This window comes from Cololabis saira, chromosome 9 (genome assembly GCF_033807715.1).
Source record: "Cololabis saira isolate AMF1-May2022 chromosome 9, fColSai1.1, whole genome shotgun sequence".
Lineage (NCBI taxonomy): Eukaryota > Metazoa > Chordata > Actinopteri > Beloniformes > Belonidae > Cololabis > Cololabis saira.
Window position 1 is genome coordinate 9,650,674 of NC_084595.1, and position 144,179 is coordinate 9,794,852.

At 39.9% G+C, this 144,179-nt stretch overlaps 5 protein-coding genes across 12 annotated transcripts in view; 2 read left to right on the forward strand and 3 right to left on the reverse strand.

Annotated features, from left to right (window-relative positions):
• The window catches only part of dock5 (dedicator of cytokinesis 5), a 79,154-nt gene extending 78,846 nt beyond the window's left edge, over nucleotides 1-308 (reverse strand). Inside the window, 1 exon segment of the mRNA XM_061730410.1 lies at nucleotides 162-308. Within this exon segment, the coding sequence (XP_061586394.1) occupies nucleotides 162-204 (43 nt within the window). The 5' untranslated portion in view covers nucleotides 205-308.
• A 13,271-nt stretch (nucleotides 309-13,579) lies between these two features.
• Nucleotides 13,580-16,162, reverse strand: neflb (neurofilament light chain b). Its single transcript, XM_061729826.1, is given in 5 exon segments — nucleotides 13,580-14,130; nucleotides 14,222-14,646; nucleotides 14,751-14,875; nucleotides 15,024-16,115; nucleotides 16,118-16,162. Coding segments are annotated over 5 exon segments (1,851 nt in total). The 3' UTR covers nucleotides 13,580-13,966.
• A 1,844-nt stretch (nucleotides 16,163-18,006) lies between these two features.
• Nucleotides 18,007-107,296, forward strand: cabin1 (calcineurin binding protein 1). Of its 7 annotated transcripts, none has more exons than XM_061730411.1 (38): nucleotides 18,007-18,142; nucleotides 19,523-19,581; nucleotides 19,735-19,827; nucleotides 19,921-20,034; nucleotides 20,314-20,448; nucleotides 21,502-21,682; nucleotides 21,768-21,897; nucleotides 22,007-22,156; nucleotides 24,772-25,079; nucleotides 26,657-26,968; nucleotides 27,060-27,277; nucleotides 28,827-28,899; nucleotides 30,013-30,191; nucleotides 30,286-30,423; nucleotides 31,252-31,440; nucleotides 33,101-33,343; nucleotides 33,442-33,595; nucleotides 33,693-33,808; nucleotides 35,271-35,429; nucleotides 36,966-37,172; nucleotides 40,962-41,107; nucleotides 41,697-41,958; nucleotides 42,556-42,726; nucleotides 44,222-44,311; nucleotides 45,903-46,063; nucleotides 46,146-46,357; nucleotides 50,776-50,841; nucleotides 51,498-51,677; nucleotides 54,217-54,611; nucleotides 56,440-56,553; nucleotides 73,574-73,737; nucleotides 73,819-73,915; nucleotides 74,725-75,405; nucleotides 84,353-84,427; nucleotides 99,855-100,113; nucleotides 104,486-104,638; nucleotides 105,902-106,104; nucleotides 106,940-107,296. In XM_061730411.1, the coding sequence occupies exons 2-38, from the start codon at nucleotides 19,579-19,581 to the stop codon at nucleotides 107,081-107,083; spliced, it is 6,675 nt and encodes a 2,224-aa protein (XP_061586395.1). In that variant the 5' UTR covers nucleotides 18,007-18,142; nucleotides 19,523-19,578; the 3' UTR covers nucleotides 107,084-107,296. The 7 variants fall into 7 exon arrangements, with proteins under 7 accessions (XP_061586395.1, XP_061586397.1, XP_061586396.1 ...); XM_061730413.1 differs by having other exon boundaries at nucleotides 106,961-107,296; XM_061730412.1 differs by having other exon boundaries at nucleotides 99,858-100,113.
• An 11,202-nt stretch (nucleotides 107,297-118,498) lies between these two features.
• On the forward strand, nucleotides 118,499-124,691 carry tbx16 (T-box transcription factor 16). The gene is made up of 9 exons (XM_061729827.1): nucleotides 118,499-118,605; nucleotides 118,705-118,861; nucleotides 119,386-119,488; nucleotides 119,789-119,953; nucleotides 120,962-121,108; nucleotides 121,206-121,276; nucleotides 121,358-121,449; nucleotides 122,493-122,706; nucleotides 124,091-124,691. Exons 1-9 carry the CDS (start codon nucleotides 118,590-118,592, stop codon nucleotides 124,524-124,526), a joined length of 1,401 nt encoding a protein of 466 aa, XP_061585811.1. The 5' UTR covers nucleotides 118,499-118,589; the 3' UTR covers nucleotides 124,527-124,691.
• Nucleotides 124,692-141,549: 16,858 nt separating this feature from the next.
• The window catches only part of klhl22 (kelch-like family member 22), a 14,685-nt gene continuing 12,055 nt past the window's right edge, over nucleotides 141,550-144,179 (reverse strand). For both annotated transcript variants that reach the window (XM_061730419.1, XM_061730418.1), the window contains exon 8: nucleotides 141,550-143,197. In XM_061730419.1, coding sequence (XP_061586403.1) covers nucleotides 142,856-143,197 — 342 coding nt within the window. In that variant the 3' untranslated portion in view covers nucleotides 141,550-142,855. The remainder of the gene's footprint in view (nucleotides 143,198-144,179) is intronic.

A 144,179-nucleotide genomic window follows, 5' to 3' on the forward strand; every position in this document is an offset into this window, starting at 1 on the left:
ATAAAAAGTTTTGATCGTGTTTCCAGCCTGTATGCAGTAAGGAATACTTTTGTTTTCCCAACTTCACGCCGCTTGTCTTGATGTTGCTGGGAGTTCCCTGCTGCCAGCCTGCCCCCCAAAACCAAAACACCAGCGTTGCAGGCGAAAACAGCCGCACTTACCGACGCCGTACTTCTCTTTTTTAGTGGGAATCCAGCGGGTCATAGCGGGGGAAGGACGTCCCGGCGGCCGGATTATATAAATAACTATGTACACTTGCTCAGCGAGGACGGGCGGTGCTTCTCCTGCTTCTCCCGCAGTCTACAGTTCCGCCATCATGACTCGCTCCGACACGGAGGAGGAGGAGGAGCTCTGGGCCGGGGGGGCTCCGGGGACCCCGGCCCAGGGGCCCCGGCCGAGTGCCCCCGGCCCGGGCTCTGGGCCGGGGGGGCTCCGGGGACACCCGGACCAGGGGCTCCGGTCTCTGGGCTCTGGGCCGGGGGGGCTCCGGGGATCCCCGGCCCAGTGGCCCCCGTTCCCGGCCCCGGGCTCTGGCCTGGGGGGGGCTCCGGGACCCCCGGACCCGGGCCCAGGGCGCCCGGGGCCGGGGGCCCCTGGGCCGGGGGGGCTCCGGGGACCCCGGCCGGGGTGGGCCGGAGCATTGCACGGTGCAGCCAGCAATAATGTAAAAGAATGTAAAAAAAGTCGAAATGTTGAGAAAAAGTCGAAATGTCGAGATTAATTTAGCATATTTTCTCAACATTTCAACTTTATTCACGAAATTTTGACTTTTTTCTCAACATTTCGACTTTTTTCATGAAATTTTTACTTTTTCCTCGACATTTCAACTTTTTTCTCGAAATTGTACTTCAACATTAATCTCGACATTTCGACTTTTTTCTCAACATTCCAACTTTTTTCTTGAAATTGTACTTCAACATTAATCTCGATATTTCGACTTTTTTCTCAACATTTCAACTTTTTTCTCAACATTTCAACATTAACCTCGACATTTTGACTTTTTTCTCAACATTTCGACTTTTTTCTCGAAATTGTACTTCAACATTAATCTCGACATTTCGACTTTTTTCTCAACATTTCCACTTTTCCAGGGGGCCCTGGGCCGGGGGTCCCGGAGCATTGCTGGCTGCACTGTTGGCAACTTAGGGTTGCCAACTCCCTGAAAAATAAATAAGGGACACCTCATCGACTGCCTTCACCCTTCCTGGCGTGGTGAATTTTTTTAGCCCCTTTTTTGTGAGTGAAACGATTTTTTTAACTATTTGACTCGAATCTGAATTGAATTAGATGCATATTTTTGAATGCCATGAACACATGGAAAACAAATTATAATCCAGCAGTTCACTTTAATACAAAATAACAAAATGAACTGAATAAAATAAGTATCTTTCTTAAACAGAAACGTCCTGCTTAATTTAAAATTGTATAAATTAATATAAAACAGTTTAAAGAAAGCAGCACATCCATTCTGCAACAGTGCACATTTTTAGTGCAATAACAAAAGTGCAAACAGAAAGTCTGTAGAAAACGTCTAAATATATTTGTGCCTCCAAGGCCATAGGCTACAGTTGTAGTAAAACAGAAAAATATAACTTATGAACTCAACAGCTCAATACCATTTTCCATTGGCATTTTATGACTATTTTTTGACTCTCACAGTAATACGGGACAAAGTGCGTCCCTTTTCACCTCAATACGGGACGCGTAGCCTAATTTAGTTTATAAATACGGGGCGATTCCGTTTTTCAAGGGACGGTTGGCAACCCTAGCTGCACCGCACAAACCCTCAAACATCATTCCCTAGACATTACCTTGAATTTAATTCAGGTAAGACATTATGGCACTGCCGCTTCTACAATTTTGGAGGACCTTCAAGATTCTGTTTGGGGGGGGGGGTCTACTTTTTATTAAAACTAAGACAGTGGAACTGGACAGACCATCTGTATTCTGACAGATACCCCCATTGTATATATGTTAATAAGAGCTGCCATTTGTCTATTTACTGTGCAGTGAGTGAAAATAACCAAGTCAAATTCCCTGTCTTGTTTGACCTGACTTGGCTGAATAAACATGATTCTGATTCTGATTCTGATTAAATACTCTCATATTTATTTATTTTTGTCTGAGCGTTTTTTAATGTTTTCTTTATCCAGCAAGCAAAGTACAGTCTTTCTATGTTTTTTTATGTAATTTATTTATTATTCGTCTGTCCTGTTTATTTCTGTTCTGTGTCTTGCTGCTGTGACAAATGAATTTCCCCTCGGGGATGAATAAAGTCTACCCTACCTTATTTTATTACATATGTGTCATGCTGTCCCCACAACCCACCTGCAAGGGTACCAGAGGTGTCAAGTAACAAAGTACAAATACTTCGTTACCTTACTTAAGTAGAAATTTTGGTTATCTATACTTCACTGGAGTAATTATTTTTCAGACGTCTTTTTACTTTTACTTCTTACATTTTCACACAATTATCTGTACTTTTTACTCCTTACATTTAAAAAAAAGCCTTGTTACTCTATTTCATTTCGGCCTTTAAAAAAAACTATCCAGTTAAATTGCTCCATCCGGATAGAGTGAATTTGGTTGTGGTTGTTTCAGATGTTTCTGTCCAGTTTTGTTCTTACATCCGTTCCCTCAGATTCCTGCAACTAAACTTGGATGTACATTCCAATAAAGGTTAGGATAAATGATAACATGCCTCTGAAGTTTGACTTTTTGCACCATTACAATACTTATAGGCAACTAGTCATCATATCTCCTGCTCTCTGAAACACATGTTAATGCTCAATAGTACACATATATGGTTCTTTAATATATTTGCATTATACTAAGATACATTCATTTTCAATGGCTTTTGTCCTTAATGGCTTTTTTCCCCCTTACATTACTTTTACTTTTATACTTTAAGTAGTTTTGAAACCAGTACTTTTATACTTTTACTTGAGTTAAAAACTTGAGTTGATACTTGATGTGAATACTTTTGACACCTCTGAAGGGTACACTCGAACGTAGGTCTAGTCTTAAGTAAATTGGTTGATGCAGGATGGCAAGGCAAGTTTATTTGTATAGCACAATTCAACTGCTTTACATCAACATTAAAAGCAGCAAACACAAAATTAAACAGTAAATAACAAATAAAATGATAAGAAAAGAGGTAAAATAATAAAAAGCACAAGTTGTTTAAAAGTAAGGGCAGTAGAGTACAGCGGGAAAGTATTTAATTTAAGAGTACGCTTCAGTAAACTAATGTTTTTAGGCCTGATTTAAAGGAGCTGACAGTTGGAGCAGACCTCAGGTCTACAGGAAGTTTGTTCCACCGGTGAGGAGCAGAATAACTGAACGCTGCCTCACCTTGCTTGGTTCTGGTTCTTGGGAAATGCAACAAACCAGATCCAGATGAAGCTCAGGGGTCTGAGAGCTTCATAGGAACTAACAGATCAAGCATGTATTTTGGTCCAGGACTGCTCATTTATGGCCGCGAGCCCCTCAGAAACCGTGTCAGAAACCGTGTCAGAAACCGCCATATTGCATGAACCGTAAAAGTGGTCCATTGGCGAGGCAAAGGGCAAATTAATAACCAGCGGCAGTGCAAGGAATGAAGCTCAGGTCAGTAACACATTGAACGCCCTATAAGAAGTTATATGCAGTCGACCACCACAAAGCCGGAGTGTAAGTGGAAGGCTGGATGGGCCATGTTTCAAATTGAGACATTCTGCAAATCCCATTGATGTTCAAGGTAGCATGGATCCGGCACCTGCTCCATCCCCGGCATCAGCCAGCTCTTCCCACGTCGCTGAAGCCGGCGGGGCCAAGCACACACTTAAGCCAAGTCAGTTCACATCAACAGTTGCTTCGCTAAGCTTCGTTGCATGAACCAAGACTGATGAGAATGTGATGATATAAAAAAAATAATAAATAAATCCTGCACCTCCTACAATAGTTGCCATGGAAGCGAAATAGCTGTGGAGAAAAGCCTTTTTTTGAACCTTTTGAAATATGTGACCTTGTGAGTTTGCGAATGCACGGAAACTCAGACAGTCTGATTTTACAAATTTATACATTTGCAACAGAAAACTCAAAATGTATGTCTTCCTAAATCACAGATTTGCCAAATTAAATTTGAATACTCACATTTTGCAAATTTTCTCAAAAACCCTGACAGTTTTTACTTAAATCTTATGCATGATTTCACTTCTTCACAGTGAAGTACTTGAATGTCATTCAGGTAGCCACAACTGAAGGTCTTTAGATTTTTCCTCGAGTACTGGATCTTGAAACTGGCCTTGTAGGTCGGGAGCTCAGAGTCGCAGTGGGCTTATGTATTTGCATAGACTGCATATACCAAGAAAGGGTGTTAGTGTTAAAGTTCCTCATAAATTATCAAATGAGCTTAAATTGAATTCAGGCAAGTTATAAAGAGGCTGAAGTATCTCTCGTTTTGCTTCAAGGACTCCCAGTAGTGTCAGTAGTTTGATTTTAAAGAGGAACTGCACACAATTTGACGTTCTGATGGAGAATAATTCATCCGACTATAAATAAATGATCACCTGGTTATTGTTTTTAATTAAAACTAGATGAATTGAAATGCTGTAGCTCACGCCGACTGCTTTAAATGAGACCTTCTGTATTCTAGGTGAGCATAAATGGACCAGACATGCTCACAGAGGCTTCATTTGATTTCACCCAGCAAAATGTGTTTCATACAAGCCGCACAATTAATTGAGGCATCTGGTGGCTTGTCCTTCGATGAAACGGGACTCAAAATAGCATTCCCTGCCTCGTCATTTACAGCAGTAGGCGCTTCGATTTGGGAGAGTACTCAGCCTTTTGTTTTGCACAGTATGTGTGCTTTTTTTTTTCTTTCTTTTCTCCTGCTACCGGTCAACCAAATGGTGCTGTCAGAAATGTTTAGACGCCCAGTGTTTCGTTGTTCCAATTGACAGGGCAGTGTCAATCATCTCTCCCGCCTCCTCCGCATCTATTGTGATATGGCTGCTTTGTAACACCTTGTGGCGATTTGGAAATAACACAATCTGATTATTATTCAGTTGTTTCTTTATTATGAATTTATGGCAGAGCTATTCAATAGATAATCATTTCTTCCAGAGGCCTTTTTACTCTTCAAAACTTTGATAAATTATCAACAGGCTTTCTGAATGTTAACATTTTTAATTGTTGCCCTATTTCTTTCTAACTAAGAGGTGTTAAAATGTCTTATGCAGCTTAATTAACAAAGATAATGATAATAAAACAAACCTGCATCACCGGTTTTTGCCGCTCACAGGTTGAATATAAGGCAACATGAATATATGTTGCACCTATATGTTGGATTTTTCCAGGTAATAAATTGAGTCTTACGCAAGATTGTTGTGACCTATTTCTGTGTGAGCTGTAGGTGATTGCTGAGTAGGTTTTTAGGAGGGAGGTGGGCTGACGTGCCTCACATCTGCTCGTGCACATTTGACCTTTGAGTCTCTTAATACCTATGGAAAGACCTGCAAAAGCAAATATACAACTCTGCTTTTCCACCAAAAAACAAAAAAAATTAAATAAAAGGGAACAAAGAAGGAGAGAGATATGCAATCAAACTTGCAAAAGGAAATGCAATATTGCCATCAACTGACAGCTTTCTGCTATTGCATACTGTAGTACCCACTGTAGCCTCAACATACGTCACATGCATGTTTATTACACATTTATCATTAAACCTTGTCTTTTACTTTCAAATGCACAAGCCTGAATCAGAAAAGGTTGGGAATATTTGGAAAATACAAAGGAAGTGATTCTTATCTTTTATCTCTGCTTGAAATATGGCCCCAAGATATTGATTATTTTTCTCATCATTTTATTTCTTGATTCATTTTTCAATTTTAGGCCTGAAACACTTAAAACATAATTGAACAGCAAAGCTTTTTACCGCTTTGTAATGTTGACGTTCCTTCTCATAACTCTGAGGCTGTTGTTTTTCACCAAACCTTTCAGGTGTGCAATGGTATGGGATGTCATGATGTCATTTTTTAATTCCAGACCCCTGGGAGGCCACTGCAATGCCCTTCTCCCTCAGCTATGCCTTTGTAATGAGTGCTGAATGTGTTTTATCATTGTTTGGTCGAAAAATGCACGGATGGCCGGGAAAACAATATGCTCTTGCAGGGTGGCACACGTTGCTCCAAAATCTATCAACTAAGCATTAGAGCCGCCATCACAGAAGTGTAAATGGAATTTTTCAAGAGCACCGGTAAACCCCCCACACCATCACAGAGCCTGGCTATTGGACCTGTGGCTAGTAATAGTCTGGGGAGTGCATTTCATCTTGGGTCTGGGGGATGTAGTGCCCATTACTTCTGAAGAAAATATAAAAAAAAATCTGGAGTACAACTTTATGTGACCACAATACACAATTCCACCGTGTGATGATCCATCCCAAATCCCAGAGGCCTCTGCCTCTGGAGATGAGTAACATAAAGATAACATTTTAAGAGTTGTTTTTCTATATATTTTAGTGCCTGATGAAGGTTTTGCAAAATAATCACCTGCCCATGTGGTTATATCAGCTATTGACAAATGATGGTTCTTGATACATAGCGAATTGAGGGACAACAGATGATGGGTGTGCAGCTTATGGCTGCACGACTTGGCATTTACGCTCCCAACTTCCTCCTCATTTTTTGAATGATCAATCGATATTATGCACCCGAAGAGGGAAAATATGCATTCTCTTTAAGATAGTTTTTGTTAAACATAAACATTTGTTGACAAAGGGAAGGTCCTCTGCCCACTTTTACTCCTCAAGGACTCAGCTTTTCATGCATGATGCTTTGGTACAAAATCATCATTAAAAGGCCCACTCCTCCCCAAGACTCCTTTTAACATCAATAGGCCACAGGTTCAGCTGCAGCTCTGCGTGGCAGCGGCAAACGGACGGCCTCTGAAAGGAGACAACAAAAATAACTTTTAACTCGAGTTCATCATTCAGTAAGGCATTTCCTCCTGGCATTTTAGCACCGTTAGGTTTGCTCCGAAACATGTTGCACACAGATGGCACGAACCGATGTGGGACCATGCATCTCAGATGAGCTTAATGTAGATATTATGAAAAATTACTTCGGCATGTAAATTAATAAAATACATAAGCACTAACTAAGCAGTTAATGCACAAGTCAGAGTTCTACCTCAGGACATCAGGGCTATCTATCTATCTATTTTTCTTTCACATCATATTAGCAGTAAATTACCTCAATAGCATGTGTCTTTAAAATATGTTGCAAAATTGTAATGCATCAAAAAATGTATATTAACAAATACAATGAAGATCAGGAGGAAAAAAGAAACAAAAACATGAAATACCGTGGTTTTATACTGTTTGCAAAAAATAAAAGTCAAAGTAAATTCAAATATTTTTTTACAGTAATAGCAATTTCAGTACCCTGCCAAGATTTTGGGTTGCAGATCTTATGTCATCTTATGTTTGAGACATGTTGGTAAATGGAAGCAACATTATACTTATAACTTATGGTAATCTATCAAAAACAAAGTATGTCATTATACTGCAGCCATGAGCTGATACGCAGGCTCAATGTAAACAGGTGTACATGATGATGGAGCCCTGGCACAGCTGGCTTGTGCTCATTTTCGGCATGAAAGGGAAGATGAGGTCCTGATGAGAGGATGCTGTACTTACTTTAGACACCACACAAAGATGGAGGTAGCATTTCTGCCCTCGTGTTTACCTTGCCCACAGCCTAATCTGTATCCTGTCAGAGAGATGGACACCTAGCATGACAGACAGAAGACTAATTATGCTCCCCGTCTTCCATCCTCTTACCATCTGCAGCATTTCTTGCATGAGGCCAACCATGCTTCGCTGCTCGTGCATGTGTAAGTGCGTTATTTTCATGGGCCATAAAGTTGAAGTATTTTGCCTGTCACATGCATGATATGTAGTATATGGACAAAGCTCAGCTGACTCGACTCCATCAGCGGCTGACATTACTAAACTCAGTGAACTGTGATTTCTTTTATGGTGTGAGGGAACAATAATGCCTCAGAGACAGACATAATCATACAGCCCCCACTGAGAGGCTTCGATTCCTGACACACGGTGCAGACAAAAAGAGGCCTAATGGATTTATGGGTCCGCAGCCAGAACCACAGGATGTCGGAGGCAAACAGGAGACGTGCCCCCACCTGGCTGGCTGCTACAAAATCAGGTAATTGCTCGGTTGCAGCAGCACTTTGAGGAGGGGTCAATGCACCGTCTCCACACGAGCGCTTCAAGCACTGGCGCAGAGTTGGGTTTTGGTTTGAGTCATTTACACTTTTGAACTCTCACTTCTTCAGCAGCTGTTTTCAGAAACACTTTATTATACTGTAAAAAGCAAGATTTTATTTGCTTTAATCTGAAGAAGCAGCAACATGACTGCAGGAAACATAGTTGATGCATGTGGCCAGTACTCGAGTTGTAAAAGAAAATCAGGGGGGATGGTGGATTTTATCATATGGGGACAGATAATTTGTGCTGATTACAAATAATATAATATATTACAAATAATAGCACTGACCAAAACCCCTGCAGAAATACTGCAGGAATGACATAGCAGCAGTTAAATGCAGCCTTCTGTAAGCTTTAAATATCCACTGGACTTACAACAAATACATCAAAACACAACAATAAAAAACAGTTTTCTGAACTTATCAATATGACTCTGTCCTTCACAGGATAAGTAAAATGGATCACTGCAAAAACTCAAAATCTTTACAAGAATATTTGTCTTATTTCTAGTTAAAATGTCTCAGTAAAAAAAAAATCTCATTACACTTAAAACAAGACTCATCACTGGAAAAAACAACAATTTTCACCTGTTTCAAGTAGATTTTTACTTGAAATAACTAGAAAAATCTGCCAGTGGAACAAGATTTTTTTGCTTGTAATAAGAAGATAAATCTTGTCCCACTGGCAGATTTTCCTACTTATTTCAAATGAAAATCTACTTGAAACAGGTGAAAATTGTCAAATAAGTTATTTTTCTGGTGTTATTTTTCTGGTGATGACTCTAAATGTTGAAATAGCAGTAAAACCACATTCATTGATGAAATGACATAAGGGATGGAAAGGAGGGGATGGCAGTTTTACAGGGGGGATGATTTTGACCGTTTTTATTTCAGGGGGGGGGTGCCATCCCCCCTCATCCCCCCTCAACTCCAGTACTGCATGTGGCTGCTGAATATGAATATGATTTTCCACATACCTTAGCTTGTCTGCATTTTTATATCTTTCTCTTTTCCCAGGTTGCATTTCTCTACAAAAGAATCGTACCCTGAGGGCTCATGTCTCACTGCAAAGTTATTTGTACCACTGCGGTGGGTTCATGAAGCCATCTGATGACTGAAGCTACAACCTTTGTGTACACCAGAGGAAGCCAGTATCTATTTTTAGAAAATAAAGTGCAATGACTTTTCATGAAATGGTCTCCTCCGGGACATAGCCAGGGCTCTTTCTATTGAGGCTTTAATTAGGTGATTATCTCAGATCAGCAGAGGGAGCCCCAGCTCTTATCTAGATTTCCTTTCCTTTGTGTAGACAAAAAGCAAACTGGAGCATGACCGCAATCACTGTCTGGACAGGAGCCCGAGACAAGTGCAAACATCTACCGTGCATTTGGAAACCAGAAGTGTTTCTTTAAAAGGGAAAATATCACATATCGCGACTACTAAATTATACTACTAAACAATTCATTTCTTTGTAAGTACCTGAATTTGGGTCTGTGAATACACAGCATTTTATCTCAGCATCAAAAAACCGCGTTATTGGTAGTTTGCTGTCTGACAGCCCAAATCAATCAATTCCTCTATTCATCTATCCCCCAGGCATCTAATATCTATTTGCTGCAAAGGAAACTGCATGCTCTCTGTGCAGAAGTGTATCATGAGTTTGCATCTTTTAAAAGTGTACCGCTCGAAACAAATAAATGTCTATTTTTGAGTCATTTTCTTTCGAAATAAGTGAGATTCCTGAATGAATTTTGACGTTTTCAGGCATTTTATTGCCATGAACATAGAAGTTAACTCCAGAAACTTTAACAACACTCAAGGCATTTGCTATTTTGTCTTTTTTTTTCTCCATTTTGACGCAACAATACAACACAGATTTTATTTTTCTCCCTGTTTTACAAAAACCTCTACCCTTGTTGATGTCTCCTGCTGCACCTTTGGTTCTTTGTTTTCCATGAAAGGATTGTGAGTCTGGGAGGTCTCAGTGGCCCCCCCCCCACACACACTGCACATAATGCATGCCCTGCAGTGCTAGAGAGTCGTGGGATTTATGGGCCGTCAGTTGACAGCCCCAATGTGATGGATGAAACACAGGGTGGAAACTCAATATCTGATCGATGAAATGTGATAAAAATAATACAGCTGTGCCCCGACGTGCCGCATTCACGGGAGATATGTTTCCCCACTGTGCCTTGAGATGCTTAAGTCATTTTTTAGTGAGCATGCACATGCATAGAGAGAAGCCTTCTACTATGTACCAGTAAATGGTTATATATTGTGATGAGCTTCATTACTGTCATTGCTGCCCTTTTACTCCCCCCCAAAAAAGCACTCACAGTTGTGCAATCTCTTTGAGTGGTGAAATGTGTGTGTGTGTGTGTGTGTGTGTGTGTGTGTGTGTGTGTGTGTGTGTGTGTGTGTGTGTGTGTGTGTGTGTGTGTGTGTGTGTGTGTGTTGAAAAGGTGAATTTGTTGGAAAGTGTCAAACAATTATACTAAGTGCTCCTCTGGACTGGCTTTAGTGTGACTGTTGCAAGTGGGAGCAACCGAGGATATACAGTAGGATGATGCAGTCCAGCTGAGTAAATCTGAGGACGGCTAGGAATGGGCGATATTTTACAGTTCACGATATACCGTCAAATTCCTCACGGTAAGAATTTGTCATCTCGCGGTAAAAACGATAAATTCCCCTTGATGAAGTTTTTGTGTAAAGCCGGATTTATGGTTCTGCGTTAAATCCACGCACAACGTACGTGAAGGAAGGAAGGAAGGATGGAAGGAAGGAAGGAAGGAAGGAAGGAAGGAAGGAAGGAAGGAAGGAAGGAAGGAAGGAAGGAAGGAAGGAAGGAAGGAAGGAAGGAAGGAAGGAAGGAAAGAGAGAGCAGGAGGAAAGAAGGAAGGAAGGGAAAAAAGATGGAAGGAAGAAAGGAAGGAAGGAAGGAAGGAAGGAAGGAAGGAAGGAAGGAAGGAAGGAAGGAAGGAAGGAAGGAAGGAAGGAAGGAAGGAAGGAAGGAGAGAGCAGGAGGAAAGAAGGAAGGAAGAGAAAAAAGAAGGAAGGAAGGAAGGAAGGAAGGAAGGAAGGAAGGAAGGAAGGAAGGAAGGAAGGAAGGAAGGAAGGAAGGAAGGAAGGAAGGAAGGAAGGAAGGAAGGAGAGAGCAGGAGGAAAGAAGGAAGGAAGGGAAAAAAGAGGGAAGGAAGGAAGGAAGGAAGGAAGGAAGGAAGGAAGGAAGGAAGGAAGGAAGGAAGGAAGGAAGGAAGGAAGGAAGGAAGGAAGGAAGGAAGGAGAGAGCAGGAGGAAAGAAGGAAGGAAGGGAAAAAAGAAGGAAGGAAGGAAGGAAGGAAGGAAGGAAGGAAGGAAGGAAGGAAGGAAGGAAGGAAGGAAGGAAGGAAGGAAGGAAGGAAGGAAGGAAGGAAGGAAGGAAGGAAGGAAGGAAGGAAGGAAGGAAGGAAGGAAAGGGGAGAAGGAAGGGAGAAAACAAGGAAAGGAGGAAGGAAGGGAGAAAAGAGGAAGGGAAGAAGGAAGGAGAGAGCAGGAGGAAAGAAGGAAGGAAGGGAAGAAAGGAAGGAAATGAGCCTGAAAGAAAGAAAGAAAGAAAGAAAGAAAGAAAGAAAGAAAGAAAGAAAGAAAGAAAGAAAGAAAGAAAGAAAGAAAGAAAGAAAGAAAGAAAGAAAGAAAGAAAGAAAGAAAGAAAGAAAGAAAGAAGGATAAATTCCCGTTGATGACGTTTTTGTGTAACAAACATGGCGGATCTGAAAGCAAGATAGATTTATAGTTGAAAAGGTGGAGTTGAATTGGTATTTTTTTTATCGTAATTCTTATCGTTATCGGGATAAATGCCGGAAATTATCGTGATACATCTTTTAGTCCATACCGCCCATCCCTAACGGCTACAGGAGGAGAGATCTCCTATCGGGGACTTTGCATTTACATTTGCAACATTAAGCCATGCATCTACCGCAAGGCCTGAAAGCACATGCTCGTTTTCCTGCGCTGCATTGACGCAGAAAGTCAAAAGGTGTCTCTGGCACATCAAAAAAGAGACTCCTCTTTTTTTGTGCCCAATTACGTGTGCTTATCTCAACCTGTGAGAAGCAAAGACGGAAGTGGGAAAGACAGGAGTGATGTTGGTTGCATCTCTGCAGAGCTGCTGGTCCCCACAACCTCGTTACTGGATAAAAAACAGTCTGTCCTCTGTCAAGGTTTAGTGCAGTGAGATATGTCCCTGCTTCTCCTCTCTCTCTTTAATGAAATAATGAAATTGCTCGCTCTTTTTCCGCTCCTTTTTGTGGCTCTGCCTGCGTTGACACTTGGCCAGACTCTTGGTGCAGCAGGAGCTGAGTCATAAAGGTTTCAGTGCGGCCTGATTTATGGACAGCGGCGTGGCTGGGGGAGGGGGGGAGTGGCGGGCAAAAACACTGCTGTCAGCTCACTGATCACGAAGACACATGTCAGGATAAAAGCGATCTGCTGACTTTGAATAAACACTAAACGTGCCACGGTAACTCAGCTTTGCGAGGTTTAAGAAACTCGAGGCTTTATTGTCTTAATTGGTCTGATAAGCTGATGTTTCTTTTCCTCGAGGTTTTTCTTTTTGTGCATTTTAATTGGCTTGCTGGGTGTTCTAGCCTTCTGATGCATCCCCTTATTGCCCAGGATGGAGTGACTTGTCATTGTGGATTGAGCCATTTATGTACTTTTCCATTAACCTCCATTAATGTTCCTGTTGAGAACATTTTATGTTGGATTCAAATTTATTACTTGATCATTTGGTGAATTACAGGGCTTATCAATATGACTGAAGTATAATGGATCACTGCAAAAACTCCAAATCTTAACAAGAATATTTGTCTTATTTCTACTTAAAATGTCTCATTTTAGTAAAAAATTCTCAAAAATTCTCATTACACTTAAAACAAGACTCATCACTGGAAAAAACAACAATTTTCACCTGTTTCAAGTAGATTTTCACTTGAAAAAAGTAGAAAAATCTGCCAGTGGAACAAGATTTTTTTGCTTGTAATAAGAAGATAAATTCCACTGGCAGATTTTCCTACTTATTTCAAGTGAAAATTTACTTGAAACAGGTGAAAATTGTCAAATAAGTTATTTTTCTGGTGTTATTTTTCTGGTGATGACTCTAAATGTTGAAATAGCAGTTTTACAAGGGGGATGATTTTGACCATTTTTATTTTATATATATATATGTTATGTTATATATGTTATTATTCTGTTCATGTGTTTAATGAATGTGTTTAGATGTGAATTCTTTAGAACAAATGAAAACCTGGAGCGTGTTTCATGTTGGCGAGGCTTTGGCGTTTATTGGCGTTCAGTACAGCACATCATTGACTCACAGTAGTCAGTAGAGGATTGGAGTAAGGCATTTCAAACTGGCTATTGCACATAGATACTTGTACAAGCACAATCGAGCACTTGAGTGACAGTAAAGCACCTGCAAACAAATCTCTGCAAATTAGAAGTTCATTTTCATGATCATGACGCCTGCTGTCTTCGTGATGGGTCTAGCTAGCTTCCTTGCTGTTACGGTGAACTCGGGGTCCATACATGCAGTTTAGCTTCTCAGGTGCATCATACATGCTGCGTTCAACGACACTTCAGAATTCAAGAGATTTGCATTTGCTTTGACTGAATTATTTTTGCATATTGAGCACCAGAGAAGTGATGTTTAACTCTAAACTTTTTTAGCAGGAGTTTTGCCAGATTTCTCTTCAGCTTCCGCCGGTTCCTCTGCTTCCGCTTCATCGCCATCTTCTTCCTTCTGCTCGTTAGTTTTCTCCTCTTCAGGCTGGGTCTCTTCTCCTCCTTCTCCCCCATCGTCTCCATCCTCTGCTTCACCTTCTTTGTTTTGTGAGAAGGGATAATGGTTACAAACAGGGATCGACCAGAGAAACAGATAAAGTCAATAAAGAAAATGAGAAACACTAACCGTCTTCATGTTCATCCTCATCCCCTGCTTGTTTTTCTTCTTCTTCCTCCTCTTCTTCTTCCTCCTCTTGCTTTTCCTCCTCCTTTATTTCCTCATCCTCTCCCTCTTCATCCTGCTCATCCTCCACCTCTTCCTCCTTTCCATCCTCCTCCTCTTCCTCCTCCTTTTCTTCCACCTGGTCCTCTCCCTCGGCCTGAGTGGGGCTGGCCTCCGCCTGCTGCGCTTGGCTTGCGGATATTACCTCCTCTGTGGAGAGCATTGAAGAGTACAAGCGGGAGCTCAGCAGGTAAGGAGCTCCGGAGCTGAACTGAGGCTGCACGGAGAACTGCGTTCTTGCGAAGGAAGGGGCGGCGTACGTGGTTTGAGAGTAAAGAGATCCGGGTCCTGCCACGTTCAGACGATTCTCCTCTCCTTCCAGGAGTTTCCTAATGGATAAAATACACATCACAAAGAAAATGAAGCGATCGGTCCTGCAGGGATTAGTGTCAGTGAATGACTAGAATCATGACTGTGTGTACATGTACTGTACCTGTATGCTGCAATTTCAATATCCAATAACATCTTCACATTCAAAAGGTCTTGATAGTCTTTTAGGTAGCGAGCCATGTCATTCTTGTTTTTCCTCAAGTCCTCCTCCAGTTGGCCTATTGTATCCTGTACAGGGAGAACAATTAAAGCGGTACATACAAATGAAGCATTTCACAGTTAGGGACTGAATAATTGAGAATAAGTCTCTTTTACTTTTCCCTGAAAGAATATTGCAACTTTGTTTGGTATGTTCTGGGGTTGTGATGTGGTTTACCTGGAATGCAGAGATCTCAGCGCTCTGCTTCTCCTCCACTTCCTGCAGTTGGTTTTCAAGAGATTGGTTAATGTCACGACAGGCGTCAATCTCCATCGTTCTTTCCTTGAGTAGCCGGCGGTACTCTGCAGCTTCATCCTTGGACTGGCGTGCGCTCTCCGTGTTGCGTGCAGAGCCCACGGTCATCACATTCATCTTGTCGCAGAACCATTCTTCGGCAGATTGGATGTTGCGTTGCGCCACCGTCTCATACTGCCCTCGGATCTCACGAAGTGCAGCGGAAAGGTCTGGTTTGGAGATCTCCATCTCCACTGACACATCTGCGCTATATTGTATTTGGGCCTGCAGCTCTTTGATTTCGCTTTCGTGGAGCCGCTTCAGGAAGGTCAGCTCATCCAGAAGGGTGCCGACTCTCTTGTCCAGCTCGGCCTGGCACATGGCAGCATCATCCGCATCCTTCCTGGCATCCATGAGTCGACCCTCTGCATCTTCTCTGCCGAGGGCTTCGTTCTCATAGCTCTTCTGCAGGTCCTTCAACACATTCTCCATCTCATCCCTGTGGTCCTGGGTCGCTTGCTTCTCATGGCGGGCCTCTTCGACAGCAGCACGTAGCTGGCGGATTTCATGCTCGTACAGGGCCTGGAGATTGGAAGGCTCAGCCTGCCTCTGCCTGAGCAGCAGCAGCTCGGTCTCCAGCAACTTGTTCTGCTGCTCCAACTCATGGACCCTCTCGATGAAGCTTACGAAGCGGTCGTTCAGGTTCTGAAGCTCAGCCTTTTCCTGGGTCCTTAAAACTTTGAACTCAGAGCTGACTTGAGCTGCTTGGTCCAGGCGTAACTCTGTGGCTGCTGCAGACCCCGGAGAGGCAAGAACTTTGGAGTAACTTGAAAAAGATCGAGTGTACGTTGGATAACTTCTTCTTGATAATGCATGAGAGCTTATTGGTGCAGAGTAAGTGGAGAATGCAGACCGAGATCCAATTCCTCCTCCGGCTCCATAACCTGCACTGCGCACAGTTGTTCTCCTCGTGGACCTGGAAGGGAAGAAAGGGTCAAAGCTGGACGAAGCCATGGCTGGAGAGAGAAGAGCTACCCTGTGTCAGGAGATGTAGCTGGGTTGACTGCACAGTGAATCTGCATTACTCCGGCTTTTATACAGTCAGTAATGGCCGTGACGTCAGCTATTTTTCGCTAGCATGCTGACAGAAAAAAAATTGATTATGCTGCCCGCCAGCCCAGACAGTCTCAGCCAAGGGAGAGGTAGGGAGGGGTGTGGATGAGTGCAGGGGAGGAAGGAATAAGGAATAATGAAGCAAAAAGGGACTGCAACCCACAGGGTCAGCAAGGACAAAATCCGTATAGTGTTTCTAACAAAACTGCAAAAGATGCAACACTTTAACACCACAAATGCTGTCAAAGAAATAATCTGTCATATACCTCTACTAGCTGCATGATGACAATGAAATCTCAATTTCTTTTAGGATGAGAAAGGGTTTACAGTATTTCAAATTATTCTCCATGTATATTTTTTTTAATATTATCATTACATTACATTTACATTACCTTTAGCAGACACTTTTATTACCTGAAGTGTCTTACAGCAGAGTAACAACAATCAAGCTACAACAAAGAGAGTAAATTGCTGAGTAAGAGAGCATGTAGGTGTTACTGTAAAAGGTTAGAGATAAAGTTGTTTAGGATAGAAGGTGCTCTTGGAAAGGTTTTCAAGACTATCTTAAATATTGTAAAAATCTACACGTCTGAAAAAGTGTCACTATAAAGCAGGGTAAAGCAAATTATCTGAGGACCAAACAACTGGATAATGATACTTTGCTTTAAAAAGAAGTGTCATCCTCAAGAGCCTAAGCTAAGAGAAAATGTAGGTTTATAAAATACTGCCCTCTAGTGTTTGCATAATTATTGTGCAAGTCACGCTCTAGTGCAAAACCCATATATATATATATATATATATATATATATATATATATATATATATATATATATATATATATATATATATATATATATATATATATATATATACAGTACTGGAGTTGAGGGGGGATGAGGGGGGATGGCATCCCCCCTGAAATAAAAACGGTCCAAATCATCCCCCATGTGAAACTGCTATCCCCCCTTTCCATCCCTTGTGTCATTTCATCAATGAATGTGAATGTGTACGTACTGCTATTTCAACATTTAGAGTCATCACCAGAAAAATAACTTATTTGACAATTTTCACCTGTTTCAAGTACATTTTCACTTGAAATAAGTAGGAAAATCTGCCAGTGGGACAAGATTTATCTTCTCATTACAAGCAAAAAAATCTTGTTCCACTGGCAGATTTTTCTACTTATTTCAAGTGAAAATCTACTTGAAACAGGTGAAAATTGTTGTTTTTTCCAGTGATGAGTCTTGTTTTAAGTGTAATGAGATTTCTTTTACTAAAATGAGACATTTTAACTAGAAATAAGACAAATATTCTTGTTAAGATTTTGAGTTTTTGCAGAGGTCCATTTTACTTATCCTGTGAAGGACAGAGTCATATTGATAAGTTCAGAAAACTGTTTTTTATTGTTGTGTTTTGATGTATTTGATGTAAGCCCAGTGGATATTTAAAGCTTACAGAAGGCTGCATTTAACTGCTGCTATGTCATTCCTGCAGTATTTCTGCAGGTGTTTTGGTCAGTGCTTTATTTGTAATATATTATATTATTTGTAATCAGCACAAATTATCTGTCCCCATGTGATAAAATCCACCATCCCCCCTAAATTCTTTTTACAACTCGAGTACTGATTATAACGGGAGCATTAAAGAAAATGTAAAGCTTTTGTGGCAGAATGACAGATTGGTCATTCATATAATTGCCGTCAGTATCAACGCATCTGATTGGTTACATTTCTACCACGACACGGAATCATCCAATGGGGAGCGACTTTACTAACTGGCCGGTAAAAAAAAAAAAAAAATGGCTTCCTGCGACGCCACCGCGTCACATCCATGTGTCACAACAACAAAAGACGATAAAAGCAATAATTGATCAAATGTTTTTTTTGATTCACTACCGATGTCATTTGAGAGTATGCAGCTTATTAATACAGTTTCATCGGAAATGAACCGTAAGTGGCCTATTTTTCCGAGTGATGGTTGCCCGGGGAAACAAGCGCTAACGTTAGCTGAGATGAGCTCAGTTCAGTCAGTAGTTCAGTTTATAAGGTCTTCAAAACGGTTTATGTTGTTTCTGAGGTCCAGAGTTTCTGGTGTGTTACCCACCGGTGCTGATGTACTTAAATCAAACAGATGAGCTAGTTGTGGTTAGGTCTGCAGGTCTGTCCCACACACTTCCTTGGAAAACCGTCTATATTGAGTTGCCTTGTGGATTACTTTGTAGTCCATGTTCCAGACCAGATATCAGTACCACTCAAGGTGACCAAACTTACTTATGATTTTTGAAAAGATCCATGTCTATAGATTATATTTTGGTAAGATAACCCTCCCTGAGTGGCAGCTGGATCAGAGTTATCAGCTCATGAAGTTAAAACCCCCTTCAGGTTAATTGATGATTCTAAATTGGGTGTATTATACATTTCCTGAATCCTTATGGTCCTGTGAGTATTCCAGTTTTTGCATTTGTATTTTTTGTATTTTGTGTCTCTAATGTTGTTTATAAAACTAAACTGATTCTTTATTTCATTGTGGTTCCTTTATGTCCTGTATTTGCATGATAAAGACCAGTTTGTGACATCAGCCTAGCGGCTCTTATAGTTTCATAGGAGCCTAATGATGCTCTTCTAGTTTAAGGCTCACAATGACCTGTAACAATGATATATTAGGGGTATATTATACATTTCCTGAATCCTTATGGTCCTGTGAGTATTCCAGTTTTTGTATTTTGTGTCTCTATTGTTCTTAGATGACACAGGGATAAAAGATAGTATATCTTTTAGGCGAAAACTGTGTAAAAATGTGTGTTGTTTATAGTTTAAAGAGCTGCAGTGACCTCTATGTTGGTCAGAAAGATTCACATCTTAGCTTCAATGAATGCTGAAAAGGTCCCCTTTAAAATGATACCAAAGACAATATTGTGAAACATTGACAGATTTCCTGTACATGAGTCTAAACCAGGATATGCAGCAGCATCTAAAATGTAATTTTCTGAAGGGGGTGGGTAACTTCATGAGCTGATAACTATGATCCAGCTGCCACTCAGGAAGGTTTTCATACCAAAATATCATCTATAGACATGGACCTTTTCAAAAATCATAATCACGTTGAGTGGTACTGACAAGTGAAATTTTGGGCTCTGGCCCCTGGACTATTTACCCTTAAGGCTTTCTCATACACTTGTGTAAATTAAATAAATACAGAAGGCATTTGACAAGCACTGATAAATGTATTTAAAAAAAAAAAGTTTGTCTCCCCCCCCTTACATTTCTCCCTGAAATGTGACGACTGCATGTTTCTGTTTCCCCTGCCCTTGCTGTCTTCTGTTTCTGCAGAAACTGACAGATTTCACAAACGTTGAAGGCGAAATATCTGCTTTCCAGATATTAAAATGGTAAGCTTTGCAGCTATTGACAAAAATAATCCTTGTGAACAATTTTCCAACAACACAGTCTGCGACTGTGGAGTAGTCTGTTTTTTTCTGTTCTGATCTCTGTGATACATTTCTGCTGAATCATTTTAAATCTCTTTGGTTTGATCTTCATAGATTCGTATCGCAGCGCTAAATGCTGCTGCAACAGCAACAGATGAGTCTCAGGACCCCTTGAGAAGCAACAAGAGTCAGACGAAAGAGGCCCAAGTATACAATCCATGAAGATTAACTCGCAATATTTAACCATGAGGCTGATTTGTAGATTTGAATAACTTCCTTTTCCCTTATTTCTATTCACAGGAAGCAGAGGCTTTTGCTTTATATCACAAGGCTTTAGATCTGCAAAAACATGACAAGTTTGAGGAGTCTGCCAAAGCCTATCATGAGCTCCTCAAAACTCCACTGCTCAAAGAGGTTCAAAGATACAACACACATCTTCAAGTCCTGTCAAAGATAATTCTCACTTCTCTAGTGCAGAGTACACACCTATCAAAACATTAACTCCATGTAGATAAGTAGATAGTCAACAGTTTTTGAAAAGTCTCAGTTTAAATAAGAGCTAATCATGAAATAGTCCTGAGTGTGGGAATGTTAGAAAAGTTCATTCATAGTTCATAGTTTTTCAGAATTTAAAAAAACATCTTATTAACTTTTTTTAAATTTCCAACTCTAATGTGTTTCATTCTATTATAGGCCCTGCCCTCAGATGACCAGAGAGTTGGTCTCAAGCATCCTGGACTGATGTTGAAATATTCCACTTTTAAAAACTTGGCAAGCATGGCTGCATCTCGTGATGACCTCGAAACAGCTATGGAGTTTTATTTGGAGGTAAAAGGAAATAAGAAAGTGCCATTCCCCAACCCCAAGTCAAAAATGCTGGTGTAATATGGTACCGAAAACAAAGCAGGGATTCTTACATTTCCTTTGACTTTTATGTTGTTGTAAACAGTATTTTGGGCGATTTTGGACAAAAATAAAATCCCGATTTTTTTTTTTTTCTCTCTGAAAACCCGATTTTCGATTTCGATTTCGATTGTTTTGGTAAAACTACAAAAGACAATGGAATAAATTGTTTAAAATATTTTATCTTTATTTTTAAAGAAAAATAGCAAACAAATGTCCCTATTGGGAATGAAGTGCAATTGAAAGATACTGTAAATCCTCCTTGAGTTTAGTAAAGTGACAACATTTACAATTTTCTTGACCAAACAAAGATGACTAGACAAGCTCTGTCTGTAATGCAGACAGCTGCAAAAAAGGAAAATCGATTTTTCGATTTTCCCTTTTTTAACATCGTCTTGATTTATAAATCCGATTTAGATTTAAAATCGATTAATCGCACAGCCCTAGTGTGAACATGTTGCAACCCTGAAAAATAAAGATGATAATCAAATAAAAAGAAGCTTGTGATTTAAAAAAAAATCTAAAAAAGTTTTTTTTTTAGTGCTTTTCTTTTTTATTAGAAACTGTTTTTAAAGGAGCTTGAGGCTCCTTTTAAGAAATGAGACTCTCTAGCGCCACCCTTCACCACGACGGCCGTTGGGGGTACTGCAGCCAACAGTGAAGCCGGCACGGGAGAACGGGGAGAACGCACATGCAGCGTCATGTGACGTCACATCCACAGCCCAGAGCGGGAAATTCGGGACCGAATTGCAGCACATTTTGCAGCACACAGCCTGTTCAAGGCAAAGGAGAGATACACTAGAGGGCTCATTATTTTGGGTTTGGAACGCTTCATCTGACATTATTACTAGAAAACTTAAAATGTATACAGATTTTTTTCATAAATCCTGCCACAATCCGGCCTCAAGCTCCTTTAAGTATTTTATCAGCTGCTAGGGATTGCTGTAAATAATTTCTGCAAATTTTTTCTTTTCTTAGGCAGTCATGTTGGATTCCACTGACGTGAACATGTGGTACAAAATTGGTCAGCTGGCTGTGCGGCTGGTGCGCATCCCTCTCGCTCGCCACGCATTTGAGGAGGGATTGCACTGCAACGAAGACCACTGGCCGTGCCTGGACAACCTCATAACTGTTCTGTACACACTCAGTGACTACACTTGTATGTCATTCGCTCATTTTTGATAACCAGAATGACAACTTAATTGTTGAAAAAGAAGGAACAATCGTCTACTTTATATTTTCAGGCTGTTTGTACTTCATTGCCAAAGCCCTACAGAAGGATCATTGTTATACTAAAGGCCTAGTGTTGAAGGAAAAGATCTTTCAGGAACAGCCTTGTTTAAAGAGGGATACGATGCAGATGTTCCTGAAATGGTAACATCAGCTTACTCTTTTTTTGCTCAATCTGTCAATTATGTGCTCTTATCTTCATACTTTGACATGACTGAAAATCTTGATGTGTTTTTATATGGATTATGTGCAGCAACATGTCAGTCCACTACGTGGTAGTGGATGAAGAGGAGCGGAGATCCATCGTGGAGGAGGCTCTGGACATAAGGAGGCGCAGGCAGGCTCTTTCTAGCTGTGACCCAAAGCCTGACCTGGTCCTGATTCAGCCCATCCTCTGCCTCTCGTAAGCTGTTTCTTTTCTTTGTTTGAATGGTTGAGCCTATGTTTGCTTTGCCCCTTAGGACGGTACAATTGTTTAACTTGGATTCAAGTTAAATTATAAAACGTTTGGCATATGTTTTACTTAGGATATACAGGACTGTCTCAGAAAATTATATATAATATTGTGATAAAGTCCTTTATTTTCTGTAATGCAAAAATGTTATACATTCTGGATTCATTACAAATCAACTGAAATATTGCAAGCCTTTTATTACTTTAATATTGCTGATCATGGCTTACAGCTTAAGAAAACTAAAATATCCTATCTCAAAAAATTAGAATATTCTGGGAATCTTAATCTTAAACTGTAAGCCATAATCAGCAATATTAAAATAATAAAAGGCTTGCAATATTTCAGTTGACTTGTAATGACGTATGACATTTTTGTTTTTTTAATTGCATTACAGAAAATAAAGAACTTTATCACACTATTCTAATTTTCTGAGACAGTACTGTACTGTTATGATTAACACAAGTAACACTGATGTCAATCTTTTTTAGAAGCAAAGCAAAGAACACATAGAAGTTGGGGATAATGCACCTTTCTTAACTATTTAGTGGATAAGTCCTATTATTGAATTATGTTTTTATTTTTTTCTGGTCTTAGGTTTGTGAAACTTTTGTTAAAGTGGACATATGTTGTTTTTTAGTGTTTTCTCACGTATCAACGTTATCATCAGAAATCGCTTTATTTTGCCAAATGTACAATTTACACAGGAATTTGACCTCGTAAAAACAGCGCCACTGAGCAACAAAATAATCAATTAGAAAAGAAATAGAAATAAATCAGTTATCATCTGAGATCTTCTTCTGAGATCATCTTAGACCAGTGGTTCCCAACCTTTTTTCCTTGTTCCCCCCTACTTGTGCCTAAGACCAGCCGGGCCCCCCGACCCGTACGTACTAGCACCAAAAGAGTAAAGTGATTCGTTACAAATCTTTAATTGAAAAAATTAACATTAATTATGTTTTTGTGATACATTTCCCTTTGGTTTACCCTGTATACACATGACTTTGTCTTTCTCACCTTCATTTTGTGTCACCAATGTATAAAATACACACAGAAAATAATTGCAAGGACATAAAATAATTTCTGAAAAATGTCTCTTTTAATATGAGCGCAAACATTTTTAACATTTTTCCTTTAACAACCTGTCGGAGTAGTAGTATGATTAAATGTTGAATAATGATATAATAATAATTTATTACGTTTTTATCCTGCTAAATCACTTAGAAATATATTTTGGTCATTTTTAAAATACTACGTGGGTTTATACAGACTTGGATTACAGTATTCCATTAGGTGTGTTATTATTTTTTTATTTATTTAACATGCGCAAATATAATTTTTACAGCTGCATATGCTCATAGCAGACAAAGTTTCGCGCCCCCCCCCAGAGATCTCAGGCGCCCCCCAGGGGGGGCCCGGACCCCATGTTGGGAAACACTGTCTTAGACCACCTCCTTTGAGCCGTCCTGCTCTTGTCATTTAGTACTGGCGTGTATTTGCTGTGTTCACGCTGACACAAGTGAACATATTCATGCCCAGAGGTCCTTTGCGCTGACCTAATTAATGGCCGTGTGAAAACCCTGTCACTCTTTATTGTTCTTAGTGGTTAAGCATTTATGCTGGGTGCAAAGCTGCTTTAAAGGTATAAGAGATTAAGATTAGTTAGTTAAAAATGGGCATAATGTGGCCCTTTGACCTCTACTGTTGAGGTAAAAACCAGTTGTCCTTTTTTTCCAGAATATTTTAGTTGTTAACTAGGGCTGGGGATCGATTCAAATGTCAAAAATCGATTCGATTCTGATTCTTAAGATTCAGAATCGATTATCAAGATTTGATTCGATTCGATTCCGATATTGATTTGGGTTAGTGTTATTAAAACTGTTTTTTGAGCTGTTGCATGAATTATATGACTGTAGTTATGCAAAATATTACTGCTAGTATTATATTGAGATTAAACAGCAAGTATTGCAGCTAATGATGCTGTAAGGACCAATCAGCTCCCAGAATGCTGATAGAACTGCTTTCAGAAACATCATGTGGGTCAGAATTACCAAACAGATCCAGGGAGGAAAGAGAGACGGATGAAATCAGTTATTTTTTCCCACATTTCCCACAGTTTTTATTTGTTCTATTTTGGTTTTAAATTTTTGAGCATTTGGTTTTTAGTATTTTTTGCAAATGTAACCCCAAGACAGTATATAAAGTAATGAAATATAGACAATTTATGCAATTATAACCTAACACTTTAATGTTTTCATACCTTTAAACATATTTAAATGCAAAAACATGGCACCAGTTATTCTCGTGTCCAACCAAACATTACTTTTTTGGGGATAAACAAAAAAATAACCAAAAGTTGTAATGTAATGATGAAAAAAAAAATACATAAATAAATAAAAGAGAAAAAAAAGAAAAGAAAAAAGAAAAAAAAAAGAAAAAAAATCCATTTTTAGACATATGAATCGATTTTTAGGAATTAATATGAGAATCGATTTAGAATTGGAAAATCGATTTTTTTCAACACAGGCCTATTGTTAACCATAAGCATCTCCTCTGTTTGATCTCAGGTGGAAGCATGTCGGTGAAAAACTTCTTGCAATGTACAAACATCAGACCACATGTGAGCCACCGCGCCCAAGCCTCGGCCGTAGAATAGACCTGTCAGAGTACCGGGACCAGAACTTCCTCCAGACCCTCCCCCAGCCGAGCAGCCCCGTCAGCCTGGGTCAGCCCACGATCCTGAGCAGCAGCCCCAGCTCTTCTCTGCCTCCAGTCATCTTCCCTGAGCCACCAGTGCTGCCCCATTCTGGCTCTCAACCTCAGGTTACCCTGAGTCAGACCACCGTGGAGGTCACAACCTCTGCTCCACCTACCGGTTGGTCCGCTTTCCTACCTGCATGATTCTTTTTGGAAAGTTAAAACTCATTTTTTCCTTCATTATTCATTTATTTATTGGTTTATTTGACAGTGACAATGCACATCAATAAAACATTGCTGTAAATGTGCCAGAGTTAGCCAAGAGGCTATTTTTCATCTGTAGTCCCTGGACAGATGTAAGAATACAGAAAAAGTACAGAAAGTAGAGCTGGGTATCGATTCAAATGTCAAGAATCGATTCGATTCCGATTCTTAAGATTCAGAATCGATTATCACCATTTGATTCGATTCGATTCGATATTGATTTGGGTTAGTGTTGACTGGATTATATGACTGTAAAATAACTATTGAAATAATCATTTCTAGTGATGCACCGAAATGAAAATTTGTGGCCGAAACCGAAAACCGAAAATAATAATAAACACTTGGCCGAATACTGAACAATACCGAACATGGTTCTTCAGCAGTTTTTCATTTATTTTGCCAATTTTTTCACCATTGCATAAATCAAATGCATTTGATTTGGGCATGCTTTTCAAAGAAAAAAATCTTTTACAAAATTACAAGGTAGAAAATATTTATTGAACATAAAAAAATGAAATTTTTTTAATTTCCCAGCATTATGTTGTTTTGGTTCCACCTCCTGGTGAATGTTAGGTAAAATTCTTATGGGGTTAGTTTTTGGTTGGCCAACGATTTATGTAGTGCGCAACGTTACGGGACGGAGCGGCCAGTCTATTTCCTTATTTTACAACGCCGTTATTAATTGTTTAGTTTTTTTTCCCCACTTATTCCACCGAACACCGAAAGTGTTTTTTTGCCATTTTCGGCCGAACAATTTCGGTTACCGAACAATCAGTGCATCACTAATAATTTCACAATAATTATTGTGAAATAACTAAGAAATAAATAACTCAAATAGGCATTTCAATATCCATTTAAAGTGCAAAAAAAGAAAGAAATTGCAACAGCTCAAGCAGTAAACACATTATTTTAGCTTGTCTGATTTATTCTGTCACCAGACACACAGCTTGCCATGAAGCACGCGGCATTTTTCAGGTATTTCATGACAAACTGTGTCCGATAACAGAGAAACCAAACAAGCTATAGTAAATATAGATAATATGAACTTCATTGAACTAATATAACATTTAGAAATTTAAGCTGAAATGTCCAGCATTTTCTCTAAAGAAAAGTTCATTTAGTTCAGGAGTTTTCAAAACTACTGGGATTAAAGTTCACCAGGCAAAAATGTAATGATGGAAAAAAAAAAAAAAAAAAAAAAATATATATATATATATATATATATATATATTTTTTTTTATTATTATTTTTTAATCAAAAAAAAAAATCGATCTTTAGACATACAAATTGATTTTTAGGAATTAATATGAGAATCGATTTAGAATCAGAAAATCGATTTTTTTCAACACAGGCCTAACAGAAAGGTACAGAAATACAGAAAGGTGCTAGTGCAGCTTTAACAGAGAATGCTGACTGACTGAAAGCACTTTTTCTGAGTGGAATAATTCATCTTGTGATCAGTGCGATTTAAATTTTCCATCGTGCTCACAGCTACAGCGATGGAGGTTTCTCTGACGGATAAAGCGAAGAAGGCTCCAAAAAGGAAGCGTGCGGTGGAGGATAGTGGGGAAACGGCGAAGCGCCGCTCGGCACGTGTCAGAAACACAAAATGCAAGAAAGAAGAGAAGATTGACTTTCAGGAACTGCTATTTAAATACCTACCTTCCCGGTTAAAGAAGTTTGATCCTGATAATGATGACGAGAGCCTCAGTAATCTTGAGGCGCAGTGCGATGGGAAGGAGGATATCCAGCAGCTGCATGGAAGTCTCCTGCCGGTGGACTCGGTTGAAATCATGGAATCTGGTATGTTTTGCATTGTAGCTTATGTACAGTACGATATTGCTCTGTGCTTGCACTTCTGTTACACTAATACATGGTGTGTTCCTTTCAATAGAGCAACAGGATGTCCACACCTTCCTCATCAGTAATATCACCAATGGGGGTATACTGGATCTGATGATGTGCTACCTGAAAGCAGTTGGTGAGAAGTTCCTGGAGGAATGGCCCCGGGGGCTGACGGCGGTGGTGCTGGAGGTCTATCAGACCTGGAGGAAGCACAGCAGCGGCCTGCCCAACCCTCTGCTCCGGGACTGCAGCAACCAGCACATCCGGGTAAAAGTCAGGAAAAATACTGTCTGAAACTATTGCTTGATCTTGACCCAGGGCGAGATGTACTAAGCCAGGGGTTTCAAATGTGCGGCCCGAGAGATATTTTCATGCGGCCCGCGAGAAGTTTCCAACGCAAAAAAACAAAATGTTAATTTACTGAAAAGGAAGGCATAAATAATTGCCATGAATCACAGCATATGCGATAATATATTTCTTCTACAAATCTATCGTTATTCCACAAAGAGCAGTTTTCGATATTTTTTTAGTTTTCTAGAATGCATTTGCCGATTTTATTTCTCTGTAGACGGTCGTTTATTTTTATTGAGTACTATTATATATCTTCGCAGGAAAAATATCACTGCTAAAAAAGATGATAGAAGATATTCATTTGGAGAATTTCAGTTTTGAATACGAGGATAGTGACAAAGTAAAACAGTTAAAAAAGAAGTGCTGACTTTTTCGGCACACTGGCATAAATATCCGCGCCAATCTTTAAAAATAAATACACTTAATTGTACTGGAAAAATCTCTAAATCACAAAGAAACACTCTCGGATGTAATAAGAAAGATTTTGCTTTTAATTAAATTTCCTATAAAAAAGCGAAATATAAAAAAAAATACTTGTTTCTGTTTATCTTTGTAAAATGATATTAAAAGTATCTTACATAATTTGAAAAAAAACGAGAAATTTCAAGAAAAGATCCTGAAGAAATATATTTTACATAATTAGAGTGTAAACAAAGTGCATATTTCTTTTAAAATTAACTAAACTGATATTGTATTAGATAACAATAGTAAAAAAAAATTCGCACCGTTTTTGTTATTTTGAGCGTGCGGCCCGCGAGAAAAAAATTGGTCAAATCCGGCCCGCCAAGCAAAATGTTTGACACCCCCGTACTAAGCCTTTGAAAAGATCTCCTGCAATCAGGAAAAGAAAGAGCTCTCACACAACATGTTTTGTTGTTTTACCACGCCACAATTTAATTGGTCCTTCATTTCTACAACTTCAAACCTCAGCAATCACATCCTTTACTGTTTTTATCCTAATGACACTATTTCTGCTTCGTATCCAAGCGTAACTTAACTCAATGTATCTCTTTTAAAAATAGAAAAAAAAGAAACGGGCAAGCATTAGCTTGAGAGGGGTAAAGGGAGGGCATGGCTGTTTCAGAGAATCATTAGGCAACTCTGACAAGTTTGCTTTGGAAGTGGAGAACTTTGCCCTGCTGGCACCGCTTAAGAGTAAATGTTAATGAGACAATGGAGCCCCGTAGCCCTGAGCTGTATTAGTTCACACTTTTTACTCCATCTATAGTTTTGCCTCCGGCAGGAACGCTCAAGGAAGGAGGTTAGAGTACAGGCCGCCCCTCGGTGGTAATCCAACAAAATGCATTTTTAATTGTGCTATGTCTTTGCAAGGTTGGGGATGATTAGAAACAGTAGAAGCTCTAAGCCAAGAACAAGAGCCAAACATGTCCACTTCAGACCGCTTCTTATCTTGCCCCTGCAGTGACTTCCCTTAACGGATTTCATGTATTTGCTGCATGTCTAGAAAATGTTGGCGATGAGTCTGGCCTGCATGGAGCTGCAGTTGGAACAGTGGTTACACAACAAAGGGAAGACTGGTAAGGCGCGCAGCTTGCTGGGATTGTGATGCAGTTTTGATGAATCTGTTTGCATGATGCATTGGAATATTGTGAGCCTTAGTTGTGCTATGATGGGGTGCTTCAATGTACTTAGATCTCTAAAGCGCAAATGGAAAAGCTAAAGCTCTATATGAAAAACAGTCTACTAGTGATGCACCGAAATGAAAATTTGTGGCCGAAATCGAAAATAATAATAAACACTTGGCCGAATACCGAATAATACCGAACAATGGTTCTTCGCAGTTTTTCATTTATTTTGCCAATTTTTTCACCATTGCATAAATCAAATAAATGTGCAGTGAAATACCCGCCAGTCACAATTTGTCTTACTGTACTCAAAACACAACAATAAAAAACTGTTTTCTGAACTTATCAATATGACTCTGTCCTTCACAGGATAAGTAAAATGGATCACTGCAAAAACTCAAAATCCTAACAAGAATATTTGTCTTTTTTCTAGTTAAAATGTCTCATTTTAGTAAAAGAAATCTCATTACACTTAAAACAAGACTCATCACTGGAAAAAACAACAATTTTCACCTGTTTCAAGTAGATTTTCCCTTGAAATAAGTAGAAAAATCTGCCAGCTGAACAAGATTTTTTTGCTTGTAATGAAAAGATAAATCTTGTTGAATTTTTTATTTATTTATTTTTTTTTTACATTTATCGTATTTTGAATATTCTCTCTTTGGGGGGACCTGGAGGGAGGGGCGTTGGCCAGGAGTGCGAGGGCCCGATCAACGCTGCTTGCAGCTTTAATTGTATTTTTTCTCATAATCATTTTTCATTTTCTCCCGTTCAAATCCAATTAATCGTGTCGCAGTGGGGCTGATCTCCGCAATTTGAAGCCTTGTATAATAATTTTTAAAATCTGGGTTATTTTCTTGGAGAATGTCGTTTAGTAATTGTTCGTTTTTTTTCCCGCACTTAATCCACCCAACACCGAAAGTGTTTTTTTGGCTATTTTCGGCCGAACAATTTCGGTTACCGAACATTCGGTGCATCACTACAGTCTACGCTTATTAAATTATTTGTTTTACGGACAATAATGATTTACATTCCTTTCAAGTAACATCTTGATGTCATGTCTAGTTACTCCCAGAAGAAGCAGCGGTGATGATGCAGCTGACTCAGACTTTCCAGGGCAGCACTTCCAGGGAGATCTTTTACTCCTAGCTCTGGGTTCCTCCCAAAGAGATCTCTTTGAGGACGACTGGTTAGACGTCATGGTACGCGTCTACTGGCTGAAGGCACGATTCTTGGCACTGCAGGTAAACTGTTCTTATTTTCCTTCCTCGGTGATTACCCAAGCTCTTTTCATACAGCACTGCCGGATCTGACGTTTGTTTTGTGTTTTTTAAAAAGGGAGACATGGAATCGGCCCTCGAGAGCTATGACGTGTGCACAGGCTTGTTGCAGAGCAAACCAAAGACCCCCGACAGGAAACACTACACTATTAGCCTGCCTAATCTGCGTGTAGATGCAGCCATATCTGTGGAGGAGGTCAGTAATACTTTACTTTAAAAAAAAAATCATTTTTAAAGGGCTGTTGCTCCTTGTTCAGTCTTGAAAATACTTTCAAATAAAATGTACATATTTGAAAAGAAACACAATTAATGCTTAAACTAGGGCTGGGCGATATGGACCAAAAGTCATATCTCGATATTTTCTAGCTGAATGGCGATACTCGATATATATCGATATTTTTTCTGTGCCATAATTGGGGTTTCCCCCAAAGCATTATAGCATAGCATCTCTGTTAGCTTCATTTTTTTCTGAGGCAAACCCTTAAAAAAACAGTCAGTTTTAATACAAAGCCTCGTGCCAAATGTCACACAGGTTCCTTTATTAACAGAGGTCTGCACAATATCAAAATGTATAAAACAAATGAAATAAAAATAAACTGCCTGCATATATAGAATAAAAATGATTCTTGAATAAAATAAAACAAATATCCCTTTCATGCATAACAATTAAATTAAAATACACTGTAATTAATACAATGTAGACAGTAACAGGCAGACTTTTCCACTGAGGTTGACAGTTGTGCAAATAACAAAACATTTGTGCAAATCTCAAATAAAACATTCAAGTCAATTTGTCACAAAATAAGCTATATCAAAATCATGAAAAAAAAAAAACTATATCGATATAAACGATATTGTCTCGTACCATATCGTGTTTGAAAATATATCGATATATATTAAAATCTCGATAATTCGCCCAGCCCTAGTTTAAGGGCCATGTTTTCAAGGAGAGCTGAGGCTACAGTTGTTTTGTTACAGTTTGTTACAGTTGTTTTCCCTGAGTTTCCTTCGTTTCCATCAACAGATTGATAAAAGGCTGAAGTCGCTGGAGCGCTGTCAGTCTCTAGAAGAGATCCAGCGACTCTTCGAGTCTGCAGACTTCGAGTCGGTGGTGCGCCTGCTGCAGCCTACGCTTAATTACGGAAACAGGATCAAACCTATGGAGTTTGTGAGCTCAGCACCAGAGCGTCCTGCACAGCTGATGCTCCTGGAGGTTAGTCTCAGGAAAAGACATTTCTCCAGCAAAGGAACGAGGGGGCAGTTTCGGTTGGATTTACTCCTCATACAGTTAATGGCAGCATATCTGTTCGCTCCATTGTTGTTGTTTTTGTTGCAAAAGATCAGGATGGAAAACATCAGGATATTTTCTTCGGCTTCAGTAGTGCTGGGTTCATGTGCTTGATTCTAAAAAATATCCAAATATATGAAGTGGGTATCCACAGGGTTGAAATTTTAGCCTAATTTGTATTAAATCGAATTACTTTTTAATATAAAACCGTATTGAAAGATGGTTTTCATCTAATAAGTTCCTTTTTACAGACTAACCTGTATTTCTTCTAATTTTCCTGTGTATTCCCATTAATATCCATATATCCCTGCTAATTATCATGTAAACTCTTAAATAAAAAAAAAGGAAAGATAAAAATATCCTTTAGAATCCTTAGAAGTCTGGAGGAATGAGAAAATGTGAGCTACCCTCACACAAACATGCAACAGTCCTGGGCTGTACATGCCCCCTCTGGCCAGCCGGGGCGCCAGATGGGGTGGGGAGGATCCGGCCGGAATAACGTGATCCTTCCACGCGCTACGTCCGGCCAGAGAAGCCCCACCCTGCCTGGTGAAAAGATGCTGCTCACTCCTCAGGTTAAGGAGGAGACCTGAGCTCAGTGCAGGGCCCTCCCGGGGTTGGTAGAGGGAGCAATGCCCAGGACTGACTTAGGCAGGAGCACTGGGTGATAAAATGGGGAAAAATCGGGGACAAAAATAAAAAAAAAAGAAGAAAAAAAAAAAAGCAGCTTAGCTTTATTGGAGTGTGTTGCAGTGCATCTTCTTTTATCTCCATTTCACATTAAAGGGATGATAATTTGTCAAGCAACCAACTGACTGCATGGTTTTTAGCTGCACTGTAAGTGTTGCATACTACTGTAGTGTAGTACATTCTACTACTACATACTACACTTATTTTGGCATTATTGGCAACTTTTTTTATTCAAAGGTCTTTTTATTGTTTTTTTTTTCAATTTTCACAGAATAATTACAAGAGAATTGGAATTAACATAGTAAATATAACCCCCACATGTCTTGCTCCAACGGAGCCCCATCCCTACAACTAAATTATTGTACCATTCAGAGAAAACAATAATGACAATAAAGTAAAAAAATCTAAAATAAATAAAAACATACAAATAAATTAGAATAAAATAAATACAAATAAAAATAACCATTACAGAAAATAAGTAAATTATACAATATAAGGGTCAGTGTCACACCCCTACAATCTCAGTGGCGTCCATTTTTCCTATATAGGTTAAGAAAGGTTGCCAGATATCATAGAATGTCTGGGCACACCCTCTTGTGGAGTAACGAATTCTCTCCAGTGCCAAATGACATGCAAGATCCTTAACCCATAATTTAAAAGTTGGGGGGAGTTTGTCCTTCCATTTTAACAAAATAAGTCGTCTGGCCAAAAGAGAAGCAAACGCTGTCAAATTTTCTGCCCGGCGATTAAGGTGTACATTCTTTTGATGATTGAAATTCAAATAACTGCATACTTTACTTCCCTGAGCTGTACTGTCCTGCTTGTGGGAAACGGTCTATCCCTAAATCATGCTAGTGGCTTGTGTTTGTCTGAGTTTGAACCCCCTCTGCCCTAGAATTCGCTGCTGAAGCTGCGGGACTATCAGCAGTGTCTGGAGTGCAGCGAGCTGGCTCTGAACGAGGCCCTGCAGCAGCTCAGCTCTGCTCCCAGCGGCTCCGCCCCGAGCAAGGAGGAGTGGGTCAGCACCATCAGGAAGTTGCTGGATGGCATAGAAGTCTGCTTCAGCGAAGAATCTGGCCTGCTCAGCAATGTTCCCCACTCCTCTAGCATTGCTCGGCTGGCAAACAACCTCATCCAGGTCTGGAGGGAATGAACTCAAACACTGTTTGTAATAAAGAAACGGGGGATTGGGCTTCATGGGTTGTTTACATCCGTCTGTATTTTATCTTTTTTCAGCTAATTGATCTCAGCATGGCCATTTCAGATGATCCCAAGGAGCCTTATTTCTTCTCAGTCCTGCCTTGGATTATCCTCTATCGCATTATTAAACACGAGGAGTCTGCGTTCGACTGTATGCTGCGACAGCATATATCTTTAGATGATGATGAAGGTTTGTTGGCTCCTTGTTTTCATGCCCTCAGCGTTCCTTCATTATTGACGTATCGACTGTTGTTACAACAAGTGACACTTCTGTGCCTGACTTTCAGATGAGTCGGACGTTCCCATGCTGCCGTCCTCGCTCATGCTTTTGAACACGGCACATGAATACCTTGGCCGTCGCTCCTTGTGTTGCAGCTCAGACGGCGCTCTCCTTAAATTCTTTGTAAGTTTGTTCATGGACTTTTCTCTGCAAATTCTTGATACCGTTAATCAGCAGCCGGTACGTGTGCATGTGAATTTAACCTTTGTGCTGTCTTTGGGTCGAGAGGGAGGGAGGGAAGGGAGGGAAGGGAGGGAGGGAGGGAGGGAGGGAGGGAGGGAAGGAAGGAAGGAAGGAAGGAAGGAAGGAAGGAAGGAAGGAAGGAAGGAAGGAAGGAAGGAAGGAAGGAAGGAAGGAAGGAAGGAAGGAAGGAAGGAAGGAAGGAAGGAAGGAAGGAAGGAAGGAAGGAAGGAAGGAAGGAAGGAAGGAAGGAAGGAAGGAAGGAAGGAAGGAAGGAAGGAAGGAAGGAAGGAAGGAAGGAAGGAAGGAAGGAAGGAAGGAAGGAAGGAAGGAAGGAAGGAAGGAAGGAAAACAAGGAAATAATGTACGAGGGGAGAAAGGAAGGAAGGAAGGAAGGAAGGAAGGAAGGAAGGAAGGAAGGAAGGAAGGAAGGAAGGAAGGAAGGAAGGAAGGAAGGAAGGAAGGAAGGAAGGAAGGAAGGAAGGAAGGAAGGAAGGGAGGGAGGGAGGGAGGGAGGGAGGAAGGAAGGAAGGGAGGGAGGAAGGAAGGAAGGAAATAATGTACGAGGGGAGGAAGGAAGGAAGGAAGGAAGGAAGGAAGGAAATAATGTACGAGGGGAGGAAGGAAGGAAGGAAGGAAGGAAGGAAGGAAATAATGTACGAGGGGAGGAAGGAAGGAAGGAAGGAAGGAAATAATGTACGAGGGGAGGAAGGAAGGAAGGAAGGAAGGAAATAATGTACGAGGGGAGGAAGGAAGGAAGGAAGGAAATAATGTACGAGGGGAGGAAGGAAGGAAGGAAGGAAGGAAGGAAGGAAGGAAGGAAGGAAGGAAATAATGTACGAGGGGAGGAAGGAAGGAAGGAAGGAAGGAAGGAAGGAAGGAAGGAAATAATGTACGAGGGGAGGAAGGAAGGAAGGAAGGAAGGAAATGAGAAAAGAAGGAAGGAAATGAGGGAGAAAAGAAGGAAGGAAGGGAGAAAAGAAGGAAGGAAGGTAGAAAAGAAGGAAGGAAATGAGAAAAGAAGGAAGGAAATGAGGGAGAAAAGAAGGAAGGAAGGGAGAAAAGAAGGAAGGAAGGTAGAAAAGAAGGAAGGAAATGAGGGAGAAAAGAAGGAAGGAAGGTAGAAAAGAAGGAAGGAAATGAGAAAAGAAGGAAGGAAATGAGGGAGAAAAGAAGGAAGGAAGGTAGAAAAGAAGGAAGGAAGGTAGAAAAGAAGGAAGGAAGGTAGAAAAGAAGGAAGGAAGGTAGAAAAGAAAGAAGGAAATGAGTAAAGAAGGAAGGGAGAAGGAAGGAGAGAGCATGGCAGGAGGAAAGAAGGATAGAAGAGTTGGGTCATTTTGACCCAAAGACAGTACAAGGGTTAAAAATGACTATTCTGTTTGTCTTGGATTTTTGTTTGGTGTAGGTCCGAGTTTTGGAGAAAGAGTTTGCTTCAAGCCGCAACGAGAGCCATCCCTATAAAGAGGAGTTGGAGATGGCGTTAGAACAGTGCTTCTTCTGCCTGTACGCCTACCCCAGCAAGAAGAGCAAGGCCCGCTACCTGGAGGACCACTCATCGCCACAGGTTACCATTTTAATTTGGCAACTGGAATTTGTCGCATGACCCTGAAGCGACTTTTATAACGAGAAGCGGAACAGTTTTTTTCATATTATTAATAAATCTCGCATCTCCCAAATATGCTTGAGACATTTTTAACCAGCATCTTATTTAAGTGAAAATATAAAAACAGGGAAAACGAGAAATGCAGCTGAGCTGTAATTGAGATAATGGCCAAAAGGTGACGAAGGGACAGAGAAATAGTGAGAGGAAGCTCAAGGGTTTGACTAATTAGCATTTCTCAGTTCTGCTCGTGAACTTATGTAAGAGGCGTGCATGAAAAGGAACAGGCAGCTGATGACGCAAGCATGTGGCCCCTCTGACCCTGAGCAACCACTTATATTCATTAATATTGTTTTGTTGCATGGTTAATAATGGTACTTCGGTGGGAGACAAATAACAATTTTCAGAGAAGCCAGTAACCACAGATATGTATATGCTCTCTGTTTACTGGCATTTGTGAGAACTCCCAATATACTTGAATAGGGCTGGGGATCGATTCAAATATCAAGAATCAATTCGATTCCGATTCTTAAGATTCAGAATCGATTATCACGCTTTGATTCAATTCGATCCGATATTGATTTGGGTTACTGTTAATTAAACTGTTATTTCAGCTGTTGCATGAATTATATGACTGTCTAGTTATGCAAAATATTAATACCAGTGTTATATTGAGATTAAACAGCAAGTATTGGCAGCTAATGATGCTGTAAGGACCAATCAGCTCCCAGAATGCTGATAGAACTGCTTTCAGAAACATCATGTGGTTCAGAATTATCAAACAGATCCAGGACAGCAAACAGAGGACGAAATAAATCGCTTTTTTTTTTTTTTTTTCCCATTTATGAGAATTTGGTTTTTAACATTTATGCAAATTTAACCCCAGGACAGTATATAAAGCAAAGAAATATAGACAATTTATGCAATTATAACTGAAAACTTTAATGTTTTCATACCTTTTAAACATATTTAAAGGCAAAAACATGGCACCAGTTATTCTCGTGTCCAACAAAATATTCCTTTTTTGGGCATAAACAAAAAAGTACCAAAAGTTGTAATGTAATGATGAGAAAAAAACTTTTTTATTTTTTATTTATTTATTTTTTTTTAAATCGATCTTTAGACTTATGAATCGATTTTTAGGAATTGAGAATCGATTTAAAATCGGAGAATCGATCTTTTCAACACAGTCCTGTACTTGAATGTCTTTACTGTATACCATCTGTTAGAAACTTGTGGCATGCTGGATGAACTGTCAACATGTAAAAACTACAACTAGAGAAATTGAGTTAATCTTTGTACAAGAGATTTATTGACTCACGGTAGCAGTGTTTATTTTTGAAATGCATCTTTTCCACCACCGGGTGGGTGTCATTGCATGTAGATCTCTGAAGTCTGACTGTCTACAAGAGTAGATTTACTTTGATGCTACTTATTCTCACACTTTTAAATGAATTGCGGCACTAATATTTCCTGCGTAAACGGATCTGTGTTTTGCAGGTGGATCTTCTCTGGAGTGATGTTCTCTTCATGTTCCAGTATTTCAAACCCAAGTCCTTGCCCGACTTCGACAGCTATAAAACCAGCACGGTGTCCGCAGAGTTGGCCAATCTGCTGAGGAGGTTTTCTGGCATCGCCCCCGCGAGCGACACCCCCACCCTCACCATGGATGAAGTGGCCGCCTACATCGAGGGGATGACGGAAAAGGTCAGTCAGTGGGGGCCGCCCTGAATATGAGGAGCCACTGTGTCAGGCACGCTCAACATTGTCTTCACACTCATCTTTTTAACCCTTGTACTGTCTTTGGGTCAAAATGACCCAATTCTTCAATCCTTCTTTCCTCCTGCTCTCTCCTTCCTTCTCCCTTTCCTCTTTTCCTCCTTGTTTACCCTCCTTTACTCCTTTTTCTTCCTACCTCCCTTCTGTTCGTTCCTTTATTACCTTATTTGCTTTTCCTTCCTTCTTTCCTTCTTTTCTCCCCCCTTCCATCATTTCTCCCTTCCTTACTCCCTTTCCTACTTTTTTCCTTACTTCCTTCTTTCCTTCATTCCTTCCTTTCTCCCTTCCTTCCATCTTTTCTCCCTTCCTTACTCCCTTTCCTACTTTTTCCCTTCCTTCCTTCCTTCCTTCCTTCCTTCCTTCCTTCCTTCCTTCCTTCCTTCCTTCCTTCCTTCCTTCCTTCCTTCCTTCCTTCCTTCCTTCCTTCCTTCCTTCCTTCCTTCCTTCCTTCCTTCCTTCCTTCCTTCCTTCCTTCCTTCTTTTCTCCCTTCCTTCCTTCCTTCTTTTCTCCCTTCCTTCCTTCTTTTCTCCCTTCCTTCCTTCCTTCCTTGTTTTCTCCCTTCCTTCCATCTTTTCTCCTTTCTTCCTTACTTCCTTCTTTCCTCCCTTCCATCTTTTCTCCCTTTCCTACTTCCTTCCTTTCTTCCTTACTTCCTTCTTTCCATCTTTTCTCCCTTCTTTCCTCCCTTTCCTACTTCCTTCCTTTCTCCCTTCTTTCCTCCCTTCCATCTTTTCTCCCTTCCTTACTCCCTTTCCTACTTCCTTCCTTTCTTCCTTCTGTCCTCCCTTCCATCTTTTCTCCCTTTCCTACTTCCTTCCTTTCTTCCTTACTTCCTTCTTTCCTCCCTTCCATCTTTTCTCCCTTCTTTTCTCCCTTCCTTCATTCCTTCTTTTCTCCCTTCCCCCTCCCTTGACCCAAAGACAGCACAAGGGTTAAAAAGGACACAATCCTGGACATGAACTAAACCCTGAAACAGATCAGGGTAGAATTATTCAGCCTCCCTTCATGTATCCCTGCCACACTTCATGTTGGAGCCGTATTGTCTGTATTTGTGCATCCAAGTGCTACTGGTGATAATGTTGACATATTATTGAAAATGGTGGAGCGTGCCGTGAATGGATTCTGTTTGTTATTGTGACTGTTTTCTGCTGCTCACGGCAAGAGTAGACATAACACTTCACATTATGCAACATTAGTAGAACATCAGAGCTGGGGCGCACAAGGGTTCAACACCATTTTCAGAAGAAGTCAACCTAACAAAAGAGAGAGATGAAGTCCAATAGATCAGTGGTCCCCAACCCCCGGGCCCCGGCCCAGTACCGGGCCGTGGGTCATCTGGTACCGGGCCGCACAGAGAGAAAAAATAATTTCTGTAGCCCCGACTGATGATGGATGACTCTCAAACTGATGGTTCACACTGTTTTTATTCCTTGGATGTAAAATAAATACACTGCAAACACACTGTAAGGAATAAAATAAAATAGTTAGTCTTTCTACATTCATATAATTTTCATTTAACTTAAATACAGACCGACGCAGCTGCTCGCTCGCTCGGTAATAACAGCTACACAGGCTGATTTATGGTTCCGCGTTATACCTACGCAGAGCCTACGGCGTAGACGCGCGGCGACGCCATAGGCTACGCCGTCGATTTAACGCGGAACCATAAATCAGGCCTACCGCTAACCACAATACATGAATAACCATGACAGCCAAACTCAATATGTACATAAATACGGCATAACATTTGCAAAGAAAACAAATCCTTATCAGAAGGTGCTTTTTTTTAGGCTCCACTTTAGCATTCCTGACACTAGTTTAGTCATTCAGACAAACTTTCTACTGCCGTTAAACTTTTACCATTAAAGTCCGAAGCACTGGATGTTTACAAGGTCTCTGCGAGACGCCTTCAAAATAAAAGCACTAAATATCGGTCTCCTTAATAAATAAAATAAAAGCCTGGCTTTAAATAACGTTAATGAGACATAAAAACACATTTATAGAAATACTCATATTAAAAGGTAATTTACAATTTCCATTATTTTATTTTATTTTTTTGAAAATTATGTTTTATTATTATTCATTATTATTATTATTACTGTAGAGAAAATACCACAGTTTTTAATGCAGATCTTGTCATTTTATTTCGTTTTTATCAACTACACCTTTAGATTGGGCTGTGAAAATATTGACATTAAACCGGTCCGCGGTTCAGAAAAGGTTGGGGACCACTGCATTAGATCACTCCACCCACACAGAGGTTTCCTTAAGACCTCAGAAAAGGGTGTCAACCACTAAAAAAAGGTCAGATGGTGTTTTTCCACTAGTATCGGCTCGACTCAACTCTGTTTTAAGGGTTTTCCACCAGATGATGGTAACGGTTAGTATCTCCGTAGGTCACACCTACTTGGCCGGAGCTCTAGCTGAGCTGAGTCGGGCTGAAAATGCAGCGTTGCGAGGCTGCGGGCCACTTGTAGGCTAGAGAGTAATGTCTTGCAACTCCTTCACAACCGCCACTAGGGATGGGCGGTATGGACTAAAAAATGTATCACGATAATTTCTGGCATTTATCCCGATAACGATAAAAATGACGATAAACAAAATACCAATTCAACTCCACCATTGTAACTATAAATCTTTCACCCCATTCAGTCTTTGGAGCCCCCAAATCACTGCTCTAAAAGAATACTAAATGCTACTAAACTACACCAATTAAATTGAATGAATAAAAACCAATTAAATTAGTACACCTGTACTGCAAAACTGTAATGACTCAGATTAAAAACAAGTTTGAAATGTAAGAACAGATTCAACATTTATTCAAACTGTATGGCTTAAACAGTGGGATAACAGTGCAAACAGCAAAAGTCCCATTGTCCTTCAAGTTTTCCTAGCTTATAAAATCACAAAGTAGAAACAAATACAACTTGATAAATAAAGAAACAGGACAAATAAATAAAAGTTCACTGAAAATAAAACCCTATCAGTGATGACCTATTCTAATATAAATAAAATGTGCAAAGTAACCAGTGGTTGGAACATGTCACAAATTAGATACTATTGCAATTTTTTTCCCGTAATAGTCAAACGTTATATCAAAATGTAACAACCATTTTCTTCTGTTTTTGCAGACTCTGCACATAATAGATGATGTTTGCTCCTCGTTTCTCTTTTTAAATCCAAACCAGTTCCAGATAACGGAGCTGGAGCCTCGTTTAACAACGAGCTCCTCGCTCTCAGATCCGCCTTCCGCCATGTTTGTTACACAAAAACGTCATCAACGGGAATTTACCGGAGATGACAAATTCTTAGCGTGGGGAATTTTTTTGACGGTTTATTGTGAACGGTAAAATATCGCCCATTCCTAACCGCCACATTTAAAACCCGGCCACAGCAACCACAATATTTACACTATAACTAAACTTTGGTCAAGTGAAAAATGGCAAGCAAAGCTACTCTGTGGTGCAACGAGGAGGTCCACACGTTTCTGTGCCTCCTGGCTGACAACTGCATCCAGAAGGAGCTCGATGGGGCAACACAGAACGAGAAAGAGAGTCCACCCCCATTGAGGTGGTACTGAACTGTAATGGAAAACCTTTGAGGCCGAGACGAGGCGAGTCGAAAACTGTATGAATGAAAAGGGGAAAAAGTTTCTCTATGTTTATTACTTTTATTTGCATGTTTGTCATTGTAAAGAAATGTTTGTTCTCTTCCAGGCCCCGGGCCTTCCTGAGGGGAGTTCCCCTGCACCTCCGATCATCAATGAGATCTACTACCTGCTGGCTGATTATCATTTCAAAAATAAGGAGCAGTCCAAAGCGATCAAGTTCTACATGCACGACATCTGCGTGTGTCCCAAAAGGTGGCTTATTTCTTGACCTTGTGCTTTCACAGGACTGTCTCAGAAAATGGAAATATTGTGATTTTCTGTAATGCAATTACAAAAACAAAAATGTCATACATTCTGGATTCAATACAAATCAACTGAAATATTGCAAGCCTTTTATTATTTTAATATTGCTGATCATGGTTTACAGCTTAAGAAAACTCAAATATCCTATCTCAAAAAATTAGAATATTCTGGGAATCTTAATCTTAAACTGTAAGCCATAATCAGCAAAAATAAAATAATAAAAGGCTTGCAATATTTCAGTTGATTTGTATTGAATCTAGAATGTATGACATTTAGTTTTTTTTAATTGCATTACAGAAAATAAAGAACTTTATCACAATATTTTAATTTTCTGAGACAGTCCTGTATGTGTTTTAAAAGAAATTGATCCTATTTTTTTTTTATTTCAAAAGGATACTTAAGTTATTCATTGTTTTACAGTTACATGTTGGCAAACGTATCCAGATTTTTCTGGAAATATTCAGTAAATATGCATGCATTAACTATCCTTACGTTTTTTTGCATATGCATATTTAATAGACCAGCTTTCTTTGCTCAGGTTCGACTCCTGGGCAGGTATGGCTTTGGCCAGGGCCAGCCGTATACAAGAAAAGCTCAATTCCAATGAGCTGAAAAGTGACGTCCCCATATGGAAACACTCCCAAGCTGTGCTTAATTGCTTTAAGAGGGCCCTGGAGATAGACGCCTCCAACTTATCCCTCTGGATTGAGTATGGCACCATATCATACGCACTGCATTCATTTGCCTCACGGCAGCTCAAGCAGTGGAGAAACGAGCTTCCTCCAGAGGTTGTTAAACAGGTGAGGCACATTTACCGCATTGACCCGAATATAAGACGACCCTGATTATAAGACGACCCCTTCTTTTTCAAGACTCAAGTTTGAAAAAAGAATGTTTGAACACACATTAGTTATTTTGCCTCATTCAAATCATCTTGAAGTTTGCATCATAACTTCTCCTCAGCTGCCGGTTAACCTGCCGATCTTCCACCCACTTTTCTCCAGATTGTCGCTACGTTTCTCCATTTTCTTCTCTTATTTTCTTCTCTTTTCTTTCTTACAGCTATTTTTCTTTTTCTTCTCCGTGCTACCGCTATTTTTATTTTTATTCTTCGTGACAGGGGTTCACTTTGGCCTGGGGAGTTAAATTCAGCATTCGCTTTAAAGATATCTGGCGCCATCTAGCGGTGTGAATGGGTATAATGTCTAGACCCCGAATGTAAGACGACCCCCACTTTTTCAGTCTCATTTCAATGCAAAAAACACCGTCTTATATTCGGGCCAATACGGTAGTTCCTGCGTTACTTTTGGTTGTCGCATTCTGTCACTTTTGGCTGAGCAATTTATCTTAACAATTAATTCTTCAAAGCTCAAACTGAAAGTGTGTTTGTGTTTCAGATGGAGGAAAGGAGAGACTCCATGTTGGAGACGGCGTCTCAGTGTTTCCAAGGGGCCTCCCGTTGTGAGGGGGACAGTGATGAAGAAGAGTGGCTCATTCACTACATGCTGGGGAAGATAGCAGAGAAACGCAAGAAACCTCCAGTAGAATATCTGCATCTTTACAAAAAGGTTGAGACCCGTATCGCTGATATAGACTAGAATTGTAGTTGAACTGCTCACAGAGTCACAGAATGTAAGAGCCTGATCTTGCAGCACCTTTTTGGCATTTTTCTTGGTATCCTTGGAGATGTTTCATAATACACCCACTGAAACCAAGATTACTGCCTTTACACTCCTGCAAGAATGCGTTTTTCTCTCAGAGAGAGCAATGTATGTAAGTGCTGCTATGATTAGATCTGTGGAGGCAGGGGAACCGTATGAGACACCCGTCCTCGGAGGTCAGCAGGATGAACGCAGTCAACCATTAAGACGCCACTCGCTGCTGTTTACTACTCTTTTACGTGCTGTTTCACCTGTTTACGTGTGAACTTATAGGGCTGGGGATCGATTCAAATGTCAAGATTCGATTCCGATTCTTAAAGGAGCTTGAGGCTCCTTTTAAGAAATGAGACTCTCTAGCGCCACCCTTCGCCACGACGGCCGTCGGGGGTACTGCAGCCAACAGCGAAGCCGGCACGGGAGAACGGGGAGAACGTGCATGCAGCGTCATGTGACGTCACATCCGCAGCCCAGCGCGGGAAATTCGGCTTCCGAATTGCAGCACATTTTGCAGCACAAGGCAACGGAGAGATACACTAGAGGGCTCATTCTTGACATTACTACTAGAAAACTTAAAACATATACGAATTTTTTTCATAAATCCTGCCTCTATCCTGCCTCATGCTCCTTTAAGATTCAGAATCGATTATCAAGATTTGATTCGATTCGATTCCTATATTGATTTGGGTTAGTTTTATTAAAACTGTTTTTTGAGCCGTTGCATGAATTATATTACTGTAGTTATGCAAAATATTACTACTAGTATCATATTGAGATTAAACAGCAAGTATTGGCAGCTAATGATGCTGTAAGGACCAATCAGCTCCCAGAATGCTGATAGAACTGCTTTCAGAAACATCGTGGGTCAGAATTATCAAACAGATCCAGGGCAAACAGAGACGGATGAAATCGGTTTTATTTTTTCCCACATTCCGTTTTTATTTGTTCCATTTTCGGTCTATTTTGGTTTTTAATTTTTGAGCATTTGGTTCTTAGCATTTTTTGCAAATGTAACCCCAAGACAGTATATAAAGTAATGAAATATAGACAATTTATGCAATTATAACCTAACACTTTAATGTTTTCATACCTTTAAACATATTTAAAGGCAAAAACATGGCACCAGTTATTCTCGTGTCCAACAAAACATTCCTTTTTTGGGGATAAACAAAAAAATAACCAAAAGTTGTAATGTAAGGATGAAAAAAAAAAACATAAAAAAAAATTAATAAAAAAAAAACCCAACATTTTTTTTTTTTTTTAATCGATCTTTAGACATATGAATCGATTTTTAGGAATTAACATGAGAATCAATTTAGAATTGGGAAATCGATTTTTTCAACACAGGCCTATGAACTTACATACCAACCAACTGTTTCTCCTTTTTTCCTCTCCTGTGTTATAGGCAGCACACTATCTGCATGAAGAAGCTGCCAGGTATCCTAGGAAAATTCATTACCATAACCCTCCCGACCTGGCCATGGAGGCTCTGGAGGTAAGCTGGTGGTGACTGCTAACTCTTTATCCCTGCACGATCAAAGTCATGGCCATGTTTCCAGCCGGTGACTGTCACGGTTTCCAGCTTCATCTCCCAAGTTAGCAACGTTTAAGTAACACTTCATTTCATAGAGTTATTACTGTTTGTAATATGTTGGAGTATTAATTACTGGAAAAGGTGGTAGTAGCTGGGAGGGAATTCATGAAAATCGTGCACTTGGTGACAAGTTTTTGATATTTGGCAATGTGTTAGTTATGGACATAAGGTTTTCAAGAACCGCCTCAAACAAATTGGGACGGCCCCCTAGTGGCCGTGTTGCAGAAAATTCAAAATGAATGAATAAGCGAGGCGCTAGAGGCGGGATTGTAGGTGTGAAGTGAGTTTAAATACGCACAGCTGATGTTTTTGGTGTTATTTTAATAAAATCCTATTCTTTCACTGTGACTTAGTTCTGAGTTTATGTTCATCTTAAGCCTGAATGAAGGCCACTGTTCTCACCCAATGAGATTGACACTACAGTGATACTGACCTGTCCAATAAACAGAGAATTGCATTCCTTGGGGGTGAAAATATGGGTCTAGAGCCCTATATAATCTTTCTATGTGACTTAATTCTAGAGATATGGAGTTTTTTGTGCAAAAAATGACCTTGAAAATTAAATTTGACCTTCAACATGACCTTGAAATAGGACATTTATCTCAGAATGGAATTCGTAGCAGCAAAAAAGTAGAGAAAGTGACAATATACAACGATCTAGGACTAAGAGAAGCTGAGATATGACCTTTGGTCTTTTCGGCAGGAGCCATTTTGAATTTTCTGCAAACCAGCCACTAGGGGGCGTCCCAATTTGTTTGCAGTGATTTTTTGAAAACCTTATGTCCAAACCTAACGCCATGCCAAATATCAAAGACTTGTCACCAAGTGCACAATCTTTATGATTTTTGACATACCGTATTGACCCGAATATAAGACGACCCCCCCTCTTTTTCGAACCTTTTAAAAGTTTAAAAAAAATACTTTTTGAACACCAAATTCAGTTTTTATACAGAAAATAATTACAGTACATCTGAAACAAATAATTATAACAATATATTCGAGAGAAAAAGCCTGTTATTTTGCGTCATTCAAATCATCTTGAAGTTTGCATCATAATTTCTCCTCAGCTGCCGGTTAACCTGCCGATCTTCCACCCTCTTTTCTGCAGATTTTTGCTATGTTTCTCCTTTTTCTGTTATCTCTTCTCTTATTTTCTTCTCTTTTCTTTCTTACCGCTATTTTTCATTTTTCTTCTTCGTGCTACCGTTATTTTTATTTGTATTTTTCGTGACAGGGGTTTGCTTTGGCCTGGGGATTTAAGTTCAGCATTAGCTTTAAAGGTATCTGGCGCCATCTAGCGTTGTGAATGGGTATAACGTCTAGACCCCGAATGTAAGACGACCCCCACTTTTTCAGTTTTATTTCAATGCAAAAAACACTGTCTTATTTTCGGGCCAATACGGTATTCCCTCCCTGCTATAGCATCCTAGTGGTAACACTTATGTTCGGCGCATGAACCAACTTAATCTTTTTTTTTTCTAATCTCATTTAGTTGCATTTCCGTCTGAGTGCCACCATCCTGAAGTCACTAGAGGCTGGTGATGCAGATCTGGATCATGAGCTCCTGTTCAACTTGCTGGTTGAAGCAGCTACAGGGTCATTTGCAAGGGGGGAAGAGAAGAGTATGCCAAGCATGCCGAGATCCCATGAAAAGTAAGACAAGCGAGAACGAAAGAAACGACGACAAAAAGATTTTGCAGTGTAACATTTCTTCTCGTTTTGAATTTGCTTTCAGAGAAAAACCATCCTCAATGATGGATGAAGACTTTAACTGTTCCCCAGTTTGCATAGGGAATGTCCTCAGCTCCTCCCTTCCATCAGCTGCCACTCCAGGTCTGACATCTCCTCCTTACGTGGCCACGCCATTTGACCATGATTACGCCAAACGCAAAACACTCCGAAGGCAGCAGTGGCAGCAGCAACGGCATGAGGAGCGGCAGGCTGATGGTACAGTCCCAGTCCTAGACTCTGTCTCTGGGGTTGGGCTCTTTGCCCTGCACTGCACTTGGACAGGAAGCGCACTGGGGAGTGCTCAGACTGCTAATCACTATGCTCAATGGCTTCGTTTTCAGTTACCGTGGTTCCCATGCACCGGGTGATTGGGATGTGGTGGAATGGGCAATATGGCTGCTAATTATTTGACTTATTTGTTTGACATAATACAATACAGTTTTATATGAATACATTTTTTAGATTGCGGTTTTGCTGAGAAAGTGGCTACTTTCTCTCTTGTTATTTTCTTAGTAATGATCTTTTCTCAGGTGGTCGGTTTCATTTAACCCTTGTGCTGTCTTTGGGTCAAGGGAGGGTGAAGGGAGAAAAGATGGAATGAAGGAAGGGAGAAAAGATGGAAGGAAGGAAAGAAGTAAGGAAGAAAGAATAAAAGGAAGGAAGCAGGAAAAGGAGTAAGGAAGTGAGAAAAGATGGAAGGAAGGGAGAAAAGAAGGAAGGAAGTAGGAAAGGGAGTAAGGAAGGGAGAAAAGATGGAAGGGAGGAAAGAAGGGAGAAAAGATGGAAGGGAGGAAAGAAGGGAGAAAAGATGGAAGGAAGGGGGAAAAAATGGAAGGAAGGGAGAAAGGAAGGGAGAAAGGATGGAAGGAAAGGAGAAAGGATGGAAGGAAGGGAGAAAGGAGAAAGGATGGAAGGAAGTAGGAAAGGGAGAAAAGAAGGAAGGAAGTAGGAAAGGGAGAAAAGATGGAAGGAAGGGAGAAAGGAGAAAAGAAGGAAGGAAGTAGGAAAGGGAGTAAGGAACGGAGAAAAGATGGAAGGAAGGGAGAAAAGAAGGAAGGAAGTAGGAAAGGGAGTAAGGAAGGGAGGAAAGAAGGGAGAAAAGATGGAAGCAAGGGAGAAAAGATGGAAGGAAGGGAGAAAGGAGAAAGGATGGAAGGAAGTAGGAAAGGGAGAAAAGATGGAAGGAAGGGAGAAAGGAGAAAAGAAGGAAGGAAGTAGGAAAGGGAGTAAGGAACGGAGAAAAGATGGAAGGAAGGGAGAAAAGGAAAGAAGGGAGGGAGGGAGGGGGGAAGGAAGGAATGGAGAAAATAAGGAAAGGAGGAAGGAAAAGCAAAGAAGGTAATAAAGGAACGAATGACAAAAGGGAGTTAGGAAGAAAAAGGAGTAAAGGAGGGTAAAAAAGGAGAAAAAGAGGAAAGGAAGAAGGAAGGAGAGAGCATGGCAGGAGGAAAGAAGGATAGAAGAATTGGGTCATTTTGACCCAAAGACAGTACAAGGGTTTAGAATAAGATATTTTGCACGAGCTGACGCAGGCTTACCTGATGTCATAATGACGTGCTTTGTCACATTCTGATTCTTTCATTTAAAAAAAAAAAAATGCCGTTCACTGTTCTGTTCCCACGAATTATACGTTGTGTTCACAAATTTGTTTTTTTAATAGAGTCCTCCCGTACTGCGGTACTGATGCTGAGGTTGGCACAGTCGCCTAACACCTAAAAGTTCCCGGTTCCAAGCTTTGCTCGGCCTTTCATTCCAACGGTGTGGTATTTGCATGTCCTCACTATGTGCGTGTGAATTTTCTTACAGCTTCCTGCCACAGTCCAACCACATGCATGTTTGCCGTATCGGTAGTTGTAACTTGTGCGACGGGGTGAGTGTATTTATCTATAGTTTGTTTCTGTGGCCCAGTGTTGGAATGGCGACCTAATGAGCCCCGCCGCTGAAGCAGCCTTGCAAAATCAGTGGATGAAGTTTCTGGGGGGGGTTGGTCTCTTGAGCTGAACAAGTACCAACGCTCCAGCTCTCACTGTTCACCTGTGCGTGTGTTTGAATATCCATCAGCAGTTGTAAACTTGTAGCACGCCTCAAAGAAATTTCAGTCGCACGCCCAGAGAGTTTAATCCAAAATATGTTATGTTTACTAGGGCTGGGTATCGATTCAAATGTCAAGATTCGATTCCGATTCTTAATATTCAGAATCGATTATCATGATTCGATTCGATCCAATTCTATATTGATTTGGCTTAGTGTTATTTAAAATGTTTATGGAGCTGTTGCCTGAATTATATGACTGTAAAATAACTAGTGAAATAATAATTTCAGAATGATTATTGTGAAATAACTAAGAACTAAATAACTCAAACAGGCCTTTCAATATCCATTTAAAGTGCAAAAAAGAAAGAAATTGCAACAGTTCATGCAGTAAACAAATAATTTTAGCTTATCTAATTTATTCTGTCACCACGCACACATATTGCCATGAAGCACCTGGCATTTTTCAGAAGTGTCATGACAAACTGTGTGTCCGACTACTGGGATTAAAGTTCACCTGGCGAAAATGATGTGGAAAAAAAAAAAAATAGATCTTTAGACATAAGAATTGATTTTTAGGAATATTTTGGAATATGAGAATCGATTTAGAATCGGAAAATTGATTTTTTTCAACACAGGCCTAATGTTTACACCATTTTATATTCAGAAGTGATAATACAATTAATTAAAAGCGGTATTTGTAGATATCTGTTTCATACTCTTTTCATAGTATTGCCATGGATGTAACTATCATCCATACATGTTTCTGGACTGCAGCCACAGTACCTGGACTAAGTAATAAAATGTTGACCGGATGGGATGTTTAAGGTTTTGTTCAACTCAAATTTACAGAAATATCGATTTTTCTTCCCTCGTGGAGAACAATGGATGATAGATGCCAGATGCTGAAGAGCACTCTCAGTAATGGGCACGTCACTGATACGTGCACATTCATGTGTACATTACAGGACTGTCTCAAAAAAATTACAATATTGTGATAAAGTTCTTTATTTTCTGTAATGCAATTTAAAAAAAAAAACCAAATGTCATACATTCTGGATTCATTACAAATCAACTGAAATATTGCAAGCCTTTTATTATTTTAATATAGCTGATTATGGCTTACAGTTTAAGATCAAGATTCCCAGAATTTTCTAATTTTTTTAGATAGTTTTCTTAAGCTGTAAGCCATGACCAGCAATATTAAAATAATAAAAGACTTGCAATATTTCAGTTGATTTGTAATGAATCCAGAATGTATGACATTTTTGCATTACATAAAATAAAGGACTTTATCACAATATTCTAATTTTCTGAGACAGTCCTGTATATTTTTGAACTTGCACTGGAAGGGTTGTAGTCATAACGGGTATGACTTCTTTGGAGAAATATCCAACAATGGTAGGGATTGTTTGGGTTTTTTTTCCTGCTCAGACGGCAAAATACGAAATAATTGTGTTCAAGAAATAAGTGTTAAGAGTTGATTTAAGTTTGTGGACCTACGCAGAGCGCCACATCCTACCTGTAAAAAGCACTCCCGATCATTCGTTCTACATGACAAAAACGGTGACGTCTGTCTGCCAGCCTCCATCCACGATTGATGCATAGTTTGAATGTGCAAATAATGCAGCCATATTGCCCACGCTGCCGGTTTTGTCACCTTTTCCAGATTCCTTCCTACCTACCTGCCTACCTACCCACCTGCCTACCTGCCTGCTACCTCTTTGCCTGCTCGCTTTTACCACCTGCTTTGTATATGCATGTTGTTCTGATGGGGTGATTGTTTTCACAGCTGGACCAAATCCATCCTTTTATTACAATCCACTAAACTGTCTGGTTTAGCCAATAGTCACATTTTATTGGTGTGGGAGTAATATCACAGAGAGGGAGATGGGAGAGATTTTGCAAAATCATGTTTGATCTCTTCTTAATTGGATTTAATTTCTTATTATGTCCAATTAGTGTGAAAATGTCAAGTCCATAAAAAAAAAATTAAAAAAAAAAAAGCGGTGGCCCTGTTATTGGCATTCAACTGTGAGGCTGAAGTCAGAAACTCCCCCGCCATGCATATTGTTGCTGGTAGGCCGCCAATCTCTGACTTGAGTCCTGCTGAAACTGCATCAAGGTTGACTGGACAGTAGAACCACATTCAGACATTTTGAAATCATGACTGGGGAAAATACTCTTTTGTATTCTCTCTCGATATTTATCATTAGCAATTGAATGGCAGTTTTGCTTTTTTTGGTTGGTTCTTTTTTTTCTTTTTCTTTTTTGTTAACAGATAAATGAGTAACTAGCCAGGAGCCTTTTTTTTTAGGTATGTATCCACCCATGGATTTGACACATTGCCAAATAGACCACCTCTGGCCTTTTGTTCCTTATTAGAGATGAAAGTTTTAATTCTTTAGTCATTAAATACTCATTAGGAAATACTTGTCTGAATTAGGTTCTACGGTGTCAAGGGGAGTGGCTTCAAATCTTTGCTCAGCTGTTAAAAAACGGAAATTATTGAAGGCTACTGCAGATAATTTTTTAATAAATATAGAGGTGCAATTTTGCTTTATTTTTATTCTTTTAAACCAGCTTCCCCGTATCTTCAACAGCCTCACCAGGGTTTGACCATGATTACTGCCTGCCCTCGTCTGCAATATGGCTGGCTTCCCTCAATGGTACTGCTCCTCCAACCCACCAAAATAAAGTGCTCTTTACTAGGAAGCACTGACTACACAGCTGTCAATGTTTACAGCACCATAGTAATTTTATGGTTAACTCATGACTGTAAATGTCTGGAAAAGCCCCTTGAGTGCATCTCTGAATAGCAACAGCAACTGGATTTATTATTAATTGATATCTGCTGAAGAATTTTATTCATTTCTTTGTTTCTTTATTTTTTTTGTCTAAAACTGCAAAAGATAGAAAATAAAAGGAACGCTGACTTTTTTATTTGTAGATTTAAAACCATCTTTTTATGATAATGTGTCAATAGAGATGCACTAATACTAATTGGTTGTTTTTGACTAAGTTTAGTAAAAGAGTTGTAAAGTTTTTTTGTCACCCTGCATTACAACAAGGACTGTTTGGCATTTCAAAATACATTGGAAATCACCAGCACTTTACACGAAAATAATTATACATTGCAGTTATATAAATGTATTTATGTATTATTTAATCCAACCTGATATTGAATGGTTATGCATTTGTTAATAGTGTGATAGATGTGTGTTTTTGTCCATAATATACCTGATACTCATATTATCTGTGTGAATAATGATCATGCAAGAAGCAGTATGACCTGTGTTATGATTTCTTCTTGTTTTTTCCGCAGAGCGCAGTCAGGATAGCGAGATGGTGTTGCTTTCTGACTCAAACTCCACCCAGGATCCCTTCACAGATCCCACCAGCTCACAGGACAGCAGCCACAAACCTGCCTCCGTCAAAGCCATGTCGTCATCGTCAGAAAGCACCACGCCCGTGAAGGACGGGCAGCCCGCACCCGAGGACACAGGTGGCCAGGATTCAGACGTTTTTGATGTTTTTTTTAAGATTGCTGTCAGTTTCAACTGAAAGTTAGCATACAGTTAAAAAGAAAAGACATACTACACATTTTCTATTGATCTGAACAGTTTGGAGAATTCCATGGCTGCGTCCGAAATTCCATACTTCCACCCTATTGAGTATGCAAAATGAGTATGCAAAATTTTTAGTGCGTCCGAAACATTAGAACGTACTCAATAGTATGCGCTATCCATACTCATTCCGGAGAAATGTATGAGTGTGGATTGATGGACACAAGGGCTGGGTATCGATTCAAATGTCAAGAATCGATTCGATTCCGATTCTTAATATTCAGAATCGATTATCATGATTCGATCCAATTCGATATTGATTTGACTTAGTGTTATTTAAAATGTTTTTTGAGCTGTTGCCTAAATTATATGACTGTAAAATAACTAGTGAAATAATAATTTCACAATAATTATTGTGAAATAACTAAGAAATAAATAACTCAAACAGGCCTTTCAATATCCATTTAAAGTGCAAAAAAGAAAGAAATTGCAACAGTTCATGCAGTAAACAAATCATTTTAGCTTATCTAATTTATTCTGTCACCATGCACACATATTGCCATGAAGCACCTGGCATTTTTCAGAAGTGTCATGACAAACTGTGTCCGACTACTGGGATTAAAGTTAAAAAAAAAAAAAATAATAAAAAAATAAATACATTTTTAAAAAAAATCGATCTTTAGACATTAGAATCGATTTTTAGGAATTAATATGAGAATCGATCTACAATCGGAAAATCGTTTTTTTTCAACACAGGCCTAATGGACTCTAGCTGAGCAGAAACTTCCCACCATGCAATGCAGCGGCGTTTGGTTGCTAAGCGATACGTATAGTCATAAGTATAATATTAAGTATAATAATATTATTATATAATATTAATATTATACTATTCGTATATAATAATATTATATATATAATGTCATCTTATTTCGGCCAGGATAAACGGGAAAGAGCGGTGCTGCTACTGCTGCTGTGACACGTCACTTCCTGACGTGACGTGTGCGCTCTTAATAGTACGTCCGAATGAATGCACCCTACTGATATTTACTCAAAAGTGTGCCAAATTTAAGTATACTTTTTAGTATATACTGTTTAGTATGGCATTTCGGACGCACCGTATGTGATATTTTGTCATTAGAAGCTTCTGATAGGCTAACTGCCATTCTTTGATTTTAGTGGACACACTAAAAGGCACACCTTCAAATACAGGGACATCACTACACGACATTATGGAAATAATGTCATGCAGTGATGCTCATCATACTGCTTTATAAAGGAAGCAGCTTCTGAGTCCCAGAGATGGACCATTGGAAATGAACTCCAGAACAAACTGGAAAGAGTTTCGTTTATGTTACATGTCTTGTACTGTCATAATCGGCGAGAGAAAGACACCACTCCAAAACTGCACTGAAAAAATGCCAGACTACAGTTTGCAGCTCCATGAGATCTTAATTTGGTCTGTGAAGTATGGGGGTTGCAGCTTCATGTACTGGGGTTGGTTTGCTCCTGTGAGGACTGGTGACTTTCACAAAACAGATGGCATCACGAGAAATTAAGAAACTACTACTAGTACTACTACTAATTCTACTACTACTACTTCTAATAAGAATAATTCTACTACTACTATTTAGCAGATGCTTTTATCCAAAGCGACTTACATCTGACAGAACAAACACACCATTTCGCCCAAGGCAATTAGGGTTAAGTGCCTTGCTCAGCGGCCCAAAGTAGTTCATCTTGGTTGCCATTCCAGGGCAGACCCAAGCCCACCTTTGTAGCCACTAGACTACTACTCCTAAGAACTTCCAATAACGCCTCCAGATGAATTGAAAAGTGGTGTAAAGTATCTGAAGCACAACAGCGGCCATTAGGGCTGGGGATCAATTCTAATGTCAAAAATCGATTCGATTCCGAATCGATTATCACAATTTGATCCAATATCGATTTGTTATTAAAAATGTTTTCAGAGCAGTTACCTGAATTACATGACTGTGTACTTATGAAACACATTAATACTAGTCTTAAACTTGTAAACATGATCATTGTTTGATAGTTTAACACCACATGCATGCATATATATATATATATATATATATATATATATATATATATATATATATATATATATACTTTTTTTTGGACAACACAGGCCTGGTGGCCATCACAAAACTCTAACTAATCCATTGGGAGGGACTGGAAAGGCATCGAAGCAAGAAGCCCCACTAACTTGATTCAGGTCCACCACTTCTGTCAGGAAAAATACTTAATACTTAAATACTTAAAAGGCAATTATGCCAAATACTTTACTTAGTTAAATGTAAACTTCTGATTTTGATGAAAATCATTTAAAAAATGATTGATAGTTTTTGCAACAAAAAAAAAAGGGGATCCTAACTGACCTCAAAACGGAAAGGTTTCCTTAAGTTTACTGTAAGAGATGTGTAAAACTAAAATCTTTTCCTCTTGTCTTGTTTTCAGCCTCACATAAAGATCATATCGGCATCCAAACGGAGGAGAAATGTGTCCAGGAGGAAGTAGAAACCCTGGTGCTGATAGTTCCTGAAGATTCTGCCACTAAAGTCCCCACGGACCCCGGTCCTCTTCCCCTTCCAGTCCCGGCCACCCCTCCGAAGCTCACGCCCTCCCAGCAGGCGGCTGCTCAGACTCCAGCCAGCGATGGGAAGAAGAAGCCAGAGCCCCCCGTGGAGGTGATTGAAGTGCCCAAAGCCCTGCCCGCCGATCGAGCCGATCAGAGGCGAATGCTGGTGGAAATGTGCGTCCGCGCGCTCTTTCTCTGCCTCAGCCGCTTCCCCCAGCACTACAAGAGTCTGTACCGCATGGCCTACTTCTACAGCAGCAGCCGTAGCCACCAGGTTAGTCCGCCATCCTTGACTGGCACTTTTGTTCTCATTACCTTTAAAGCCTAAGCCGTCCATTACACCTGAGCCACGCGCCTATAAACGGTATCCTCTTGTCAGTGGGTGACATTTACAAAAGATATGTACAGGACTGTCTCAGAAAATTAGAATATTGTGATTTTCTGTAATGCAATTACAAAAACAAAAATGTCATACATTCTGGATTCATTACAAATCAACTTAAATATTGCAAGCCTTTTATTATTTTAATATTGCTGATCATGGCTTACAGCTTAAGAAAACTCAAATATAAATAATACATTTTGCAAGTACAGTCAACTTAATTGTGTTAAATTCACTTTACTTGCCAAAATTAAGTTGACTTTACTTGCAAATGAATTTTGTACATACTAAAAATTAAGTAGTTTATACAAAGACTAGTCTTTTTTGATCTACAGGACTGTCTCAGAAAATTAGAATATTGTGATAAAGTTCTTTATTTTCTGTAATGCAATTTAAAAAAAACAAAAATGTCATATATTCTGGATTCTTTACAAATCAACTGAAATATTGCAAGCCTTTTGTTATTTTAATATTGCTGATTATGGTTTACAGTTTAAGATTAAGATTCCCAGAATATTCAAATTTTTTGAGATAGGATATTTGAGTTTTCTTAAACTGTAAGCCATGACCAGCAATATTAAAATAATAAAAGGCTTGCAATATTTCAGTTGATTTGTAATGAATCTAAAATGTATGACATTTTTGTTTTTTTAATTGTATTACAGAAAATAAAGAACTTTATCACAATATTCTAATTTTCTGAGACGGTCCTGTATATTAATAAATTGATTGCACATTCCTCAGAAGTCACAGGTAGGTTTTTCATTGCTTATTTCAGTAAAAAGATGCCATTGCTTTGATGGTCGTGTCACTATTTGGCTCTTGGGTTTTCTGCAGTAGATGAGTGGCTGAAACAGCCTGCCTGTACGGCTCTGTGGGCAGTGGTGTGTGTGCATGTTTGTGTGAGTGTATGGGTGGGTGGTTGCACAGCACTGGCTCAGCCAGTTTGGCACATGGAGACAGCGTTGAGCTTTATTGCGATGGCAACCTTCTGTCAGCTCTGTTTGAAATGAATACAGCCTCTGCCCTGTTCAGTACAGAACAAATCTGAGCCCGGATTGCTCTTGCGCTGCTTTGACCGTAGTGCTGTCTCTCTAGTGTGTCTAATGAGGATTTGTGGCTCCTGGCGGTACATTCCGTGCATTTATATATGTTATGAAATTTTATAAAGATGATGTTCTCAGCTCTTGAAGACAAAGTTATCATATTTGGCGTGAGGCTAGGGGAAATTATAAATGAAGCTGCTCTCAGTTTTTGCCTTCACTGGAGTTTTCAGCAGCATTGATGACAAAAACATACCCAGGTGTCACTTTGATGCATAAGTTGCTTAGCTGCCGTCAAAGCCACCGCACACCCAGTGTTAAAAGCCTCTGTGGCACCTTTTGAGCTCCAGAAAAACCGTTACCCTCACATGTACCGGCCATTTTTATCCTCATTCTAAAGATGGAAGTCGAAAGAGTCTTTGATTTCATGTTATGGGCCAGGAGGATCACGAGAGATAGCAAAGCCAGAGCCACTTTATGTTATCTGTTGAAACAGGGCGTCCGTATCGACACTGATCTATGAGTCATCGTCCTGAGAAGAGCGTTCCGTTTTCCTGATTGCAAACGTGCAATTTTCCTTTCACATTAAGAAATGGTTTGTAGAAAATGTACATGCAAAAAAGCATGTTGATTTTTTTTTTTTTTTTGGTCTTTCATTTATTTATCTTCCGTCACAGAACCTACAGTGGGCCAGAGATGTGTTGCTAGGAAGCAGTGTCCCATGGCAACAGCTAAAGCACATGCCAGCACAAGGACTTTTCTGTGAAAGGAACAAGACGAATCTATTCAATGTAAGTCAAGACTCAAATTCATGCATATTTTTGTCCATTTAACACACCAAATGTAGTTATGTTAAAGGCAAGATGGCGTTCAGACTGGATCTTTAAATGTGCTGGATTAATTAGTTTTTCTTGAATATGAACTTTTGCATATTGACGACGTGAAGCAGCCAGAAGAACGTTCTGTATAATCTTCGTGTGTTTGTCTGAGGAAACGTCGGCTCAACAGCACGTTAGTCTCATGGAAACACCAGGCTGTTCTGACTGAGCGCAACAGACTTGAGTAGAATTTAAATGGACCACAAAAAAGAGTTTAGCTGGACATAAAAATACTGTTTTCTCCTCCACCATGTGTGCAATAAAAAAAAACAACCTCTCACCTTCATTCTCTTTCAACTTTTGAGTCATACGTGCTAGATGTGATCCAACTCAGCCTATTAATCAGTATGTGCAGGCTTTCTGCTCCAAAACTCCAGTTCCCCAGTGTAGTATTGATTCTAAGCATAATTGCAGAAAAGTTCCACATTTTAAAATGAAAGTACAGTGTTGTGGATTGAGCCAAAGTTTGAGCTGGGATGTACTATTGATGTTTAATTTATTTCCCAGCTCACACCCTGCAATACCAGGTGTTAAGTGTCCCCTTGAGCTCAGATGAACCACATAATGTCAAGTGTTTCCTTCTCAAACTTGAGATATAACAACTTTCATCAGACTTATAACTTTGCAACCAGACATAAATGTTGCAGACAGGACCTCGAAGTTATTATAGACAGCCAAGCTCTATTCTAGGGATGGGCGGTATGGACTAAAAAATGTATCACGATAATTTCTGGCATTTATCCCGATAACGATAAAAATTAGGATAAAAAAAATACCAATTCAACTCCATCTTTGTAACTATAAATCTATCTTGCTCTCAGATCCGCCATGTTTGTTACACAAAAACGTCATCAACGGGAATTTATCCTTTTTTCTTCTCTCTCTCCCTTCCTTCCTTCCTTCCTTCCTTCCTTCCTTCCTTCCTTCCTTCCTTCCTTCCTTCCTTCCTTCCTTCCTTCCTTCCTTCCTTCTTCCCTTCCTCTTTTCTCCCTTCTTTCCTTGTTTCCTTCCTTCCTTCCTTCTTTCCTTGTTTCCTTCCTTCCTTCCTTCTTTCCTTCCTCCCTTCCTTCCTTCCTTCCTTCCTTCCTTCCTTCCTTCTTCCCTTCCTCTTTTCTCCCTTCCTTCCTTCTTTCCATGTTTCCTTCCTTCCTTCCTTCTTCCCTTCCTCTTTTCTCCCTTCTTTCTTTCCTTCCTTCCTTCCTTCCTTCCTTCCTTCCTTCCTTCTTTCCTTGTTTCCTTCCTTCCTTCCTTCCTTCTTCCCTTCCTCTTTTCTCCCTTCCTTCTTTCCTTCCTTCCTTCCTTCCTTCCTTCCTTCTTTCCTTGTTTCCTTCCTTCCTTCTTTCCTTGTTTCCATCCTTCCTTCCTTCTTTCCTTGTTTCCTTCCTTCCTTCTTCCCTTCCTCTTTTCTCCCTTCCTTCCTTCCTTCCTTCTTCCCTTCCTCTTTTCTCCCTTCCTTCCTTCCTTCCTTCCTTCTTCCCTTCCTCTTTTCTCCCTTCCTTCCTTCTTTCCTTGTTTCCTTCCTTCCTTCCTTCTTCCCTTCCTCTTTTCTCCCCACCTTCTTTCCTTCCTTCCTTCCTTCTTTCCTTGTTTCCTTCCTTCCTTCTTTCCTTGTTTCCATCCTTCCTTCCTTCTTTCCTTGTTTCCTTCCTTCCTTCTTCCCTTCCTCTTTTCTCCCTTCCTTCCTTCCTTCCTTCCTTCTTCCCTTCCTCTTTTCTCCCTTCCTTCCTTCCTTCCTTCTTTCCTTCCTTCCTTCCTTCCTTCCTTCCTTCCTCTTTTCTCCCTTCATTCCTTATTTCCTTCCTTCCTTCCTTCCTTCCTTCTTCCCTTCCTCTTTTCTCCCTTCTTTCCTTGTTTCCTTCCTTCCTTCCTTCTTTCCTTGTTTCCATCCTTCCTTCCTTCTTCCCTTCCTTCCTTCCTTCCTTCCTCCCTCCCTTCCTTCCTTCCTTCCTTCTTCCCTTCCTCTTTTCTCCCTTCCTTCCTTCTTTCCATGTTTCCTTCCTTCCTTCCTTCTTCCCTTCCTCTTTTCTCCCTTCCTTCCTTCCTTCCTTCTTCCCTTCCTCTTTTCTCCCTTCCTTCCTTCTTTCCTTGTTTCCGTCCTTCCTTCCTTCTTCCCTTCCTCTTTCCTTCCTTCCTTCCTTCCTTCCTTCCTTCTTTCTTCCCTTCCTCTTTTCTCCCTTCCTTCCTTCCTTCCTTCCTTCCTTCCTTCCTTCCTTCCTTCCTTCCTTCCTTCTTTCCTTCTTTCCTTGTTTCCTTCCTTCCTTCCTTCTTTCCTTGTTTCCATCCTTCCTTCCTTCTTCCCTTCCTTCTTCCCTTCCTTCCTTCCTTCCTTCCTTCCTTCCTTCCTTCCTTCCTTCCTTCCTTCCTTCCTTCCTTCCTTCCTTCCTTCCTTCCTTCCTTCCTTCACGTACGTTGTGCGTGGATTTAACTCAGAACCATAAATCAGCTTTACACAAAAACGTCGTCAACGGGAATTTATCATTTTTACCGCGAGATGACAAATTCTTATCGTGAGGAATTTTTTTGACAGTATATCGTGAACGGTAAAATATCGCCCATTCCTACTCTATTCTAATTAGTTCATCAATACATATGCTAATAACCAATGCTACTTCCCAGCCTAGATTGAACACACATCATTAGAATCACCTAAAGTCTCTTCCCCAATAAATAATCAATGAAACGACTGCTTAGATTAACAGGAAGCTTGGTAAAGATGCCTGAAATTTTCACCAAAAAGATGAAGCAGCCTGGATCTCTCACGCCACGATTGCCTTGTAATCATGTTTCTGTTTCATGTGCAGTTTCCTCGGAGCTTTAATATTGAGCCTCTATAAACTCACTCTGAGGAATCGTTTCAGAAATTTGGCCCATGATTCTGCTCGTGGAGTCTCGCAGTGTCTTTTATTAATTTTCCAGTTTTATTAGTCTTTTTCTCAGTTCTTACTTTTATTGTATTATTTCACAAGAACTTTGTGAGATGTTTCATTTATTTGGACTAAAAATCCAGTGTTTTTACTCTTGAACGACCCGTGAGCATGTTTTGTTCTAACACCATATTCTTATTGCATTTGACTGCAGATAAATTCAGCTCTGCTTCAGGCAGTGTTCAAAACAAGCCAACGATGGTTCCTTTCCAGCATTATTGGAGCGAGTGGAGGGTTATTGGCTTCCCCCTGCTCCAACAACTATTACAGTGTAGTGGCCATTAAAAATGTTCTTTCTTTTCACTCCATTCACATTTGATTTAGGGAGGAAAATCTTTTGTGGGCATTGCACGTCAGCCTGTATTTAATTTCCTGTGCTCCAAAAGCACAATTATTACAAAAGCATCAGTAGTAGGTTGTTATATTGTCCAAGAAACTGGCGAAGCACTATTATTGTTGTTTAATTACCTGTATCTCTTCGGTGAGTGACTTGCTTACCACAGTTTGGTTAAGCCCCCTCACACATATTATTATCTTGAATCAATTGGATGCACCAAAAATCCTCCTCCTATAAGGATCAGTGGATACAGATGCTGCTATAATTGGAATTACTCAGTGGGAGACTGAGTTATCTCCCTCAGAGAATTACCAAGCCTTTGTGGGGTTGCTGTGGGAATGACTACTGTCTCACTCTACTGTCTGCTCTGCATGTCAGTCTATTTACATATTTTCACTTATTATAACTTTTCAGTTAGTATAGATCAGGTGTTGGCGACCCGCGGCTCTAGTGCTGCATGCGGCTCTTTAGCGCCGCCCTGGTGGCTCTCTGGAGCTTTTTCAAAAATGTTTGACCTTTTTTTTTCCTTTTTTTTCCTTTTTTTTTCTTCTTTTTTTTCTTTTTTTTCCTTTTTCTTCTTTTTTTTCCTTTTTTTCTCTTTTTTTCTTTTTTCCTTTCCTTTTTAATCTCAACATTTCAACTTTTTTCTCGACATTTCAACTTTTTTCTCAACATTTCAACTTTTTTCTCGAGATTGTACTTCAACATTAATCTCGACATTTTGACTTTTTTCTCGAAATTTCGACTTTTTTCTCGACATTTCAACTTTTTTCTCGAGATTGTACTTCAACATTAATCTCGACATTTCAACTTTTTTCTCGATATTTCGACTTTTTTCTCGACATTTCAACTTTTTTCTCGACATTTCGACTTTTTTCTCGACATTTCGACTTTTTTCTCGACATTTCAACTTTTTTCTCGACATTTCAACTTTTTTCTCGACATTTCAACTTTTCAAATGTCGATATTACTTCAACATTAATTTCGACATTTCAACTTTTTTCTCGACATTTCGACATTTTTCTCGTAGTGCATAATAAAAAAAAATATCTTCCCCCAGTTCTAACTAATATAGATACATGCAGCATGTGTTGCCTTCATTCTAAGGCTTATACAAGACTTTTAATTTTTTGCGGCTCCAGACATATTAGTTTTTTGTGTTTTTGGTCCAATATGGCTCTTTCAACATTTTGGGTTGCCAACCCCTGGTATAGATGTTGACCCCCCCCCCCTCCCCCCCTCCTGTATTAATACAAGCAGAGTTTCTTATATCTAGTCAGCACCTTATTCAGTCATTCAGTTGACAGGTGTACTCCAGCCGTTGAGGTTATTTTTGATGTGGCTGAGTCTGTTGAGTGCTGTGGAGCTGAACGCTGATTTCACAGGGCTTCTGGTAACAGACTGTGGATGTGATGTGGGCTAGGTCTTGGCTCCCACTGGGTTTCCACAGAGCCCCTTCTGGAGGGAAACTTGCCACCGTGGCATACCAACTGTTGTAGCTTTACTGTTCTGCCTTCCCCATAACGCAGTGTAAATATTTCAGAATTTTTAATTAAACGTGCCTGTTTTCACTGAGCGTATGAGTTCACAACAGATCTGGCACCGAGTATCTAGAACCCACCGCATAGTCATGTCGAAGCATCTCACGATTTCCGTTTTGAGAGTCTTGGTGAGGGTTTCCCAGCCCAGGTGGCTTCAGACGCATGCTTTTTTTTGCCAGGGCGAGGTAGCTTTGAACCAGAAACACTCAAATGAGCTTTTTCCAGAGGTGTCAAGTAACAAAGTACAAATACTTCGTTACCTTACTTAAGTAGAAATTTTGGTTATCTATACTTCACTGGAGTAATTATTTTTCAGACAACTTTTTACTTTGACTCCTTACATTTTCACGCAATTATCTGTACTTTTTACTCCTTACATTTTAAAAACAGCCTCGTTACTCTATTTCATTTCGGCCTTTAATAAAAAACTATCCAGTTAAATTGCTCCATCCGGATAGAGTGAATTTGGTTGTGGTTGTTTCAGATGTTCTTGTCCAGTTTTGTTCTTACATCCGTTCCCTCAGATTCCTGCAACTAAACTTGGATGTACATTCCAATAAAGGTTAGGATAAATGATAACATGCCTCTGAAGTTTGACTTTGCACCATTACAATACTTATAGGCAACTAGTCATCATATCTCCTGCTCTCTGAAACACATGTTAATGCTCAATAGTACACATATATGGTTCTTTAATATATTTGCATTATACTAAGATGCATTCATTTTCAATGGCTTTTGTCCTTAATGGCTTTTTTCCCCCTTACATTACTTTTACTTTTATACTTTAAGTAGTTTTGAAACCAGTACTTTTATACTTTTACTTGAGTAAAAAACTTGAGTTGATACTTCAACTTCTACAGGAGTATTTTTAAACTCTAGTATCTATACTTCTACCTGAGTAATGAATGTGAATACTTTTGACACACCTGGCTTTTTCAGACTAAAACTTCAGCCAAGTCAGTCTCTGCTGACGTCCAACAGCCCAGTTGGAGACCTTACCTTCAAGATACAGAGACCAGAAAGGGCTTGCTGTTCAGCTAATGTTCAGTTTGTCCTTTCTTGGCCGCCAGAGTAGGATGGGATGTTTTTGAGTATAGAATGTGTGTTAAAGTCATGAAAGCATTAATTTTCTTTTTTATAACTGCTGGATTAATGCTACACACTGGCGCTTTTATACTAAGTTAGTTATGTAGGTCATGATGCCCCATTTTTCCTCCTTGTTTTGGCTGGGTTACATTAACTGGGACCTCTGCACAGTAACCTACATGCTGCTATAAAGAAGTGATCCAGATGAGGCTCTGCTGCATTATTTATTTAAATGCTTGTGAATAAAAGTCATCGCTTGGACAGATAATAGTGGATAATAGACTGTTATTATAGAAGTAGCTGTAATAGAATTACATGGATAAGGATGTGTGCTTTGTGTGCTGAAAGAAAAAATAATACTGCATTTGGTTAAAACCTAGTGGAGCAGGTTTGCCAAGTTATGGGAATGTTTTAAAGTTGGACATTTTCTGTGAGAATAATAAAAATGATAATGGAAATATACAGAAAATAATTGGAATATACTTGAAAACAGCAAAGTGTTTAGTTAACCTGTAACAAGGAATTTAGACCTACTTGGTAAAAAAATGTTTGAATAAAATAAAAATCTTGTGTAATTCAGTTAAATGTATGCCATGTGCATTGCTATTTCCAGAACCCTGTGCATATATTCAAAATGATCAATTATTTCTAATTTTAATCTACGGAACTATTTTATTTCACATTGGTCCTTGTTCCAAATCCTCAGCTTAACTTTCCAGGGAAAGTTTCTGGATGTTTACTAGAATTTTTCAGCCATTTTGCAACTCTACAGCGAAGTCTGCATTTATATTGTGATGCTGTGTGCAGTTGTATAATGGTTTAACCCTGTATTGATTAAACGCCGCTCTTTTCCACTCTGTAACTGATCTGCACATTCGTGATGTACTTTCAGCTCTCGTTACTTCCACGACCGGCAAGAATGGTCTCTTTTGTGACCACTTTTTGAGTCAGTGCAACATCATTTGTAACTTTGTCCACCACTGCCCAGTCTTAGTATTTTTATAATTAATAAATACAGGGAAAGAGCAGGAATTACTGTTGTGTATGTGGAGTGGGAACAATGTGGGCTGCTTGTTGTCAAATCAATGAGGATCAGCTGTGGATTCAGTTAAAGATAAAGACTGGCTCCCGATCCGACACGTTTGCAAAGTTTTTACGATTGCAAAGAAGAAAACTGTGTATTTCATGCACCAATACCACTGCAGCGTCCCAGTGGTTAGCAGCTTAATGCATTAACTGCAAATGAACCGATAACGGTGCTTTACTGTCAATTCAAGTGCTGCTGTAGCTCCTACAATTAGTTTTTAGGAGCACCATTGAAATTAGATCCTGCATCTGTGAGTTTGCATGATTAGATGGATTAGTCTGTTTCCTCTGTATGTGTAAAGCTAGTAATAGTTCAGTAGTACTGTCTTTTATATGACGTGACATAAACAAAGATGGTTTTCTAATAACTAAATTGTAATGGCATTATTGAAATACTCTTATAGCCAGTTTGATAATATCAAGGGTGAATATATGAGGCTACTGTTGTCAATAGTTGTGAGTAGGCCGCATGCATTTACTCAGATACAGCGTTACCTCCTGCTTCCTCCACCCGGTGCACTACACCACACACTTACATCTTGCTTACATATTCTTCCTCCCACTCGCACGATCACTCTCGCAGCTCCAGAGAAAATGGACGTCTTTTCAGACGAATGTAAATCTTTTCTCCTTTTTTGTTGAGAACTGGTTGGATATAATCATAATGAGCGTTCATAACCAGCTGAACTGCATATACTGTAGGTTAGGCCGCCGTGTCTTGTTCTGCTGAGTAAGCCTAGTATTCTGGGAGATGTTTACACTCGTATAACTTCACTGTTACATTTGTGTGTTTAGTTGAGCAGTGTGTATATAGGTGGAGCTTCACTCTGAGTTGTGTTTTGTTTTTATATATATGTGTATATATACATTATTATTATTATTATTATTATTATTATTATATACATTATTATATGTGTGTGTGTGAGTGTGGACATACAGGACTATCTCAGAAAATTAGAATATTGTGATAAAGTTCTTTATTTTCTGTAATGCAATCTAAAAAAAACAAACATGTCATACATTCTGGATTCATTACAAATCAACTGAAATATTGCAAGCCTTTTATTATTTTAATATTACTGATTATAGTTTACAGTTTAAGATTAAGATTCCCAGAATATTCTAATTTTTTGAGATAGGATATTTGAGTTTTCTTAAGCTGTAAGCCATGATCAGCAATATTACAATAATAAAAGGCTTGCAATATTTCAGTTGATTTGTAATGAATCCAGAATGTATGACATTTTTGCATTACAGAAAATGAAGGACTTTATCACAATATTCAAATCTTCTGAGACAGTCCTGTGTGTGTGTATGTATGTATGTATGTATGTATGTACAGTGTGTATATATATATATATATATATATATATATATATATATATATATATATATATATATATATATATATATATATGTGTATGTGTATATGTATATATACATACATACATACATACATACATACATACATACGCACACACATATTAGTCCTGGTCCAGTGGACATGCTATTGCAGCTTTGTCTCTAACTGGTTGAGCTTGACCCCCCTACACACACATACTCTGGTTCGCACAACAAGAAGCAGGAAAAACACGGTGTGTATGTGTTTGGCTGCATGCTGGAGGGATGTGGCCAGAGTTGAAATACAGGAAAAGAAGGTGAGGGTTGCGGTTGGTCTACTGCTGGCTGACTGAGGAAATCATGTTTGGAAACGACACAGTCTGGTCAGGTTTTCCTCTGTTTTCTGTCTCTAATGTGGGCTTCGTTTATCCATAACTTTAGCCTTTTCCACTAAGTTTTAAGGTTCCTTTCCATCCCCCTTGTTCTGCTTCTCACTACACTGAGGAGACGGAGGGAAATCATTTCTCAGCCTGTTAATGTTCTCGTGCTGTTTTCCTGTTGCTCAGTCTGCAGCGTGATCAAGCCCTGCCCCTCCCCCTGACTCTTTTTTTTGTTTCTACACTGAAAAAAAATAAGCTATCTGAGCGCATGTAAATATAACATTTAAATCTGTGATATTAACAATTAAAAATGAAGTTTGTTGCTTTACATGAATACATCTAGTTTTTAACTCAATCTGCATTTGTTCAAAAAAACAAGACATTGTGAATTTCTTTCCTTAACAAGCAGTATTTATGTGAATCCCAGGCAATCTTTTAATTTACACACAAACAACAAGCAACAATCTTGTTGTATTTACTTTTCCTTTAACAATTTTAATTTATTGGGCAGATTGACCAACGTTTAGATGAAACATGCTTTATTTGTTTAAGTAGAACACCACAGTAAAAAATATCTTGCTTGATCTACTTTAAAAAAATTAAGGCAACTTTTTCACATGAGATTTTTATGTACAGGACTGTCTCAGAAAATTAGAATATTGTGATTTTCTGTAATGCAATTACAAAAGCAAAAATGTCATTCTTAAGAAAACTCAAATATCCTATCTCAAAATATTAGAATATTCTGGGAATCTTAATCTTAAACTGTAAACCATAATCAGCAATATTAAAATAATAAAAGGCTTGCAATATTTCAGTTGATTTGTAAAGAATCCAGAATGTATGACATTTTGGTTTTTTAAATTGCATTACAGAAAATAAAGAACTTTATCACAATATTCTAATTTTCTGAGACAGTCCTGTAGATCAAAAAAGACTAGTCTTTGTATAAACTACTTAATTTTTAGTATGTACAAAATTAATTTGCAAGTAAAGTCAACTTAATTTTGGCAAGTAAAGTACTTGCAAAATGTATTATTTACATACAGAAAATTAAGTAGTTTATACAAACACTAGTCTTTCTTGATCTACATAATAATCTCGTGCAAAAAGTTGACTTATTTTTTTAAGTCAAGCACAATATGTGTATCAGTGTACTACGGAGGAGTATTAGGGCCATGCAGGAGAATAATAATACTCTTCCGTAGTGTACTCATTTCTCTCTCTTTCTCTCTCCGTCACTCCCCTGTTTGTGTGTGTATCATGTGGGTCTGCACAAGTGGGCGGGGCTTCCCTCCCCGCCAATCTGTGATTGGCGGGGAGGGGAAGCCCCGCCCACTTGTGTAGACGCGCGGTGATTGGCCGGGCGGTGTATACAGAAAGGAAGAGGGGCGGGGCCAGCAGAGAGCACAGCAAAAGTGCGTGGGTGTTTTTGTTTTGAGATGGCAGGGGTTTGAAATCGGCAGCTGAACCAGTCAGCTTGTGTGTCAGTGGCATACGGAGCTGATTCGTCTTCCTCAGGCAGCTGCCGTTCTTTTCCTTTTTTATTTCTTTATTTATTTTTTTTACCTTGCTTCCTCCTCCTGCTCCTGTTCTGCCATGTGCAGCTGTGCAGCTCTCGCATGAGGCTGTTTCAGGGCGGAGTGGCTGCCAGGACTCTGCTGGTTCTGGTTCAGGAAACTGGCCAAAAGAAAAACTAGCACAGGCATCATGGAGTAGCTCTCTTTTGGTGATGGTGAGTTGCTTTTTCCCTCTCTTTCGTTTCTTAACTTTCAGAGATTGAAATGAATCCTTTGCAAGATCTTAGTAATTATGATAAGATAAGAGATAAAGATGATCCTTTATTTCCCCCTCAATGGGGAAACTCACTTTGTTTAGCAGCAGTACACTTAACACACACATGCAGGGGAGGGGTACAAAAAAGTAAAAAGTAAAAAATATATATAATTACAAAATATAAACAGTATATACAGTACATTGCAATGGAAGTAGAGGTAGTGCAAAAGAAAAAAAACTGTGTGTGAGGTAGACAGACAGATATTGCACATATGGTATTGCACATATTGTTATTATTGCATGTGTTATTGTCCGTTAACTACTGAAAAAAAAAACCTTTTAGCAATCAGGAGTCCTACAATCGAAGGATAAACAACATCAAACATCTCGTTGTACTGAGTCTCAGTTCTTCCTGTTCGGCTCCGATTTCTTCCTGCTGGGAGAACTAAGGTACATGAGAAGATGACAAATGTCACATCATGTTTGCCCAAGTATTTCCTTTTTAAAGTTGATGTTCCTATCAGATTTTGTCAAATGTTAAATGCAAGTAGCATTCAGAGGTTGACTTAGTAGTTAGTACAAGACACAACATGATGTTCTGTTATTGGATGCCTGTGTCTCTGCTGTCATCGATGGCATGTTAAAACACGAGTTGTTGGCGTAACTTTGGGGATTTTTCTCTCAATGAATTTCAGTGTACATGTCAAAGAGCATTGAGTTGTGGCTTTCCCAAAACAAACCAAAAAACCCCATCGTCCTTTTTTTTTTCCTGATTTTTCTGATGCAACATGTCCACTATTTTTCCCCTTCATCTTTAACAGCAAACTGGATTTGTGTTCCTATCCTAATCTCAGTTTGCGTGATGTGTTGGTCACATCTGTGTCAAAGCTTTCACCCCAGTAAGCTTGCAGTAGTCGTGTTTTCTGTCACCAAAAAAGATGCTTAAAATTATTACAGCTAGTCTTGCAAATCTGCTTTAGCTGTTGTGCTTCAGCGTAATCTGTGGTGAGCAGTTGCTCTGTTTTCCCTAAAGAGATTTGATGCTATTGCATGCTGATAACTAACTCTCCTGCATTAGAGTTGTCTTTCTAAGTCAGTAGAGCCCTTCCCTTCATCATACCTGTCCTGCCAATGGATAATCTGTCCAACGACAGGTTAAAACCTTCCTGAAACATGCTTGATGTCCTTTTATGAAAATGAGAAAAAATCTGACACGGAAAGAACCTGCTCCTTCAATTTTGAGGCTTTTGTTTATCACGACATAATGATTAAAAATAAAAACTCATCCAGTGCTGACTAGGTCCAAACGTCTTTACTTAGATCTCATGGATAGATGATGTTCCAGAAATCTTGTAGATGAAACCTGTGCAAACGGCCTTATACCCAGACAGTAGCATCAGTTGTTTACCGATGTGTTTCCTTCTTGCAACATAAAGGCGTCTGTTAGCAAACTGCTAAAACCTCTGCTCGTATAGAGGTGCTCATTTCCCCCATAAAAGGAGGAAGCGTGTACTTAGTTTTTCACCCACAGTTTTTGAAAACTTTCATGTTTTCTTCACAAATAACAACACTGACTTGGTTTACATGCATCAATAACCCTTTTAAAACCCGAATATTGGCAATAACCCAAATTTGCACGGCCATGTAAACACCAATAACCCCTTTGAATAACCCGAATTTGCTCATATTCCGGTTTTTAAAAACCCGAATATGAGCCCTGGTTTACTCCTTTTAAAACCCGAATATTCGGTCATGTAAACGCCAAACGGAACATGAATTTGTTTTCTGCGCATGCTCTTTTCGCAAGGAATCCTGGTCTTTTGAGTCCAGGAAGTTCTTCTAAAACACGGAGAAACGCAAGACCACACCACACTTTTGGAGTGAGGAGGAGACTAATCACTTCATAAATGTAATGAAGGATATGAACATTTTGGCATTTGTAGACGGTAGAAAGTACCGGGATAGCGAGATTTACAAGAAGGTGAGCGAAAAGTTGCGCGAAGCAGCATTGGTTTTGAATTTGGATACAGGAAGAAGAAGCAGAAATGACGCTAATTGCGTCATCACGTTCTCCACACGTCGCTGTTTTGATCCAGATATCCCAAATGATTAATTACCATGTAAACAGGGATAACCTTGTTTGCTCACGCATGGAAACGGAATATTCCGAATGTTTCAGTAACCGGAATATTAGCAATAACCCGAATTTTGACTGCATGTAAACGTAGTCATTGTGTAACGTGTCATGTGCTGTGGTTCATCCGAGTTTGCATTCACTTCATTTAAAACGTAGTACGGACCAGATTACCTTTTTTATTTTATTTCATGTCTTTTGATGTGGAAAAAAAAAAAAATCTGGGGAAACATCTGGTTCTGCGATGGGTTAAGTCTGTCCGCTTGAATATCATTCTTGCTTTGAAGAACATTCTGACCAGATGCCTGCAGACTAACTTGCAGCAACCCCCTTGAGCCGAGAATTGACATGGGATTTTTCAAACGCAACGCATGAGAGTAAAGAGTCAGTTTTTCTCAGAGAAGTTTCTGTTTTTTTATTTTTTAGATGACCAGATCTGTTGCTTCTTTTGGCTTGAAGGCTGCAAGTCCGTCCACAGGAATGTTTTGTTGTGCTCCTCTCCTTCGGGTTTGAAAATGTCATCTGGCAATCCGGAGCCGTCTGCGAGGGGCTCCCGGTCCCCGGCGCCTCCGGCAGCAGAGCCGTCTCATTTGTGCTGTTCCATCCTGATACGGGGGTCTTTGTTGGGTCTCACACACGTTTTCTGTGTCATGTGCATTCTGACTGCAGCCCGTGTGCTGCCGAGGCCACCATCTGCGCTCTTATACGCAACTTCAGAGTGTTGTGCCTCGCCTGGGTTAGCCTGCTGAGAGGACATGTGCTTGCAAAAAAATATGGACTCTTCCATCCAAAATTAAAAAAAATGATCAGGCCTTTTCCAAAGGACTACGGCGTTCTTGGCAGCCAGTCAGCTGTTCTGAACTCAACACTAATGAGGCTTACCTATCATGTGTACCCTGAGATTGTAACCCCCCCCCGTCCAATTCCTCTTCCCCACCTGCTACAGCCAGTTAGTCCACAGGATTCCTCCTTGCAGCCTTTCCATCCCCTCATTAATGCTTTCTTGTCCGAGTGCCATGTTCCTCAGTCACATTAATTCTTCTTGCTTTCACACAGCTTTATTCCCCCCTCAGTTTTTCCGTGTCTTGCCATTAATTGCTTCCACGTGTCATCTACTCTACAGGCCTCTTGGAGAAAAACATAAACTGGGAATTTCATAAAGTATCCTGGCGTGGGTGTTGGCCAGTTACATTTTGGCATCGTCTCACTGAAGTCATCTACCCTACTTAGATGTGATTAATGTTGTGTAACATTTTTCTTTTTTTGCTGTGGCTGTAGTTTATGCTGCGGGGACACATGTTAATGTCATGTGTGAACAAATGAGCTGGAGGATGTGGAGTTGTGATCGCATCATTCAGCACGGGTGTCCAAACAGACCCTACAAGATGATCTCGGCTGGTTTTAGTCCCATTTATTCCCTGGTGGTAATGAGGGGGGGATCTTGATAACTTGGAGTTTTCTACATATTCCCATCAGATTTTCCCATGATCTGTTATGGGTGGTGCTTGGAAGAATATCTGAGCTGAACCTTTTACAAATGTTAAGTTAATGTTAAGTTGGAAGAATTCCCTTTGGGTATAAATATTTGTATTAAATCTCACAGCCTTACAGAGGATAACATCATTTCCAAACACTAGTGTTACCAGTACTCGAGTTGTAAAAAAAAAAATCAGGGGGGATGGTGGATTTTATCATATGGGGACAGATAATTTGTGCTGATTACAAATAATATAATACATTACAAATAATAGCACTGACCAAAACACCTGCAGAAATACTGCAGGAATGACATAGCAGCAGTTAAATGCAGCCTTCTGTAAGCTTTAAATATCCACTGGGCTTACATCAAATACATCAAAACACAACAATAAAAACAGTTTTCTGAACTTATCAATATGACTCTGTCCTTCACAGGATAAGTAAAATGGATCACTGCAAAAACTCTAAATCTTAACAAGAATATTTGTCTTATTTCTAGTTAAAATGTCTCATTTTAGTAAAAAAAATCTCATTACACTTAAAACAAGACTCATCACTGGAAAAAAACAACAATTTTCACCTGTTTCAAGTAGATTTTCACTTGAAATAAGTAGAAAAATCTGCCAGTGGAACAAGATTTTTTTGCTTGTAATAAGAAGATAAATCTTGTCCCACTGGCAGATTTTCCTACTTATTTCAAGTGAAAATTTACCTGAAACAGGTGAAAATTATCACATTTTTCTGGTGTTATTTTTCTGGTGATGACTCTAAATGTTGAAATAGCAGTAAAACCACATTCATTGATGAAATGACATGAGAGATGGAAAGGGGGGATGGCAGTTTTACAGGGGGGTGATTTTGACCGTTTTTATTTCAGGGGGGGATGCCATCCCCCCTCATCCCCCCTCAACTCCAGTACTGAGTGTTACTATTTCTTTTGACCATCATCCACTATTTCTGTTTACATTGAAGTTGAGTTTAAGAGTGTAAGATTCCCCATGGACAGTTGAACTGTTTAGTATGTGAGGTGGTTTATGGGTAATACTGCAGTCCACACGTTACAGGAGAAAAACAGCTAAAGCGCTCACAACCCTGATGAATCGTAGACAAACGCATACCAAGGAAATGGTATAATTTCCTTTAGTGGTTTCTAAACCATGACCTTTTCAAATTTGATACACGGATACGAGTGACGTCCAGTGTTCTGTCTGTTCAACTGTTTAAACTTCAAAGTTCTGTGGGCGTGGACCAGCCTTTCGTTCATTGGTCAATGATGCTTTCAGTGCGGTGAACACATTTGACGTCACCCCCCCCTACACCCTGCACCTTTCCCTCCCACTTTCTTCTCTATAAATAAAGCCATTAAATGTTCCCTGTGCATTTTTTTGATTTGACGGCTCCTTTCCACAGAATTATACTTTAATTTCAGTCTCTTCCTCAAACATATATCAGTTGATTTCTGCTGACAGATGCGCTGCACTTCCATGAGAGCATCTGTTCCTTTTGTAGTACATGACTCATACTGTTGTTGTCATTTGTAAGTGTTAAAAAATTGATAGCCTATTTCATGAGGTAATTTTCCCACCGACGCCTCACAGTGTGCAGATCATTCATAGAGTGCATGCTATTTCTTTTCTTTGCAACATCTGTACTTTAGAAACTGTGTGGGCTTTTAATATCTGCAGGACTGGACCTTTTTGTCTCTTTCAAACTTGGAGTGCAATTATCCTGTTTTTTGGTTGCCGTCATGTCACAGAGGGATTTCAGTGTTTGTTTCTTTTGAAAAGTTAAACAACAGGCATAATGGAGACGGCACAGGTAGACGACAACCCACTCTTCTCTGTTTCCACCCCACGTTTCTCTGAGGATTATGAGCCCACACTGAACTCTCCCAAACAAACATGAAACACGTTACACAGTTAACTGTCTCCCAGTGTTTCATAAGACAATAGATAAGGGTTTGGGGATCGATTCAAATGTCAAGAATCGATTCGATTCCGATTCTTAAGATTCAGAATCGATTATCAAGATTTGATTCGATTCGATCCGATTCGATTCCGACATTGATTCTGGTTAGTGTTATTAAAACTGTTTTTTGAGCTGTTGCATGAATAATATGACTGTAGTTATGCAAAATATTACTACTAGTATTATATTGAGATTCAACAGCAAGTATTGGCAGCTAATGATGCTGTAAGGACCAATCAGCTCCCAGAATGCTGAGAGAACTGCTTTCAGAAACATCATGTGGGTCAGAATAACCAAACAGATCCAGGGCAGCAAACAGAGATGGAGGAAATCGGTTTTATTTTTTCCCACATTCCGTTTTCATTTGTTCAATTTTCGGTCTATTTTGGTTTTTAATTTTTGAGCATTTGGTTTTTAGCATTTTTTGCAAATGTAACCCCAAGACAGTATATAAAGTAATGAAATATAGACAATTTATGCAATTATAACCTAACACTTTAATGTTTTCATACCTTTAAACATATTTAAAGGCAAAAACATGGCACCAGTTATTCTCGTGTCCAACAAAACATTCCTTTTTTGGGGATAAACAAAAAAATAACCAAAAATTGTAATGTAATGATGGGGAAAAAAAAACATAAATAAATAAATAAAAGAAAAAAAATCGATCTTTAGACATATGAATCGATTTTTAGGAATTAATATGAGAATCGATTTTAGAATTGGGAAATCGATTTTTTCAACACAGGCCTACAATAGATAATGAATATACATTTTCCAAAGGTGTACTGGTGCACGTCATTGGAAAATGTAATGGCAGTGTCTCAAAAAACGTATCTCTTATTTCTCTTGGCCTCTTGTTTCTTTTTTGTCTCCAGGGGATCTGGCGTATTCCAGTGGATGAGATTGATCGCCCAGGAAGTTTTGCATCTCATATGAACCGATCTATAGTTCTCTTGCTGGAGGTGCTGTCTCAGCTAAAAGATCACGATACTCTGCTGAAAGTCTCTTTCATGCTGCATAGAACCCCTGACCAAGGAAAGTAAGTACTGGCTCCGTGATTCTGTTATTTCTGTTAAGTATTATACATTTTGGTCAATGATATCTCTTCTTTTTCATGAAGGAAGTATTTACGCGATGTTGATCGCCAGGTTTTGGCCAAGAGAGCATTTTTCCTAAGTGTAAAAGTCCTGGAAGACAATCTGAACACACTCTCAGGGGTAAGGATGTGCAACCCCCCCCTATACATGCTCTAGCAGCGCTACACTCCTCAGTTTTGTAGCTTTCTGGCATGCACAGCTTTTATGGGCAGAAATATGTGCCACTAGAAACTGAATTTGAATAATTTATATTTGAATTGCTCAACTTGAATAATTGCATTAAAAATCTGAATCACATAATTTGTATTGTTTAATTTGAATTTGTATTGTTTAATTTGAATCATTGCATTGAAAAACTGCATCTACATTCAGTTCTCACAATTCAAATTCAGTTCTTGCAATTCAATTTCAATTTTACTGTGCCAGACATCCGGGTTTTCCGGAGGAAGAGCAATCGAGTGCAGATACAAAGAACTCCTTTTCACGTAGCCTACTATAACCTCTATTTTCTTTCAACGATATAAACGACCAATGGGAGCTAGATATTTTGAAACCTATTTTGTTTTCTCCATTCTGTGTAAAAAGCGTAGATTTATATCTTGCCGTTTTGTAGAAGTAGGCTACGTGAAAAGGAGTTCTTTGTATCTGCACTCGATTGCTCTTCCTCCGGAAGACCCGGATGTCTGGCACAGTAAAATTGAAATTGAATTGCAAGAACTGAATTTGAATTGTGAGAACTGAATGTAGATTCAGTTTTTCAATGCAATGATTCAAATTAAACAATACACATTCAAATTATGTGATTCAGATTCAATTTTTTAATTTGAGCAATTCAAATTCAAATATAAATGATTCAAATTCAGTTTCTATTGGCACATATTTCTGCCCATAAGCTTTATCTTTTGACAGGTTCTGTTCTCTTTCATCAGTCGGAGCAGCTTCCCAAAGCGCCTGCGCCCTCTATGGGGGAGATGACCACAACAGACGCATCCAAAAGGCCCAGTTCAGAGGACAGCAAACACACGCCGCCTAAAAAGCCCGGGCTCGCAGAGGGAACCTGTGCCACGGACACCGGGCTCAGGGAGACCTCTCAGGCACAGCTCACCCCGCCGCTGCTGCCGACAGATAAAGGGAGTAATCATCAGGAGGGCTTTCCCGGGAAGGTGGAGACTGCTGGGAATGAGGGGCACAAAGCAGCGCCGGAGGAACCCATGGAGCTGGCCGCGAGCCATTGGAGGAAGCCCTCTAGCACCGCGGATTCTCAGGGCGGCCAGATGGACGCCGGGAGCTCCGTAAGTGGATTAGACGCCCAGCAGAAAGTGACTGAAATCAGCCGGACACCGGATCTGTCTCTGGAGGAGCTGAGCATCAGTTCCAGACAGCAGCAGCTTCAAGCCTCAGCACTAAAGCTCACTATTGCAGCCAGCGGGACCGATCAGGGCTTACTACGAAAGCCAAACAGGAAAAGGAAACTTCTAGAGGATGTGGAGTCGGGAAAAACCCTTCTGCTCGACGCGTACCGAGTGTGGCAGCAGGGTCAGAAATTCATGACCTACGACCTGGGACGCATCGAGAAGATCATGTCAGAGACTTATATGCTCATAAAACAGGTAACCCTCCCCCACATGCACCACAATAAATACCCATACTTTGCTCAGAATCAGAATCAGAATCAGAAAGGGGGTTTATTGCCAAGTTTGTCAACACACACATGGAATTTGTTGTGGTGATTGGTGCAATACAGTAAAAATAAAAATAAAAATAAAAAATAAAAATATAAAAGCAAACAAATATATATGGAGATAAACTGAGAGATAGAATAATGTAAAATGTATAACAGAAATAAACAGAAATGTACATTATGAGGATTAAAAAGTGCCGGATATGAATCTTTACAAAAAATGACGTGGGATGACAGATGACAGATAAAATGTATAAACAGTATAGACAGAAATGTACAATATGGGGTTTTTAAAGTGTCGGATGTGAGTCTGTACAAATGTTACGGGGTTGGAATATTTACGTTAATATGGTGTATAGCAGGTGTATAGCATTATAGTTTTTTTTTTTTTTTTTTTTTTATTTCACCTTTATTTAACCAGATAAAAAGACCCATTGAGGTCAAGACCTCTTTTCCAAGGGTGACCTGGCCAAGGAAGCAGCAGCACACGTCCACACACAAATAACAGCAATCTCGTAATAAACATTAAAATGAGAGTGCAAACTGTTTAGCAAATAAAGTGCAATAGTGGTGACTTCAATCATATGCAAAAAAAAAACAACTTCAGAAATAATTTAAAATGTAAGAACATATGTAGTTTAAAAACACAGGCACTGCCGAAAGGATTCTCATTGTCGGTTTTTAAGAAGTGAGCGAAAGGCTTCAAAAGAAACAAGTTCATGCATTTTCAGTTCAAGTTGGAGGTTATTCCACGCAGAGGGTGCAGAGAAACTAAAAGCTTTTTTTCCCCAAGTTAGTCCGAACACGAGGAACAGCCAAGTGCAAAGTGTCAAAGTTTGAAGTGCATATGCATTTTTTTTTCTTTTTGCAAACTTATGCATGCTTTATTATTAGCTCTTTTTTAGAACTTTCAACCTAGGGAAACCCCTGTATTAACAGAATGTGTAACTAAAGAAAAGGGACTTTCCCTCTTTTGGTTTTCAAACACTGCAGTGTTCTAGTCACGATAACCGAAAGTCAGCTTCTGTTTCTGCTTTTTGATGTTACTCCAGTCTAGAAACAGATTGCTGGTACTAAATTTAGTCATGTGTGAATCTGACTTTTTTTTTTTATGTCCTCTTAAGCAACTCAGGATTAGTCATTGCTGATTTGGCAAAGTGATTGACCGTGATATTGCATTCAACTTTTTTTTATAGTTTCTGGCATAGTGTTTGCACCAAAATTAGAATATTTAAACTTTTACGTTGCAACATGAAAGGATGGCATTTCACTGCTATAGCAGACAGCAATTTCTAATAATTAAAGCTTCCAGAGATAAATGGACTAAGTCAGGCCCACACAGCAGTTCTGAGTGAGCTGCCAGCTGTCTTTTAGACAGCGGAAATTAATTTAATTTCTTCTTGTCTATTTTTAAAGCCTCTAAGATATAGTCAGTAATTGTTTGTTTCTGCAAAGAAGATTTAAACTGTGCTCACCTATTTTTTGCTATTCAGACTGCAGTACAAAGTGAAAAAGGCCCCGTGCACCCAGATTTTGTACAGGACTGTCTCAGAAAATTAGAATATTGTGATAAAGTTCTTTATTTTCTGTAATGCAATTAAAAAAACAAAAATGTCATACATTCTGGATTCATTACAAATCAACTGAAATATTGCAAGCCTTTTATTATTTTAATATTGCTGATTATGGCTTATAGCTTAAGATTCTCAGAATATTGTAATTTTTTAAGATAGGATATTTGAGTTTTCTTAAGCTGTAAGCCATGATCAGCAATATTAAAATAATAAAAGCCTTGCAATATTTCAGTTGATTTGTAATGAATCCAGAATGTATGACATTTTTGCATTACAGAAAATAAAAGACTTTATCACAATATTCTAATTATCACCAACTATTAGAACTGATAAATTCCCACAGCCATCAGATTGATTTTATGACTCCAGTAGTTGTCCTGTAAAACCCCTTCCTAGGGATCACTTTTTACCATGGGCAAAGTAAACGGACACTGCACGCTGCAACAGTCGGCTAAGATGATGTAGCTAAGAGGTTTTGTCCATTGGAAGGGGGTAGTTACTGGACAATTCTGTAATTACATCACTGGTTATTGAAATATTTATGCAGACCTCTTAACAGTTGTATAAAATAGTTACAATTATACAGCTTAAATGGTAATTGTTACATATCTACAATAGACTGGTTTAATTAAAACAAAAAGAACCACAGATGTAGAGCTGGGTATCGATTCAAATGTCAAGATTCGATTCCGATTCTTAAGATTCAGAATCGATTATCACCATTTGATTCGATTCGATATTGATTTGGGTTAGTGTTGCCTGGATTATATGACTGTAAAATAACTATTGAAATAATAATTTCACAATAATGATTGTGAAATAACTAAGAAATAAATAACTCAAACCAGGCATTTTTCAGGTATTTCATGACAAACCGTGTCCGATAAAAGAGAAACCAAACAAGCTATAGTAAATATAGATAATATGAACTTCATTGAACTAATATAACATTTAGAAATTTAAGCTGAAATGTCCAGCATTTTCTCTAAAGTTAATTTAGTTCAGGAGTTTTCAAAACTACTGGGACTACTGGGATTAAAGTTCACTAGGCAAAAATGTAATGATGAGGGGAAAAAAAATGTATAAAAAAAAAATCGATCTTTAGACATACAAATCGATTTTTAGGAATTGATATGAGAATCGATTTAGAATCAGAAAATCGATTTTTTTCAACACAGGCCTACACAGATGCGGTTTTCACTTTGAGTTTTAGCATGGGGATGTACAGAGTAGGTCTGAAGATGTTGCCAAGTGTCTTTGTAGATTTAAAAAAGCACACGACAGGGTGTTAAGGGAGGAGTAACAGATGGGTTTCAGGTGGAAGTGGGACTGCACCCTACGCCTTTGTTGTTTTGAGATATAATTTCCCTTCCGGTATTGATTAAGTATTATTGAATTGAATTGGATAGCAGGGTTTGATTTTGTTTTTAAGTCGTGTTTTCGATAAGACTTAGTTTCTGTGCTGTTAGGAAACAGAAAGTGGATCTTGAGGTCTTTATAGAACATCTGATCAGCCCTAGTCATTTTTGTTATAATCAAACTAATTGTGAAGTAATACTCTTTGTGTATGCAGTATTTGAGCATACCGTTTATATTGGTGTGATTCATCACCCTGTGTCTCTGGTGAAGCCGTGCCTGTGTGTATTTTTCTTCACCTGAGGCACAGTGACACTTCCTCCTTTCCTTTTTAAATTTGGCAGCGATAAGGTGAACTCTAGATTAGCCATACTTCTCCTCTTTGTTGCCAGATTAACCACTTTGTATATCCGTGTGTTTTTTCCCTTTTTTTTTCCCTTTTTTTTTTTTTAAAGTTGCGTGTTAATTGCAGTGATGTTTTGCACAAACCGTAGCTACATTCTGTTGCTAGGAATGCTGCATTACCACAAACACTTGCTTTTGTGCCTTTAATGTCCGTCTGCAGCAGCAGAGCAGCTGCACCGCGGCTATGAGCCACACATGCAAGTACAACTGAAATCAACAAACACTGTGCTTTACTTTTAAAATCAGTGAAGCCGGTTAAAAACATATTGTTAATGGGAATCATTTCAGTCACCATTCTTGACTCAAAGTACAGGACTGTCTCAGAAAATTTGAATATTGTGATAAAGTTCTTTATTTTCTGTAATGCAATTAAAAAAACAAAAATGTCATACATTCTGGATTCATTACAAATCAACTGAAATATTGCAAGCCTTTTATTATTTTAATATTGCTGATTTTGGCTTACAGTTTAAGATTAAGATTCCCAGAATATTCTAATTTTTTGAGATAGGATATTTGAGTTTTCTTAAACTGTAAACCATGATCAGCAATATTAAAATAATAAAAGGCTTGCAATATTTCAGTCGATTTGTAATGAATTCAGAATGTATGACGTTTTTGTAATTGCATTACAGAAAATCACAATATTCTAATTTTCTGAGACAGTCCTGTATGTGCCTGGTAACAAAACAGAGTTTATTCAAAAGGTATCAGAAGTTCTTAATTAAATGCAGTACAAATGAGCTTTTGCAGTTTTAACTTGTTTGGGCCCCCATATGTGTGGAGATTGAGTTGATTTTATGTCACCGTACTTGATCAGTCTCTTGCTCGGTCGTGTTCAGGTTCAGATCACTCATTTTTATTGTCCGTCTTTATGTTTCTGAATCTTAGTTGTTTCTGCGAGCTCTAGAAGTTACAGTGGACACACTGTGACTTCCAGAGGGAGTTTCATCATTGTCTATATGTGACATAGTTCTGTGTAATGAAATGCAGTTGTTCCAAGAGACAACTGGGATGGGAGTCCAGAGTTACTTTGGCTGGTTTTAGCTGATAGGAGATTGAAAGGCCGACATAGGACTTCCTAAAAATAAGCAAATATTCCTTCAAATGAAACTGATATTTTAATGTGAACAAAAGTGTTTTGTGTCGCTTTTAAACATGCTATATGAGAGCAGAGGCTATAGAAGAGAAGGAAATGGATCCTAAGTGCTGGTTGACATAAACTGTAATCCAACTACCACCCTAAATCAGAAAAACTGGGGACGGTATAAAAAAGGTATTAAAAATAATGAAAACATATTGCTTCTTACAGTTAATTTGACTTTTGTTCTTTTGCAGACAGTATGAACCATAGATATGAAGGTTTTTAACTTAATTTCTTTAATTAATTTCAGAATAATAATGTTCTTAAGCAAGTATCTCAGCAGGTGATCTGTTACGGTAGTTTGTTACAAAAACAGTATTCAGGAAAGTCTTTGAGTAGCACTAATGAGAAGAAGACCTCCACTCTGTCAGCAGATGCAAGGGAAAATCTTTGACATTTTTAACAGCAGTGTTCCTGCAAGAAAGATGGGAGGGGGTTGGCATATTTCTCCTTTAACAGGCCATGAAATCATGAAACGATTCAATAAATCTGGAGAATTTAGGTGCATAAAGGTAAAGGGTGGACACCCGTTATGTTGGATCCGTCACGAAACTGCATTAAAAACCGTGACTCACCGATAGCTGACTGATACACCCACTTACCTAGGGTAACATCTGTTAGTCACTACAGCAAAGCTGCATTAACAAATACTGCTCACAACATGACTGTGCACAAATGGATAAATGAAACGATTAAAACCTGATGTCAGCGTTGTCCAGAGGCAGAAATGTCCACCGGTGAGTGGATTTGTCATAAGATAAATCAGTTCTCCAGAACCTTTTTTTTTTTTTTTTTTTTTAATTCTAAAAATTTAGACCAAAGATGAAAAGAAGCATGAAGTCTGTCTATACCTCCATCTCCAAAAGCCAGGCTCTGTGACGGTATGTTGTTGCTACATAGCCTTTGGCAAATGTCTTTTAGGTTTCTGGGATGGTATCACTAGATGAGACACGTACTCTGAGACTTTAAATCCAAATATGCCTTCAAGACCACATATTTCCTGTGGATTTGTCTTCCAAATAAATCAAAACCTCAATGAAGGCATAAATGAGGAAAGAAGAGTGTACAGATACTGCAGAGTCCTGACCAACCTCAATTTAGCAAAATTTTGAACAAGTTTAAATGGCACCAGAGGAGTAATCAAAATCAAAAATGATAGAGCAACCTCATACTCTTACACATCTTTAAACATGTTTCAAGGTAAAAAGGGACCAAATACCCACTGAAATGTTTCATCACCTCCATCCTCAATGCCAGAATACATGGAGGATAAGACCGTGTCCTAACTGCATGCGACGCGAGCGAGCGTCAGCGACAAAAGCAATTCCATTGCTTTATTTTCTATTGGACTGTCCAAACTGGCTGCGAGCGACGCAGTGCGACGTGGCGCGCCGTTTTGAGCTGAACATTTGTCGGACGCCCTGCTTCTATTTTTTTCCTGTCGCTCGTGTTGAAAGCCGGTTTAAAGCGCTGTAGGAAACAGTCATTTCAATACAAGAACCTCAATAAAGTGGCAGCTGCTGGAGGGAGATCGCCAGGGAGCTGGAAGGTTCAGATAAGATAATAAAGATAATATATAATAATAAGATAATAATCGGATAATATTTCTTTCTGCCACTTTATTGAGGTTTTTGTAGTGAAATGAGGAGGAATCATAGAGATAACTTCTCATTTCAAACGTTCCTCGTCCATGACTGTTTCCTACAGCGCTTTCAACCGGCTTTCAATGCGAGCGACAGGAAGAAAATAGAAGAACATTTAAATATCACAATATCAATCTTGTTTTCTGTTTAGAAAGTACAAACGTAGGAAGATTACAAGTACTCACCCATCTTTTACTTGTCTCTTTACTCTTTTAGGAGTTTCTTTCAGGAGCGCACGGGCGGGTAGTGCGGTGAATAAAGGCTGATTTATGGTTCCGCGTAAAATCGACGGCGTAGGGTACGCGTTGGTGTAACGCGGAACCATAAATTAGCCTTTTAAAAAGCGAGTTTCAGCTGTCAATCAAAATAACGTGGGGGCCCATAACGTGTTCAGTGTTTCAGGACAGAGAGCGTCCGATGCCACGCAGTGCGACGCGATAGTCGGACGCTCGCGTGCAGTTAGGACAGGCTGTAAGAAGGAATTGAAACATCACAATATAATAAAGTCTTTACACCTCCAATGTCTTTTTTTGGAATATACCACAGGCCTGAAATACAAAGCTGAGTATATATTTTGGGTTCATACTGTCAAACAAGTGAAAGTCGGTTCAAGAATTGCTGTTGTTTTATCATTCATTATTTTTAGGGTTTAAATTGGGTTTTCTGTAATATCAATATTTTATTTGTAAATATTTATGTGAAATAGAAAAGTATACATTTTGACCTTATATCACTTTCTGATTTAAGACATTTTACGCCGTAAAATCAAGTGAAGGCCACAACAGCATGTATTCTGGGCAGAGTATTTCCTGCCGGCAGCTGGACCCCTTCAACAGGAATCCTGCCCAGCGTTGTTGGTAGCGACGTTCAGCTGCGTGTCATCACAGATGCAACTCTTCCACATTTCTCTGGCCAAAACACTGCCTTAGAAAATATTCAGATCACAGCTCTCGCCTGTTCTCAGATTGTTTCTCTAATGAAAGCCTGGCGGTTCCTCCTCTGGTGCCATTTAAACTTGTTCAGTTCAGCTACATTATTACAGCAAAATGTAATTCAGCATAAGTAACGGCAGCCGTCAGTCTTGGAGGATCTGCGGCCGTGCTCTGTGTTGCATCCAACGTGAAGAAACCTCCGACTGAAGGCATTGTTGTTTAATAACTGTGTTGTGCAGAGGAGGTACAGTCAGTGTGTAGATTGTGTTTAGCAGGTTATGTAATGTTTTTCTTTGCACAGTCGGCTCCGGGGGCTCCAGAGCAGTCCCTGGCACAGAGGCAGCCTTCTTTATCGGTTTGCTCAGTTACTTTGAGTCGCTGGCTTGAGTGCTGCTGGCCCAACAGATGACTTCATATTCAGGGGGTAAAAAAAAAGAAAGAAAATCACAATTACACGCAGATTAGCACATCATGGGCGAAGCGGAGCTGGACTTGGAAGTGAATAACCGGAATACTGTCTGCAGGAGGAGTACGCTCCAGTTATCACCAAACTTCTGTCACTGCAAACATGCAACAACTTCAGTCAAAGTCCTGCATTTCTATACTTTGCATAACTTTGGTAAAGATTTGACGCGTGCAATGATGTCTATCCGCTTTGTTCTTTGTGGTCGAAACATTTGTCGTCTTACTGTAACGTGGGTGTTTACCCGCCCCCCCAACACACACATCACTGTGGTGGTTAAAATAAGTACAGACGAGCCAAGAATGTAAGGACCACTCGCACAACTCTTCAGTCGGGCTACGTGAGGCCAAACTGTTGCTAAAGCTCCTCTCTTTAAATTAAATGCATTTCTGCATAATCATCCCGCATTAAAAGTGAGAGTGGAGAACGGTCGCGGGTTTAGTTCACACATACAGGACTGTCTCAGAAAATTAGAATATTGTGATAAAGTCCTTTATTTTCTGTAACCCAAAAATGTCATACATTCTGGATTCATTACAAATCAATTGAAATATTACAAGCCTTTTATTATTTTAATATTGCTGATCATGGCTTACAGCTTAAGAAAACTCAAATATCCTATCTCAAAAAATTAGAATATTCTGGGAATCTTAAGCTGTAAACCATAATCAGCAATATTAAAATAATAAAAGGCTTGCAATATTTCAGTTGATTTGTAATGAATCCAGAATGTATGACATTTTTTTTTTTTATTGCATTACAGAAAATAAAGAACTTTATCACAATATTCAAATTTTCTGAGACAGTCCTGTATGTAACAGACTTGTAGCTTTGAAAAGTCCACACTAATGTGTCTGTGGGTTTTACAAACGAGGATTGCAGCGGGCTGGATGTTGGAGCTCAGAGCCGCGCTGAAGCTTGACTCAGCTGATATCACAATTTGGAACAATTTGAAAAGTCAGACATGAACGCCGTAGGCGCCGCACAAGCACACAAATGCGCTGCTGGAGGGTACGCAGCCGTAATTCTGCTCACAGCTGCTGGGTCGGCGGTGTTGTTCTGCAGCCAAGCTCGCCTCCGCCCACACCAGCAGCTGAAGGCAGTTGTAGCGCGGACTTTTCTTTACTTGTGCTGGAGGACGATTCCCACTGGCTCTGATACTGGGTCGGAGTAACTCCATGGATCTATTGTGAATAAACTACTGAGGTACAGACTCGTGACGGGGCAGAAGTCGTATGAATTCACGTTTCCTGAAAAGTAAAATGTACTGCTTTGGACTTTCAGTGATGTGACTGCCTGAGGACGATGTGAGGGGAGAAAAGTGCATGTCCTAATGTGTTGTGTGTCTCTCCGCCTCAGGTTGATGAGGATGTAGCTCTGGACCAGGCCGTAAAGTTCTGCCAGATACAGCTGGCAGCTTCTGCACAAAGACAGGTACGTTTCCTCCACCTCCACCTTTTATTTATATCTAAATGTTAAACGGAATTACTTTTTATTTTTTCTTTATTTTCTGTTTTTCCTTCTTTTTTTATATTCTACCTCTTTAAACCGTGTCCTAACTGCATGTGACGCGAGCGAGCGTCAGCGACAAAAACAATTCCATTGCTTTATTTTCTATTGGACTGTCCTAACTGTCCGCGAGCGACGCGGCGCGCCGTTTTGAGCTGAACATTTGTTGGACGCCCTGCTTCTATTTTCTTCCTGTCGCTCGCGTTGAAAGCCGGTTGAAAGTGCTGTAGTAAACAGTCATTTCAATACAAGAACCTCAATAAAGTGGCAGCTGCTGGAGGGAGATCGCCAGGGAGCTGGAAGGTTCAGATAAGATATAATAATAAGATAATGTATAATAATAATAATATAATAATAGGATAGTATTTCTTTCTGCCACTTTATTGAGGTTTTTGTAGTGAAATGAGGAGGTATCATAGAGATAACTTCTCATTTCAACTAACTGGATCAGCCGTTCCTCGTCCATGACTGTTTCCTACAGCGCTTTCAACCGGCTTTCAACGCGAGCGACAGGAAGAAAATAGAAGAACCTTTAAATATCAATATCAAGCTTGTTTTCTGTTTAGAAAGTACAAACGTAGGAAAATTACAAGTACTCACCCATCTTTTACTTGTCTCTTTACTCTTTTAGGAGTTATTTTAGGAGTTTCTTTCAGGAGCGCACAGGCGGGTGGTGCGGTGAATAAAGGCTGATTTATGGTTCCGCGTAAAATCGACGGCGTAGCCTACGGCGTAGGGTACGCAGCGACGCGGGCCGTTCGGTGCGCGTCGCCGCGTACCCTACGCCGTAGGGCCTGCATTGGTGTAACACGGAACCATAAATCAGCCTTTTAAAAAGCGAGTTTCAGCTGTCAATCAAAATAACGTGGGGGCCCATAACGCTTTCAGTGTGGACAGCGAGCGTCCGATGCCACGCAGTGCGGCGCGATAGTCGGACGCTCGCGTGCAGTTAGGACAGGCTGTTAGCTTTGCTTTAATTTTTTGTTGTAATGTACTGTGTATTATGTGGCGGACCCCAGGAAGAATAGCTGCAGTTTTGCTGTAGCTAATGGGGATCCAAATAAAACTATAAACCTCTGCTCTTTCAGAGCTCACTGTCCAGCACTGCCATCCACTTTTATCTGCTTCAGACCCCTGCTTGTCCCTTTACAGCTTCGTCCAGTTAAATGGACAGATAGTGGGATAAGGCAGGATTTGGTGACTTAAAGATTTGACAAATTGTGTCATTGAAAATAAGAAAGTGCCTGTAAAGTTACAGAATCCTTTTAATTGTAGCTCATAGAAGTTGATCTGATCGACCGGGGCCATCCTGTTGCTGATACAAAGAGATCATATTAGTCCTCAGCCCAACTTGTGAGTGAAATGAGAGTTACCTGCTTTTTTACCTCAACAAGGTTTAAAATGTGATCTGATCTTCAACTAACTCTCAATAATATCTTGTTATGTATGTAATGTTCAGCTGACAACACAAACCATGATCATTTCTTGTGTCATTATTAAACAAGTTACAGTACTGGATGAAAACCCCTCTGGCCTCCGTTAGTAGCTCTGGATCAGACCTGACCGTGTTCAGGAGGAACTTGTGAGCATTCATCTTCATAGAAAATGCCTCAGCTCAGACTCATTTATTGGATCTCCGGCATGAAATCCTCTCTTAAGATCATTCCTGCATCTCTGAGGTTGAGATCTGGACTCCGGGTCACTTCAAAAGCTGGATTTTCTTCTTCCGCACCTGTTCTGTCATGGATTTCCAGGCTTCAAGGTCATTGTCCTGCTACAGAGCTTCACCTGGGAGACAGCCTCCCTGACATGCTCTGGTTGGATATTTTGTAAAACTTGGGAATGGATTCATGTCATTGATGGACGAGGCAGAGCATCAAGTCTATTTTCGTCAAGTCCCAGTCCCAATCCACCCCTACTTTTCATCCCTACCCCTAAATTTTGCGCATTCCCGTGAGGGTAGTGGTGTCCCAATTCCTCTTTTCATCTAGGGAAAGTGGCCAAAACGAGGGCTAGTGGTTATTAATCTAGCCATTCAGAGCAAGGGTTTTCAAATGCTGACTTCGCAACCTAGGGCCAGAAAAATTTCCCAGAATGCTTTTCGTCGTCATTTTTTAGTGAATAAAATCAATATTTTGAGTTAGTTTCTGCATAAAAATGCGTTTTGATTACATTTCTAGCGAGAAATATATATTTTACTTTCATAATATTCACTCAGTGAATGTATATAATCACTCGCTTGCTCGTTTTTTCAGATCTCGCCAGAATAAAAGGCTGATTTATGGTTCTGCGTTACACCAACGCAGAGCCTACGGCGTAGGTTACACGGCGATACGCTGCGTACGGTGCGCGTCGCCGCGTACCCTACACCGTAGGCTCTCCGTCAATTTAACGCGGAACCATAATTTCAGCTCCCAAGCTGGCGGCTGTTCTCATCTCCTGAAAACACCGGATCAAATTTCTTAACAGGCTTTATTTGGATAAACTGAGCCCAGGTTGGGGATCTTAACGGTTACTTTTACGCCTGAAAAAATATTAAAACTTAATAAAGTGGCATATTAACAGCGCTACAGCAGAAATTAAAACTTGCTTTTAGCTCTCGGCTTCCTGATATGGTGTGACGTATGTGCAAACGTAACTACGCAGTCGCTTACGTACCCGAACGTAAACCACGCAGTGACGTAGCAAGTGGTGTCCCAATCCCTAGGGAACATTACAAGGGCCCTACTCATGTTTAGGGCTAGTGGTAGAAAGTAGGGGGTGTATTGGGATTGGCCCTTAATCATGATGCTCCCCTCACCCGGCTCACTCTGGAGTTGACAGTTTGATGCTGATAAGCATATTCTTCCCAAACAGTCTTTGGAAAACTTCAGGTGAACAGAAAACCATTTAATCCCAAAGGGTTCACATACTTTTTCTTGCCGTTGTAGTTGAAAGTGTAAAAGAAACTCCAGCTAACAGGACCTACCGGCATGAATACGTGAAGTAAGTCGTTAAAAACAGAAATTGTTTGATAGTTTCAAAATCCTACCGATCCTACTCAACTGCAGTTGCAAGCATTGCTTTACATGGACAATGCATTCTGGGTAGATGACAGAAAATGGCCATGCTCGACAGTTACTACGTCACTAATGTCACAACCTTTACCAGCCAACAACAGAGAGAGTGATCGTGGGATGTAACCTGTCTGTCTGCAAAGACAAGACGCACAGATGCTTTCCTAAAGAGGTTTTTATTTTATTTTTTCCCTTCCCTGATCCATTTGATACCCCTGTCAGTAAGGGCAACACAGGTGTTGCTTTTTATAGCAACATACCGTAACTTTTATGTCCCACTTCATTTCTGAGCATCTTCTTTCCCAGAAGCAGCTTCACACATACAGACACTTGGCGTAAACCTGCAGAAGTCTTTCCATCCGTATCATTCTCCACCTTTCGATACATAGAAGACCCAAGAACAAGTCAAAGCCCCAAGCTGATGATATCCACACGCTTATGGCATATAAAAGGAAATAGCTGTGTGACTGATTCCCGCAGTTCTGGTCGTTGGGTAACTGTACGCAAGACAAAGTTCAGACAACAAAACTATGGCCAAACAACTGCAGTGAATGTGATTATCACTGAAACGCTTGATGACAGAAGGCGGTGCTCTGCCATTAGCATTGAAAAGCAGCTGTTGCTCTGATCACACAGACTTGGCTCCTCTTTTCAGTCTGCCACCTTTCTGTGTTTTCCAGTAACGTATTCAGTGTTGCTTTCACCTCTTAAGCCGCGTTTATACTTGCAGTTCAGAACGCGTACGCGAGACGCAGGATACGCGTGACGTCACGTCTCGCGTATCCTGCGTATCCTGCGTACATTTGACGCGTCGACGTGCACGTTCTCAAAAAGACACTGAACGCGTACGCGACCTGCAGTTCTCGCTCTGGCCGCTAGTATCGCTGTTCCCGGTCTGATCCCGGCTGGCACGATTATGCTGCTCTCCCCTGGAGAAAGTTCCCCGTGCATATATTTATGCAATATTTAACTTCCCCCCAGGGTTTCCGTTGTCCGGTAAAATATGCCGAAGTCCGGTATTTTATAATCTCTCCGGTCAAAATACTCACTGGTGCTGCGGGACTAGAGTCCCCGGGAGTACCGCGGATGGCGAGCCCCGGCCACCGAGCCCCGGCCGCCGAGCCCCGGCCGCCGAGCCCCGGCGACCGAGCCCCGGCGACCGAGCCCCGGCGGAGGTACGCGCCGAGCCTCGGTGCCTCCCGGAGCCGGGAGGAAGCGGAGCCGGGAGCCAGGAGTCAATTGACGGGACTTATTTTATTTTAAATACTCTGTTTTTCAATAAAAATACTATTGAATGACTTGGAATCATATTAGGAACAATACATTTTTTGACCATGTTAATCTTTCTTATATATTGACATCTACTTCTCCATATGAACCTAAAATTAACTGGATTTATTGTTTCGTCATTCTTGTTGAGATGGGTGAGGAGAATGCTGGATAAATTAGTCTGGAAAGACTATCCACTTTTGATAATAAGCAATAATAATAAGATAAGATAAAATAGTCCTTTATTATTACTCCCTCAACGGGGAAACTCACGTAGCAGAAGTACACACACACACACACACAGGGAAGGGGGTAAAACAGTAATATAAATAAGTAATACACATTAAAAAAAGAGTAATAATAATAATGTTATGGTTTTCTTTAGCTTCCTTCTAGGCACCCAGAGCTTTACAGAGATCATTATTCATTCACACACATTCTCCCCGGTGGTAGCTCCGTCTGTAGCCGCAGCTGCCCTGCAGACTGACGGGAGCGTGGCTGCCATATCGCGCCAAACGGCCCCTCCGACCACCACAAACATTCATACACACTCATACACATTCACACGATGTTATAATCTCCTACATCATCCAATATTGTCCTGTAAAAGTGTTCGTTTTTCTAATCTGCTACCGCTGCTGCTGCTACTACTTCTGCTACTTAATATAAGTAGCTTTTCCAACTGTTGCTCTGCTTACTGCCCCCTATCGGTCACCACCGGTATGACAGGCTCTACTCGGGTGGTACGCGACGTACGCAGTGGAGCATGAACAGACACAAAGCAGGCTACGCAGGCTACGCAGGTTACGTGCGTAGAGTATATTTCCGGCTTTACACGGCACAATGAGGCCAAACAGGAGCCTCACTCATCTCACTGTAGGGCGACCAGATCTGCTCTGTCATCTTTCAGTGGGAATACCCATAAAGCATAGCGACTTTACCAGCTATAGCAGCCTAGGAACTAAAACTGGTGACTAAGGCCCAATCCCAATACACCCCCTACTTTCTTTCACTAGCCCTAAAAAAGAAGGGACAGATTTTAGGGCACTTGAAATCTTCCCAGGGGTCTGTCCCAATTCTCCCCCTACACCTCGTTTTCATCCCTACTCCTAATCAGGAAGCTGAGAGCCAAAAGCTGTTTTAATTTCAGCTGTAGCGCTGTTTGGGAAGAATATGCTTATCAGCATCAAACTGTCAACTCCAGAGTGAGCCTGGTGAGGGGAGCATCATGATTAAGGGCCAATCCCAATACACCCCCTACTTTCTACCACTAGCCCTAAAAATGAGTAGGGCCCTTGTAATCTTCCCTAGGGATTGGGACACCACTTGCTACGTCACTGCGTGGTTTACGTTCGGGTACGTAAGCGACTGCGTAGTTACGTTTGCACATACGTCACACCATATCAGGAAGCTGAGAGCTAAAAGCTGTTTTAATTTCAGCTGTAGCGCTGTTAATATGCCACTTTATTAAGTTTTAATATTTTTTCAGGCGTAAAAGTAACCGTTAAGATCCCCAACCTGGGCTCAGTTTATCCAAATAACGCCTGTTAAGATATTTGACCCGATGTTTTCAGAGAAGAGCCGCCGGCTCGGAGCAGCAGCAGCTCATGTACAGACGTGATCGCGCTGCGCCGTCGTCCCGGGGGAGAAACCTGCAGCTCTTTGGAGATTTACCGCTGGCTGAAATAAATAATTTAGGAAGATAAATGTTGGTTTAATAGATGAAATCTAACAGTTGTAGCTACGCCTGTTAAGAAATTTGCTCCGAAAATTTCGAGATTTTATGCCTGCCGGCTCCGGAGCTGATTTATGGTTCTGCGTTAAATCGACGCAGAGCCTACGGCGTAGGTTATGTAACCTACGCCGTAGGCTCTGCGTTGGTGTAACGCGGAACCATAAATCAGCCTTTATTCTGGCGTGATCTTCACAACAATGGGAAAACGACATTCACTGAGTGACTATTATGAAAGTAAAATATATATTTCTCGCTAGAAATGTAATCAAAATGCATTTTTATGCAGAAACTAACTCAAAATATTGAGTTTATTCACAGAAAAATAAGAAATGTCCGCCATGTTTTTTTTTTGTTTTTTTTTATTCAGTCAGTTTCCTTCACTACCCCTAGGTGGAAAGAGGAATTGGGACACCACTACCCTCACGGGAACGCGCAAAATTTAGGGGTAGGGATGAACGAGGGGAAGGGCGAGTATTGGGACAGGGCCTTTACCAGCTATAGCAGCCTAGGAACTGAAACTAACTAACTCCGTATTCCATGAATTAAGGTGCGAGATCGCTCTGTTCTCGTCAAACTTTCTTTCTCTTTGTCCAACATTGGTATGCATGTCACATCCTCGTTCAGCCAGTACACACGATTTTGGAGCTAAAGTGACAGAAGGATCTGTTTGAATACAGTAGACCTGACCGTGTACCTGTAGCTAATTAGTTTTGTTTTGGTTTTAAACGCTGCAGCAGCAGTTATCTATTCATGTTCACTATCAAATCATTAGCTGCTCTGCCTCTTTCTGTGTTTGTGTCTGCCCCTTCCTCTCATCGCTCCTCCTGCCCACACAGTCATCAAGGGTCTCTCTCTGCCCACATCCTGTTGTCACGGTGATGTTCCCTCAACCTCAGTCTCATGAGAAGTGGATGTGGGCAAAATAAATCTGTTCTCCTCATTCAGCCATCAAACAATCTTATTTTCTGCATTACTCTTTTTATTTATGACGTTTTCATTATCATTACAGTCCTTTTAACAAGTGCTTGCCATGCAGAGCTACAAAGTATACAGGACTGTCTCAGAAAATTAGAATATTGTGATAAAGTCTTTTATTTTCTGTAATGCAAAAATGTCATACATTCTGGATTCATTACAAATCAACTGAAATATTACAAGCCTTTTATTATTTTAATATTGCTGATCATGGCTTACAGTTTAAGAAAACTCAAATATCCTATCTCAAAAAATTAGAATATTCTGGGAATCTTAATCTTAAACTGTAAGCCATAATCAGCAATATTAAAATAATAAAAGGCTTGCAATATTTCAGTTTATTTGTAATGAATCCAGAATGTATGACATTTTTGTTTTTTTTTAATTGCATTACAGAAAATAAAGAACTTTATCACAATATTCTAATTTTCTGAGACAGTCCTGTACATGGTAAACTTTCATACTTTCACATTAAACCACAATATATACCGTAGCTATTATTTAAAATCTGTTTTCTTAGGAGATGTAAAACATTTTTTTAAAACAATTCCAACACAAATATCTAGTTTTTCAGGACATGTCGTCTTAACGAGGTACTTTCATGTATTCAGGCAACACGGCAAGGGTAGATATCTATATATTGTTCTGATATCTATACGTTTGCTTCCAGGAAAGCATTTAAATCTTGGTCACCGTCTGGTTTCGCCCCCTCCCCCTGGAAGAGCTGCATTTGGAACCACGTTGAGCATTTACTTATTAATAGATATTAGGAATTTTTCCACAATAGAGCTCCAGTCTCACTTGTTTTTTCAGCCAAGTAGTTTTAATTAGATGTTTAGTTTGCCGGTCCAAGCCCACGCACGACATCTGCAGCTGCTCAGATCTGTGAAAAAGCAGCTTTCAGTTTACGTTGTGGGGCCTCCGTTTGACCGTCAATGACAGCAGCACTCGAGGAAGCTTCGTTCCAGCAGTGCTACTGCTACTTGTTGGTTTCTTATTAATCCAGGAGTTGTAAATAATCAAAGCTGATGTGTGAAAGCGCGTGCTTGAAGCTGCGGTGCCACTTTGCTGGACTCGGGGAACTGTCGGCCCCATCTGCCTCTGCTCGGCTCTGCCGATCCTCCGGGGAACTTTCTCACGACTACCTTTGATTGAGGCCAGTACGACTGGATCGTCCATCACACTGCTGAGGAAAATGACATAAGAGCTCTGCTGTTGCCAAATGATCTTGTGCCTCCCTCAGAGCCTGAGCGTGACAGTACGGAGCGTGACCATGAAAAGGCTGTAGGCTTTTGAAATCTTTACAAAACTGTCGTGCATGAAATTGTCTAGTTAACTTAGACAATGTGAGGTAGCGTTTCGCTCTTTACCGAGCCTGTTGTAATTGATAGGGCTGGGGATCGATTCTAATGTCAAGAATCGATTCAGAATCGATTATCAAGATTTGATTCCGATATTGATTTGGGTTAGTGTTATTAAAACAGTTTTTTGAGCTGTTGCATGAATTATATGACTGTAGTTATGCAAAATATTACTACTAGTATTATATTGAGATTAAACAGCAAGTATTGGCAGCTAATGATGCTGTAAGGACCAATCAGCTCCCAGAATGCTGATAGAACTGCTTTCAGAAACATCATGTGGGTCAGAATTACCAAACAGAGACGGATGAAATCGGTTTTATTTTTTGTTTTGATATTTTTATTAGGGGGTAAGGCACAGTTGAACAGGAATAAACAAAAAAAAGATATACAGTCTACCTCCTTTTTTTTTTTTTTTTTGAATTAAGAACAGAACAAAAAATCCACACAAAACAATGACAAATACACGAAAATTATTATATTCTTATATACAAGTAATATTTAAGTATTTAAGCTAAACAGTATGAATTAAAAAAATAGATGAATAAAAAGGGGAAAAAAAAAAAAAAAAAAGAAAAGTAAAAAGATAAATAAAAAGGAGGAAGAAAGAAAGGAATGAGAGAAGAGAGGGAGGGGGGGGATCCGTCAATCAGGAGGCAGGGACTGGAGAGAGTGGAAGAATGTAAGAAAGGGAAGCCACTTATTATAAAATTTGTTGCAACTACCCTTCAGTGAATATTTAATCTTTTCCAGCTTCAGAAAAAACATGGTGTCGTTGAGCCACTGGGTACTAGAAGGAGCCTTAGTCGACTTCCAGTGGAGAAGAAGGTGGCGTCTTGCCAGTAAGGAAGTAAAAGCCAAAATGTCTTTTTGGTTTGAAGTAAACCGGCCATGGTCCTCTGGGAGCCCGAATATGGCAACATGGGGGGAGACTTTTATATTCACCGAGAGTATTTTTGACATGGTGTCAAAATAATTCGACCAAAAGCGAGAAAGTAGTGGGCAAGAGTAAAACATATGGGCTAAATTGCAGGACGAGGCATGACATTTGTCGCATTCGTCAGTGACACTGGGATAGATCTGTGAGAGTCGAGCTTTAGAAAAGTGGACTCTAAACAGTACTTTAAACTGTATAAGTGTAAGACGAGCGCAGGATGAACTTGTGTAAATTTTTTTAAGAGCAGCGTCCCACCAGTCATCCTCCAAATTTAGATCCAGTTCATCTTCCCAGGCAGCCCTAACTTTAATAACTGGAGAGAGATCGTAAGACAGAAGGTCATCGTAAACCTTAGAGATCAGTGATTTTTGAAGTGGATCATGGTTTAAAAGCACCTCCCACTGTAGAGTCGGCGGAGAGGATGGAAAAACTGGAAACAAAGCTTTAGCGCAGTGTCTAATCTGAAAGTATCGAAAGAGATGAGAAGGCGGGAGATTAAATTCACCTGAGAGATCTGCAAAGCTGCGAAAGATACCATCCTTGTAAAGATCTCCAAAACTTTTCAGGCCCTTATTATGCCATATGAGAAAGGTTGAATCTGTAAGCGGAGGTCGAAATAAATGATTGTTCAGTAATGGAGCTAAAGTAGATGCTGACTTAAATTTGAAGTGTTTCCTAAATTGATACCAAATTTTAAGTGTGGAGTGAACCACTTGATTATTTGTAAAGACAGAGAGGTTGGATGGAATAGATGAGGTAAGTAGAGCAGGTAAAGAGGATGAAATGCATGACTGTGCCTCCAATTTACACCATGGCATATTCACCGATTTGAACCAAAATGAAATTTTTTGAATATGTGCTGCCCAATAATACAGTTGGAAATTGGGAAGTGCCAGTCCGCCATTGAATTTACATCTCTGAAGTGTGGATTTGCGGATTCTAGGAGCCTTCCCACACCATAAGAAGTCAGAAATAGTTTGATCAATTATTTTAAAAAAGTGTTTTGGTAAGAAAAGTGGAAGACAATGGAACAGAAATAGAAATTTGGGCAAAATATTCATTTTAACTGCGTTAATTCTTCCAATTAATGAAAGAGGTAAGCTTTTCCATCTATGGAGGTCAGATTTAATTGTAGACATTAAAGGTGAGAGATTAGCAGAGAAAAGAGAGCTTAACGTTCTGGTTACGTTGATCCCAAGATACCTAAAGCCGGAAGGACTAATCTTAAAAGGGATATCTGACTGTACGAGCTGTGTTGCTGAGTCATTAATGGGATAGCATTCACTTTTAGATACGTTCACTTTATAGCCTGAGAAAGACCCGAATCTCTGGAAAGCAGATAAAATTGAAGGAATGGAGAGGACAGGATCCGAGACATATAACAGTAAGTCATCAGCGTAAAGTGACAGCTTATATTCTGTTCCCAATCGGGAGATCCCAGTAAAAGTGGGGGAGGACCTCAGAAAGATTGACAGGGGCTCTATAGCTAGTGCGAATAATAGGGGAGAGAGGGGACACCCCTGTCTGGTGCCACGGGCTAGAGTAAAAAAATTGGACTGAATGCCATTAGTGGAAACGCTTGCTTGTGGAGACGTGTAAAGGACACGAATCAAAGAAATGAACCCATTCCCCAGCCCAAACTTCTTCAGTACAGTAAATAAATAGTCCCATTCAATCCTATCAAATGCCTTTTCAGCATCGACTGAGATTACGACTTCAGGTGTTGTGGTGATAGTTTTAGAGTGAATAATATTTAAAAGTGTCCGCACATTAAAGAATAACTGTCGCCCCTTAACAAATCCTGTCTGTTCATTTGAGACAATAGTTGGCACAATGTTCTCCAAGCGATAAGCCAAGGCTTTAGCAAGGATCTTAGCATCTACATTTATTAACGAAAGAGGTCTGTATGAGCCGCAGAGAGTTGGATCCTTATCTTTTTTTAAGAGGAGACTTATGGAGGCTTGCCTTAAAGTGGGAGGGAGAGTGCCATGTTCCAGTGATTCCTTATAAACAGCATGCAATAAAGGGGACAATTTATCCTGAAATTTCTTAAAAAATTCCACTGGAAATCCATCAGGGCCAGGAGCTTTGTTATTTTGCATACTTCTCACAGCGAGATTAATTTCTTCTACCGTTAATGGCAAGTCAAGATTTTTAGCAGCATCGGAGCCTATAACAGGAAAGTTGAGGCTATCTAAGAATGAATTCAATTCAGTGGAGCCAGATGGAGATTCAGACGTATATAAAGAGGAATAAAATGAGTGAAAGACAGAATTAATGGCGGTGGGATCCTGATGCAATGAGCCTGATGAATCTTTTATCTGAAGGATCATACGTGAGGCTGCCTGGCGACGTAGCTGATGAGCCATGAGCCGACTTGCCTTGTCTCCATGTTCATAATATACGGAGCGTGATCGTAAGAGAAGTCGCTCTGCGTCATTAGTGGTAAGGAGATCAAATTCAGTCTGTAAATCGACACGTTGCTTAAGAAAACTGGGAGAGGGGCAAGTAGCAAGTTGTTGGTCCAATTTTGTGATCTTAATAGAGAGTTCTTGTAATTTGGCTTTCCGGGACTTATTCAAGTGAGCAGAGAAGGAGATAATTTGTCCCCGCAAATATGCTTTTAATGATTCCCACAGAAGTGAAGATGAAATTGGTTCCATATCATTTTGATTTATAGAGATGTAATCATCAATTTTAGTTGTAATAAAATTGGTGAACTTATCATCTGAGAGAAGTAATGTATTTAACCTCCAAGATGTTGAGTAGCGTGGCTGTGAAGAGAACTGAATATCCAAAGAAAGAGGAGCGTGGTCGGAGATCACAATAGGATGATAATCAACAGACAGTACTTTGGGAATTAGTTTAGCATCAATAAAATAATAATCAATCCGAGAGAAAGATTGATGCATCTGAGAAAAGAAGGAATATTTTTTGGTACAAGGGTTATAAAATCTCCAAGGATCGGTGCAACCGTTCTTGGACACAAAATCTGAAAGAGACCTCGACATTGAAGAAGGAGTCAGATTTCGTGGGCTGGAGCGGTCTAGTTTGGGGTCAATTACGCAGTTCATATCCCCGCCAATTATAAGAAGACTGTCGTTCAATGAGGGGAGACATTCAAAAAGCTTATTCATAAAGTGTGGGTTGTCAAAATTGGGGGCATATATATTAACTAATAATATGGGAATATGAAATAGCGTACCCGCCACAATTAAGTATCTGCCGTTTTTGTCTGAAATCACCTTAGATGCTGAAAACTGCATTGACTTACCAATTAATATAGCAACCCCCCTGGCCTTAGAGTTGAAATCAGAGTGAAACACCTCAGAAACCCAGGGACATTTAAGTCTGACCTGGTCTTTGGTGCGCATGTGGGTTTCCTGAAGGAACACTAAGTCAGCTTTAAGACGTCTCAGGTGAGCAAATATTCTCGATCTCTTAATTGGACTCCCCATGCCTTTAATATTCCAGCTCAACAACCTCACAGAAGTACCAGTATTAGTGGCCATATGTTAAATTCCTAAAGATAGAGATGTACCGAATGCGGATCCCCAAGGAAGGAAAGGAAAGAAAGGGATGGAGGGAGGAAAGAAAGAAAGAGGAAAGAAGAAGAAAAAAAAAAAAAAAAAAAAAAAAAAAAAAAAAAGGGGGGAGAAAAAAAAATAAAAATAAATAAATAAATAAAAAAAAAAAAGGGGGAAAATTGAAAACAACAACAAACTTAACCTACTGAACCCCCCACCCCCCACCCCCCAATTGCACTTACAACGACCCCATCCCCAAACGATGGAGAACCCAGTGCAAACTCCAGAAGGAGTCAGATCCCTGAAAAGAACACTTACGGCTTTAAGCATAACTAACAAGATAATAACTAACAAGCTTCGTGTTGAGCTCCTGCAAGCCCAGCAACATTAACAGAGAGGTACAACCAATCACGACCAAGTTAAACTGAAAACCACATACCGTGTATATATGGGAGAGAAAAAAAAAAAAAAAAAACCGACACTGATGAACTGAAAAAAGTTCAACTAGACTTTGAGCGACGTGATGAAAGCGCTGGCCTCCTCTGCCGACCTGAACTCCCTTTCTGCGCCGTTGTGGGTGATGCGGAGGCGGGCGGGGTACAGCAGACCGTAGCGGATCCCCGGTATCTCGCGGAGCCGGCGGCGGACGTCATTAAAGGCGGCTCGGGCACGGGCCGTCTTCTGGGTGTGGTCGGGAAAGACAGAGAAAGTCAACTCTCCACACGTAATCCGTTGCTGAGCCCTGGCTCGGCGCAATATATCCACACAGTCTGTATGATAGTGCAGACGGGCGATGATGGGACGAGGGCGCTCTCCGGGCTTCGGCTTCGGCTGGAGGGTGCGGTGCGCCCGGTCCAGGAGAGGCTCCTTCTCCAGGCTGAAAGCCTCCTTGAGCAGAGAGGGAATATCCGTAACAGCAGAAGAGGTGGAAAAATCTTCAGGAATTCCCACGATCCGTATGTTATTGCGCCGGGATCTCGCCTCCAGATCTTCGCATTTACCATCCAGCCTCATCAGTTCAGCTGACAGATGCTCCACTTTAGCCTGTAAGGTTGTGATGTCATCGGTGCAGGATGAAAGAGATGTTTCCATTTCAACCACGGTGTTCTTCAGAGCGCGCACATCAGACTGGATGTTTGTAATGCTTTTTGATAATTCCGACTTCACCGCTTGCAGCTCAGTCTTGATGCTCGACAGGTTTTCAGTTAAAGCAGCCTGAAGCTCCGATTTAAAAACAGCCGCCATCTCAACGCGGAGTGATGCGAGCAGCTCGGCCTTAAAGTCGTGTGAAGGAGCGGCCCCGGCGGCCTCGGCCAGGCTGGACGGGGGGTCACCACGAGGCGGGGATGCTGCGTGCGGAGAGGGCCGCGGGGGTGGTGCGGATGGTTTGAGTTTTGGAGGCATTTTGGTCGGCAAAAATACGGGGCCAAAGTAGAATAATGAAGGTCGGGAAAAATAAACCGAAGGAAGATGAAAAAGCTGTACCAAAAATAGATATTTTTAAAGGTTGTTGCAGGAGCTCAAAAAAACACGTCCTAGTCCATTAGTCGCTACACCGGAAGTAAATCGGTTTTATTTTTTCCCACATTCCGTTTTTATTTGTTCCATTTTCGGTCTATTTTGGTTTTTAATTTTTGAGCATTTGGTTTTTTGCAAATGTAACCCCAAGACAGTATATAAAGTAATGAAATATAGACAATTTATGTAATTATAACCTAACACTTTAATGTTTTCATACCTTTAAACATATTTAAAGGCAAAAACATGGCACCAGTTATTCTCGTGTCCAACAAAACATTCCTTTTTTGGGGATAAACAAAAAAATAACCAAAAGTTGTAAATTAATGATGAAAATAAAAATACATAAATAAATAAAAGAAAAAAAAATTGATCTTTAGACATATTAATCAATTTTTAGGAATGAATATGAGAATCGATTTATAATTGGGAAATCGATTTTTTTCAACACAGGCCTAGTAATTGATGCAGCACGGTTCTGTGTTGCCTTCCAGTAAATATCAAATTCACAGAAAGGTTCGTATTCATCCATTTTGGTCTGAAAACTGAAGGTTTATTCATTTCTTTTAACTGTGCTCCTCCGTGTTACCATGACAGCGGCTGTGGAAGCGGCTGTTGTCGCAGGTTGTTTGTGCAGCTCTTGTGTTTGTAAGTGGTCCTCCAACGGACACCTAGGAAAGTGGTTGGGAGGGATGTAGAGCGGAGCTGAGCTCCGGTCCAGCCCGCAGGTACAGCGAGCGTCTGATCCCCCGGGGGACGACAGGGATATCATTACCTCGTCTGTGACAGAGCCTGGATTAATACTCCTGATGTGTGAGTGTGGATCACTTACTACCTGCAGCACTGTGTGTCGGTAGAAAAGGATGTGCTGTTTTTAAGAGCCCACCGGAGCAGGGGATGGTCTGCGGTTGTTGAAGAACCCTCAGGTCATTTTTAATGCTCTTCTTGACCAGTTTCCTTTCCTTCGTTCCTAGCAGCCTGCTGGAGACGCCCCGACCACACCCAAGTTTACCAAGGAGCACAGAGACATCTTCTTCCCCGCGTCCCTGCCGACGCCCGTCCTGCTCAGCCACTCCACCTTCCACCCGCTGTCCTGCAAGGACGGCCAGGCCAAGGCAGCGTACGAACCCCTGAGCAAGCTTCCCCGACCTCCGGCCTCTTTCTACGACCCGTCGCAGCAGAGGAGAGCAGCCGGCCAGTCGGCTGCAGCCATGGCCTTCCTGCCCCACACAGGTACCGCGCCGTCTCTTCTTCTACTTCATACACATGCTTTCTTTTTTTTTTGAGGTTTTTATCACACAGAAATGTAAACACGCATTCACACATGCTTTCTTCAGCCTGTGCTGAAAAATGTGTGTGGTAGAACTAGAGGTTGGACCCAACGTGACTCAGTAGTTTGCAGAAGCAGCACCATGTTAAACATCAACAACAATGTAATTGACTCACCGGCTCCAGTGGAGCCGACTAAAGCTGGGCATACACTGCGATATTTTAAATCGTTTGATTCAGCCCCGTCTCAAACTGCACGACTAGATCGCTGAGTTCAAAAGTTCACAGCCCACGATTTATGGTCTCACACTGTACGAGCCGATGCTCTGATGCTCCGTCTGCTCACACTATACGATCATAATACTCACGTCGGACTTCTGTTACTGGAACTCAAGGCCGGTTTTGGTGCAGGGGTGGGCTGTGTCCACCCGATCAAAGGTTATGGGGATCCTTTATTTTTTTATAATTTAATTTTTTTTATATAAATAAAAAAAATCCCAAAATATCTGTACCGTTTTTGATTGGGTCGGCAATGAACAATGAACGCATACAGCAAAAGTTGTGTCTCGCCGGAGGAACCCGAAGTCCCAGCAAAATGAGCACTTCTTTGTGTTCAGAACACAAATAGCAACATTTATAAGGCGTTATAAATAACAGGGGGACTGTGCCTGGGCCGGGACTCGTGTTTGCAGAGGCAGATTGTGATGTTTTGCCCTGAAGGCTGATTTATGGTTCCGCGTTACACCAACGCAGAGCCTACGGCGTAGGGGACGCGGCGACGCACACCGTACGTGGAAATGCGGTCTTTTTTTCTGCTATTAAAACATGATTTGTAATGTGAATTTGCAAAACTTAAACTACAAATAATAGTTTTTGACGTGACATCAGTGACTACGCATGCTCTCTGTGAAAGGATGAGGTAAATCGGGTCGCAGCACTGCTTCAACTGTGCGATTCCTTCACGAGGAGCGACCAGGATTTCAAACACGTTTGATTTTCTTGCGAGCACACGATTCATGATCGGGAGCTCGTCGTGCGGTGTTAATCTCTCGTCGTTACCCCACGTTTACTGCACGAGGCACGACCAACGATTGGGTCGAAATCCGGCCCGATCCAAAAAATAGTCGCACGACTGGAAAATCGTCTCAAAACGAGCCGACAATCGCACAGTGTCTGCCCGGCTTAAGAGAAGAAAGGAAGTTTTTTCACATGAGAAAATAAGATATATCCTAAATAGTGTCAGGCCATCTAAATGTATGCAGGGAGCACCACTGGAGCATCCTTTGTTTTTTATTTTAATTATTTTAATTACTCCTTAAACTGATAATTGTTAAGACTCAGTTTTAAGATTAATTTTGGTAAATTTATAGCCGATATTTTGTGCGTTAAGGCCAAACGTCTCCACTACTTTTCCAAAGGACGTCTTCTAACATCCTGCCTGAGTAGAGTCGTACATGTAGTTCTTATTGTCTGCAGTTTCTCTAAACATGTAGACTCTCAGTCCAGATCACAGTGACTCTTAAAAGGCTGGGACTTCTTTTAATTTCATTATTGAAGACATCTCACCGTCCAGCATGAAGATATCATCCAGTATAGGTGAAACATCTTCAAAAACCAGAGAAAAAGCAGTCCAGTTGTTCAAGCCTTTCAGAGTCATTTACAGCTTTTAGGTCGACTGGGAGATCAGCAGGGGACGATCACTTCAGGGAAGAGACACAAATCTCCCGATGTTTGGGAAGTGTACTTAGAACTCATTGCTGATTGGTCTGTAATTATGTTATTTAAAAAAAACGTGCTGATGTCTTTCCCCTGTGGCATTGTGTTAACAATCTTCCGACCAACAAGGGCTCTGCATCTGCTGGTGATCAATTAAACCAGGGCCGGCTGCTACTTGCACTTTTCATTTGGACAAACTAATTTTGGATTTCGGCCTCATGTGATCATTGTCATATTTACTTTTATGAGCCAAACCTGTTATTTTTACTTGCCTGTGCCTGAATATTCACAGCCACAAGGCAGAATGAATCAGAGCTGCAGTATTACAGAGTTTACTGTAATTTTATATTCATAACAAATGCATGCAGCAGATATACTTGACTCATCAGCAGTTAACTGTAAAAATCTTCCATTTACATATTTCAACCAAAGCCCCCGTATTAACATTGCTGCATGATAAATGACGTTTATTTGTGACAGGTAGCTTCATGTAGTCGCTCTAAAGCTGGATAACCTTTAAAGTTTGTGCATGAAAAATTGTGCTTGCATCAACTTGTGTTTGCATGCACAGTTCCAGGTTTGCATAAAGCCACAACTCACCACTGTGAGTTATGTAATCGTTTCCTAGGCAACATTACAGAAGAAGCCTGTAAGAGTAGCAGTTGAAATGTCTTAATATTGAAGCGTGCAGGGGGTATTTTAGCTGTTACATTTTTCAGTTGTTTTCTGACATCAAATGGCAACATTTGATAAATGGTGTTCTTCTCTCAGCCTCAGTCTGTTTCTCATTTCTTTTTTCAGCGTTAATGTTTTAGTTTTGATGTCTTTAAGTGTTAAAGGAGACCTATTATGGCATTTAATGTATATTTTAAACAGGCCTTGAATGTCTTAAAAACAATCTAAAGCTTGTTTTTTCTACATAAATCATAAATCCAGCCTGTGGGCCCTGTCACTAGTTTTACCGCTTCTAACCTCTTTTTCTGCGCCTCATTTTTAGGGAAGGGGGGGGTATGATAATGAGGCTCTGTGCTGATTGGCTCCCTGAATGACGTGTAGCAGGGGAGGAGAATAAACCTCGCTCCGCCAGAGCAGCCCGAACCTGTAAATAAATACAACACTGAATTTTCACAAATGGCAACTTTATTGTTAAAAAAATAAAATATGAGTTGTATATAAATAACATTTATGCACTATTTAAGCCGGATCTGCCCGGCGGATGCTGAACGCTGCCCCGGAGCCAAGCCAGGCGCCCGGGAGCAGCGCTGCTGGATCAGCGCGCATCACCGCGGCTTTAACGGGGGAATCTGACCGGTTCCGACCGGCCGGGACCGCAGGAACCGGCCTGGACTGGTAGCAGGGACTCCCGGGGACCGACCAGCGGAATTTCAGCCGGATCTGCCCGGCGGATGCTGCGCGACGGGCGCCGCAACGCCACGGCGGGCGCACAGATCGGCTCCGGAGCGCATCTGCGGCGCATCGCCCGTTACCGGGGATCAAACCTACAGATTTGCCTGAAAATCTCGAAGGGTGAAGCTGGTCCGACCTGGGACGGACCCCCGAGGACCCAGCTCCCAAATCACCCGGGAACCTGCATGATTTAACCTGGATCCGCGGCGCTGCGGCGCCGCGTCCGACTGGCTGAAGGAAGGACCGCTCCAGCCAGAGCCAGAGAGCTGGTTGTGGGCGTGGTTTCAGCAGCGGAGGCTGAACCTATGGAAATGAGCGCCTATGGTGACGTCACCCTAGGCGCAGATTCAGAATGGCTCAAAAAAAGGTCACGTGACACTGGGGGACTCTGGCCGGCGGGGGTCAGAGACCTTGCAGAAATTCATGGTATTTTGTCTCCCCTGTGCTGGCAGGGTGAGGGGAGACCACTTTATATATGTTAAAACAAGAAAAAACGTGTTTTTCATAATAGGTCACCTTTAATGACATGCATGTTTTCACAGATGTTCATGTCAGTCGTTTTAGGAATTTAGGAATTTTATTGAAGGATAGCCCCTTGAGCTGCAACATCTCCTTTTCAAGGGGGTCCCATAAAACATACAACATTTCAATATATCACATTACAGTACAGACATACATGACATAAAACAAACACACTCCCTCCCACACACAACCTCTACCCACATAAGTCTAGTTACAAAGTAGACTAATTAAATAACCGAAACAACGAGATAAATATAACATAACAGAGAGAAAAGAAAAAATAAATAAATAAATAAATGGAAAAAAGGCACAAAAAAATAAATAAATAAATTAAAAAAATTAAAAACATAGGCAATTTGTTTTAAAATGAGATTATAATGCCAACTTAAAACAATGAAAAGAGGTAATAGAACGCAAAAAGAGAGGAAGATTATTCCAATCTGATGGAGCTTTAAAATAAAATGATCTTTTACCAACCTCTTTTAAAATTCTAGGAACAAAGAAAAAAGGAAAATTCATATGTCTAAGTGAGTATGGAGAGTTATATGGAATCATGAGTTCTTTTTAATATGGAGGACAGCATAAACCCCACGTTTAAGGGATGGAGTCAACGACTGAGACTCCTCTCCTCTCTTGCTCTTGTTTTGTAAGTATGTTACAGCTTCTTTATTTTTGTTATTTCTCCTGACAGAGGAGCGGGAGGAGCCGTCGGAGGGACTTCTGTACCGGCAGCAGGAGTCACATCTTTGTCAGCAGATGAAACTCGCCACCGTCTCCCAGGGGCAAGAGCCGCCAGCCGGCTGGTTCCAGGAGGAACCCGCAACATGTAGCAGCACACGCCCAGGTCAGACGATTACAAGAACACCCAACCCAACTATCAGAGGTGGAAAAAGTACAAAAATATTGTACTTAAGTAAAAGTACAGATTTTCTGCTTGAAAATTACTTAAGTAAAAGTATAAAAGTACCTCAATTTAAATATAATAAAGTACCAAAAGTACATGGTGTAAAATGTACTTAAGTACAAAAGTACAAAGTACAAAATTATTTTCAAAAGGATTGCAAATAAATGAAGTCCCAACATTGTCATGCTGTCGAAAGAGGCTTTATTCCAAGAATTTGCTTTAATTTGTAGCAAGTAACGAAGTGTCCAATTTTAAATATAGCGGATTAAAAGTACGATTTTTTTTTTTTTCCTTGAAAATGTAACGAAGTAAAAGTAAAAGTACAGAAAAATGAAAGTATCAATAAAAGTACAAATTCTCAAAAATCTTACTTAAGTACAGTAACGAAGTACTTGTACTTCGTTACTATACACCACTGCCAACTATCTGTTTAGTTTAGTTTATTGTTTTGCACAGTTTTTAAAAATATACAGTAAATATCAAATATAAATACTATAGGTGCAGGAAGAGGCAAAAAACCCACTGGGTTTATTTGAAGCCTCCACCGAAGTTATTAAAATTTCATCTGTTATAAAGAACACAAGATTAACATACAAAAACAAAAAGTATAACTACACAAAAGTGATGGCAAACTAATAATGCAATATATAAATAATAAAGAATCAAGACAAAAAAAATGTGTGTGTGTGAGTGTGCATGGGATATTGTTTTTACAACTTATATTACTTATATTGACTCCTGAGCAAATGAGACGGTACATGTCACTATGAGTGAAACACAAAAAAAAAAAAAAAGAGAACATGGATACATGTACAACCTTACATTGGGAAAACAGTTACAAAACAGAAGTCATGTGGTCCTTCAAACGTCTTTTGTAACATTACAAAGAGGAAGAGTCTTTGCCAGGTGGGAAAAATCATTCCACAATTTAGTCCCTAAATCTCACCGAAAATTGACGTCTGCAAGTGAGAAATTTAGGAGGATGAAGATCTGAGGATTGTCCAGTTGAATAAGAATGAACCTGTGAATTTAATTTAAAGTAAGTCTTGAACTGTCCAGGAATATTCCCTTCACTTGAATTTAGCTTATAAATAAAAACGCAAAACTGAAACAGTGTACTGTAACTGTGTATTTTTTACAACTGTGACCTTTTGTGTTTGAGAAATGTTCATGTGAACATCCTTCCACTCACTGTTTCCTCAGACCAGCAGCAGTATTCCAGCAACGAGCTGTCCAAGCTTCCAGATCCCTGCAGAATCCGCTCCAGAATCCCAGCCAACATGCCAAAGCTTTTCATCCCTTCCACCGTCACCAAGTTCCCACCAGAAATCACAGTAACGCCTCCGACCCCCACGCTGCTGTCCCCTAAAGGCAGCATCTCAGAGGAAACCAAACAGAGACTTAAGGTAACGCTCTCTCCGGCTGAGAAACACGCACGTCACGTCTGAAACGCTGCCGCTCAGCTCCCTCAGGGTAGAGTAGCCAAAAATTGTACTCAAGTAAAAGTACTGTTACTTCAGAATAATATGACTCAAGTAGAAGTAAAAAGTAGTCATCCAAATAATTACTTGAGTAAAAGTAAAAAAGTACTTGGTGAAAAAACTACTCAAGTACTGAGTAACTGTTGAGTAACGTCTGATTTATTTTTTTAACAAAACCATTCAAACAGACAAAAGTACAAAATAATCATCTTCAGGCAAATTAAATCAATAAAATAAATTAAAATTAATAAAAAATAAAAAATAGCTTAAATTAAAATAATCTTAAAGTAAATTCAAGTACTTAAAATAATAACAGAATAAAAAAATTAATTAAGCACAATAGCACAAAATTTCAAGCCTTTGTACTTTTCTTTTTTAACCAGGCAGAACTAGAACAAGCCCATGAACTCATAGAAACTCTGTGTGTGTTTGAGTCTGTGTAAATGTGACAAAACATGCAAAAACAAACATTTTTCCCAAAGAATCACTCAGTGATGTAATGACATTGACGTGTATGTGGATAAAAGGGATAAAAGAAAAGTAACAGCTCAACGTAGCCTAATGTAGCGGAGTAAGAGAAACAGTTTCTTCTTCACAAATCTACTCAAGTAAAAGTACAAAGTATAGTGATTCAAAACTACTCCTAAAAGTACAAAATTTCCCAAAACTTACTCAGTTTATGTAAATGTAACGGAGTAAATGTAACTCGTTACTACCCACCTCTGCTCAACAGTGACCTCTGCTGTCTGATCCCTTACAGAACGTTATCTTGTCCTCCCAGTCTGCCGCCACCGTCAAGAAGGACACGCTGAGCCAGCCGGCGCTGGAGGTGCAGGAGACGTCCAGCCAGGAGTCGTCGCTGGAGAGCGAGTCGGACGAGGAGGACGATTACATGGACATCTGAGAGTGAACTGTCGTCACGTCCTGGCCCGACTGACAAACGTCTTTTCAAAAAAGGATTTGTTTCTAGTGCAACTACAAACGCATGGAGTGCTGCTGGGTGTATGAAAAGTATACTTCAGGTGCTCTTCGGCATGGGGATCCAAAAGATTGAAAAACAATTTAGAAAAACCGAGGCACTCAAGAAGTTAGAAAAATATAAAAAGCCTTTATTGAATCATGGCTTAGTAAAAGTTAAAAACTGCCAACATGTTTCGGCCTTGTAGGCCTTCTTCAAGGCAGATAACAACTTTGTTATCTTAAAAACGTTATCTGCCTTGAAGAAGGCCTACATGGCCGAAACATGTTGGCAGTTTTTAACTTTTACTAAGCCATGATTCAATAAAGGCTTTTTATATTTTTCTAACTTCTTGAGTGCCTCGGTTTTTATAAATTGTTTTTCAAGGATTTGTTTCTGTCTTTGTAAAGCTTTCCCCCCCACCACGTTGTTACAATACACCCTTGAACCAGAAGATGCCGTGTTCTCATCAGCGTCTGCTGGCGCCTTCGCCCCGGTCGCCCCGGTCGCCCCGGGGGCCTTAGTGCCACAGCAGCTCTGAAATGTGCCATTTATCCACTTCACACATCCTTGAACTCCGGCGGTGTAACGGATTCAGCAGGTGGAAGAAGAAAAGCAACCCTACGCCGTCTTTCAGGCCTACCAGCATCATGTTTATGCATCTCCTCCGTGTTGTGTGCTAACGTGTCTCCAGGCTGCAGCTAAACCCGAGTCTGGGCTCGTCTCCGTCTCCAGCATGAACCCGCTCTCTTCCTCTTTCATAGTTTACTCTGAGACGAGATCCGTCTCGTCAGTACGTGGTGTGTTTCAGTGGTGAGACGAGGGTCCGTTTACTTTGTGGCCATCCGTTTTTTGTTCTGAAATGACAAAATAAAAATAGAGAAATAATACAAAATAATCAGTTTCCCATCTTTTGCTTTGATAATAAAAAAACGGAAAACGGATCGTTATCCATTATCCGTTATCCGATTTCATTGATGTGTTTGAAAATCAAAATCGGGAATTAAAACAGCGAGTGGAAAACTCTTTTCTCTATTTCCTATTCGTTTCCAACGGGGGGGCCGTATGTTAGAGTTCAGTACATGTTATTGATTGGACGCTGCTTTTTTTTGGACGCTGCAGCTGAACGGACTGTCACAACATCACTGCAGTTTCATGACGGAGTCAACAAAAGAACCAGAAACAACGTTCTTCATTTATTACTGCGCATGTGCAATCCCCCCATTTGTCCAATCCTTGTTTTCAGTATCCTTGGAAACGAATAGGAAATAGAGAAAAGAGTTTTCCACTCGCTGTTTTAATTCCCGATTTTGATTTTCAAACACATCAATGAAATCGGATAACGGATAATGGATAACGATCCGTTTTCCATTTATTATTATCAAAACAAAAGATGGGAAACGGATTCTTTTGGATTATTTCTCTATTTCTATTTTGTCATGTCAAAACAAAATACAGATGGCGGTGAAGTACACGGACCGATGAGGACGTCTCGGGCCACGGGGCCTCCTAAACCTGTAGCAGATCAGGAATGTTTACACTTTAACATCCGAGATGTTTTTCGGTTTGAACTAAACTTTGTGCTATTTTTGTACTGACTGTTTTTCCTGTCGTCGTTTTTTTTTTTTTTTTTTTCTCTTCCTTGTTCGCGCGTGCATTAGTAGCTAAAAAGAATGATTTCTACCAGAAAATTGTCCTCTCACCAGCACTGATCCGAAGAACACACCGAGGGGCTTTCCACTTCTTAGACGTTTAGCTTTTGTACATATCAATATCCAGAAATCTCTCCACTATGTTTGGCTTTACTTGGGCTGACTATTGAATTTGAGAAATGTATGAGGGTGTAAACGTTGAGGAGATGGGGTCACCCGGCGGCCGCCTCGGCCCAAGTTTCCCTGATTCCAGAAGAACTGAAACGCATCACCGTGACGACTTTCTCATACTGACGCCTTCCTGTCACAACCGTTGCTTAACTCAGAGGAAGACACCAGAATGTTTGTATTTTTTACAGATTGTTTTCTATAAAAAGAAAGATTTGCTGATGTTTTTTGTGGGAAGATAATTTCTTTAAAAGGATGAAAATGACAAAAATCCTAATCTATGACCCTTGATGAAAACGGCTGATTGTATTATATCGTTCTGCTGAACTTCTGCGACGGCACCGCAGCTGAACGGCTCAGCACCCCCTCCTAAAGAAAAGCACAGATGACTGGAGTGGAACATGTTCTCTGTCATGCATTATAGATGTCAAACCAAAAATATATCTGCAAAACACATGCAGTACTTGTTTGTCTTTGCTTCATTTGTTTGTTTTCAGAGTTTTGGCTTCCAACAGTTACAAAGCAGCTGCCATGAACATTATTACATTATTATTCTACCGCCCATGTGCACGTCGTGCACAATATCGACAATATTTATTTACCTGTGAGCAGAATCAAGCAGAATGTATGCAAAGTTGCATGATGGTGGTCATTTTTTGTCCAATGTGGAGAATATTTATTCTTTTTTTATTCTGTTTTATTTGATTTATTCGGTTTTTATTCTTTTCTAAAAGTAAATGATAAAGTAGGTTCTTTTTCTCAGAGTTCTGACCTTTTTTTTAAAGTCTGAGTGAAAAGAAAAGTCAATATTCTGAAAAAAAGTCAGCCCTCCTCGACTGCAACCCCTCGTGGTCCTGATCTTCTCCCTGATAGATTAAAGAAAAACAGTATTTTATGCATATCAGATAAACGTACTGGTTGCTTAAATCAGCAGACTGCAGGAGAAGAGAACCCACGACCCGGTCAATATTATTAGAATAATATTAAAATATTTCCAGAGGGGAAATATGCAAAGGTTTTTAACAAAATGTTCCACCTCCCCGAGCTAATGGTGTTTTAAAGTGAAATGAAATATTTTATAACATGATGTACCTGGGACATTCGGTGAGGAGAAGACAAAACAGAATGATCGTGAACTAACTGGCTTCCAGCTTTAATTTGTCATAAAATGTGATCTGCTCTCCGTCTACATCGCAAAAATATACAAACAGTGATCTTAAACTGATTACACGCAATCATGATCTGTCTTTGTCTTTATTGATCACTCCCATGAAACCGTCACTGTTCTCGGGGGCAAAGTAAGACGTCTAATAGTCATGGACCGGTTTAAAAGGCCTTGCCTTTTAAACGTCCACCTGTCCAGGTGTCCTGAGGAAAGACGTGGATGTTGCGTCCAGATTCATGAGAGAAGAAAAGAATGGAATCACACAAGGATTTCTGCAGAATCTTTTGGTTTGAGACTGCTGTGTTGATTGGTGCTATCTTGTCTTGTGAGCAACAAGACTAGAAAGGCTCTTCAAATAAATGCAGTCCATGTACTAGGAGTTGGTTGGTTGAAGTTGTCCCTCAGACGGACGGTGGTCTCATCTACACCCATCGCTTCTCCCTGAGCAGGAGGCTGAATGCCCTGACGAAGCTCCACAAACCCCCTCCTGGCAGATGATAGGGATGGGAATCGAGAACCGGTTCCCATTGTTTGAATTGGAATCGTTTGCCTTTTTTGCAAACGATTCCCTTATCGATTCCAGTGGGCGCGAATGACGTAGCCATGCATTCGCGCCCAGCAGGAAAACATGGCAACAAAGCGGCATAAACGCTCGAAAGTTTGGTTACATTTTACCAAAGAAGGATGACAACAGGGGGACTTGTTGTTCTCCACAGCTGGAGACACTATAAGTCCAGAAAGATTGCGTATCCTTCCTGAAAAAGCAGATATACTTATTTTTCTGCAAAAGAATTGTTAATTCTTCATAGTTGATGGTTGCAGAATTGCACAATGCACAGTTCCATTGGATTGAGTTGATTGTATTTGTCAGCCACTGACAAATACAGTTTTATTTTTGAGTGCTCAGCTCAGATATCCTTTTAAAGAGGAGAATTTAATTTCTACTAGAGAAGAATATTTATTTTATTATTTTATATTTATTTTCAACACAAATATTTTTTTCTGGGGACCCCCTGGCAAGGTTTGTTCTCCTTTTTTCCAAATGAGAATCGATAAGAGAATCGATAAAGAATCTAATCGTTAAACAGAATCGAAAATAGAATCGGAATTTGAAAACTCTTATCAATTCCCATCCCTACACAATGATGTTAAACAAGCATTAACACATATTCTCAGCCCCTTCCAAACCCACCCTTTGGACATAAGCATTCGATGGAAAAAAAAAATGATAATGCAGAAAAACATACTACAAAGATAATAGAACAAAGGACAAAATAAAACAAAGGCAAAACATAATATCAAAAACTGGACAAGGATAGCTGCACCAAGGTAATCTATGTCAATTTTAAATACATCTTTCAAGTTAGGCCTTAATTTTATCTGCTGCCATAAACCAAAATAAAATATTTAGTTTTGCATTATGGATTCGGGCTGTAGATATTTCCAGGTAGATAATTTCAAGGAAGGTCAGATACCAATGGGAGATGTTAAGTGTGTGTGGTGTGGTGTGTGTGGCAGATCTTCTTTACTGCGGTTGATTCGATTGTTTAGGTTCGCCGTCCTGCTGCGTCGTCCAGCTGCTACGAAGCTTCATCTCGGGGACTTTAGGAAACTTGGGATTTCATTTTCTGTTTCAAATATTTTTTTAATTATTTTTCACAATGAATATAAAAATAATGTTACATTGAGAATGTATATCACGACCATAACAAAAACAAAAAGCAGGGGATTTAATTTTCTACTTTTTGGATGGTGAGGGCTCCATCTCCTGAAACAACAAAACTAAACTCCAGATCATGACGCTACCTCTGCCGTGCTTCACTGCTGGCCAGATGTTTGGATGTTATCTTTTATAAACCCTGCATCAAGGTCAATGTTGTTCACTATTTATATTTGCTCTTTGGCGAACGTCAGACGAACAACAAGCTTTCTTTTTTTTCCTTTGTTGCTGTTTTTAATGCCGCCGGGTCGTCGTCCTGGATGACCTTAACCTCAGACCCGCTCTTCTCAACCGTGGGATTGTTTTCCTCGTTTACTTAACTGACTGCAATTTCCTACCTGTAAACAAGCAGACGCCCAGTAGAAAGATGTGCTGCCATTCTCTGGTATTTTATCAACAAGTACATTTACAGACTTTTCATAAAGTCCTCGGGAAAATGTGTGAAAAAAGACATATGTGTCCTTTAGTGTTTCAGCAGGACTCTAGTGTGTAGGTTGTAAATGTGTTTAATGTAATTTCTATTTATCGTCAGATTCAGACGATTTTATTAATTACCTTTGGAAGGTTGACATATCCATCTCACACACACAACATTGTCATTTACAAATCAAACACCCCAAAAGCCACAAAACACCCATATAAAGATAAAAAGATAAGAAAATTAAAAGTAAAAGGTAAAAACAAAAATAAAAATAGAAAGTGCGGTGCCATAAAAAGAATTATAAGGATAGAAAAAGTGTTGTGTAATATTGCACAAAGCGACAAAACCTTACAGGACTGTCAGAAAATTAGAATATTGTGATAAAGTTCTTTATTTTCTGTAATGCAATTTAAAAAAAAACAAATGTCATACATTCTGGATTCATTACAAATCAACTGAAATATTGCAAGCATTTTATTATTTTAATATTGCTGATTTATGGGTTACAGTTTAAGATTAAGATTCCCAGAATATTCAAATTTTTTGAGATAGGATATTTGAGTTTTCTTAAGCTGTAAGCCATGATCAGCAATATTAAAATAATAAAAGGCTTGCAATATTTCAGTTGATTTGTAATGAATCCAGAATGTATGACATTTTTGTTTTTGTAATTGCATTACAGAAAATCACAATATTCTAATTTTCTGAGACAGTCCTGTAAAGATAAAAAATAAAACTAAAAGGTAAAAACAAAAATAAAAATAGAAAGTGCGGTGCCATAAAAAGAATTATAAGGATAGAAAAAGTGTTGTGTAATATTGCACAAAGCGACAAAACCTTATTGGGAAAGCTGTAAAACGTAGCTCAAGGCCTTTTAAAACACATTTAAGGCTTTCAATGACATTTTTCTTTTTTTTCTACTATTAAGTTTATCTGGAAATTAGTTTTTGATCCTCTTTTACTATTTTCTACATTATTGTACAATTTTTTTCCCACCACAATTGTGCTATTTTCTGTGACTAGATATCAAAAAGTCCTCCATGTTCAAAGAAGAACACGGGATACTAATAGTTTTATCTTGTTGATACATGGTAGTATCTTCACAGCGGAGGCAGCTTTGTTAATCCTCTCCCTCCTGCCTCTCAAACGACGTTCGGGCATCTTCCTCTGGCACTTGTGGAGTTTCCTCGCTGCTGACCTCGCTGCTGCTGAGTTTGTGAGCGGGCCCGTACACTCGAGTGTGAACTCTCCGACGCGAGGGAAGTCATTAGTCTTCATTAGCAACTTCCAGGAGTTTCTTATGGAGTGCTGTGAAGTTGTCATTTGCCCCCTTTGCCAGTAAAACTAGATCTGAAGTTTGTTTTCTTATGTGGGGGGCCAAATGTGCCTCCCCCGGCCCGGAGTCTGAGCACACTCTGGAGGAAAAGAGTTGTCATTATTTATTGTCATTATACTGGTACAATGAAAATTAGGCAGCAGCTCCGTCAAAGTGCACACATGAAACAACAAAACAGGAAACATAAATATATATATACACTATAAAAAAGAGTGAATGGAGGATAAAAATGTACATGAATGGGTGGAGGAATATTGCACTTGAATGGATGGAAAAATAATAATATTGCACTTGAAAGGATGGAAGAGTATTGCACAGAGATAGTAGGCAATATTGGAACATTATGGATAGAAAATAGAAAATATTGCACAGTATGAGGTAGTTTATTGGTTGAGAAAGTTCACGGCTTTGGGGAAGAAGCTGTCCCTGAGTCTGATGTTGATAACCGATACATTAAAATGATGCATGAGTTTTTTCAGCTGCATCCTTCCGCACTGAGACATTATTTGGGCTTAAATAATTGTCTGCTTAAATAATGCACATAAAGTGAAACCACGATCCGCCTGTTGCCAGGTACAGGCATTTCTGCAGCATGCTGTTTCTTTCCACGGCCCCTCTACCTCTGCAAACCTCTCAAAGTGGCCATTTAAGCATCAAAAGGGATTGCTGCATGGCTAATGTGAGCGAAAGGTGTGAGATTTCTCGTCAGTCCCCTCCAGGGGATCTTTATGGGGCTGCCGGAGAGCCGTCTGATCCCTGGGCCCTGGCTGTATATTGGCAGCTGTTAACTGTTGAGCACTCGGGGATCTGCGCAGTTAAAGCAAATGGCCAAAGGTTGACACCTGGGAGGTAGAGTGCTGCTGCCGCTGCTGCCGCTGCTGCTGCAGGAGGAGGCCTGCAGAGGAAAACCACCGTGGAATCAGACATGAAGCGTGGAGAAACGCTGTGAAGGGAAGACACTGGTTGTTTAACACGACTTAGCTCTAAAACTCCCGTGATGATTCCTTTCAGTGTTTCTGAGGCTTAAATAAGATGCGGCTTGCTGCAGCCTCTTATCGCTCCTCTCCAGACAACCTCCCCGGTTTGTCGGCCGCTCTACGTCTCCCTGGGGCCGGTTCTGTTACATAAAGCTCTCTGTCCTGGGCTCGGTGCCCGGGCCGTACACCGGGACCTTCCCGGGTCGCGCCTGTCACCTTCAGTCCCAGAAGTGTCTAGTAACGGAGTACAAATACTTAGTTACCTTACTTAAGTAGAAATTTTGGTTATCTATACTTCACTGGACAACTTTTTACTTTTACTCCTGACATTTTCACGCAATTATCTATTTATCAATAAAATCAACTCTCTTAAACAATAAATACTTCCCATACGGTCTTCCAATTTAACAAGGTGTACCCAATCTTATCATTTTTATTGATTTTTATTTAATGTTTCTGTATCTAGTTATACTGTTTTTCCCCCCCTCATTGTTATAAATTGTATCTGCTTTCCAACACTCTGGATGTATTGGAAAAAGCCACTTCTCAAGCCCCTGGAGGGTTTTTAGGCTTTCTCCTTCACATTTCTTTCTACTTTTATATTGTGTTACAAATGTTTTTTACATGTGAAAACAAAAACAAAAAAATAAATAAAAAAATCTGTACTTTTTACTCCTTACATTTTAAAAACAGCCTTGTTACTCTATTTCATTTCGGCCTTTAAATAAAAACTATCCAGTTAAATTGCTCCATCCGGATAGAGTGAATTTGGTTGTGGTTGTTTCAGATGTTCTTGTCCAGTTTTGTTCTTACATCCGTTCCCTCAGATTCCTGCAACTAAACTTGGATGTACATTCCAATAAAGGTTAGGATAAATGATAACATGCCTCTGAAGTTTGACTTTTTGCACCATTACAATACTTATAGGCAACTAGTCATCATATCTCCTGCTCTCTGAAACACATGTTAATGCTCAATAGTACACATATATGCTTATTTAATATATTTGCATTCATCTTTAATGGCTTTTGTCCTTAATGGCTTTTTCCCCCTTACATTACTTTTACTTTTATACTTTAAGTAGTTTTGAAACCAGTACTTTTATACTTTTACTTGAGTAAAAAACTTGAGTTGATACTTCAACTTCTACAGGAGTATTTTTAAACTCTAGTATCTATACTTCTACCTGAGTAATGAATGTGAATACTGAAGACACCTCTGTACATAATGAGATTGACACTGTCGCCGCTGAAACGTACACCTCTGCTCCGACACGGCCGGGGACTCGGCTGCAAGCGACCTTACGAGAACTTAGCTCTTTAATTTCTCTCCCCTCAACGCCCAAAACGCCCTGCAGCTCCCCTGACCTGTGATGGATCCCCACATAGCTGAGGGAAATGTGAGCAGAGCCACACCGAACCTGCGACTAATAACTCCCTGGCAACAGCTGGTTTCACATCAGGATGATAAAGACACATCCACAGTTCATCAAGGCCAATGTTGTTGCCGTCGGGCCCCACTGAAGGCAGAGCGAAGGCAGAGTGCATCTTTAAGAGCGCCGTTAAGAGCTGAACGCTATCCTTTTTATTTAAAATCGATTCCTGGACAAAGCTCGTCAATATATTCGCAGGAAAAACACTTCTTGTTCCTCTTTATGCACATTTAACTGTCTCTGTTTCTGATCCCGCGCTGCTCTCCATACAGTTACGTGGGTGTAAAAGCGAGCGCGGCGCCTACAGAAGCCATTGTATGCAGACGGAAGCCAGAAACCTGCATGGAAGTGGAAGTGGTGTTTCTCTGCTAGAAGAAGATGAATGAGCCGTGACACCCGGCTGAATTCAAATGTTCACGTCAAAAGAAGACGAAGGGGTCGTGTTTTGATTCCGACCTGGACGGCGGGGAGGAAAGCAGGGGGGTTGGGTTTGGCAAGGTCTGGCAGCCGCCACACCTTTGCTTCAAGGGTTAAATGTAAATGTTTGTTTTTTTAAATACATTTATGGAATAACTACAAATGCAAATAAGAACAACATGACCGATTTCACTAGTTATTATACACTGCAAAAACTCAAAATCTTAACAAGAATATTTGTCTTATTTCTAGTTAAAATGTCTCATTTTTAGTCTCATTTCTTTTTTTTCTTTTTTTTAAATCTCATTACATTTAAGACAAGACTCAAAAACAACCATTTTCACCTGTTTCAAGTAGATTTTCACTTAAAATAAGTAGAAAAATCTGCCAATGGAACAAGATTGTTTTGCTTGTAATGAGAAGATACATTTTTTTTTACTGCTATTTCAACATTTAGAGTCATCACCAAAAAAATAAAACAAGAAAAATAACTTATTTGACAATTTTCACCTGTTTCAAGTACATTTTCACTTGAAATAAGTAGGAAAATCTGCCATTGGGACAAGATTTATCTTCTCATTACAAGCAAAAAAAATCTTGTTCCACTGGCAGATTTTTCTACTTATTTCAAGTGAAAATTTACTTGAAACAGGTAAAAATTGTTGTTTTTTCCAGTGATGAGTCTTGTTTTAAGTGTAATGAGATTTTTTTTACTAAAATGAGACATTTTAACTAGAAATAAGACAAATATTCTTCCATTGGCAGATTTTTCTACTTATTTCAAGTGAAAATTTACTTGAAACAGGTGAAAATGGTCAAATAACAAGTTATTATTCTGGTAATGACTGTTGTTTTAAGTGTAATGAGATTTTTTGACTAAAAATTAGACATTTTAACTAGAAATAAGACAAATATTCCTGGTAAGATTTTGAGTTTTTGCAGTGAGCGAGACTGCATTTGAAAAAGTTCCAATTTTCTTGACCACACAGATAAGCTACATAGACTTCTGTGATGAGTATTTGCTGGACGTGTTGATTGATACTCTAGTTAAGTTCTGTGACTCGTAACCTTGCCATACCTTAGCTTTGACTGAATTGACGCCACTGGAGAAAAGGCCGAGCTGTTTATTCTCCGACCCCTCCTTCCCCACTCGTGGCCGACTTGGGCTTTTGGTGCTAACTGGCCGTTAACTCCCTGCCCACACGCGGGGCTTTCTCCACATGTAGAAACCAGCTTCTTCAAGGGAAACCGGCCTAATGAGATTATCTACGAGAGCACGGGCCTGTCTAGACATCCTAATACACAAACCGCCACCTCCACAGCGCTGCGGTCATCTCTCCCTCCCTCCTGCTCCTCCAGGGGCTCACAAAATGCCCTCAGGTGAAGCTACCTGAAGAAACACCATTATGGTTTTACACCCGCTTTCCCACCCACTCTGTAATTTGACGGAAAAGTCAAGAGGGCAGAAAAGTGCGAGTGTGATCCCTCTCCGATTGTGAAACTCGAAACCCCTTCCGTATAAATGTGTATCAGTCTGAGCGTGACCTCAAACACGCCTTTTAAATCCACCCATTTCTCCACAAATGTGCCAAATAAATTAAACCGGGTGCTCAACACACGGCACAAACACACTAAGTGGTGTTTTAGTGCGTGATTACGTGTGTGTCAATGATTCTGGTGCCGCTGCAAAGATCTGATCTGCTGTTGATCTGCAGCAGGGAAGTCCATCCATATTTGTTTTAAAGTCCCTTAGCAGTTAATAAAGATGCATTTCCTCCGTCCCCCTTCCTGTGGGGACGGTATCAAGGCTCTGCTAAGTCTCTTTGATTTCCAGCCCCCTCCAATCACAGAGGAACACTGACTCATCATTGTGCCACTTCAAAGCCTGGGAATGGCCCTGCAGGCCCCACCTACTGCAGGGTTCCCCTTAAAACCCCTGCTCGTCCAGTCCTGCAGCAGCATCTCTCAAATGAAACATCACCCCCAGCAGGACTGAGCTGTCTGACCTCTGGGAGCACCGGGATTTATTCATTTCTCCCCAAACTCATGCGGCAGGACGCTTGGGCGTGGAGCTGGTTTCGGCATTTTGGGAAACAGTTGGGTCGCGTAAAAAGCTTTTCATGTGAGAACCTTTTCTTTTCTTGTGCTGAGCCTTAAAAAAAAGATGCAGTCCATCCGAGGTGAGTGCCCGCCCCGCCTGCACTGCAGGCTTTTTTTTGCAGAAAGTTTTCCTGACGAGATGCGTCTCGTCTTCACGGCTTTGACTCTGTTTTTTGTAGACTTGAAGGCCAACTTCAGCGGCCCCCCTCCCACCTCCATGGCTGCCAACCCCGATGCCTATCTCCAGGGCAACATCAGGATGACTCTGGACGACAACGAGCTCTGGAGGAGTTTCCACGGCATTGGGACAGAGATGATTATCACAAAGCCAGGCAGGTGAGGCATCGAAAAGGGGAGATGAAATGTTTTAATGTTTGGAATAATGTTTGGGTAGGGCTGGGCGATTTTGGACAAAAATAAAATCCCGATTTTTTTTTCTCTGAAAACCCGATTTTCGATTTCGATTTTTTTGGTAAAACTACAAAAGACAATGGTAAATAAATGGTTTCAAATATTTTAATCTTTTATTTTTAAAGAAAAATAGCAAACACATTTCCCTATTGGGAATGAAGTGCAATTGAAAGATACTGTAAATCCTCCTTGAGTTTAGTAAAGTGACAACATTTACAATTTTCTTGAGCAAACAAAGATGACTAGACGAGCTCTGTCTGTAATGCAGCCAGCTGCAAAAAAGGAAAATCGATTTTCCGATTTTCCTTTTTTAACATCGATTGTGATTAATAAATCCGATTTAGCTTTAAAATTGATTAATCGCACAGCCCTAGAAAGCGGTGCCTTCTGCTAGTGCTGCTGTTTCTGCTGCTGTTTCTCCTCACTTATGTCCTCCTTCTGTTGTCCAGGAGGATGTTTCCGCACTGCAAGATCAGTCTATCTGGTCTCATTCCCTGCGCCAAGTACATCTTACTGGTGGACATGGTCCCCGAGGACGGTTTCAGGTACAAGGTAAGGCTTGTAATAGTGAGAAAAAGTTCCTGGTTCTGCTTATGCACCTGGGATGAAGCTCCGCTTCAGTGGTTTCCAGTATCATCACCCCCCTCTCCTCCTGACATTGTACATCAAAGGGTGCTATCTCTTCCTGTTTTTCTATCTCCTGCTGAGTGCTCACTGTACTACCCCCTGTCTCTGTGGGTGGTATCGGCCGGCTCCTCAGCTCTCTCGTGGGAAGTTAAGGAAGATTATATGCTTTTTTTTCCCTGTAAGTCACATTTTGGGTCTGACTCGTTATCTTCCTCTTACCTACAGTGGAATAAAGAGAAATGGGAGGTGGCGGGAAAAGCGGAGCCTCAGCCTCCCTGCAGGACGTATCTCCACCCGGACTCTCCCGCCCCGGGGAGTCACTGGATGAAGCAATCCATCTCCTTCCTCAAGCTCAAGCTCACCAACAACACGCTGGATCAGCACGGCCACGTGAGTATCCAGGAAAACCTCTCCCTGACGCTCAGTGGTGGGTAGAGGAGCCAAATATGTACTCAAGTAAAAGTACTGTTACTTCAGAATAATATGACTCAAGTAGAAGTAAAAAGTAAAAAAGTACTTAGTGAAAAAACTACGTAACTAAGTAACGTCTGATTTATTTTTTTAACACAACCATTCAAACAGAGAAAAAGTACAAAATAATCATCTTCAGGCAAATTAAATCAATAAAATAATAAAATTTATTAAAATTAATAAAAAATAAAAAATAGCTTAAATTAAAATAATCTTAAAGTAAATGCATGTAATTTAATAAATAATAACAGAATAAAAAAATAAATTAAGCACAAGTAGCACAAAATTTCAAGCCTTTGTACTTTTCTTTTTTAACCAGGCAGAACTAGAACAAAAGTACAGACAAAAGTACAAAATAATCATCTTCAGGCAAATTAAATCAATAAAATAATAAAATAAATTAAAATGAATAAAAAAATAGCTTAAATTAAAATAAGCTTAAAGTAAATTCAAGTACTTTAATAAATAATATAATAAATTAAGCACAAGTAGCACAAAATGTCATGCCTTTGTACTATTTTTTAACCAGGCAGAACTAGAACAATCCCATGAACTCATAGAAACTCTGTGTGTGTTTGAGTCTGTGTAAATGTGACAAAACATGCAAAAACAAACATTTTTCCCAAAGAATCACCCAGTGATGTCATGAGATTGATGCGTACGCGGATAAAAGAGATAAAAGAAAAGTAACAGCTCAACGTAGCCTAATGTAGCGGAGTAAGAGGAACAGTTTCTTCTTCACAAATCTACTCAAGTAAAAGTAAAAAGCATAGTGATTCAAAACTACTCCTAAAAGTACAAAACTTCCCAAAACGTACTCAAGTAAATGTAACGGAGTAAATGTAACTCGTTACTACCCACCTCTGCTGACGCTGCAGACTGAGGTGAATGCTTGTGAAATTGAAGCATGTCTTCTTCTTTCTGCAGATCATTCTGCACTCCATGCATCGCTACCACCCGCGCTTCCACGTGGTGCAGGCCGACGACCTGTTCAGCGTCCGCTGGAGCGTCTTCCAGACCTTCACCTTCCCCGAGACGTCCTTCACCGCCGTCACGGCCTACCAGAACACCAAGGTGAGGCCCAGTCGCCGCTAAAGCCGCCGCCGTACGGCCCCCTGGTCTGGTGAGGTCGTCACACAGATCTGACGAGTTTTTAAATCTCCCCACACAGATCACAAAGCTGAAGATCGACCACAACCCATTTGCGAAGGGCTTCAGGGACGAGGGCACGAGCAAGAAGAGGTGACTTTCCTGCACGAGTAAAAATAAACGGATCCCACTGCGACGTCACAGTACTGATGTTGTTTCTGTGATTGTCCTCAGCAGACGTGCCAGCAAGAACCCAGCGTCCCTGGAGAAGAGAGCCAAGACGTCAGATCTCCTCAACGACGACTCCAAAGAGGAACATTCACCAGGTACAGGCTCCTCCAGAAACCGTCCACGGGCGGTAGGGGTGGGCGATATTTTACAGTTCACGATAAACCGGCAAAAAAATTCCTCACGATAAGAATTTGTCATTTCACGGTAAAAACGATAAATTCCCGTTGATGACGTTTTTGTGTAAAGCTGATTTATGGTTCTGTGTTAAATTCACACACAACGTACGTGAAGGAAGGAAGGAAGGAAGGAAGGAAGGAAGGAAGGAAGGAAGGAAGGAAGGAAGGAAGGAAGGAAGGAAGGAAGGAAGGAAGGAAGGAAGGAAGGAAGGAAGGAAGGAAGGAAGGAAGGAAGGAAGGAAGGAAGGAAGGGAAAAAAGAAGGAAGGAAGGAAGGAAGGAAGGAAGGAAGGAAGGAAGGGAAAAAAGAAGGAAGGAAGGAAGGAAGGAAGGAAGGAAGGAAGGAAGGAAGGAAGGGAAAAAAGAAGGAAGGAAGGAAGGGAAAAAAGAAGGAAGGAAGGAAGGAAGGAAGGAAGGAAGGAAGGAAGGAAGGAAGGAAGGAAGGAAGGAAGGAAGGAAGGAAGGAAGGAAGGAAGGAAGGAAGGAAACGAGGAAAGGAGGAAGGAAGGGGGAAAAGAGGAAAGGAAGAAGGAAGGGAAAAAGGAAGGAAGGAAGGAAATGAGCCTGAAAGAAAGAAAGAAAGAAAGAAAGAAAGAAAGAAAGAAAGAAAGAAAGAAAGAAAGAAAGAAAGAAAGAAAGAAAGAAAGAAAGAAAGAAAGAAAGAAAGAAAGAAAGAAAGAAAGAAAGAAAGAAAGAAAGAAAGAAAGAAAGAAAGAAAAGGATAAATTCCCGTTGATGATGTTTTTGTGTAACAAACATGGCGGATCTGAGAGCGAGATAGATTTATAGTTACAAAGGTGGAGTTGAATTGGTATTTTTTTATCGTCATTTTTATCATTATCGGGATAAATGCCAGAAATTATCGTGATACATTTTTTAGTCCATACCGCCCATCCCTAGCGGGCGGGCGTTAGTCTCCTGGTGTCTTTATCCTTGTGCGCTGACGGACTTGAGCTTTTCCAGACTTCTGCCAGTCAACGTTTGACGGCTACGAGGGAGATGATGGAGAGCTGCCCAGGAGGAAAGAAGAGGACGCCGTCAAAGACGAGCGTTTCTCTCCGTGGGGCGCGGAGAGGGAGCCGAGCGCGAGGACGGACTCCCCCGCCGCCGTGGACACGAGAGACCTGTACAACGCAGAGCAGCTGGTTCCTGCTCCGGCCTCCTACCAGCCCTACAGGTACAGTATTCATTTCTCAGGTAGAAGTATAAATACTAGAGTTTAAAAATACTCCTGTAGAAGTTGAAGTATCAACTCACGTTTTTTACTCAAGTAAAAGTATAAAAGTACTGGTTTCAAAACTACTTAAAGTATAAAAGTAAAAGTAATGTAAGGGGGAAAAAGCCATTAAGGACAAAAGCCATTGAAAATGAATGCATCTTAGTATAATGCAAATATATTAAAGAACCATATATGTGTACTATTGAGCATTAACATGTGTTTCAGAGAGCAGGAGATATGATGACTAGTTGCCTATAAGTATTGTAATGGTGCAAAAAGTCAAACTTCAGAGGCATGTTATCATTTATCCTAACCTTTATTGGAATGTACATCCAAGTTTAGTTGCAGGAATCTGAGGGAACGGATGTAAGAACAAAACTGGACAAGAACATCTGAAACAACCACAACCAAATTCACTCTATCTGGATGGAGCAATTTAACTGGATAGTTTTTTTTTTAAGGCCGAAATGAAATAGAGTAACGAGGCTGTTTTTAAAATGTAAGGAGTAAAAAGTACAGATAATTGTGTGAAAATGTAAGGAGTAAAAGTAAAAAGTCGTCTGAAAAATAATTACTCCAGTGAAGTATAGATAACCAAAATTTCTACTTAAGTAAGATAACAAAGTATTTGTATTTCGTTACTTGACACCTCTGGAGCCGGTGGATTTAAGCTAGGGCTGGGCGATATGGAGCAAAAGTCATATCTTGATATTTTCTAGCTGAATGGCGATACTCGATATATATCGATATTTTTTCTGTGCCATAATTGGGGTTTCCCCCAAAGCATTATAGCATAGCATCTCTGTTAGCTTCATTTTTTCTGAGGCAAACCCTTAAAAAAACAGTCAGTTTTGATACAAAGCCTCGTGCCAAATGTCACACAGGTACCTTTATTAACAGAGGTCTGCACAATATCAAAATGTATAAAACAAATGAAATAAAAATAAACTGCCTGCATATATTGAATAAAAATGCTTCTTGAATAAAATAAAACAAATATCCCTTTCCTGCATAACAATTAAATTAAAATACACTGTGCAATTAATACAATGTAGACAGTAACAGGCAGACTTTTCCACTGAGGTTGACAGTTGTGCAAATAACAAAACATTTGTGCAAATCTCAAATAAAACATTCAAGTCAATTTGTCGCAAAATAAGCTATATCAAAATCATATATATATATATTTTTTAATCGATATAAACGATATTGTCTCGTACCATATCGCGTTTGAAAATATATCGATATATATTAAAATCTCGATATATCGCCCAGCCCTAGTTTAAGCAGCACTAAAGTTTGAGTGAACACGTCTTTGACCCCTTTATTTCCTGCTCTCCAGGGTTCACGGGTACGGGAAGTCCCCGTCCCCGTCCTCCAGCAGCGCCGGCGGGACCGGGGGGTCGGGGCGCAGCAGCTTCGAGTCCCGGGTCCCCGACGTGGCCACGGTCCCCGACCACGAGTCCACCAAGTCGCGCAGCAACGAGGCCGCCCTCCCCCACGGCGGGCTGCCCCCCCCGGGCCCCCAGGACTACACGGGGGTTCTCAACATGAGCATGGCCCAGGCCGGCAAGCCCGGGGTCATCGGCCACCACATCTACGGCCCCTACGGAGCAGAGCAGCCCCTGGGCCAGTGGAGCGGGCCCGGGCCGGCCCAGTACCCGCCGCCCCACCACCTCACCCACGACTACACCTCACAGGCCGTGCACCACGGATATCACCATGGCAACGTGGCCGAGTGGAGCCAGTACCCGCTGTTCTCCTACTCCTGCTGGTGACGGGCCGGTGGTGACGGGCCGGTGCACCGACAGACAGGGGCGTCAATTGGGTATGGCAAGGTCTGGCAGCCGCCACACCTTTGCTTCAAGGGTTAAATGTAAATGTTTGTTTTTTTAAATACATTTATGGAATAACTACAAATGCAAATAAGAACAACATGATCGATTTCACTAGTTATTATACACTGCAAAAACTCAAAATCTTAACAACAATATTTGTCTTATTTCTAGTTAAAATGTCTCATTTTTAGTCAAAAAATCTCATTACCAGAAAAAATAACTTGTTATTTGACCATTTTCACCTGTTTCAAGTAAATTTTCACTTGAAATAAGTAGAAAAATCTGCCAGTGGGACAAGATTTATCTTCTCATTACAAGCAAAACGATCTTGTTCCATTGGCAGATTTTTCTACTGATTTTAAGTGAAAATCTACTTGAAACAGGTGAAAATGGTTGTTTTTTAGTCTTGTCTTAAATGTAATGAGATTAAAAAAAAAAAAAAAAAAAAATTAGACTAAAAATTAGACATTTTAACTAGAAATAAGACAAATATTCTTGTTAAGATTTTGAGTTTTTGCAGTGTGGGCCGGTGTACCGACAGAGACGCCAGCGCCGCGGCCAGGGGCGTCAATTGGGTATGGCAAGGTACGGCAGCCGCCACACCTTTGCTTCAAGGGTTAAATGTAAATTTTTGTTTTTTTAAATACATTTATGGAATAACTAAAAATGCAAATAAGAACAACATGATCGATTTCACTAGTTATTATACACTGCAAAAACTCAAAATCTTAAGAATATTTGTCTTATTTCTAGCTAAAATGTCAAATTTTTAGTCTCTTTTTTTTTTATCTCATTACATTTAAGACAAGACTCAAAAACAACCATTTTCACCTGTTTCAAGTAGATTTTCACTTAAAATAAGTAGAAAAATATGCCAATGGAACAAGATTGTTTTGCTTGTAATGACAAGATACATTTTTTTACTGCTATTTCAACATTTAGAGTCATCACCAGAAAAATAACACCAGAAAAATAACTTATTTGACAATTTTCACCTGTTTCAAGTAAATTTTCACTTGAAATAAGTAGAAAAATCTGCCAGTGGGACAAGATTTATCTTCTCATTATAAGCAAAAAAATCTTGTTCCACTGGCAGATTTTTCTACTTATTTCAAGTGAAAATTTACTTGAAACAGGTGAAAATGGTCAAATAACAAGTTATTTTTCTGGTGATGACTCTTGTTTTAAGTGTAATGAGATTTTTTGTGACTAAAAATGAGACATTTTAACTAGAAACAAGACAAATATTCCTGGTAAGATGTTGAGTTTTTGCTGTGTGAGGGAGACTGCATTTGAAAAAGTTCCAATTTTCTTGACCACACAGATAAGCTACATAACAGACTTCTGTGATGAGTATTTGCTGGACGTGTTGATTGATACTCTAGTTAAGTTCTGTGACTCGTAACCTTGCCATACCTTAGCTTCCACTGAATTGACGCCACTGGCCGCGGCGGTGCCGCCGGGAGAACGGGCCCCGCCGGGCTGAGGGTCCGGTGTTCTGCCAATTTCTGCTGCTTTGCCAAAAAATGCTGAATGAATGAATATCAAATAAAGTGATAGAGTTGTTTTTTTTTTCCTCTTTATCGTATAATGTTCAAGTGTAATGCAATTCATGTCTTGGGTAGTGTATTTTGAAGGATCAAATACTCCCATATTTATTTTACATCGTGCAAGAAATGATTGGTGTGTCCATCAAACTTTGAAAATCAACTGTGCGCATGCGCAGAACCACAAAGTAGCATTTTCTGGCAGGTAGCAAAGATTGGCAGAACACCGGCAGCAGAAGGGAAGGGGGGGCACCTTACCACAGTCTGGACCGGGCCGGCGCCCATCCGGACTTCCTTTATGCTGAGTGAAATGAAAAAGTGTGCTGCGCCACGCTGAGTGCTTCTTTACTTGTCTATTTATTTTGTTATTTGTCTCATTTCCCAGTTGTAAATATTATTTTTGTAAGGAAATAAAGAATTAAGCATACAGGACTGTCTCAGAAAATTTGAATATTGTGATTTTCTGTAATGCAATTACAAAAACAAAAATGTCATACATTCTGGATTCATTACAAATCAACTGAAATATTGCAAGCTTTTTATTATTTTAATATTGCTGATCATGGCTTACAGCTTAAGAAAACTCAAATATCCTATCTCAAAAAATTTGAATATTCTGGGAATCTTAAACTGTAAGACATAATCAGCAATATTAAAATAATAAAATGCTTGCAATATTTCAGTTGATTTGTAATGAATCCAGAATGTATGACATTTTTGTTTTTTTTAATTGCATTACAGAAAATAAAGAACTTTATCACAATATTCTAATTTTCTGAGACAGTCCTGTAAATGTGCAATTTATGTGTGTTGTGTTGTGATAAAGAAATAAAAATTTCAAGTAACATGAAATGATGTCCCGTGTGAGAATCGTTGCTCTCAGATTTAGATATTAACTCATACAGTCACCGAGTTTAACGTAGATTCACAACTGGCCACCGTCCAGCCCGTAGAAATCACTTAAACGGCAGACGGGTTGTTTATTGAAACTGGTTTCTATTTAAAATAAAGTGATTCTTACACACAACTCTCATCAAAGAAGCGCCAACATCCCTCATCCTCAGATCTCACATTCAGGTTTCCACCCCGCTGGTGTTTTTCCTGCAGGGAGGTTGCAGGTAGATTGGCTGTATTGTGTTGTTGCTGGGTGCACATTTGCATGCTTTGTGGCCCGGTCGGCCCTGACGAGCAGCCTGCAGTGCTGCTTGTTTGTATTTCCACTAATGGGGGCATCTTTGTGGTTTGGACAGACCCAGCATGCACTGAAGACACGGTATTGCTGTGACTCGGGCTCACCTGCTGAGGTTTACCCACCGGCACATAAAGGATAGCACGACCCTCATTCTCCATGTGAATGGGCCTTAAAAGGGAGGAAAATGGGGGGCTGTTGGCTCCTTTTCACAACTGAAAAACACAGGCAGGACCTCTCGCCTTCAACCTGACTGGATATGAGCTGCTAATGACTGCCGTAAAGCCCAGGGGGAGGGAGGAACCCGGTGGGGGGGCTCCCTCAGGAACCATCTAGTCTAGTGTGGGTTTACTTAAGGCAATTCATTTTCCCCGGAGCAAACTCCAACCTTAATTTACTCATTTTAAAAGGAAATTACATAATTGATCTGGATAAATGACAATTTATCAAGAGGCAATAATATCAGAAAAATCTGCTGGTGAAGAAGTGCAGTGATTCCTGTACTTAATTAGAGTTTTATTTCTTTGCAGACAGTATGAGACAAGATATTTTAATGCTTTTTTCCCTGGCAGTTGTTAGCACACACTGAATTTTGATTTATTTTTTGTATTTTAGGCCTGAAACCATTTACAAAAAAAGACTGGGAGCAGTTTAGTGCAAGCAAGGAGTTGAAAATACTAACTAACTAATCATTTAGCCATAACTCCAGCACAAGACTGAGGCCATCAGGATTGCAGCTTTATTTAATCATCGATGGGTTTGTATAACCACATGAGAAGTTAAAGTTTAAGTAAAGTAAAGTACTTAATTTTATTATTATTAATTATCTTATGTTTCTGTTTTGTTTTTGTCTGTTGTACGTTCAGTTAGTCTGTAACTTTGTGTTTTGCTGCTGACTACCTAAAACAGGTCTCTCTTGTAAATGAGACCCTGGGTCTCAATGAGATTTTACCTGTATAAATAAAGGTTAAGAAGAAGAAAAAGTGAAAAATAATGTTATTTCAAACCTCTGGTGTCAGCTAATAGTCGGACGGTATCGCACAAGAACTGACATAACCACCCAGGTGAGACATTACTAGAAACCTTCATGATAAATTCATGAATACAACCTAAAACTTTACTGTGGAAAAAAAAAAAAAAATCTGCGTCATTATCTCTTGGACTCCTGGGTTGGATTTCTTTTCTTTTGAAAGAAATTGATCCTGACCAAAGAAAGAAATGACCACCCACACTGTTATCAGCAACAAGTCCAAAAGTCTTGGTCTTGTTGCTTGGACACGGTGATGGTGTGGGGGTTTAACGCCTCTGTGACGGCAGCGTTTATGTGTGCAGTTTAGAGAAAAATACAGACAGCAAAGCCAAGTTCTGCAAACATTACTGGGTTCTGGAAAAACACGGTGCTGGTCCTGGACTGGTCTGTCTGCAGCAGAGCATGTGGGGAAAAATACGGAACAAAATAAATGGAATATGAACAACCTTTAGAAATGCCTGCAGGAAGAAAGGGACACAACTTCATCACTGAGTATCCTAGATACCAGAACATCTTTTAAGGCTTGTTTGGTTTATTTATTTATTGAATTTAAGGTATGGAATGATAAAATTGATGTATTTTAGCCATTTTGTTGTAATATTTCTTTTTGCAGATTTTCAGATTTGGGGATGTATTGCAAAGATGTAATGAAGAAAACACTGTTCTCAAACTCACTAGCTGGGCTTCACCCACCGGCACATAAAGGACTGAATGAGGATTGAGCAGTGCTTTATAGAAATAATCCCTATTTACAGGCAGACGCAAAACACAATAAAATATTTGTAAGGAAATGAAATTTTCCAATAAAGTTGCTCCTGAATGGCAGTCATCACTCCTGCACCAGTCTAACAGTATAGTGATGTAACTGGCTCACGTCGTCATGTCACTTTTATGTCTGTCAGTCCATGTGCATGTGACTTTTTTTTAGTCTTTGAGATACTGGATGCTAAAACACTCACCACTAGCATGTGCACTTATAGTTAAAACCAGATTAACAGTGGAAGCTGCAGGAAACTCTGAGGCAAAGTTGTAAATTAAGTGAAAAAATTAAGTGGAAAAATAGTGAAAACGTTGTGGACCTTATTAAGTTGGGAGGAAGTGTGAAAGCGAAGATCAAGCAGTTTGGTGTTATTATAAGACGAGCTGAAAGAAAGGTCCTTTTGTTCATGTAAAACAAATCCGGAGTCGGGAGTAAAAGCCTGGGAGATCAGAAAGAGCACGTGTTGCTGTATGACCAGTACTGGAGTTGAGGGGGGATGAGGGGGGGTGGCATCCCCCCTGAAATAAAAACGGTCCAAATCATCCCCCTGTAAAACTGCCATCCCCCCTTTCTATCCCTTATGTCATTTCACCAATTAATGTGGTTTTACTGCTTTTTCAACATTTAGAGTCATCACCAGAAAAATAACACCAGAAAAATAACTTATTTGACAATTTTCACCTGTTTCAAATACATTTTAACTTGAAATAAGTAGGAAAATCTGCCAGTGGGACAAGATTTATCTTCTTATTACAAGCAAAAAATCTTGTTCCACTGGCAGATTTTTCTACTTATTTCAAGTGAAAATCTACTTGAAACAGGTGAAAATTGTTGTTTTTTCCAGTGATGAGTCTTGTTTTAAGTGTAATGAGATTTTTTTTACTAAAATGAGACATTTTAACTAGAAATAGGACAAATATTCTTGTTAAGATTTTAAGTTTTTACAGTGATCCATTTTACTTATCCTGTGAAGGACAGAGTCATATTGATAAGTTCAGAAAACTGTTTTTTATTGTTGTGTTTTGATGTATTTGATGTAAGCCCAGTGGATATTTAAAGCTTACAGAAAGCTGCATTTAACTGCTGCTATGTCATTCCTGCAGTATTTCTGCAGGTGTTTTGGTCAGTGCTATTATTTGTAATATATTATATTATTTGTAATCAGCTCAAATTATCTGTCCCCATATGATAAAATCCACCATCCCCCCTGATTTTTTTTTTTACAACTCGAGTACTGTGTATGACATGTATGTTGGAGGACAGATGCGGCCTGTCTGCACATATCATGCTGGTAATACAGCCTGTAGCTTAAAAAGGAAGCTGCTGTGTGGCCGTCGACCTCTGAATGAAACCACAGGGATGATCGGTACATGCAAAGAAGAAGAAGGAAGGCCCTTCGAGTGCAGCTATCCATCCACCGGTGACTTTCTTTGTTCTCTATTGATCTCTTCTGGCCTCCTCCTCTCCGGCACAGCAGGAGAAAACGAGAGCGAAAGCAGGCACTTAACAAAACTCCCTCGACTCCCAGACATCCTGAACTCCTCTGGGATTAATCTGCATAGCGCTGCATCACTGCCGAATGTGGAGCTTTTAATTGCTTTGATAATGGTTTTGCAAAGAGCAGCAGATCGACCCGCACTCAGATGTTTGCAAAGACGACTGAAGTGGTTAAGTGCCTGACATGTGCTTTAAGGGCCCCACCTCCCCCCACCCCCGGTGGTAGTATAACTTTGGAGAAAAAGAAAAGACGGCCACATAAACCCAGCAGCATTGATCGTGGATCTCCAGAGGTGGTGTCAGTCGTTCCTACCAGACAACTTTTGCTGTGGGCTGGCACAAGAGTGTGAAACAAAGGGAGGGAGGGGGAGCGCTCACTTAGAGCCGGCGGGGGGTAACAGATGTAGACGACACAGTTTCAGGGAAGGGAAGCTGCAGTCAAGCCTTCATAAAGCTGGTGGGGCTTTGGAGCCAAATGGAGAGGAACTGGAGGAGACTGGGTGGAATAAAAAGGCAGGAGGAAACAACCGCCGCCGTCAGGAGCTCGGGCCACGAGGACAGCTGAGATGCTGCAGATAAACATGAAGTTTATCACATGTGGGGAATAAAATAAACTTTGGAGCGAGCTAAGCCTCAGATCCAGCCACGATGAGGTCATGAATCAAAGCTCTTGTTTATATGAGCTCTAATACACCAACCTTTTTTCTTTTTAATTCATGTCTCAACCCTTTAATGCCCGACAGACGAAAAAACACAAAAAGTTTTTTTAGATGAAGTGTCAATTATGTATTAGAATAAAAACAAATCCCAATTTTTTATTTAACAATTTCTCAATAGTTAATAATCATTATTATTATTATGAAAACATTAGTTAGGTGTTATGTTTTTGTTATTTAGTTATTTTATTTTATTTTTTTTTTGGTTTGTGTAAAACCCTTTTTGATTATGGGGTGGTACTGCGGTCTCACAAATTAATGTTAGAAATATGATATATCCACCATTATAGGGTTAAATAGTCCATTTTTGCTAACATACTGTATGCATGTTGGGTACAGGCATTTTAGTACTTTTCTCTTTATTTTTAATTTAACATTTGTTAACATTTGTAGTATCTACTCATAATTTCCTATTGTGTTTTTCTGTTTCTGGCGTACTGTTATTGTTCATTTTTTTCACTGTATTGCAGTGAGAGATTGATTCAGCGTAAACAAACATACAGTACAACAAACTCACCTCATCTTGTCTTCTTAAAGTGTGTTTTTGGATTCATCTGGAGTGTTGGAGTGATTGATTCTTACCCCAGAAGTCAACGTGAGCTCAAAAAAGCTGCGCATAACTTGTTCCTTGATCATAGTCCTGCAGACTCTCAGCAGTAAGGGTGTATTTAGGGACACGTTCAGGAGAAAGATATCCAGGTACGAGGTCACGGGGCCAGCCCATGGGAAAGGGTTGATATAGGTGAGATACAGAGGTGGGTAGTAACCAGTTACATTTACTCCGTTACATTTACTTGAGTAATTTTTGGGAAATGTTGTACTTTTAGGAGTAGTTTTGAATCAATATACTTTTTACTTTTACTTGAGTAGATTTGTGAAGAAGAAACTGTTTCTCTTACTCCGCTACATTAGGCCACGTTGAGCTGTTACTTTTCTTTTATCCCTTTTATCCACGTACGCGTCAATCTCATGACATCACTGGGTGATTCTTTGGGAAAAATGTTTGTTTTTGCATGTTTTGTCACATTTACACAGACTCAAATACACACAGAGTTTCTATGAGTTATTGGGCTTGTTCTAGTTCTGCCTGGTTAAAAAAGAAAAGTACAAAGGCTTGAAATTTTGTGCTACTTGTGCTTAATTTATTTTTTTATTCTGTTATTTTAATTATTTTATTATTTATTAAAGTACTTGAATTTACTTTAAGATTATTTTAATTTAAGCTATTTTTTATTTTTTTATTAATTTTTATTTATTTTATTATTTTATTTATTTAATTTGCCTGAAGATGATTATTTTGTACTTTTGTCTGTTTGAATGGTTGTGTTAAAAAAATAAATCAGACGTTACTCAACAGTTACTCAGTACTTGAGTAGTTTTTTCACCAAGTACCTTTTTACTTTTGCTCAAGTAATTATTTGGATGACTACTTTTTACTTCTACTTGAGTCATATTATTCTGAAGTAACAGTACTTTTACTTGAGTACAATTTTTGGCTCCTCTACCACCTCTGGTGAGATATTCTATCCACACCAACGTCCTACGTTGGTCTAACACAAGCTCACGTGTTCAACAACATCTCAGTACAGTGTAAACAAATCCTACTCATCAAACGTCCCAGACTGCAGAGGAAGTTGAGGACATTTCATGACGATGCAGCAAAAGGTTAGATGGTTTACATGTACATATGGTGGGATAGTGGTATGTTACAAACCTAATGTAAGTTACAAGTTCATAAGTAAGTGAGTTCTGACACGTAATACTTTTGCAATATTCACTGAACATGTCCTAATGATCCATTCGCTTTGTGTTTTAGACGTTAACAAAGCTGTTTAAAGTTCATAGTAGACCTCTAAAACGACATTAGCAAGCAGTCAAACATGTGAATGTGAAACGATGCACCTGCAAGTTAGACGGAAGTAGGACGCTGTCATCAGTGTTGGGTGGTTACTGTAACGAGATTACATTCGCCGGTAACGCAGTAATGTACCGCGTTACAGTTTTAATTTGGGTAATCCCGTTATAGTTACTCTAAGACAAAAAAATACATTACTTTAGTTACTTTAAGCCTTTCAGCTACATGTAGAACAGGAGAACAGAAAAGAAAATCAAACTTGCCTTTCATGCGTCTTCACCGTGGTCTTCACGCGTTGCGCAACACTTACGTGATTTTACGGGATTTGACGGGATTTTACGGGACTTCTGGTGCTGATCTGGGCACTGCAGTAATAAGGTTCCAATTTATAAGATCCATGGGTTCCAACTACAGGACTGTCTCAGAAAATTAGAATATTGTGATAAAGTTCTTTATTTTCTGTAATGCAATTAAAAATACAAAAATGTCATACATTCTGGATTCGTTACAAATCAACTGAAATATTGCAAGCCTTTTATTATTTTAATATTGCTGATCATGGTTTACAGTTTAAGATTAAGATTCCCAGAATATTCACATTTTTTTAGATAAGATATTTGAGTTTTCTTAAGCTGTAATCCATGATCAGCAATATTAAAATAATAAAAGGCTTGCAATATTTCAGTTGATTTGTAATGAATCCAGAATGTATGACATTTTTGGTTTTGTAATTGCATTACAGAAAATCACAATATTCAAATTTTCTGAGACAGTCCTGTATATGTTGTTCATTGGCAATCGAGTTATGGTGCAGCTCAGGTGATATTGCGGAGTAATCCAAAAGTAATGTAACTAGTAATGTAACTAGTTACTTTCAGCAACCAGTAACTAAGTAGTGTAAGGGATTACTTTTTTTAAAGTAACTAGTAATATGTAATGGATTACTTTTTTTGAGGAACTACCCCAACACTTGCTGTCATTTGGTATCTGGGACCAAATGCAAATGAGGAATTTCATACTCAGGATCTGTATGGTGAAATATCTGGACTTGGTCTGGAATAAAGCACCAATAAAGGCCTGAAAAGTGGTTACATTTCTGCAGCCTGCTACAGTCCTGCAGTCTGCAGAGTCAGTTCGGCCTACGTGAATTAAATTGTTTACACAGAAGATGGATTTTTCTGTTGTCAAAGTATTTGAAAGGAACGTGACGAGATGATTTCATCTCAAACATCTAATCACACCCTTCCTCTGGACCGTGCTGTAAACATGAATATTGAGATGAGGTGACAAAACATGAAAAGAAAGTCTTAATAACATACATGCTATTAAAAGAAAAGAAAATGGCCTAGAGTCATAATCAATTCACCACAACATAATTATAAGGCTATAATAACCATCAGCAAAGGCTTCAAAGTCACACAGGATATCCTACCCACGGCCGTGAAATCACACAGCAGACGGCTTACCGACAGTTTAAATGTTACATTGAACAAAAGCCAGTGGCTACGAGCGAACCCATCATTACAAATTGCACAAAGCTCCTGCTGAAATGTATTACTGACATCAAGCAGTGGTTGGCACACAATTTTCTACATTTAAATGAGGACAAAACGGAGTGCATTTTGTTTGGAGACACCGTGACGGCTGACTTTGGCGCATTGTCTGGATCTTTCAGTCCTAAAGTTAGAAACCTGGGAGTGATTTTTGATAGCTTTTTAAAATTTGACCGACGAGTGGACAATGTTGTGAAGACAAGTTTTTATCAGTTACGTCTTTTAGCCAAAGTAAAAACATTTTTGAGCCGTCACGACATGGAGAGAGCTATTAACGCTCTAGTCAGCTCCAGATTGGACTATTGCAATGCACTTTATGTTGGCATCGCCCAATCTTCTTTTAGCCGTCTTCAGCTGGTACAAAATGCAGCTGCCCGTCTTTGAACAAACACAGCCAGACGAGAGCAGATCACCCCGGTCCTCTAATCATCCTGGTCCTCTATTCCCTTCACTGGCTGCCTGTTTGTTTTAGAGTTGATTTTAAACTTTTAATGTTTGTTTTTAAAGCTCTGCACGGCCTTGCCTCTCCTTATTTATCAGAGATTTTAACGGTGCGTGAGCCTGGCAAAGCTCTGAGATCCTCCAACCAACGTTTGTTGGAGCTGCCCAGGTCAAAGGTCAAGCGTTGGGGTGACCGAGCCTTTTCAGTTGCCCCGGGCTCTGGAATCAGCTCCCTGTGAGTTACGCATAGGGTTGCCACCCGTCCCGTAAAATACGGAATTGTCCTTTATTTGAGAAAAAAATGTTGTGTCCCGTATTGAACTAATACGGGACACGATTTGTACCGTATTTTCCTTAACTTTTACACCATATTCTAGTTGAATTATCGAAATAAATTAACTTTTACACCATATTCTAGTTGAATTATCGAAATAAATTAACTTTTACACCATATTCTAGTTGAATTATTGAAATAAATTAACTTTTACACCATATTCTAGTTGAATTATTGAAATAAATTAACTTTTACATCATATTCTAGTTGAATTATTGAAATAAATTAACTTTTACAACATATTCTAGTTGAATTATTGAAATAAGTTAACTTTTACACCATATTCTAGTTGAATTATTGAAATAAGTTAACTTTTAGACCATATTCTAGTTGAATTATTGAAATAAATTAACTTTTACACCATATTCTAGTTGAATTATTGAAATAAGTTAACTTTTACATCATATTCTAGTTGAATTATTGAAATAAATTAACTTTTACACCATATTCTAGTTGAATTATTGAAATAAATTAACTTTTACACCATATTCTTCACCTGTAGGCTATATTACATCTGGGCTGATATGGACATACGTAGCATAGGAGGATATTTCAGCTGCTAGTATGGTTGTCTGTCTGTACAGTCATGTAAGTTCAATGCTATTAAAGCACTTTAAACTTTAAATCAAAGCATTTTGTTTTTTCATATAAAATAAACACATTTTTATTCAGTTTAGAAGTTTTGGGGCTTTTTTTTTGCTCCTGCGCTGCTGAAATCAGGACGTCCCTTATTTCTATTTCTGAAAGGTGGCAACCCTAGTTACGCACCATCTCTGACCTGGGACTTTTTAAATCTAAAATGAAAACTTATTTATTCAGGGTGGCTTTTAATACCCAGTAGTGTGGCAACACTTTTTTATACTTGATGTTTTATATGTTCATATGTTTTATTCTTGTTTTATTTTGTTGTGTGTTATGTAAAGCACTTTGGTTCCCCTCTAGGTTGATGTAAGATGCTATATAAATAAAGTACATTTACATTTACATTTACATTATCAATGCTCAAGCACGAGGACATGGCCTCTTGATGGACCAGTTGAACTGTTGGTTCCCTGAGCACAGACCCAGTAGCGCCGAAGGTTTAGAGGACTGGTGGAAGTGCATGAAGGCTGTCCTGGACCTGGACTCAGGAACTGTCTCAACGACATGCAGGACAATCTTCCCCCAGAAGGTCAAATCCAGTCAGATATCGTCACTGAGGTTTTCATCTTTGTGTCACTGTGTAATGATCCTGCTGAATAAATAATACACTGTAATAAAGGATTTTTTTATTAATCTTTTACTTAGTGACAGTTCCCTGCCTTGGCCTGAATGAGAGCACGTGTGTTATCATAATCAGTGTGTAAAGTGACTAGGGGTGTAACAATATATCGTGCCACGAAATTTCGCGATACAAAAACGTCACGATACGTGTCGTGGAGGTGACAAACTGTAGCGCGATATTGGGTTATTAATATTAATATATTGTGTTTACTAGTAACGTCCTATTGGTGCAGCGGGATCACGTGACGACCGCGTCGACCTCAGGCTGGAGCAGGTGAAGCTCTGAGCTCTGTCATGAGCTAAATAACAGTCATGTTGCATTCTGAGTTTGGGACTTTTCATAGTTTACTTATTTACTTTTATTTATTTAATTTTAGTTGTTAAATTTCTGGAAAAGAAAAAAGTCAAATCATACATGAGAGAAACTATTCAGTTTGTGGCAAAATATTTGTACTTGTATGAAACTGAAGATGCATAATGCAAACCTGACATTTACTTTTAGTTCAGTTTGTGGAAAATGTTTGGCCTGGCTTTCTCTTTAAAACTTAAACAGTTATAAAGCATTACAAACTGGAACAATAGGGCAAACACACAGTATTGTTTTGTATTTTATGTCTTTTAAATAAGACAATTTTTTCCAGTCATATTGTCATCATGTCATATCATTCAAGGTTGTTAAAAAAATACTGCTATAATATCGTATTGCATCATTATCGTGACCTCAATATCGTGTATCGTACCGTATCATGAGATTAGTGTATCGTTACACCCCTTAAAGTGACATGTAGCGCATGTCTCCTTGTGTAAAAGAAATAACCTGTTGAAAAGCATCCAGTTCAGGTGATTTTAAACTCCTGTTTTGGGAGGACACGAGTTCCGATCTATCCCTCAGCTGCAGGTGAAACCACAGGTTCAAATAAACCTGCAACCGGATTCAGGAGGTCCTGCGACTTCCTCATGTCCCGAAGGGGTTCCACTCCCGGTTCCACTCTGAACTGGTGCGCTAATGACAGCGCAAACGGACTTTCAAGTTCAGCCCACAGATGTGCTCAAACAGGCTTTGTGCAGCACCTGAAGTCAGCTCGGGATCCAGCAGGCGGTCGCAGAACTTCTGCAGAGAGTCGTGAAGGACAACCTAACTGTGATGCCGAACCTCCACCTGGTCAGCCAACAGTTCAATGACTCTGCTTGGGTCACTCAAAGTAAATGCATGTTTTTAGAGCCCTGTAACTTCCACCGGTTATTCATAGTCTTTATTTCGGGATTGGTGCGTGAAGAGAATTTCAGGACATGTTAGATAACCCAGAAAAAAATCTCCAACGCAACCTTTAAGCAAACACAAGGGATAAAAAGACTTCTGGGTTGATGTGACGCTCTTTGAGTAATTGTGATTAATGCAACCTTCAGAATCTGTTTCATGTGTTATTTTTTGTTTTGTTTTCAGTTTCACAACCAAAATGAAAAATAGAAAAACAGAGACTTCTATGGTGGCCGAGACCCGCCATTGCTGAAAATAAAAGTAACGATGCAAACAGAAACAAACGCTGCCGCAAATTAAAGAAACGCTGCAAACAAAAAGAAACCCCGCTGCAAATAAAATAAACGCCGCTGCAAATTAAAGAAACGCTACAAACAAAAAGAAACGCTGCTGCAAATAAAAGAAACGCTGAAAATATAAAGAAACACCGCTGCAAATAAAATAAACGCAGCTGCAAATAAAATAAAAAACGGAAGTGAATTACCGGGGACTATTTTTGCTGATGCACCGGTGTTTTTTACGTGAGAGGAGAAGAAGACGAAAAAAATTACACGTACCAACGTTGAACACTAACCTTTTCACTTATTTTCTCGTTCGTTGTTCTTCTTATTCCTCGCTCTTCTTCTTTCTTCCTTTTCACTTACGTCCTCTTCGTCTTCTTCTCCTCTCGCGTCAAAAACCCTGGTGCGTCAGCAAAAATAGTCCCCGGTAATTCACTTCCGTTGTGGATTTTTTGTTTGCGTCGTTTTTTTTAAATTTGCAGCGGGGTTTCTTTATATTTGTAGCGTTTCTTTTATTTGCAGCGGCGTTTGTTTTTATTTGCAGCGTTTCTTTAATTTGCAGCTGCGTTTGTTTCTGTTTGCACCGTTACTTTTATTTTCAGCAATGGCGGGTCTCGGCCACCGTACTTTTCAGTTCTTTTGGTCTACAAAACCAAAGATAACTTTTTTTTATTTGTGTGTTTGACTGCTGGGAAAAAGAGGACACGCCCAGGTACTTGACTTCATCGTGCTGCGGTAGGAAGTCATGCTGAAAATGGACTATTTTATCAACTAAAGTACAAGGTCAGTGTGGGAAACATGGACCAGTCATAACTTACCCCTCTGGGCGAATGAGCATTACTGATTTCACTGAGCGCTTTCCAACTCTAGAAGAGTTTATCAATCAGTCCAGCAAAATCCTTGACTGCAGACATTTCATTATTTTCATTTTTTAACTACGTTAGTCACCTTGTTCTTGTTTGTGTGAGTGACCGTGGCAACATTTAGTGGGCTAAACTAATGATTGCTTCATCGTTTGTTTTCCCCATGTGTTTTGGACTTACAGGACTGTCTCAGAAAATTAGAATATTGTGATAAAGTTCTTTATTTTCTGTAATGCAATTAAAAAAACCAAAATGTCATACATTCTGGATTCATTACAAATCAACTGAAATATTGCAAGCCTTTTATTATTTTAATATTGCTGATTATGGCTTACAGTTTAAGATTAAGATTCCCAGAATATTCTAATTTTTTGAGATAGGATATTTGAGTTTTCTTACGCTGTAAGCCATGATCAGCAATATTAAAATAATAAAAGGCTTGCAATATTTCAGTTGATTTGTAATGAATCCAGAATGTATGACATTTTTGCATTATAGAAAATAGGACTTTATCACAATATTCAAATTTTCTGAGACGGTCCTGTATAAAAGATCAATATAAGTTTTCAGGCATCACTGAGATACACCACACAATGAAAAACAACACCCCCCCCTCACTATACCCCGCACTCTGGTTTGAGGTTTCACGGATACGGGGATGAATGAGGTCTTGTATCTATTGAGCAATCATCTCTTGCATTTAGCTTGTCTGACTACTGCATCCTCAAACATCCTCATCTTCCTTCAACACACAGAATTCCCTTGAGCGTCCCGAGACAGGCTCAAGTCAGCGTGCACCCCCACGTATTTGTGTGATGCAGGCGGTATGGACCAGAAGGGAGGAGTGATCTCCACGGCGACCTGATTCAAAAACTATTTCTTCAATCTGATCCACTTTAACAATGAAATGATGGTCAAACTTGAACACGGGTCAAACCCGAAAACTCAGCCTCAGTAGACACATTTCCGTTTTCCTAAAGACATCCACAACTTTGCATCTATTTTGCATGTTTTCTTTTATTTTATTTTTCTCCTCCTCTACCTGAGGAGTGAGCGGGCCGCTTCTTTTCACCAGACAGGGTGGGGCTTCTCTGGCCGGACGTAGCACGTGGAAGTATCACGTTATTCCGGCCAGTTCCTTCCCGGCTGGTCCACATGCTGACGTCACCATGCCCGCTCTATTTTGCATGTTAACCTCCTGAGACCCGGGCTTTTGTTTGATGTGCATTTTTTATGTCTCCTTACTATTTGGGATCAGTAGGACCTAATTTTTTTTTTTTATTAAATGTTTGCTTTCTATGTGCTGTTGAACTATGTCAAATCCAATGGCCTCACATGAGCACAATGGGTTTATTTTTGCATATGCATTTTTTCCTTGCTATTTGGGATCAGGAGCACCAAAATAACCTAAAAATGAAATTTTAGCTTTCTACAATAAGTAGTTATCTCAAAAACCACCACAACTCTATTTCCCTTTCTTGGTCCTGCCCTGCATCCTTGCACATCCTGGTCAGGTTCTAATAATAAAAATATGATACATTTTATTTGCAATATACTCAGCATTTTGCATGAAATAAAATGCTACAGAGTAAAAACATGGGTATTAGGTTATATCTCTATATCATTTTGTTTATTTCCTATTACAAGGAAATAAAAACTTGCTCCCCTGGCAGATTATTCTACCTATTTCTAGTGAAAATGTGCTTTAAACAAATGGAAATCTAAAAACAAGTATTTTAAGTGTAATGAGACTTATTTTGACTAGAAATTGGACATTTGGGCTAGAAATAAAGACAAATGTTTTTGGAAAGAATTTACGTGTTTGCAGTGAAGATAGACCAGATGTCCTCAAACGAATACTTCATGTTTACAGACGTTGTAGCTTGCTAATATTACTCAAATATATCAAAAAAGCATGCCATGTGAAGCTGCAGACGTTATTGTGCATAAATATACTAGTTTCAATCATAAAATTAGGTTAGGATTTCTACCTTGTCCATGTTTCTGTCGGGAACTGCCATAGAAGACTTTCATTGTGATCCCAGCCATCTTGTTTTTTCCCAAATTAGTGTAATTTCATTATGAGACCACTAGATGGTGCAGGCGGGGGTCCCGGATGAGGACAATGGGTCAATGTTCGTACAAATGAAGTATCAAGGCGCAGAACAGCAGAAATGTAATGTCCTCATATGAGAACGCAGGGTTTCCACAACATTATTTTCAAGTCAGCTTCAGTAAATGTTTTTCATGCCATAATTCTCCAGCTTCATGCTTCAGGAAGTCTTAAACCTGGCTGGTCATATTTCCAATACCTAAAATGCCCCTCGCTTGCATAATGCTGGTTCCTAAAGACACACAAACAAAATCCAAATGAAATAAATTATTACTATTTTTATTTAACTTAAAGAACATGTGAGAGTGAAATCGATAAACTGTTTTTTTTCCAAGACAAATCTGTCATGTTAAACCACGAGAAAAAACGTGTGTACTTTGTTTTAAACAGAATGCATAGTGGTGAAGTCTGTCCCCTTTCTGCCTGCATGAATGAAGCACGAGTGCGACGCCCGGTGCAGCGACCGGGGACACTCCGGGACTTTCCTTCATTTACACACACACAAGAGCAACAGTGATTTGGTTTTCATTACACAAATAACAGATAAACGTCTATTATTCATATGTCATTCACAAAAACTGCGACACTGCATCACCTGAACTGCACAGTGTCGTGCCACTTTCCGCCATCATTTAACCACAAACATGAAACTATTTTATGACCTGAGGCTCATTGTCTAAATCAGGGGTCGGTAACCCAAAATGTTGAAAGAGAATTGGACCAAAAACACAAAAAACAAATATGTCTGGATCCATAAAAAATGAAAAGTCTTGTATCAGCCTTAGAATGAAGGCAAGTGGCGAAAGGCGAAATGTTGAGGAAATAGTCAAAATTTCGAGAAAAAAGTCAAAATGTCGAGAAAAAAGTTGAAATGTTGAGAAAAAAGTCGAAATGTTGAGAAAAAAGTCGAAATGTTGAGAAAAAAGTCGAAATTTAGAGAAAAAAGTCAAAATTTCGAGAAAAAAGTCGAAATGTCGAGAAAAAAGTTGAAATGTCGAGATTAAAAAAGAAAGGAAAAAGGAAGAAAAAAAGAGGAAAAAAGAAAAAAAGGAAAAAAAAGGTCAAACATTTTTGAAAAAGCTCCAGGGAGCCACTAGGGCGGCGCTAAAGAGCCACATGCGGCTCTAGAGCCGTGGGTTGCCGACCCCTGGTCTAAATCATAAAACACCAGTTCATGGTGTGACCACAAAACAAGGCACAGGTTAACGTTTTAGGGACGTGGTTATTGACTGGTTTGGAGCGATGTCAGTAGTCTGTGAAACCCCCCGTGTTGAAAGTCTTTCCTCGTCCAGGGTACCGGGTCGTCCCCAACGCTCCGGCTCACGTACAAATAGGAAGAAAAAGGGAAAACGACTACAAACTGCAGCACTCGCGTTTGAGCAGTCAGGCAGTCGTGGACGGCGTGAGAGTGAGAGACAAGTGTGCAAAAGGTCCGGAATCCCACCGAGGCACTGGAAGTGGTCAACATGGAAAAAAGGACGCTGAGCTGTCATTTACACACACACACACACACAAGCAGGCAACGTCGAGGTCAATGTGCTCGATCAGAAAAGTGCACGGCCGATTGATTCAGTCCTCACTCGAGTCCTCCGAGTTGTCCATGTCCAAATCTTCCCATGATGCCTTAGTGCGCTGCTCCCAGCTTTTGGCCTGTGTGATCACAGCGGGGGGCATGAGCGCCACGCAGGCCGCCAGGCCGGACACGCGCTCTTTAAACTCCATCTCACTTTCCCACTCGTCTGAACCGGGGTTGTACACGTGAATGTATTTCATCCTGTTGCCCTTGTCGTGCGAGCGTCCTCCCAGGATGTAGATACGACCGTCCAGCACGGCCACGCCGGGCTCTCCGTGTCCGGCGGGGAGGGGGGCCAGTAAAGACCAACAATTGACTGCAGGATTGAAGCACGCCACCTGAGAAATACAAACCATAACAGGTTTTTAATAAAGGTGAAGCTTGATGGCGCTCACGGTGATGGGCAGTTCAACCAATATACAGGACTGTCTCAGAAAATTTGAATATTGTGATTTTCTGTAATGCAATTACAAAAACAAAAATGTCATACATTCTGGATTCATTACAAATCAACTGAAATATTGCAAGCCTTTTATTATTTTAATATTGCTGATCATGGCTTACAGCTTAGGAAAACTCAAATATCCTATCTCAAAAAATTAGAATATTCTGGGAATCTTAATCTTAAACTGTAAACCATAATCAGCAATATTAAAATAATAAAAGGCTTGCAATATTTCAGTTGATTTGTAATGAATCCAGAATGTATGACATTTTAATTTTTTTAATTGCATTACAGAAAATAAAGAACTTTATCACAATATTTAAATTTTCTGAGACAGTCCTGTAGGTTAAAAAAAAAGGGATTTTCTATGTTTCTTTCTCACCAACTCACCAACTTTCTAACCAAATTTGATACCATAGACCCAATTTATTCATTTCAGTTTCTAAGACAAATTTAGTGCCCCAAGGTGGAAGAAGAAATAACAATACTGCTTCATGTAGGTGATGTCAGCATACGACTATAATGGTGATTTGTTGCAAAGCTACATCCATGGAAATCTGTCTCTCTGAGGAGCAAAAGTGTGCAAAAGATATCCACTTTGTCAATAAATGCATGAGAAAATCCTTAAATGTTTAAAGACAATGATCCTGAAAGAAAAAATGATAATAATTTGCATTTCAGTAAATAATGGGCAAGGATACACATCCAAGCGTGACGTGTGATCTGAGAACCATTCTCCAATACCTGATACAACCACATTGATTACTTTGAAAAACCTTTGTAAAGCACTGCAATACATATTCACATTCACAAATTCACAAACAGCCCCATTACATGTGTAATTACCACCATGAATGGTACGTGTGGACGGTAAC

Bases quoted from the DNA above. Each gene is read 5' to 3' on its own strand.
- cabin1 (XM_061730411.1), top strand. The intron at 33,344-33,441 runs GTCTGGAGGGAA...ATCTTTTTTCAG, and splicing joins TGGCAAACAACCTCATCCAG to CTAATTGATCTCAGCATGGC. The intron at 33,809-35,270 runs GTAAGTTTGTTC...TGTTTGGTGTAG, and splicing joins GCGCTCTCCTTAAATTCTTT to GTCCGAGTTTTGGAGAAAGA.
- tbx16 (XM_061729827.1), top strand. The intron at 118,862-119,385 runs GTGAGGCATCGA...TCTGTTGTCCAG, and splicing joins ATTATCACAAAGCCAGGCAG to GAGGATGTTTCCGCACTGCA. The intron at 121,450-122,492 runs GTACAGGCTCCT...GAGCTTTTCCAG, and splicing joins CAAAGAGGAACATTCACCAG to ACTTCTGCCAGTCAACGTTT.